We start from the raw sequence: 122908 nt of genomic DNA on the forward strand, positions 1-122908 counted from the left end.
CGCCCATAACTAAAATTAACGCGATATAATGCCAGTCTGCACAACTACAGACTGCTTTAAGCATAGAATGATCTATGCACATCCTTACAACATACTCGCAGCCTTCTGATAAAGATACTGCTAAATGATGATTGGAATCCGAACGGACCCGTAACCTATGATATTTAATACCAACTAGACTTGCACATTTATTAATCCTACGCTGTGATACTTAATATTATTGCTGTTTAACTCATATTGCAAGTCACAAGCAAGTTCATAACGTATAACTCATATTGCAAGTCACAAGCAAGTTCATAACGTATAATAATTTTATCAATATAATGCTTTAGTTGCTGTGGCTTACTGAGATTACTTAACATCTTATGCCATCCAGCCTGATTGAAATTTATTTTACCACGCAGACTACATAAAATAATAAATATAGCTTATGCAGCGATCGGCACGTGAATAAAATCTCTCTGCCTGTATCATAACCACTGATCTGACGCCGGAGGCTTGAGCAGAGACTACAATTCCCAGGTTACACCAGAAAAGTCAACCAATCATAGAGTCAGACAGCATGACTACGGAACCAAACTTATCCCTTTATCCCATAACGTAATAGTTCATCCGTTCCAGCCCTACGCCAAAACAGAACCTCCTATAGATAACTGCTAAATCGATTTCAATAAATTCTAGCAGCATTAACAACTACTTCTTGAACGCTACTCACAAGTTAGCTTCCGGTGGACGATCTCTTCAGAATAAGAGTACCATCTAAAGCCACTGAACTAACCATGATACATTAAACTATAAATTAAGCAAGATGCAGCCAACTGAGCATATCCGTGTTTTAACCAGTACATAAAGATATTAATCTGAACATTAGAGCCAGAACAAGCAAAGCAAATCACAAAGTGAAGCCATGCCCTCTCTCTACCAAGCAGTACTTACCAGCCATATCAGCGCGCACAGATCGGTGACGTCATCTCTTGAGAGAGAAGTAAACAACCAGGTCTAGAAACCCAATCTTGAGATAAAGTGAACTACTTTGAACAAATACACGCTAAACTGGGGACCATAACAGAACCCCGAGCCCATCGTTGCTTACGATAAGAAAGCATAGCAACTTAAGCAACACTGTTGGTGAATTACCGTCAACCCAGTGCCATAGAGAGAGTTCTGACACTAGCGTCGACTCCCATTGTAAGAATGGAATGCGGAAGTGCTCCGTCTAACTCAATGAGGCAGTCCCATTGTTTGGAACTATAGCCCGGAATGCGGAAGTGCTCCGTCTAACTCAATGTTTGGAACTATAGCCTAAGGAGCCAGTTTTGCGGCGGAATCAAGCGTGTCGTTACTCTATTTCTACACTCTAGTTGACCATACTGATATCGATCAATGACGAACGCTACTGCTTTTGAGCTGAGCGTTTAGCAAGAGATTTAGCCATAATTTAATTTAGTTTTTTACTTAAGTAAAGAAAGTAATACCACGATTAGGACCAGTAGCACGCCGCTGAGTAGCTATGATTACAACCATCAACCAAGAACACCGACGCCGTATGACCACCTACGTGAACAATATGAGACTATTCATGGGCAGCAGCAGAGGGAGCAAGCAAGGGCAGCAGATCCGGCAGGATCTCGGCAGCAGAGCAGCAGCAGCAGCGTCGCACGTCAGAGCAGCAGAAGAGCGCAACCAGACTGGATAGGTAGGCAGAGCATTACTTATAACTCACCGACCAGGAGAAGAGTGCATGTGACTTAGTCACCTGATCGGTTAGCCCAATCCCTTGAGTTGCCTGGCCTGAACTAGCTCCGTAAACTGCGCCTCATTTGTGACCAGCATGACAATGGAATAATGTTAAATAAATAAAAACAACGGCAAAAAACTAAAAACAAGATAGAATATCGTTGTTTGCAAAGAATAGAACATTCATTAGTGATACAAGTATACCTGCAGACAGGAATGCAGCTACAAATCCTGGGCCCCCGATACCTGGCTCCAAGGCCCCCTAATAATATTAGTTAAAATGACACATTAAACTTTAAGGATGCACTGATACCACTTTTTCATGACTAAGTATGAGTAGTTTGGAATCTGCCTGTAAATCTGGGTTATGAGATCTAAAAAGCCAACGTATCCCTCCCTAAGTAAAACTTTACAATGTCATGTGAGAGTGCGGACTAGTCGACACCAACTCTGGACTCCTGGATTGCTGCCCTCCACTCCCTCCTTTCCAGCATCAGGGTCTGGAGCTCTCCAGTGTTGCTAGCTCCTCTGTCACACTGCAGTGTGTCTATGTAGTAGGTTGTGCGCCTCCTTCCCCTCCTAGTTGTCCCTTGGGGTGGCTCCCACAGTGTCAGTTTGCTCGCCATCATCACCTGATACATAACTAATACACTGTGCAATATTAATATCAACTAAACAGTTACTTTTCATTACTTGGAAAACAAACACAATTCTAAATTTTCTTCTGCCACAACACAACAGCACAATAATTCAGCAAAAACACCAAAAAGTCTGATAAAGCTGAAACACACCAACTGAATATTTTTCAAATAAAGGTTTGGGGAAAAACATGTTTTGAAGCACTAAATACATTACGTTCACAGTAAAATAATAGCATATGTATCCTTCTAGACCTGACAACTGCTCCTACAACACGACAAAATACTACAGCCAACACCACCACCACCACCACCATAAAAACAACAGCAACAACCCCACCACTACCACCAACAACAACAAGAACGACACCACCATCTAAAACAACGCTGTTGACAACACCACCACCAACAACAACGACAACAAAACAGAACACTACTGTCATAACAACACCAACTTCGGTAACCTGTAAGTAACTAACAAGGAATTTGGTTGAATATTATATGTTTTCACCATACCAAAAAAAATTCTGACCAGCATGACAATGGAATAATGTTAAATAAATAAAAACAACGGTAAAAAAACTAAAAACAAGATAGAATATCGTTGTTTGCAAAGAATAGAACATTCATTAGTGATACAAGTATACCTGCAGACAGGAATGCAGCTACAAATCCTGGGCCCCCGATACCTGGCTCCAAGGCCCCCTAATAATATTAGTTAAAATGACACATTAAACTTTAAGGATGCACTGATACCACTTTTTCATGACTAAGTATGAGTAGTTTGGAATCTGCCTGTAAATCTGGGTTATGAGATCTAAAAAGCCAACGTATCCCTCCCTAAGTAAAACTTTACAATGTCATGTGAGAGTGCGGACTAGTCGACACCAACTCTGGACTCCTGGATTGCTGCCCTCCACCCCCTCCTTTCCAGCATCAGGGTCCGGAGCTCTCCAGTGTTGCTAGCTCCTCTGTCACACTGCAGTGTGTCTATGTAGTAGGTTGTGCGCCTCCTTCCCCTCCTAGTTGTCCCTTGGGGTGGCTCCCACAGTGTCAGTTTGCTCACCATCATCACCTGATACATAACTAATACACTGTGCAATATTAATATCAACTAAACAGTTACTTTTCATTACTTGGAAAACAAACACAATTCTAAATTCTCTTCTGCCACAACACAACAGCACAATAATTCAGCAAAAACACCAAAAAGTCTGATAAAGCTGAAACACACCAACTGAATATATTTCAAATAAAGGTTTGGGGAAAAACATGTTTTGAAGCACTAAATACATTACGTTCACAGTACAATAATAGCATATGTATCCTTCTAGACCCGACAACTACTGCTACAACACGACAAAATACTACAGCCAACACCACCACCACCACCATAAAAACAACAGCAACAACCCCACCACTGCCACCAACAACAACAAGAACGACACCACCATCAAAAACAACGCTGTTGACAACACCACCACCAACAACAACGACAACAAAACAGAACACTACAGTCATAACAACACCAACTTCGGTAACCTGTAAGTAACTAACAAGGAATTTGGTTGAATATTATATGTTTTCACCATACCAAAAACATTTGTGACCAGCATGACAATGGTTCGGGCAACCACACTAAATATCGTTGTTTGCAAAGAATAGAACATTCATTAGTGATACAAGTATACCTGCAGACAGGATTGTAGCTACAAATCCTGGGCCCCCGATACCTGGCTCCAAGGCCCCCTAATAATATTAGTTAAAATGACACATTAAACTTTAAGGATGCACTGATACCACTTTTTCATGACTAAGTATGAGTAGTTTGGAATCTGCCTGTAATTCTGGGTTATGAGATCTAAAAAGCCAACGCATCCCTCCCTAAGTAAATTTTACAATGTCTTGTGAGAGTGCGGACTAGTCGACACCAACTCTGGACTCCTGGATTGCTGCCCTCCACTCCCTCCTTTCCAGCATCAGGGTCCGGAGCTCTCCAGTGTTGCTAGCTCCTCTGTCACACTGCAGTGTGTCTACGTAGTAGGTTGTGCGCCTCCTTCCCCTCCTAGTTGTCCCTTGGGGTGGCTCCCATAGTGTCAGTTTGCTCGCCATCATCACCTGATACATAACTAATACACTGTGCAATATTAATATCAACTGAACAGTTAAGTTTCTGGAAAACAAACACAATTCTAAATTCTCTTCTGCCACAACACAACAGCACAATAATTCTCCAAAAACACCAAAAAGTCAGATAAAGTTGAAACACACTAACTGAATATTTTTCAAATAAAGGTTTGGGGAAAGCATGTTTTGAAGGACTAAATATATTACGTTCACAGTACAATAATAGCATAATGTATCCTTCTAGACCCGACAACTACTGCTACAACAAGACAAAATACTACAGCCAACACCACCACTACCATAAAAACAACAGCAACAACACCACCACTGCCGCCACCAACAACAACCAGAACAACACCACCATCAAAAACAACGCTGTTGACAACACCACCACCAACAACAACAACAACAAAAAAACAGAACACTACAGTCATAACGACACCAACTTCGGTAACCTGTAAGTAACTAACAATGAATTTGGTTGAATATTATATGTTTTGACCATACCAAAAACATTTGTGACCAGCATGACAATGGAATAATGTTAAATAAATAAAAACAACGGCAAAAAAACTAAAAACAAGATAGAATATTGTTGTTTGCAAAGAATAGAACATTCATTAGTGATACAAGTATACCTGCAGACAGGAATGTAGCTACAAATCCTAGGCCCCCGATACCTGGCTCCAAGGCCCCCTAATAATATTAGTTAAAATGACACATTAAACTTTAAGGATGCACTGATACCACTTTTTCATGACTAAGTATGAGTAGTTTGGAATCTGCCTGTAATTCTGGGTTATGAGATCTAAAAAGCCGACGCATCCCTCCCTAAGTAAAGCTTTACAATGTCATGTGAGAGTGCGGACTAGTCGACACCAACTCTGGACTCCTGGATTGCTGCCCTCCACTCCCTCCTTTCCAGCATCAGGGTCCGGAGCTCTCCAGTGTTGCTAGCTCCTCTGTCACACTGCAGTGTGTCTATGTAGTAGGTTGTGTGCCTCCTTCCCCTCCTAGTTGTCCCTTGGGGTGGCTCCCACAGTGTCAGTTTGCTCGCCATCATCACCTGATACATAACTAATACACTGTGCAATATTAATATCAACTAAACAGTTACTTTTCATTACTTGGAAAACAAACACAATTCTAAATTATCTTCTGCCACAACACAACAGCACAATAATTCTGCAAAAACACCAAAAAGTCTGATAAAGCTGAAACACACCAACTGAATATTTTTCAAATAAAGGTTTGGGGAAAAACATGTTTTGAAGCACTAAATACATTACGTTCACAGTACAATAATAGCATATGTATCCTTCTAGACCCGACAACTACTGCTACAACACGACAAAATACTACAGCCAACACCACCACCACCATAAAAACAACAGCAACAACCCCACCACTGCCACCAACAACAACAAGAACAACACCACCATCAAAAACAACGCCGTTGACAACACCACCAACGACAACAAAACAGAACACTACAGTCATAACAACACCAGCTTCGGTAACCTGTAAGTAAATAACAAGGAATTTGGTTGAATATTAATATATATAATATGTTTTGACCATACCAACCACATTTGTGACCAGCATGACAATGGAATAATGTTAAATAAATAAAATTAACATAATAAAAATAATATCTAAAAACATGATATAGAATATCGTTGCTGGCAAAGAATAGAACATTTATTAATGATACAAGTATACCTGCAGATAGGAATGCGGCTACACATCCTGGGCCCCCGATACCTGGCTCCAAGGCCCCCTAATAATATTAGTTAAAATGACACATTCAACTTTAAGGATGGACCGATACCACTTTTTAGACGGGTGACGAAGTCCCGTCTCTACAAACAGCTTTGAGGCATTTGGCCTTAGCCCCGCCCCCCTATAAAACATTTGGGGAGTGCACGCCCACAATTCAACGTCAGAGACAGAGAGACAGAGAGAACTGCATTTCAAGGCCAGACACAGTCTGGTCAGGTCGCTAATCTGCCATGAACGCGAGGCTGAGCTGGCCTGCGCTGTTGCCCTATCTCTGCAGTCTGCAGCCAGCGAAATTAATACATTTTACATGCACTGCTAGGTTGGATTGGATATGCTACTTGTCTTAGTTGGATTAAACCCAAACAAGTGGCTCAATATTAGCCACATATTCTTGCTAGTCAAAACCTCTCCCTCCGCTGTATAGCTCCGACAGCGGAGGGAGAGGTTCCGTAGGGGCTATGTCGTGCGCAGTAAATAGCATATCTACAAGCTCACAACGCATCATGAATAGGACGCGTTGTGAGCTTGTAGATCTGCTATTTACGGCATGCAACACCAAGTATGTTGTGCTCCGTTCCCCCTCTCATTAATTTATGACTTAAAGTAGCACGGATTTACCACTCTGAAGCAGAGATGGGGACTCCAGTTGGGGACTCTGGACTTTTTTTGGATAAATAAATGAATGAAACTTCCACTCCCCTGTCCCCTCCCACAAAGAAACCTCCGCTCCAGTGCGCACTGCGCGGAGCTGGCTCCCAACCGGCTTCAGTCAAGCTGCTTCGTGCTGCTCATTAACGTAAACATGGAGAGGCGAGCACAACAGCTGCTGTGTGTGTGTGGCCGCCGCGGCCTTTCATCATATATATTTATAAGAAAAAAATATCAAATTAAAAAAACGGCCAATAACTCGATTTTTAAAAACAAAGTTCGAATCTTGTGCCATCGAACGAAGCTTCGAATATTCGAGATATTTGGGTCAGCCCTAATATACACACACACACACACACACACACACACACACACACACACACACACACACACACACACACACACACACACACACACCGTATATCTAGGTGTGCCCTGGGATCTTTTGGCTATGCCAGGTGTGCCTTGGCACCAAAAAGATTGAGAAACACAAGAATCAATATATCAACCAATAACTGTTCTTGGTTGATATATTGATTCTTGTACCACACCTCCTCAAGTCCATCTGTGCTTATTACCAAGATGTTTTACTGTACCAATTCTTAATAGTTAAATATTGCAATAGAATCCCAATCAATTGTAATGTAAACATTACAAATGTAATAACAAATTCTAAACAACTTCTTATCAGGTAACAACTACATATTCTTGTAACTCATGTCTTGCATTACCAATGCTGGCCAAATCAATCAACTACATGTCAGAAAACACAAGCATCACACATCCCACTACCCACTACATGCCTGACCTCGCAAAAAAAAAAACTCCCACTGACGTAAAGGGACTGACCTGCTTCACACTGTCACCCGTCTACACATGACATCTTACGTCATACTTCCTTGTTCATGACTAAGTATGAGTAGTTTGGAATCTGCCTGTAATTCTGGGTTATGAGATCTAAAAAGCCGACGCATCCCTCCCTAAGTAAAACTTTACAATGTCATGTGAGAGTGCGGACTAGTCGACTCTGGACTCCAGGATTGCTGCCCTCCACTCCCTCCTTTCCAGCATCAGGGTCCGGAGCTCTCCAGTGTTGCTAGCTCCGCTGTCACACTGTATCTACGTAGTAGGTAGTGCGCCTCCTTCGCCTCCTAACTGTGCCTTGGGGTGGCTCCCACAGTGTCAGTTTTCTCGATACATAACTAATACACTGTGCAATATTAATATCAACTGAACAGTTACTTTTCATTACTTGGAAAACAAACACAATTCTAAATTCTCTTCTGCCACAACACAACAGCACAATAATTCTCCAAAAACACCAAAAAGTCTGATAAAGCTGAAACACACCAACTGAATATTTTTCAAATAAAGGTTTGGGGAAAAACATGTTTTGAAGCACTAAATACATTACGTTCACACTACAATAATAGCATATGTATCCTTCTAGACCCGACAACTACTGCTACAACACGACAAAATACTACAGCCAACACCACCACCACCAAAACAACAGCAACAACACCACCACTGCCACCAAAAACAACAAGAACAACACCACCATCAAAAACAACGCTGTTGACAACACCACCAACAAAAACAACAACAAAACAGAACACTACAGTCATAGCAACACCAACTTCGGTAACCTGTAAGTAAATAACAAGGAATTTGGTTGAATATTATATGTTTTGACCATACCAACCACATTTGTGACCAGCATGACAATGGAATAATGTTATATAAATAAAAACAACGGCAAAAATCTAAAAACATGATATAGAATATCGTTGCTGGCAAAGAATAGAACATTTATTAATGATACAAGTATACCTGCAGACAGGAATGCGGCTACACATCCTGGGCCCCCGATACCTGGCTCCAAGGCCCCCTAATAATATTAGTGAAAATGACACATTAAACCTTAGGGATGCACTGATACCACTTTTTCATGACTAAGTATGAGTAGTTTGGAATCTGCCTGTAATTCTGGGTTATGGGATCTAAAAAGCCGACGCATCCCTCCCTAAGTAAAACTTTACAATGTCATGTGAGAGTGTGGACTAGTCGACACCAACTCTGGACTCCTGTATTGCTGCCCTCCATTCCCTCCTTTCCAGCATCAGGGTCCGGAGCTCTCCAGTGTTGCTAGCTCCGCTGTCACACTGCAGTGTGTCTATTTAGTAGGTTGTGCGCCTCCTTCCCCTCCTAACTGTGCCTTGGGGTGGCTCTCACAGTGTCAGTTTTCTCGCCATCATCACCTGATACATAACTAATACACTGTGCAATATTAATATCAACTGAACAGTTACTTTTCATTACTTGGAAAAAAAAACACAATTCTAAATTCTCTTATGCCACAACACACAATAATTCTCCAAAAACACCAGAAAGTCTGATTAATGTGAACCACACCAACTGAATATTTTTCAAATAAAGGTTTGGGGAAAAACAAGTTTTGAAGCACTTTTATACATTACGTTCACATTACAATAATAGAATGATCTATCCTTCTAGACTCGACAACTACTGCTGCAACACGACAAAATACTACAGCCAGCACCACCACCACCATAACAACAGCAACAACACCACCACTGCCATCACCATCAATAACAACAACACCACCATCAACTACAACACCGACGACAACTGCACAGGCGGAAACAACACCACCAACAACAACAACAACAACAACAACACCACCAACAACAACAACTACACCTAAAACTGGTAAGTATTACAAAATAAAGTTCTGGATACAAATATTTGTATATAAGAAACATGTTATTATTACTGGGGGCACGGTGGCGCAGTCAGTAGCGCTGTCGCCTCACAGCTAGAAGGTCCTGGGTTCGTTCCCGCAGGGAACGCTGTGGGCACTGGGGGTTTCTTCTCTCATCCGCGTCATCAGTGCCCATACCCTAGGTGGGGTTGGCGAAAGGGCCTCTCTGTGTTGAGTTTGCATGTTCTCCCTGTGTCTCCTAGGGTAGGTACCCTCGCAAAACCATGCAGTAATCCTGGTCACTATACTGCCTCCCCCTGGCCAGCCGGGGCGCCTGATGGAGGGGAAAGGAACTGGTTGGAATAACGTGTTCCTTCCACGCGCTACGTCCAACCAGGGAAACTCTCCCCTCTCAGGTGATAAGAAGGTCAGTTGGCTCTCATGCATTGAAGGAGGCATGAGCTCGGCCCTGGCCTCCCTAGGTTGGCAGAGGGAAGGTAGTGCCCAGGATTATATAGACAATTTGCACTGGGTGTAAAAAATGGGGTTACGAAATCGTGGGATAACATTTTTTAAATAAAAATATATATATAATATATAATAAAAAAAAAATATATAGTTAGTTATTCTCTACAAATGCTAATAATTGGATGGATATTGAAAAAAAAAAAAAAAATGTAAATTTCGACTAGTCGACTAGTCGACTACTACTTGGTCAAATGAGTCGACTAGTAAAAATCATTAGTTATGAATGCCCTAGTGTGCGCGCGCGCGCATGTGTGTGCATGCGTGCATGCTTGACTGTGTTTGTTGGGATGGAGGGTACATGGCAGGTGCTCTCCAGTTGGTTCCTCTAGCTACGTTTTAACTGAGTAAATGTCATTTCCTGTGGTTTGATGCATATCCTACTGTATGTAAGGGCTTGCAACTCTGTTTGGCTATACTTGAGACAGTATGATATATTGGAGACAGAGTACTCTTATCAGTTTAGAATGGGGCATTTTATATGCTAACGATGGTGGCACCAACAAAGTTTTTTAGTAATCCTAGGTCTGTCTACTGCTTTTTGGCTCAGGTAAGGTAAGACTAGCTGTCAGCAAACCGATCAACACAAGTTTCTCTACATATCTTTAAGAAAATCCACCAATTATAGACTTGTATTGAATGTCGTAATCTCACTGTTTCATGAGGCGATGGACGGCGCATACAGCCCATCGGTAAGTGTGACAAGTGTCCTTTGGAACAAATTATATACAACACACGTGTATACAATTTGAGTGTTCCGAAATAGGAGATGCAAATGAATAATATGTATGTGAGAACTTGATGATCCCCATAAAAACTTACTGCCTAGATTGAGCCTGAGTGAACTGACTTTTTGGCTAAACAAGTAGCAGAAAAAGACACATTTATCATTGTTCTTTTGAGGACTTATTATTTTGTGAGTATTATTATTTACATTAATTTCTTTGGTGACAGAACACAGGTTCAACAGTTAAAATTATGCCAAAGTTTTGCCATGAGTGTGTTTTCTGCTCCTCTTTTAGATTTGTCAGTCGTCGTTCAGATCAAGCTGAGTATGTGTCTTGCCCTCTTCTTATTCTTATTACATACCAGTCCTCGTGTTTCTACAGAGGTTCATCTACTTTTGTCGCATGACAGCCAGTAGTCTCACTTAGCCAGACCATTGATATCTTTGCCTATCTCTGCCTACCACTCGTCTGACTCTGGATACATCTAAATTCATTGTATGGACTTGGACGACTGGTGAAAAAATTACACCCACTGCACGCCTTTACCACACCAACTGAATGCCTTCCCCTATGCCAGTTTTTTTTTATCTCAGAATTTGTAATGGCAGTCTGACGATTCTAATATAGTTAGGTAAATTCTAGTGGCAGACTAGTAAAATGTCTATTGATTTGTCATTCTATAAATCTCCTGTCGTATGTACATGAAAATGATTATTCATGTACAAAAACAAAAAACTCTGGAATGTAATGGATCAATTAGAATGCCAACCTGATCTTCTATCATTTCTGTACTATCTAACTGTATTTTATCTTGATTTTTGATATTAAACCAAAAATGTTCATAGGTCAGATCCCTTGTGAATGGTGAGAAATGTGCCGTGCAACATAATATTGCAGGTTTGGTGAAATCATCAGGTGTCATATTGTGCAACCTCATAACTAAATCGTTGTCACAGAGGTCCCAACAATAATGCCAATCAGTGGGCTTCCCCTCACTGACAGATAAATTGTAAAGCCCCAGTGCTGGACATGATATGAATATGCCATCACTGGAACAATTCAATTTAACACTGAAATTGCAAAGCAAATCTCGTCCCATTAAGTTAACAGGGCACACAGTAGGAGACAAAAATTAGTGTTCAAATCTGATGTCACCATATGCTACTGACAAAGGTTGTGTAATTGCTTCTATACACGGTTCACCTGAACCTATAACACTCAAAACGAATTGGAGGCCTTGTCTACGGTACTGGAAAGACACATGAATGTTTATGACGCAGCCATAGGGGCACTGGCAACTGAGGTGAATGAAATCAAAACAATTTCTTTGCAAAACAGGATGGCTTTAGATATCATGCTCGCAAGTAAAGGAGGAACGTGCCAAGTAATATCACAGGAATGTTGCTCGTTTGTATCAGATCCCACAAAGGCAATTACCAAATTACATGAAGATACCCTAGCTGGGGTAAGTGAATTACACAAAAACCACGGAGGGGAATTCTGGGGGATTTTCGAAAATTGGTTTGGGGGAATTGGAAACACATTAACACGTACTCTGATTTTGATTGTCACTACCATAATTGTGCTATTCTTGGCGTTTGTGTGCATCTCTGCCTGCATTAAAGCAGTAATGGCAAGGATCGTTGGAACATCATCTGAGGTAATAGTGCAACCCCAGCCAAGACCACAGTGGGTGCCACCTTTCAACAATAACGATATTATTTAAGCTATGGGGAAGAGGGGCTAGGGATGGAAATGTTTTTTTTTGTTTATGTGAATTTTCTAGATGTGGGTTTATTTTAATTTGGATGTGGAGTGTTGTATTTTCTTTGTGGTGACTGACATGCTTTTTCCCTCCCACTGACTGCAGGCCATATGGTGGTCGCTCAAAAAGACAAATACAATGAGGGCCGTTTAGGAATTTCCTTTAAAATCAATACAAAAGATATTAAGATAATAAGGTTTTCGCCTAGATTTGTGGTCAGATAAGTGAAGGGTGGTGAACAATTTTTAGAATGTCATACTGTTTAACTCTTACCCTGCCAGAGTTTTTTCAGAACAGTCTGTAGCCTCTGCCAGGGTTTTGACCGATTTTGGTACCTTTTCGCATAGCCACAAAATATTTTTCTCAAGTATGATTGATCCCCAGAAAATTTCTAATCACAGATGAGATTCAGGTGTGGTTTCACAAATGTCAACGAGGTCAATTTGACCTTGTTGTCATGTGTTGTTTGATGTTTGAAAATAGCTCAAAACCAGTGGTTTCAAACCAAAAAACATTGTGAATTGTTTGTCCGTTTCAATTTTAACATTGAAGTGGATGGAGCAGCAAATCTTTGGAAATTGTTATCTCCTTATTCGTTTGGAATATCGAAAAGGTGTCAATACTAAATAATTAGAGAATCTTTTTAGATTTTTTTTTTTTTAGAATTTTTTTTTTCTTTTTTTTTTTTTCAAGACGTTTTTAAACGTCTTTGGCAGGCAACAGCTAATTTCTCAAAGACGTTTATAAACGTCTTTGGCAGTTATAGAGTTGTTAAGTGACTATGAGATATAGTCAAAGGACGGATTGTAATGGCAGTCTGACGATTCTAATATAGTTAGGTAAATTCTAGTGGCAGACTAGTTAGCTCCCCTGCTGAGAGAATAGCTGCGACGGTGACAGGGCTCTGTCACCTGTCAACAGAATGTCATGTGTCTATTATAGTTTTTCCTCTGAGTTTTGCTGAAATGGCCTTTTAAGGTGTTTAGTGTGATGCACTATTCTATCCCTTGTGCCCATGTAAGGACATGTGTTACTACTGAATTGTAAGTCTATTTTCCCCCTCTTGACTTGTATAAAAGAGGGTAGCAAACTGAATGAAGGGGCTGGTTTACATACATTGCTGTGTAGGACAGACGGGGATCTCCTGAATAAATGGTGATTGTGTCTCAACACTTCTCGAACCTCTGCTTTATTATTGGGTAATTGATACTTAATATAAGTTATCAATTTATCTATAACAAATTATTACCACCCTCCTCTACCCCAAACAGAATTAGAACGTCACCAGATCACTGAAAGTCTGGCTACGTGAGAATAGACAGCCAGTAATATGCAAGGATAATTCTGTATTTGAATAAATAGGTAATAGATACACAGTAAAATGTGTTAATTTAACTTTAACCCATAAGGATCCTTTTGGTTACAGTCGTAATAAATAATAGATAGTTAATAATTGAACCAATGAAAGAAAATTTGACATACAGTAATCGGAAATGTCTTTGGTAATGCGAATAAAAGGACTTCCACTATATGTACTTCAGACTGCTGAGCGACAGTCTCTCTCACACCATGATTTGAATGATTTGCACACGTCACTCATGAGTGAATGTCACTGGTATCAAGTATTCTCATGCTTTAGATGAGAAATTTATGCCTGCTTTTTAATGGCCGATTTCATCAAGGAAAGGAAGACCACAGACTTCCTTCCTTGCAGGCATTGCAACTACTGTTTGTTAATTGTATATACTGTATGTCTTGTAAGTAAACTAACTCAAAAATGAAAGACAGACGGACAATTTAATGATTCATGGGAACACATGTGGTTGGGGGTGGGGGGGGTACATGAACTCTGCTCTTATAATGGTTCCTATGCCTATGAATAAATGTCATTACAGATTCAACTACTGCTGCACAGGTCCCTACAGTTCCACAGCCGGAAACAACAACAACCAGTAAGTGTTTAAAAAACATTGCGGGGTGGGGTACATGAACTCTCTTATAATGGTTCCTATGCCTATGAATAAATGTCATTACAGATCCAACTACAACAACCATTAATTGTTTAAAAAACATTGCCCCCCCCCCATTTATACTTACGTTGTACACTTATGCTGTATGACAGTGTCTACCGCCCGACAGCGATGATATTCATACTTTCCTGAGTATGACATAAGAGCAAATTGTCCACCGTGGGAATGTATATCGTTGCTGTCGGGCCTCTTATTTCCATATTTTAATAAAAAATGTATGTACTTTTTGTGTTTTTTTGTAAATTAACGCCGTACTTGATCATACTACAGCGTCACACTAAAAGAATAACAATGTATCTGATCTACTACAACCTCGAAACATGCTATTCATTTATTTTTATCCTGAAAAGTAACAGTATAGTAACTCCTTAGTTTTGGAATGACGAGGTTTCCACCCGACAGATACGATACGGTCAATTGCATACACGACAACGCATGCAACTACTGTCTTTGATTTTTTCCTTCACTCAGAATTTGACGTGGACTTGTCAGTTAGGCTTAAAAGGCCTTTCACAGAGGAGTTAAGAGATCCAAATACTTCAGAATTCAAAGACTTTCAAAAAGATATGGAGAACACGGTATGTGTGTGTGTGTGTGTGTGTGTGTGTGTGTGTGTGTGTGTGTGTGTGTGTGTGTGTGTGTGTGTGTGTGTGTGTGTGTGTGTGTGTGTGTGTGTGTGTGTTTTCTTTTAAAGGAAATCCAGTCTCATCTCCATTTCATTCAATTGTTTTTCATTTTTGCTATGTCCCTGTCATTAAAAGTATCATTTCATTTGCAGTTGACAAAACACTATGAAGGAATGTCAGGGTTCATTTCTATTACAGTAACAGGATTTAGGTACAGTATTTTACAGCAACAAATACAGCAATTTAGATGTAGGACTGTGTGACACATTTATGTTCTCAACTTTGCTCCTGGTTTGTTCTTACTAACAGACAAGGAAGCACTATTGTAACCTACGTTCTGCAAACATCAGAGTTTAATTCAACGGTAATAACCGGATTAAATACACAAGTCCCAAATGCCGTGGATGTGGATGCCGAGGTTTTCCCAGACGTTCCGACTGTTACAAGTAAGTTTCTAAAATAAGCTACAGAAAAATTATGTCATCAATTTGGAATCGGATTGAAAACAATATATCAACTGATCCTGTTCACATTTACTCAAGGTCCAAATCCAATCACCTTTCCGGCAAAAAAGTACACTGGTCAATCCATAACGGTGAGATGTGGGCCTCCTCCTGAGAACATGAAAGTTACTCGTAATCAGTGGAAATTCAATGGGAGGAATGCTGCAAGCATTGGAAGGTTTAAAGTCTCTCTTAGTGACCAGACCTCCAGTCTTACAATTGAGAACATTATTACTCATGATAGTGGTAAGTACCAATTGCTACCATGACTTTTAATGACCAATCAGAACTCAATATCAGCGCAATGCAACTACAGTTCTGTCATAAGGTTGAATAATACAACATTTGTTGTGTTCTGACTACTTCACCACATGTGCAGTTTGTTAAACGATTTTTTTTTAATGGATTGTGCCATTTCTGTCTACTTGCTCTGTGTCTCAGTGGCGTTCTGTGGCTAGCTCATAAAATTACCTGCCGATGACATGATGGGATTTCAGACCGGATTTCTGATTTAATTAACAAATAAATAAATCTGTGTGTGTGGGGGGGGGGGTCCCCTTTCTCCCTGCCTTTCCTGTGTCTGTCTCACCGTCACTAACAGAAATAAAGCAGAAATGCTCAAAATTTAGATTGAGTAGGCAGAAATGGTGCCACAATAATAATAATTAAAAAGATTTGGAATAATTTGGACTGAATATAGACAAGAGAGACCTGTTTACAATATTCTAGATCGTCTCTTTATACTGTAACTCACATGTAGAAGTTTCATTTGATTCATCAAATAATTCTGCCTTCATTTTTATCTCAGGGAATTATGAATGCAGCCTGGAAGGTACCGCAATGAGGTTCGTCCAGAAGGGAACCTTGAAACTTGATGTCATCAAACCAGCTCCCAACATACGAGCCAATCGCAATCTCAACATCCCCTGTCGGGAAGATCAAAAAATCGAACTTAAGTGTTGCGTGCAACATAGTCCTGCACTGGACTATAAAGTCCAGTGGAGGAACGTGAACGAAGAAGTCTTACCTTCAGGTAAGAATGAATTGGTGGAGCGCATCGGCGTCTTCCAGCCGGAACCATTTGCACGTCTTTCTCTCTCTCTATCCTCGGCTTCCTCTACTCTCTCTTATCTACTAAAGCCTAAAATGCCTAAAAATAGTATTACAATTTTTTTTTAAATAAATAAAGAATATCTCATCACAGTGCACTTCTGGGACAACAATAAAAGCTATACACACAGCTGCCTGTAATTCGCCAATATGATTACATATTCACAGATGTGGAACTGGATCAAGATTACTGCATCCACCACAATTACATAATGGAAAACTGCGGAGGAACGAGTGAAGACGAGAAAAGCTTTAAATGTAGATTGATCAACACTACACCCAATGAGACGATCTATGAGACGAAAACTACTCTGAAAATCTTCCGTGAGAGTAAGTAAAACTATTTCCTGTCTGCAGTTGGCCTGGGGTGGGAATTCAACCCAGGACCTTCCCACTGTACCACTAGGAAAAGTGCCAAAACCCTTTTAGGTAACACTTTACTTAAAGGCATACTAGGTAACGTTTTCAACAAAAATAAAGTTAAATTGTATATCTTTTGTGAGTGGCAAAAGTTTCACAACACCCACTCCATGAATTTCACCCCCGGAAGCCTTTTATTTATATATTTACTATTGAACGGTGAAGGGGGGGACTTTCCCGGGGAAATGACGTCATCTGGCCGGAAAACGGAGGCGGAAATGCACTGGTTTCCTGTTTGGCCAGGAACTACCGCAACGGTTTCCTGTTTGGCCAGGAACTAGCGCGCTAATAACAAAAAGGAACCTCACGCTGATTTTAAGAGAATGTAGGATTGGAAGATCGAAAAAGAACAGAAAAAGAAAGCACAGCTCATGGTAACTAATGCTCCACTGGCTAAGAGAAACGATCCGTAGATAGTATAAAACAATTAAAAGATCGCTTTTTGAAACGCTTCCGGCTTCCGGTGAAAACGAATGGAATTCTGGGTAATCGAGGACTACGGAAATTGTATGCAGTGACGGTAGTGACCAGCAGAGGTTGCTAAAAATCGTTATTTGTGATTTTGCATTGTACAACTTTAAAGGACGCGTCTATAATGCATTATAATCACATTTATAACACATTGTAATGCACTTATAAGGCATTATAACACTCGTTATAAAGGTTTATAATTATGTATGACAACTTATTACAACGTTTATAACGTATTTCAAGTGCTGGTCATAATGCATTATAAGCTCAGTGGAACAGCACATTATAGCTACCTTAACCTAGCTATTTATAAAGTGTCTTTGTTAGAAGTTGTTTTAAACATTTATAACGAGTGTTATGAAGCATTATAAGTACATTTTAATGCATTATGATGCATTATAATGCATTATAAATGTGATTATAATGCATTTTAGACAAAACCTTTAAGTAAAGTGGTACCTGGTAGGGATAATGTGCTGTTCCACTGAGTTTATAATGCATTATGACCAGCACTTATAAATGATATTATTATAAGTTATGATACTTCATAACCCTTGTTTTAAGTTGTTATGCATAATTATAAACATTTATAACAAGTGTTATAATGCCTTATAGGTGCATTATAATGTGTTATAAATGTGATTATAATGCATTATAGACACAACCTTTAAGTAAAGTGTTACCCAATTGGTAAATAGAAATTTAATTATTATTACTATTATCATGTATTATTGTTGCAGTCGTCATTCATTTTGCATGGAAATAACTGCATACTTTGCACTTGGCACAAGGTCCTACGTGTAAAGATGAGGAGAATGGTAGTGGACGAGAAGGAGACATATCAGAAAGACCATGTGGTCGCGGCCAGGCGGGAACAATAGTTGCCCGATGTGAGACCAGTGGAGAATGGACACTTCTGGAGGATAGTTGTATTGTAATAGAAATTCAAGATCTTCTGACTATATCACAGGTAGAATAACCCATTAATGTTTTAATCTTTAAAGGGAATACCATTACATGAAGGGGAATCACTTACACCAGTGGTTCTCAAAATGGGCTCTGAGGACCCCCAGGCGTCCTCGAGGGTGTTCCAGGAGGTCCCCAGCGAAATTAGTTAATATAACCCATACCCTATCGGATATTTGAAAATAGCTGATCTACAAGCTCACAACGCGTCACGATGCGACTCGTGTAAATCGCTCTGGATTAAGAGTGTCTGCTACTGCCGAAATTGTAAATTGTAAATTGTTTGTTGTTAGCTTGTAGATCAGGTACTTTCCAAAAAAACTTTTTATATGTGGGTCAAGAATTTGGGGGTCCTTGACCTAAAAAAGTTTGAGAACCACTGGTATAACAGAATGCTCTTGGTTGGTACCATGCAATTAATGTTTGATTCTTTCAGGATTTGGATGAGGAGACAATTCCAGATTTTGTGAGGAATCTAACTAAGACGACACAAGCACTGCAAACAGAAATTACTGATTCGAGTGCAACCATATCTGCTATTATAAACATCCTGGGCAACATTGCAGAGGAAGCTGTTGATGTCAATAAGCCTGTCATGACGGTAAGCGGGTGGAAGATATCCCCATATAGCCTCGCCTTCAGCTCAAAAAAATATATTCATAAAAATGATGGAGTATCTCTGATACAGCGGACCCAGAACACTGCTTGTTTTAATTTTAATGAATATATGAAACACTAGATGAATGACCTGATGAAATAGGGAAGTGTTCATCACTAAGCACCAAATTGAGAACCACTGGAGCTTTATTATGCCAGTTAGTACTTTGCTTAAGGTATTAAGCAATATTTTGTAGCTCGAAACAAGATAAACATGTTTATACCCTAACAGAGAAATGCTGTTTTGTCTGCAGGATATCTTGGAAATAGTTGATGTCATCATTGCTGAAGCAGCAACAGAATCCTGGGTCATTCTGAACACCAACGAAACCCTCAACGCCAGCTCACAGTTTCTAATTGCACTGGAATCTATCAGCGACGCCTTGGAGGGGGAGTTTAACATAACAACCGACCTCATCCTGCTGAACAGAGCAAGATTCAACTACTCGTACAAGGCAGACATTAACTCTAGTGTCGCCCTCGACATTCTAAACACCGGTGCTACCAACCTCTTCATTACCACCATTGTCTTCGCCCTCAACAACATCCTGCCTCCCAGGAATGCCAGCTTCAACGCCAGCAGCTTCAATACCGCCAGCAACGAAACCAGCTATGAGAACACCATCAATGGCAAAGTGCTGATGGTCAAGCTGAACACAACAGTTGAAAATGTGATAATACGTTTTGACAAACAAAACACATCATTGACATTGAGCCCACAGTGCGTCTTCTGGAACTTCGCACTCTTTGATAACCTTGGCGGATGGGACCACGAGGGGTGTACTTTTGTGTCAGATATAAATGATACCGTCACCTGTAACTGCACCCACCTCACCTCCTTCACAATTCTTATGTCAATTGACATTCCCTTAGAAATTAAAGCTTTACTGGACATAATCTCGTACATTGGCGTAGGGATATCAATGGGATGCTTGGTCATTTGTCTCATCGTTGAGGGAGTCGTTTGGAAAGCCATGACCAGAAACAGCACCTCATACATACGTCATGTTTGTATTGTGAACATTGCGGTGTCTCTGCTCATTGCAAACATCTGGTTCATCATTGGATCAGCAATTGCGGACAACCCCCTTGAAAATCCAGGGCAAGATTACAGAGTTCCAGTCGCTCCATGCACCGCAGCAACATTTTTCATACACTTTTTCTACCTTGCCCTGTTCTTTTGGATGCTTGTGTCTGGCCTTCTCCTGTTTTACCGAACCATCATGGTCTTCTCCAACATGTCCAAATCAACCATGCTGGCCATCAGTTTCTGTGTGGGCTACGGAGGCCCTTTAATTATAGCAGTTGTCACCATTGCCTCTACAGCGGGCAGCAGTGGCTACATCAGAGAATACAACGCTTGTTGGCTAAACTGGCACAAGACGAAAGCCCTCCTTGCGTTTGTGATTCCTGCCTTGACCATTGTTTTTATAAACTTCCTAATTCTAATCGTGGTCTTGTACAAAATGCTGAGGAGAGGTGTCGGGGATTCTGCCCAGTCAGAGGAAAAGAATGCGGTAGTGGTCATTGCAAGATGCTTGGCCATTTTGACTCCTTTCTTTGGATTGACCTGGGGTCTGGGAGTGGGAACTATGACAGCTCCAACAAATACTGGAATCCATATTGCCTTCGCATTCTTCAACTCATTACAGGTATAGCAAAAAAATACAATAAACGAGGAAAATGTATATACTGTAATAGGTCACATTCATACACTTAATGATGAATTAAGTCATACATTAATTATTCATGAATTTATCATGAACTCATCATTAATTCCTGGTCCTTGCCATTAACTAATGGTGAACTTAACCATATATCATTAGTTAAGGACGTTATTCCACAGTTCCACTTCTATGCGCAGGATGAGTGGCCGTAGGTGGGTAGGAGTAGCGAGGAAAGTCGCTCTCTGAACGACCACCATAGACTGACCTTCCTTGTTACTCCTACCCACCTATGGGCATAGAAGTAGTACTGTGGAAAAACATCCTTAACTAATGATATATTACACAGTCCATAGTGAATTCACATGGTGTTTAAAAACAAGCCAGGTCTCAAAGTGGTGTTGGACTTTGTTAGAACCTTGGGTTGTATGCTGTACACTGAACGAAGTGATAACATCATAACTAATCAGCATTATGGCAACATTTTTAACCAAATAATGATTGGGTATGGATTTATGCTGTACATTACTATACTGCTGTATACCATCAGAAATAAAACACTTTTCTTTATTTTTTCATTTAGGGTTTCTTCATTTTAGTGTTTGGGACACTGTTGGATTCAAAGGTATGTTGAGTATACTATATCAAATACACTGTATTTGGTTAAAATACAGTGTATTTTTTATATAGTTTAGTATGTATCTGTATGTTCTGTATTTAATAGAGAACATACAGATACATACTAAACTATATCAAAATAAAATATTTGTTTTATAAAGTTACAACAAATTATGTATTTTATGTTTCTTGTACAACATTCATAACATTCTGCCTACAGATCCGAGCTGCCTTATTAAGAAGGGTACCTGCAGGAAGCACAGGCCCAGGCTCTAATCAAACAGGAGTAAGTGCATTTGAAAACCTTTTGAAGTGTCACAACAATAGTTTTTATACCACAGTTAGTTCCACTAGAACCAGTTTGCTATTTGGTTCTCTTTTGCAGTTTTTCCCCATTTTCTCCCAATTTAGTCACTCACTGCTGGTGTGAATTTGGCCTAATGTGCGCTGTCGACCAATAGCAACACTTCTTTGACTGTATTGACCTCGGAATGGAGCAAGCATTTTAGCTTTGTCTCATAATCCTATTTAGAAAAATGTATCTGAATATAAATTGAAACATAAAAGAGAGTTAGCTACGAGGAAAGTAGATGGCAAACTGTCTCCTACTCTCCTCCATTGAACAGCGCTTTCTTCTGTCACAAGTAAAATGCCAAGCTACATGCACCTCACACCAAGTGGAGTATAATTTGGTCACGAAGCTTCTGGTCCCACAAGGACATGCAAATTAATGTCGCTATGACAATTTTGGTTGTGTATCTGCACTAGTAACCCTACCCACCAAACAGGCACCCAGAACAACCAGTAGGAGTCGATAGCTGATAACTCTGATAACTGTCATGGAGAGTGCCGCTTTAATTATGTTTTGGCTTGCATTCTGTAAACATAATCCTTAATTACTGGTCCATGTTTTCCATACAGAGTACAAGTGGTGGTTTTTCTTCCTCTGGATTAAACTTCTTAAGGAGAATACGTGGAAGGCGAAGTAAGTTGCATCATGTTTAATAGATTCACTGATCTAAATTAAATATGTGCTGACCCCTGTTGTGAGTGTTTCAATATGCCAGATTCAATATGATGAAACAATTGGGAAAGACTCAATATTGAAGTATCAAGTTTTCTTTTCTTATTTTTAATATATAGCGTGTTTAAACAATTTTACGGATATATTAAAGGAGTTGTACACCCAAAAATTTATATATTTTCTATCAATTACACAACCCACAAAGCCTTGAATTCATTGAGATTTTTTGTTTTTGTCGCATTCCTGAGCCAATAATTTGATGAACGGGTCATCACATCGGTCAGTAGGAGACTCAATAGGACTCAAAACACTCATAAAATGATTGGCTCAGGAATGCGACAAATACAAAAAAATCTCCATGAATTCAAGGTTTCATCGGGTGTGTAATTGATAGAAAATAAGTACTTTTTGGGGTGTACTACTTTAAGAGAAAGGGGGGAAATTATCTCCTTACATTTTGGTTGCTTCTTTTGTGAAGGATAATTCTGGCCTTTTCAGCATGGGCATGGGTATGTATGTTTTGTCCAACATGACCATCAGTACCGATCTGAATGTCATAATTTTTGGTGGTGGCATGGAATTATCTTTAATATTGAATCTCCATGCTACTGCTTGAGTGTGTTCTTAACCACATCACTAAGTTATTTAGTGACGTAGTGAGTTATTTAGATTTTTGTGAGGTTGTAGTCTTCCCCCGCCTTTAATAATATGCCCAAAATTTAGAAGGCAGAGATAAAGTGGTTAAGAATTTAGCTTGATATTCAATTTATACTCTGTTGTTACTTGTTGTTTTCAAGCACCTCCAGGGGTCCTTGAGGCGGTTTCAGGGGGTCCCTAGCTACATTTGTTAATATAGCTTCACAATCAGTTTAACCACTTTCACCCTCCTACAGTATATACATTGGCTATTTGAAAATAGCCGATCTACAAGCTCACAAGGCATCGCCAGGGCCGGTGCTAGGCAATCTGGCGCCCTAGGCAATATTTTTCCGGCCACCCCCGTATCGCCGTAGTGAACTTGTACAGTACATCTGCTATTTTCTTTTTTTTTCTTTTTTTTATAACAAAAATATTGTATGGGGGACCCTGTGATAGATATAATGTGATAGACCACTGATAGATATTTTGCAGATTGAATGAGCCATTTTACCAAACCATTTTTTGTTCTCCAGATATCTACCATGTGTCAGGAGCCGGAAACACAAGCAGTTCTGGTCCGACGGAATCATTCATTAGTACCAATTAATGGCAGAGTTTATTAGCAATTAGCATGTTAGCAAAAAAAAAAAAACACTACAAAACTGGTCGCTATACTGAATGGATACGGTGGTGATTGGCTGCCTGCCCATGAATGGACGAGGAGCCCGCTGCCCACTATTGTTTTGGGGGTTGGGATTTTTTTGTCGGGTTGGGTTGTTTTGTTTTTTTTAGTCAGTGTTTTTCTAGGGGAGGCGAGATCGCACTTGGGGTGGCGGCCGCCACCCTTGCTTCTACAGTGAATACGCCACTGGATGGAGAGATGGGGAGACCCCTTTTACTCTATAGCAATGATTGCTATAGCCAGGGATATAGAGCTATTTAACACTTACTTTAACAAAGAAATATCACTTACATCACATGCCAATTGTAATTTACAAGGTTTGCTACAAGGTTCACCCCTTTGCGGGGTGTGGGTCAAGATGTCAATGGGGTGGGTGATGGGTAAGGATACAGTTAATTGAGAATCTGTCCAGAGCAAGGATGCAGCACAGTGGTCCTGGGCCACAACAAATCACTTTAAAACAGTGGTATTGAATGAAGTTAAATGGTATGGCATTTAACAGTATGAATTGTTCATCACATTGATTATTATTGTTCATAGCATTGCTGTTGGTCCAATGCAGTTGCCCACCAAGCTCCTGGGTGGCACACACCAGGTCCTTGGTTTGCACCCCAGTCCTGCAACAGCTCTGTGGACCAAGCCCAGGCCCAGGTCCAAGTGCGGCCAGAGGCCCGATAGAGTAACAAATTGGTCTGCCACTAGGCCTATATGTTAGTTGCACATGGGTGAGACTTGCTATGCCAGAATTAGGTTCAAGAGCTCCAAAAGCTACATCTTGGAGATGGGCTTGCTTCCTATCGCCAGGAGAGTAGTATAGGCACCCTTGGCCACCAGATTGTTGTTGTGTTTTAATGTGTGAACTTTGCTGAATATTGTATTTTATTTGTATTTATTTTAATGAATAATCTATTTTTTATGTCTATATATTATAAAATGCATATAACGTTGTGTAATTAAACAGCCTCAAAGTCTCTGTTGTTCAATTACTGTAGGGACAGTGTCCAGACAAATGTATCACAGTACACTCTCTGATGACGTGCAGTAGTATAAGTGGTATTTTTTAAGACATGGACCTTGTATAGTGGTGTGTTTCTGCAGTGACACTGTTTTCCATTACTATGATGGAGATGGTGATGCTCTTCATTACAGACTAGACAAACGTTGTGCACTGACAAAACTGTAAAGCATAAAACCCCTGTCCCATCAAATGTGAAAAACTGACGAGATACTACTGTAGATCTTTTATGCCAAGATCCTACCACATTAGTTCATGTGTGACAGCTCGCTGCTTTGGTGTTGATGATGATCATAACGGTGGGTAGCGTCTCCTAACGACATTTACATGTTACATTACACATCACCTTAGGTTACTGTCATGATTGATTGATTGAGTCGGACAAGCTTCCCAAGTACGAATAGTTAAGGGTCTACCGTCTACACCATGAATTTGAACTTTTCCTTCTTTTTTGTGTGTTTTTGGTCTCCCCTACCTCTCTTCTATCCCAAAAAATACCCCAGTTTGAGCACTCAGGCTTTCACAGCATATCTGGGGTTTTATGTAAATTGGTCTCAAAACAGGCCAAACTGATTTGCCTCCGCACGTGACGTCACAAGCGATACAATCCCTCCCGTTTTTCAGTTCCAACATAAAAATATATATTTGTATGTCTTTCCTTCGTAATGTACTTACATATGGGATAACATCGCCCCCTAGCGATGCACAGAGCACAATACATGGACTCCCGTTGCAATCTTATTGGATAGGGTCCTGTGACGCAAATCCGGTTTACCGGACGGGGTATAAAACCCCCCGCGTCACTGGGATACGCCCTCTTACTTCACTCTGCCTGCGAAAGCACACGAGCCATCGAGTCACAATCTCCGGAGAAACTAGGCCTCGAAATCCAGCTGATCCCAAAGCGAGGGCACTTGTGTCCACCACGGGCATTTCGAGTTACAGTTTCTGTTTTAATTAACACTCCCGTGTTTATCCTGCTTTATTACTTTCTTTCCTATCCTCTCCGTTTTCCATAACACGAGGCTCGAGCTAGCCTAGAAAGCTGGTTAGACCAGAAGCTAACAGCTACGGCTAGGCTAGGTAGCTACCTAGCCTTTGTTCTCGCCACGTGTCGGAGAAGAAGGAATGGAGGCGCCTCGGGCCTGCGGCCAACCAGGCTGCAGCCTCCTCGTCGCAGCACCAACGGTACACCAGCTGGAGCACCGGCTCAATAGAGCCACCGACCTAGCGGCCGAGTCAAGCAGCGGCGCTCCCCCCTACGCTCCCCTCGCCATGGGACTCAGAGCGTCGGCGGAGAGCGCAGGCCTTGGGGCCATGGGCCCACCACTACAAGCCGCTCCGACGCCCAGTGGTGTTACCGAGACGGTCCGACGCGAGGTTGCCTTCGGGGCATTAACCTCGTCACCGGTCCCCGCCAGTGCTGTCGTGGCCAGTTGGCCCCACTACGACAGCGGCGCCCCTCTCTCCCTCCCCGCCGACTCAGAGCCTCTCTACTCAGAGACGCCAGAGGGCAGCGTCTGGTCCGACTTCATCGAGATCTACGGACTAGACGTAGACGACGACATGGATGAAGGTGGGGAGGAGGAGGATGAAGGGGACATCACCTCCAACCGAGAGGCCCAGGAGATCGCCCTGACCATCCCGGGACCGGCCGATCCTCCTGGTCCCACAGAGGGGACCTCTGCCGAGGACACAGAGCCCCCCGAGCCCTTCTCGGCCACGGAGTTGGCCACTACCTTCAGACGGGCCATCGCCAGGTGCTGCCTTGATAGCCACGAGCTGTGAGTGGAGCATCGCCTCGGAGCTGATACGTCTCCCACTAACGGCGGACAACCTGGTCCTTGGCTGCCGGCGCGAGGTCGCCTCCAGGGCAATGACTTCGTCACCGGTCCCCGCCATTGCTGCTGTCTCCAGCGGAACGCAGCTCCAGCGGTGACGCCTTGGCACACATGTTGAGTTTGCATAAATGTATGCCAAAACTTTCCATTTTTGTCTACACTGCCCTGCGCTTCTACACTGTTTCTGTGCTTCCTTGTTGCATTTCAGATGAGTAAACATACATAAGCACATCACAGCCCGGTCAGGAGGCCTCGATGCTGGTGAGTCCCAAGGTGGTCTCCCAGCATCGTTGGTTTTTCCTATAAGCACATTACCCATGTGAATATGCAGCCTATGTGTGTGGAATATAAATATTGCCAATAACACAACCGCTCATTTTTTCACGTGTCAAAGAACGAGGGTGCAAAGAGACTAAAAGAGACGCTTTATTCTATGAACAGGGTTCAGTTGAATTAGCGTCCTATGGTCCCAGTGTATGTGAATATGCAGCCTGTGTATGGAATAAATTATTGCCAATAACACAACCGCTCATTTTTTCACGTGTCAAAGATCGATGCAAGGGGGTCCCCGTCAGCATCTCTCTTTCATGAGCCCACAGTGCTCGGTATGTCACTTGGACGACATTCCGAACACTGTTGGGACAGACCCTGTGCATGCAATGAACATAATGAATCAAATGCAGGTAGTGAAACCAATTGCAATGAATCAAATGTCTCAAACGTATTGCTTTCAAGGAGAACAAGTGCCCCAGGTAAACACAAAAATTCCTACACAGGTCATGTCAGTTCTCTCTTCCGTCCGGCAGATGGCGTCAAAGCGCAACTGCAGGGCGGAGGAGAGACAAAATGGCCGCCTCCCTCAACCTCCCCAAGATGGCGGACGAGGAGAGGCGGAAGTTTACATGTCAGAGGGCCCCGGTGTTACACCGTCTACACTCTCCATGTAGGGCGAAAGTTTCGTTCCGGGTAACGTCAACATCGCTGGAGGGTTCCGCTGCCATGTCACTCGGAGCGACGGCGTCTCCGATTCCCATGGAAACGGGCACGCACTCCAAGAAGGTGATGTCATCAGTAACCCCCTCCGCCCCACGCCAGCTAACGCTTACAGGCAGAGCTGCAGGGCGGTTGTTGACACGGTGGAAAGTTTCCGTGACCAGTCACGTGACCAGTCACGTGACCTCCCCGTGCCCGACGAACGGTCCGACGCTACCGCTACTGCCCCTGGTGGACGCCTCTTTTATGATCCCTGCGATCAGACCAGAGGCGTCACCGGTTCCCATGGGAACGGGCGCACGCTCCATGGAGCAGGTGACGTCAGCAGCCCCCACCAACCCCACCAACCCCTCGCTCAGTATTTGGATCAATGGAAAGCCTGCAAACCAAACCCTTGGGTGCTGTGCACCGTCCAGAAGGGCCACAGGTTGCAATCTTCCAGCAAACCTCTGCTGACAGACAAAGTCTAGTTCTCTCTCGGGCCTAACGGCCGTGACGCTGAGAGAGGAGGTTTTTTGTCTCTCCTGAGCAAGGAAGCAATCGGAGAGTTATCTCCGACTCAGAACCGTTGGGGTTCTATTCGGAATATTTCCTGATGGAAAAGAAGGGGGGGGGGGGGGGGCGTGAGACCTACTGTGACATTGCGGAAGGCTTCCGTGCTCGGTCACGTGACTTCCCCATGTCTCACGAACGGCGTCACCGGTTCCCATGGAAACGGTGACGTTAGCGGCCCCCTCCATCCCCACGAACCCAGCTGAGCAAACTGAATGGGACGTCGTGAAATGCTCTCGTGTACCAGTCACGTGACTTTTCCGACTCTCCCGACCAGGCCTCTGGTGTTTTCACTGTCTCCAGCGGGCGCCACGCTTAGGCATATGGGCCCTTTGGATTATGTGGCGACGTTATCAGTTCCCTTGGAAACGGGCACCAACGTCTCTTGTTTGTGGTGAGTTGGCTTTGACTAAGCTAGGCTAGATGCTAGGTTAGCGTGGCCTCCAGTCAAACTACTGTTGTTTCTCTTCTCTCTAACAACAACAACACGACAGTTGTTTTAGTGCAGCGCCTTGCCAGCCCCGCTAAAACAACGCCACAATGACCAATCCCGGTACACCAGTGTTACACTGCGTTTGTTCTGATCAGGCTCAGTACAGCAGTAACACACTGTGGTTGTACGGGTCGTCTCCCCTGGACTAACAGCAACACAATGACTTGTGCTGATGTTTTCCCAAGTGCCTGGTGCTAACCTCCTGTGTCAGATAAAAAAGGGTTTATCTCATGCGGGCGGCACTGCAGCCATGTCTCTGAGAGTGGAGGTTCTCCCTCTCCTGAGCAAAGGCGCTATCAGAAAATTATCTACGAATCAGAACCTTGGGGTTTTTTATTCGAAATACTTTCTGATGGAATAGAAGGCGGGGGGGGGGGGGGTGAGACCTATTCTGAATCTGAATCAACAGATTTCTGAAGGTCTTCAATTTTCGAATGCTGACAACGGCGACGTTGTTACGCTCGATACGACAGGGGGTTTGGTGGACGAGCATAGGTCTCAAGGATGCCTATTTTCACGTCCCAATCTACCCCCCACACCGGAAGTTCCTGCGCTTTGGCTACGAAGGCAAAGTGTACGGATACACGGTGCTCCCTTTTGGCATGTCACTGAGCCCCAGGGTTTTTCGTGAAATGCACGGATGCGGCCATAGCTCCACTGCGGCAGCAGGGTCTCCGTCTGGCGACGTACATAGACGACTGGCTGCTGGCAGCAGGATCGAGGGAAGAGGTGGCGCGGCACACGGAGTTGGCCATTACGCACCTAAACGTCCCTGGGTTTCACGATCAACGCTCAGAAGAGCGTGTTGATCTTATCCCAACAAACTACTTCGTGGGAATCTCACTGGACTCGACCACGCTGGTGGCACGCCTGTCTCAGGACAGGACAGCCGGCTTTCTAGCATATGTACGATCTCTGCGCTTGGGGCATCGAGTCACGTACAGAACATGCATGCAAGCAGCGGGTCTCATGGCTTCGGCCATACACCTGATCCGGTGGGGCAGTTTCCACATGAGACCTTTCCAGAGGTGGATGCGGCTCTGAGGATCCCGCACACCATGGGCTCTCGGAAGGTGGTAGTGTCACCACTGTGTGTGGTGTCACTCCGACCGTGATCACAAGCGACCTTCCTGTCCGAGGGGTCAGGATAGGCGCAGTAGTGTCACGAAAGGGGATTACCACGGACGCCAGCCTCTCAGGTGGCGGTCTTCCTCGCTCTCAAGCACTTCGAGAGCCGCATCGTGGGGTGTCATGTCCTGGTTAGAACGGACAAAACCTCAACGATGTGCTATGTCAACAAACGAGGAGGCTTGGGTTCCCTTGTGTTGGACAAACTGGCACGAGAGCTGGCGCTCTGGAGCGTGTCGCGCCTGGCTCGCTAGCGCTCCTCCCATGTGCCGGGCCTCCTAGTCTCGCGTGGCCAGACTGTTGCCTCCCACAATTTTCAAATGTTTCCGGTCATACAGTCTGGGACTCGGAAGCTCTGATCATGATTAGAATATAAACCGGATATGAAGCCTCCTCCCCACTTCCGTTTCGTCTTTACAGTCGCGCAAATTTATCCTAATATAAATACAAATCATCTAAGTATATTTAGCTTGCTGCTTAGTAGAAATGGAAATAAAATAATAAAATGTAAAGATATTTTAAAATATATTTTCGTGAACGGAAGTGCCAGCTTCCTCTCTCGGATTTCGGGAGTTGTAGTTCCAGACTCTATATAGCATTCAGAGATTGTGGAATAGTTGTCTGGCTACGCGAGACTACAGGCCTCCTGAACAGCGGGCGGACCTGCTGTCCAGGGGCGGGCTTCGATGCGGAGAGTGGTCCCTCAAACCACAGGTAGCGAACCTGATTTGGGCCCGGTTCGGCCGGGCTCAGGTCGACTTGTTTGCATCCAGAAAGAACGTGAAATGGAGCGTACTATTGTATGCTTTACCGCCACTGGAGCTGATTCCTCCGACGTTGGAGAAGATCAGGCTCCAGGGCCGGACTATCCTGCTGGTGGCACCAGCATGAGGCGTGTGGAGGTCGGAGATTACTCCTCTCCTCTACAGCGAGCCGTGGCCTCTCCATCTGTTCAGAGACCTTCTGAGACAGGGAGGGAACGAGGTGTTCCACGAGAAACCCCCAGGAGCTAGACCTGTGGGTCTGGCCTGTGAAAGGGCGAGCTTGAGCTCGCAGGGGTTGCCCCCTGACGTGGTAGGGCCGGTTCCACAAGACTTCAGTATGACGTCAGGTGGAACATGGTTGTGTCCTGGTGCCTTAGACAGTCACCACCAGTGGTGGCGTGTCAGGCGCCTGTGGGCAGCGTCCTGGTTTTCCTACAAGACAGGTTGGACCAGGACTTGGCTTTCAACACCATCAAGGTGTACCTGGCGGCCTTTTCCGCTTGCCACGAGGGGTTCGATGGCAAGACGGTGGGTCATCATCCGCTGGTGGGCCGGTTTATGACCGGTGCTAGGCGGACCAGGCCGGCTAACAGGCCGTTGCTCCCGAAATGGGACCTTGCAGTAGTGCTGGATGCACTCTGCCGTCCTCCTTTTGAACCTTTTGAGACTGCAGATCTGAGGATTGTGAGTCTCAAGATGGTCCTTCTGGTGGCCCTGTGTACGGCCAAGCGTGTCAGTGACATGCAGGCGCTCTTGGTGAGCCCGGACTGCATGTGGTTCTCAGACGACGGCAAGAGGGTTTTGCTGAAACCTAACTTGGCGTTTGTGTCTGAGACTGGCATGGTGGCTAGGGCCCCAGTTGAATTGGGGGCTTTTCCATCCACCACCGTCGGCGGAGGATAAGCGGTTGCACTGCCTCTGTCCAGTGAGGGCACTGAAACTTTACTGCCAGAGGACAGCGAACGGGCGTAGGTCGCAGCAGCTGTTCGTCTCCTTTGGTCAGGACCAAAGGAGGGCGGTGGCTAAGCCGACCTTGTCCGAATGGATCGTGGTGGCGATCAGGTTGGCCTGTGAGAGTAGTGGCTCTGCGGTCCCGGAGGGACTGAGGGCCCACTCTACTCGGGGCGTTGCTGCATCTTGGGCCCTTTACAGAGGGGCATTGATGCAGGAGATATGCTCTGCGGCGAACTGGTCGTCTCCTTCGACCTTTGCAGCCTGTTACAGCCTGGACGTGATGGCGCACACAGTCTTGGTTAGGGCGGCTGGTTCAAGCCAGGGGAGTAAGGGGCAAGCCTAGGGCATGCTTTTCTTCCTGCTTGTTCTTCCTCTTAAGACTCCCCTGGACCGGCTAGGCTAGGTCCGGGGGCGAGGAGGTCCTGGTGATCATGTCAACATGGAAGACTGGGGTCTGTCCTTTAGTTGCATGAGACAGACTGTGTGGTCTGTCGGGACTTTTTCCTTCTGGAACCTTTCCGCATCCTGGCCCGGTGGGCCGGGGGCGCCCATGAGGCCGGGGGTCTCACCTGAGGGGCGGGGCCTGGGGCCAAGGGCGTGCGGTGGGTAGGGTCAAGGGCGTGTAGACTGAGAGAACGAGCCCAATCGATGGTCTTGAAGGGCGGATCCAAAACCAGCCGCCCGGATTCGTGCGGGGCTTCCTATTGCTTCACCAATCTATGTCCCCGCCTCCCCTCCCCCCCCCCCGGCCTGTGCACGGAGCACGCTGACGTCACCAAATTTAGAGCGACGCCCCTCTGCACTCTGATTGGTTAGGAGATAACAAGGTCCTAAGACCATCGTTCATGCATGGCTCTCCCAGGCTTTTTTTCTTTTGTAACAAAAAAAAAAGCATGGGTTTCCGAGGCTAAGGGCGTGTGGCTCCCCAGGGGGCGTGCATGTGTCCCATATGTAAGTACATTACGAAGGAAAGACATAAAAATAGGGGTTACGTATGTAACCCCAGTTTTATTATTTCCGTAAGTACTGTACTTACCGAAAACCCCTTCTGTGTGCTTTTGGCAAGGCAGAGGTGAAGTTTTCAGAGGGCGTATCCCAGTGACGCGGGGGGGGGTTTATACCCCGTCCGGTAAACCGGATTTGCGTCACAGGACCCTATCCAATAAGATTGCAACGGGAGTCCATGTATTGTGCTCTGTGCATCGCTAGGGGGCGATGTTATCCCATATGTAAGTACATTACTTACGGAAATAATAAAACTGGGGTTGCATACGTAACCCCTATATATATTTTAAAAAAAATCCACACAGACAGGCTAAATACATATAATACCCCCCCCCCCCCCCCCCTCAAGTACATTTAAGGCCCAATACAGCACATTTGAATACATTTAGGAGTAAATGACAGATTTCTTTGTTATAGAGCTCTCGCCACGCTCAGTGTTGCCATGTCCTCTAATTATAAGCACATTGCCCTTATTTTGTGGCCTCCTGGTGTTACTATAATAGGCCAATGTATACTCTTAGTTGCTTGTTTTAGAAGAGAATGCACTTAATACTTCTGGTGATTAGTTGTTTCGTTCCCTACCAGTATGTTGAATGCACTAAGTTGCTTTGGATAAAAGCGTCTGCTAAATGACTGTAATGTAATGTGAAAAGGGTGGCATTTCTTCTTAGACCGTTCACGGCAATCAGACACTTCATTCATGATTTGAGGCATTTTGTTCCAAAAATGTGTATTGCTAAATTAGACCTGCTGGTGGCACTATAACAGGCCAATGTGAAAAGAGTGGCATTTCTTCCTCAGCCTAGTGGGAATATGCGTGCAAAATGTCACTGAAATTGCATGCTGCATTTTGTAGGTGGAGTTAGACTGATTTAGAGTCTAACTGTAAAGACGGGTTGTCCCTGTTTCTAAAACGTTGTTGATATTTAGTATGAGTTATTGGTTGATATATTGATTCTTGTATCACACCTCCTCAAGTCCATCTGTGATTATTACCAAGATGTTTTACTGTAACAATTCTTAATAATTAAATATTGAAATATTACAGAATCCCAATCAATTGTAATGTAAACATTACAAATGTAATAACAAATTCTAAACAACTTGTTATCAGCTAACGACTACATATTCTTGTAAATCAGGTAACGACTACGTATTCTTGTAACTCATGTCTTGCATTACCAATGGTGGCCAAATCAATCAACTACATGGCAGCAAACAAAAAACGAAAAAAAAACGCTGACCTGTTTCGCCAGTCTATACTTGACATCTATGTCATACGTTCTTGTTTAAATAGGTGACTGGGTACAATGCTTTATGCCGCAAGTTGGCATTTTTTGGGGATTTTTTTTGGGGAATTGTCACTTCGGGCACCTCTGAGCTCCAGGTAATGGGCGTGAACAATGGGTAATTTATTCAGCCTAGCCACTCCTCTAATCACTCCCCCATTGACACCTTTCAGTCAGCTCTATTTAGTGCCAGGGACCCCCATAGAGGTTTTACCACGGTTCTCCGTTTACTACTCACTATGGGATATCAGCGCCCTCAGGCGATGAGACAGAGCAACACACACGCTCCCGACGCCAATACTGATTGGCTAAGGGTATGTCACGAGTCCGGAAGACCCGGGAGTATAAATCTCCCCCGTGACATAGGCTCATCCTCTTTTCTCCACTCTGCATGCGAATGCGCAGAAATTCACACACAAGAAAGCAAGGAAATTTCAACTATAACCCAAAGCGGGAATAAGGAGTATTTCCCCACGGGAAAACCTTGCTAGAAAGTTCTCTCCCGGAACTTAATAATTATTTTATTTGTCTATCCACAGTACTTTCCTTTCCTGGTCCTGTGAAAACGCCGGTTAGCGCCTTTTCATTCAATCATTCAGCGGCTAGGCTACTGGTAGCAGCTAGGCTAGGTGCTACTAGCCAAACAAAGTCTAGACCGCTGTGTTCCAGACCAGGATGGAACCACCGAGGAGCTGCGGACGACCGAGCTGCGACCTCCTCGTCGCCGCAGACGACCCCCACCGTGTCTGCATTTACTGCTGCGGGGTCGATCATGCTCTCACCGCCAAGGAACGCCAGGGCGAGAGGGACGAGTGCCCAGGGTGCGCGTCTTTCACCAGCCAGCAGCTCGACGCCCGGCTTGCCAGGGTAGAGACCCTGGTCGGCTGGGCCAGGAGCGACCCCGGCGAGGCTTCCGCCGCCACCAGCACAGGGACCCCAGGAGTGCCGCCCGAGAAGACACTCATGGGACCCCCACCGGTGCCGATGCCGAAGCTGAAGCGTCTAGCGGCGACGACGCTGACGCCACCTTCCGCCGCTGCAAACATGTCGCCGCCGCAGCTCACCAGCAGCGCCTCTACCTCCCCCCGTCCACACTACGACTGGGCCGCTTCGTTAGCCGACAGCGAGGAGTCGCTGGCCTACGAAGAGGAGGAGGATGAGTTGGAGCTCGCGCCATACCAGGACGTCCAGGAGGTGTCCATGGCGAGCGCCGACGGGGAAGGCGGAAACCCCGAGACCGTCGAGGAAGAGGTCATCGAACCGGTAACGGCGGTGTTTAAGCGGGCCATCGCCAGGTGCGGTTTGGTACAGCCCGTGGAGAGCCGCAGCGCCACCGCTCTCGCAGTAGGCTTCCAGGGCTTGGAGGCTCCACCAACACGGGTGGTGGAGTCCAAGAAGCTCCCTGAAGCGATGGGGTTCAAGACGGCCTTGATGAGCTCCTGGGGGATCATCAAGACCCACAAAGATTAGCCTTCCCCATCGACCTGATCTCCGCCAGGGACCTGGGGCTGATCGAGGTCCCTCCCATGGACCCGGTGCTGGCAGAGGGGCTGGAGGACATGCAGTCAGGCACGGTGGTGCTCGGAGGCGCCACACCGTCTTTTTATAACGACGAAATGAGAAAATCCTCTGCGGCGTTGAAAAAGACCTACGCCGCGGCTGGACAGGTCGCAAAGACCCTCAACGCCGTCACCATCCTCCAGGGCTCCTCTGCCGTGCGGCTCGCAGAGCTGAAGAAGACATGGGGCGATGACGCGAAGGAGCTGCATCGCCTTAACCAGCTCCCCATCGCCTGCACCCAACACGCCATCAACTGGACCGGCCGGGTGTTGGATGACTGCGCGACCATAGAGAGGGTGAGGTGGCTCGACCTCGCCACTTTCACAAAGGACGCGCAGAAGATAGACGCAAAGAAGAAGCTGCTAGCCCTTCCTCTCACAGCAGGTAACCTCTTCTGCGGGGCGGAGAAGTACCTAAAGGACTCCACGGAGTCGGCGAGGGCCCGAAAAGAGGCAGCAGCGGGTCTTTTGGCCCCGAAGCCTCCCCAACCTGGCAGACCTCGCCAGGAGAGGTCTGCCATAAGGGGGAGACTCTCCTCGTCTCGCCAGTCGAGTGCCAGCGGCAGCTCCCGCAACTCCTCGGCTCGTCCTTCCAGAGCAGAAGGGCCCATGTCGCTGGGAGCCGGCGACGTCCGTCGCAGAGACCCCCGCCCCCCCCCTCCTTCTTCCCCCCGATCCACACGACGCGGCGGGAGAGGACGTGGTCGCGGGCGCTGCCCCCCCACATCCACACGGACGGAGTGGGGGGGGATTAGCCCCCCTGGTCACCTCGGGAAAGAGACTTGGCCCTTTCATGGCCCCGACGGACTTGAAAAGACAAAAAATGACAATGTTATAGAGCCAGGCCTCTGCTGTATTAACGTGTCAGAATATTGTTTGCCAGGGTGTATGTGTGTCAAATATGGTTCGAATAAATGTTCTGAAATTTACAAAACCTCTCATCATTTCAGCCGCCTCAGAGCTGCGATGCGGAGGGACCCCCCTTGGGGGGGCCCCTCCGTATCAATGCCCTCCAACCATAAGCCCACAGCGCTTGGACAGTCCCTTTGGAGACTGTCCAAGCGCTGCTGGGATGAATACTGTGCATGCTATGAACAAAACAAAGGTATTAAATCCATTGCTAATTCTAAACGCCAATGTACAAGGGTCACGCCAAAAATCCATTTCTACCATCCATCCAGCAGAGGGCGCCAGAGGCCCACTGTGGGGAGGAGGGTTTGCAAAATGGCGGCGCGGGTCGAGGGTCACCCCAATGTTTACAGCCTGCCGTGCACCGTGTTACGCCAGCCTCTGGAGGGCAACAGAGTGCCTCCGTCAGTAGAGGCGGATCCGTCGCTTCCTTTAGTCAGGCCGAGGGGCCTAGACAAGATGGCGGCGGACCTTGTAGGCAACAAGGGAATAGTGTGGAACACTTCCGCACTAGGTCACGTGATCTCTACACACAGGACGTCAGAATCGACGCGACCTCTTTTGTCTCTAGCGGGCTCCACAGCTGTAGCTCCGCTGAGCAGAGTTTTAGCGTCTCCGGTTCCCATGGTTACGGTTCTACGACCAGTGGAACTAGCGACGGCAGCATCCAGCGACAATCCGCTCGCTCAATGCTTGGATCAATGGAAACTTTGCAAGCCGAGCCCTTGGGTGCTGCGCACCGGTCACAAGGGTTACAGACTGCAGTTTATCAGGAAGCCGCCCATGACAGACAAGGTATTGTACACTCGAGCGTCGGGCCAAGCGGCCAAAACCTTAAGAGAGGAGGTAGCCTCCCTTCTGAGCAAGGGCGCGATACAGAAATTATCTCCGGATCAGAACCGTCTGGGGTTCTATTCGGAATATTTTCTGGTGAAAAAGAAGGGGGGGGGCGTAAGACCCATTTTGAATCTGAAGGGCCTCAACAGGTTCCTGTCGGTTTTTCATTTTCAAATGTTGACGACCGTGAAGTTATTACGAGTTATTACGAGTACACGGTTCTCCCTTTTGGTATGTCGTTGAGCCCACGGGTGTTTGTGAAGTGTACCAACGCCGCCATTGCTCCACTACGGAGACAAGGAATCCGGTTGTCGACCTACATCGACGACTGGTTGATAGCCGCAGGCTTGGGGGAGGAGGTGGCGCGGCACACAGCCATGGCCATCTCCCACCTGACGTCACTGGGTTTCACAATCAACGTCAAGAAGAGCGTTTTGGTTCCATCCCAGCGGGCCACCTTCCTGGGGATCTCGCTGGACTCGAACACGCTCAGGGCACGTCTATCCAAGGAAAGGATAGACAGCGTTTTGGCTTGTGTGAGGTCTTTTCGCCTGGGGCGGAAAGTTACTTACAAACAATGTATACAAGCTGTAGGTCTCATGGCCTCAGCCATTCACTTAATCCGCTTAGGCAGGCTCTACATGAGACCCGCTCAGAGGTGGCTGAGGGCCCTTCGGATCCCACCCACCTCAGGTCGTCGGCTTGTGATGGTGTCTCCATGGTGTGTGGAGGCACTCAGACCATGGTCACAAGCAGCCTTTCTGTCCCAGGGGGTCAGTATAGGAGCTGTGATTTCGTGGAAGGTCATCACCACGGACGCCAGTTTGACAGGGTGGGGAGCCGTCCACGAGGGCAGGTGGACCAGGGGAGTGTGGGATCCGACATTGCGGTCGGCCCACATCAACTACCTGGAACTGCTGGCGGTTTTCCTCGCTCTGAAGCATTTCGAGGCACAGATCTTGGGTTGTCATGTCGCGGTCAGAACGGACAATACTACAACCATGTGTTTTATCAACAAGCAGGGAGGCCTGACCTCCCTGGTGTTGGATGGTCTAGCACGCGAGATCACGCTTTGGTGCGATTCACGGCTCGCGTCCATACGGGCGTCTCATGTACCGGGCCTCCAGAACCGCGGAGCGGACTTACTGTCCAGAGGCAGTCTCCGGTACGGAGAGTGGTCACTCAAACCGATGGTGGCGGAACAGATCTGGTGCAGGTTCGGTCGCCCCCAGATCGATTTGTTTGCCTCCAAAGAGAACGCGAAGTGTTCTCGCTTTTTCTCAGTGAAGGCGGGGGACCGTTCCATGGGCGTGGACGCCTTGGCACACAGTTGGCCGAGCAAACTGCTTCATGCCTTCCCGCCAATGGAGTTGATCCTCCCCACCTTGGAGAGGGTCAGGCTCCAGGGGTTGTCGGTGTTGCTGGTGGCCCCAGCGTGGGGCACGTGGAGGTCGGAGATAGCTCCGCTCCTTTACGATGCGCCTCTGGCCCTCCCTCCCTTAGCAGACCTGGTGAGGCAGGGAGGGAACGAGCTGTTCCACGAGCGCCCTCAGGACCTAGACCTATGGGTTTGGCCCGTGAGAGGGCGAATTTGACTTCGTGTGGCCTCCCCCCTGACGTGGTGGCTACCATCCAGGGCGCGAGGGCCATGTCCACAAGGGAGGCCTACGAGGTCAGATGGAATGTGTTCGCATCTTGGTGTCTGGAGCAGTCACCAGTGGTGGTGGCTGTCCAGGCCCCGGTGGGCAGCATTCTTACCTTTCTACAGGGAAGGTTAAATCAGGGTTTATCCTTCTCGACGGTGAAAGTGTATTTGGCGGCCATTTCGGCTTGCCACCTAGGTTTTGACGATGGCAAGACGGTGGGTCAGCATAACTTCGTGCGCCGGTTTATGAACGGCGCAAGGAGAGCTAGACCGGTCAACAGGCCGCTGTTCCCAGTCTGGGATTTGACGGTGGTGCTGGATGCACTGTGCCGTCACCCGTTCGAGCCTTTTGAGTCTATGGATCTGAAGGTCATTAGCCTCAAAACGGTCCTTTTGGTGGCCCTGTCTACGGCTAAACGGGTCAGTGACTTGCATGCGCTCTCGGTGAGCCCGGAGTGCATGAATTTTCTGAACAACGACAGGAGGGTTTTCCTTAAACCAAACCTGGCGTTCGTTACAAAGACCGGGGTGGTGGCCCCGGATCCGGTTGAATTGGTGGCTTTTCATCCACCTCCCTTCGTTTCGGCGGAGGACAAGCGGTTGCATTGCCTCTGCCCGGTGAGAGCCTTGAAGCTCTATTGCCAGAGGACGGCGGCCAATCGTTCATCGACACAACTCTTTGTCTCTTTTGGCATGGGGGTTCAGAGGAAGGCGGTCACCAAGGCGACGCTTTCTAGATGGATCCGAGATGCCATTAAGCTGGCTTATGTGAGTAGTGGTGTACCAAATGGGTCCATTTGGTTTCATTAATGTATTTTCTAAATAAAGTATTCAATCAAAATACAAAATAGCAGATCTACAAGCTCACAATGCGGCGACGCGTTGTGAGCTTGTAGATCTGCTATTTTCATAGCAGATCTGTTTCTAACTAGTGTTGCCATGTATACTAATTATAAGCGACCATGTTTTCTGTAAAGTAGCTTGCAAATATTGGTAAATAGTCAATCTATATACCATTTTAAAGGTACGGGCCTTGTGATTAAAATGATGCAAACCATTTGCAAACCAAACGCTAAAATCAACGCCAAAGTGCGACATACAAAAGGTTTCAGGTTTCATGAAAATAGCAGATCTACAAGCTCACAACACAACGCCTTGTGAGCTTGTAGGTCGGCTATTTTGGATTTCTGCACAGTGTAACATTACTGTAAAAATGAATGAATAAACAAGGATACTGTAGCAACATTAATGAAACGCTGCTACGGTACTCTGGTGCGTGAAACTGGAGAACAATGACTATAGCCAGGCCAATCTAAACCTCTATGCAAATGCTGGACATGAATGTTCAACCCCCAAAATACACACAGAAACTCTGTTACAAACAGAGGCATGTTCACAATCTAATTGTAACAATTTAATGACTACTAAACGGCTTACTGATAGAATACAAACCTTCTTCAACATAAGAACTGTGTTAATATGAGGGAAAAAAACGAAAAACACAGAAAAATTATAATAACTTAATTCGTGATTATCTAGTCTTTCTCACCTGGCGACTTGGGGAAGGTCTCACCAGTAGCGGACTTGCTCGGGGACATTTTGACACTATTAGTGTCAAAATGTCCCCGAGCAAGACACTTAACCCCTAACTGCACCCCCCTCCAGGCTCCTCTGTGGGCAGCACTCAACTGGGTGAGGCTGAAAACTGAAATCCCCCGTGGGACGAAAAAAGGTAAAAAACAAAAATGTATGGTATGCCCCCCCACAGGTCTTAAGAGCTGCAGAATCTGTGGACATTTTTAAGAACCACTTGTGGAATGTCTTAGGTGTGTGTGTGTGTGTGTGTGTGTGTGTGTGTGTGTGTGTGTGTGTGTGTGTGTGTGTGTGTGTGTGTGTGTGTGTGTGTGTGTGTGTGTGTGTGTGTGTGTGTGTGTGTTGTTGTTTGTAATCATTTGAATGTTTCATGCTGTGTTTTTATTTCTGTTGTATGTAAAGCACTTTGTGTTCTCTTTGTAAGAAGTGTTATATGCAAATACAATGTACATACTTACTTACTTCACCACACTACACATTCATAAGAGTTGCCACACTACACATTCATAAGAGTTGTTGAACATGTGTCGTATATTATGAGGCATTAGACCGCGTAATAGCAGGCTTGTTGGTCAGTGGGTGGTAATAAAGAAGAGGAGAAGAAGCAGACGAGCAGACGTCAGGGTTTCCAGGTTCTAGAATCTCCAGTGTGTTTATTTATCATCAAACAACCAGCATTCAGAAGAGCAGCCAGGAGCAGAGCCCCTGTCCACCCTCCAGCCTCACGTCGTGTGACAGTCCTAGTCTAATCATTTTACAGACACACTCTTATACTGTAGGTAGGTGACATTACAATAACAGGTGGGTGGGAGAGAATCCCCCCACCAGCTGTTAACCAACTTCTTTGATCATTCGTTGACATGAGATTTGCAAGTGCCTGGAGGAAGGGAGTGAAGACAATGTGTAGACTTCTGTCTCTCTACCTGATTTAGCAGCTCAATGGAGATGTATATCACACTTTGAATGGCAGATGCCAGCTGCAGGCAGTCTGAGTAAACAATAGATCACACAGTTAGACTGTCTCCAGGTTAAACAAAGGAAATGTACAGCTATGCAGTGTCCCTAATTACCTATGCAAACACTATTTATTCTTTAACTGTAGTATCCAGTATTATTTCTATATGTTTTAAATTGCACACTGTTCAGATACCACACATGTTTCATAAAACGTGGCACATTCACTGGCTATGACGACATTAGAGACTATGTTGATGGTGCTGTTGTTCCCCAAATGGAAGGAAAGTTTTAAACCTAGCCTGCTCTTAGGGTGTCTGCCTCCTGGACCAAACCTTGAAGATGGTTCCACAGGAAAGGAAGATAGTTGAAAGTTCTCTCTTGGAGATTCCAGGACCCACAAAGTGAGCCTTCATAGCCTACTGGGAATGCAGGGACGCACACAAGTATTTAGTAAAAAGACAAATAAAGATGTAATCTGAACATTCTTGGCTCAGTCTTTTTACATTTTTGCCCTATAGAGTCAAGACATGCTTGAATCCTATAATACCAATTTGAATGAATTCCTTGAGTCCAAATTGTATGGAAAATGTGTTCATTTGCATGTTGTATACTTCCAAAGATTTGCTATGTTTCCCTTTTTGGGTTTGGGTAGGATATGTGTTAACATAGTGAACCCTGTGGACATTATTTCAGTCTGGTACATGGCAGAATCTTAAAATACACACTTCAAGGATTAAGAAAATGCAGTTAGTAAGAGAAAGTATTTCGTAAAAGCTGAAATATATATGTGATATGAAAATGTTGTGCTTGAATCTTAATAATAACCACTTTAATTAATTCCTTGGGTCAAAATTGTATGGGATTTCTTCATTTATTTGTCTCTGGTTGTGTCCCTCAAAAGTTGTGGTCTTCCACCACTGGGCAGTGGTGGTTTTCCGGGACATTCCTTGTTCATGATTCTGTCGGTCAGTGCACATGCTGCACAAGACACTGTCACTGCCTTTGGTCTGGTGGAGATAAACAAATCTAAATTAACCCATTTTAAATCATATTTTTCACTAAGATGGATGGCCAGTAAAAAAATGTTTAAGGTGTGCCTATAAAAGAGGGTAACCCTCAATAAGAGGGTCTTTCTGTGATGTGACTGCTAAAAAAGATTCCTTCTCATTCAAACCTGTAATGACTGATGATGTGCAAAACAAACTCCTCGCCCTACAGCCAAACAAGGCCACCCGCCTTGACAACATCCCCACCAGATTCCTCAGAGACGCAGCGGTCTCCATTGCTCCCATAGTAGCCCACATTACAAACTTATCCATCAGTCAGTGTCACGTCCCACAAGAATTCAAGTTGGCAAGAGTAATCCCTCTATATAAAAAAGGAAGCAAACTAGATCCTGGCAACTATAGGCCTGTTTCCATCCTTTGTTCCATCTCAAAGGTTATAGAGCGATTAATCCAAGAACAAAACAGCTACCTTGGCGAGTGTAAATTGGTTTTGATTGCACATCACTAAATTGGATGAGATCTTACTTGGAGGGTAGAAAGCAAGTGGTTGACATCAACGGAACCATGTCCTCATCCCTCCCGGTGAGCTGCGGGGTTCCTCAAGGCAGCATTCTAGGGCCGTTACTGTTCCTACTATACATTAACGACATGAATGCTGCCTGTAACTGCAAACTGTTCCTGTTCGCTGATGACTCGGCACTCCGGATCTCGGGTGAGGACAAGTTGCAAGTTGAGGAAGCTCTCAGCTCTGAACTCTCAAAAATCCGTACCTGGCTTATCGATAACAAACTGTCACTACACCTTGGGAAAACTGAATCCTTTCTCTTTGGGACCAACATTCCCTCAGTAAGATGAAGGTAAATGACTTCAAGGTCAAAGTCGATGACACAATCATCTCTAGCAAAGAAGAGATTACCTATTTTGGATGTATTCTTGACAAATACCTGACAGGTGAAAGCATGGCAACAAAGGTGGTCAAAAGAGTAAACCAGAGAACCAGATTTATGGGCAGAGTTTCCTCTTTTGTCAACCCTCAGGCCCTCAGGACCCTCTCAGGGGCCCTGATTCAGCCCCTTTTTGACTATGCTTGCTCCTCTTGGTACTCCAACACCTCAGTGTCACTGAAGACTAAGCTTCAAACCTCCCAAAACAAACTGATTCGACTACTTCTCGGACTGGGGCCCATGACCCACCTCTCTCCCACTCACTTTGCCAGCCTAGGCTGGCTCAGGGTGGAAGACAGGGTTAAACAACTAAAATGGGACTGGTCTTCAAAATCGTAAAATGCAGATTTGCCCGAAATGCCCCCTATACCCGCATATCTGTCTAAATACCTCCAAAAAGCTAGTGACACCCACAGTCACGAAACTAGAGGGAGCGTAAACAACAATCTGGTACCACCCACCCATAAAACAAACATGGGCAAATCTCCTTCTACAGCACGGCCACCAAGGTATGGAATAGTCTAACCCCATCCCTCAAAAAATGCAGTTCGCTGGGCTCATTTTAAAACAGCCCTAAAAACTCATCTTTCTGGAGGCCATAAGAGGAGGTAGTACCAGTTTCCCGGTAGACAGACGACCCCCCCCCCTTTTTTTTGTATATATTTTTTATTTTTCATGCTTTTTTTGTACAGTACATAGTGGTATTTTTTCTCTGTATTTTTATGTTGATTTTTGAAGACAAGACAAGATGTCTGCTGTCCATTGTTGTATGCTGATGTATAAAATATGTTTGCAGTGGTTAAACTAATTTTGATGCTATTAAGCTATTTTGGAACCCCCCTGGAACCCCCTCAAGGACCCCTGGGGTCCCCAGACCCCACTTTGAGAACCGCTGGCGTAGGGTGCCAAAACACCCAGAAACGGCACTGCCTAGAACCATTAAAAAAATAATTCTTGCATGCCAATGAATGACCTGATTTTGACTTTGACAGGATAAGAGCTGGGTTTCCAAATGCCCTTTGACATTAAAGGCAGGTACACACTGTAGGATATTTGGTCCGATTATGCTGTCTGGGACTTTTTTTTTGGGCTCACCGACAAAACCCCCCGATCTGACGCAGGTCGGGCAGTGATCGGCGAGGTTTTGGTCGCTGTGTGTGAAAGGCTCTACGAGAGGATGCGGTCACGATAATTACGCTCGGCGATGGCTTACCGACCGTTTTCAAATATCTAGCGGGTTACATATTCGGCTGTGTCTCAGACAGGACAGCAGACAATATCATACAGTATGAAAGGAGCTGCGACCACCTTGCGAGGAGATGTACGCTACAGCCAATGACAGCACATTACAGCCACCGTGGCTATGGAAGGTCGGTGGACCGACCACAACAAACAGATCCCCTGCATAGTTACCGTCCAGTCCTGTATAAAGTTAAACATTATTATAAAACAGAATGAGAGTGAGCAAGCGTGCTCGAAGGGGGGCTGTTTATTTGAGACTATTGCAGAGAGAGAGAGAGAGAGAGAGAGAGAGAGAGAGAGAGAGAGAGAGAGAGAGAGAGAGAGAGAGAGAGAGAGAGAGAGAGAGAGAGAGAGACACACAGACAGACAGACAGACAGACAGACAGACAGAGAGCGATCTGTATGTGTGTGTGTGTGTGTGTGTGTGTGTGTGTCTGTGTCTGTGAGATTTTGCGAGAGAAATAAGCAACCAGGTTTGTGAAAACAAGCCCAACAAAAGCACTTTAAGCCTATATACTAATACATTGGATACTTGAAAATAGACGATCTACAAGCTCACGTTATAGATAGGCTATTTTTAAAGAAGAAATCTTGGGGGGAAAAAATTAAATTGTGGAATATTTTCCAAATCCACACAGATCTTGTATGGGGGTCTATGGCACAACATATTTTCAGAAGGGGGAGGTCTGCGCCTCTGCGGACAAATATTAATTTGGGGGTCCTTGCCATGAAAACTGGTTCAAACAACATTAGGAAACAAGGCCAAAAAAGCAACTACACTTTCAAGCAACTTTACAGAAAAACAATCCCAAAGTCGCTTATAATAAGCGGACATGGCAACACTGTCACTGCCTGCTTCTGCGCACTTGACGAGAGAGAGAGAGAGAGGGAGAGGGAGAGGGGCATATCAAGGGCGACGTCGATTAAAATGAATTGGAATAAACACAAATGTATGTATTGGGTCTGACTCTGGAGATAGCATCCTAGTGAACTATCCTACAGTGTGTAATCCCTGGTCGGGGATCAATCTATAGGGTGAAAACCACAATGATATATGACAGCCGATTTCAAGAAATAAACTCCTGCAGTGTGTAATGCTTAACGATCAGACGACTCCCCGACCACTTTAAAAGTCCTACAGTGTGTACCTGCCCTACAGGGGTTGACACTAAGGTCTCAGAGGCACTTGCCTGTCGGGCAAGTACAGGTCATTTTCTACTTGCCCACAGGTCTTGCCCACTTGCCCGAAAAGTAAATCGTCCTTTATAAAATGATAGGTTAAATTTGAATTACCGTTCAATTAAACACTTTTTTTTAACTTTCTACTTGCGAATTATGGGGCTGCACGATAAAAAATGTCATACCTCAATATGTATGCCAAATATCTAAATAGCTATGAATATGACTATGGGTTGAAGGTAGGGTAAGTGAAATTTTTTGGTTAAAACAAAAAGGGTTTTGTTATGGGTTAAAGCTCTATATTCTGATATAGAGTGTTTGTTCAGTAACAGGGGTCTCTCTGTCTCTCCAGCTCTTTGATAGACAGAAAATACATTTCCAGTTAGGTGACACCATTTCAGCCAATGTTCCAGTTCCAATTTTACATGCTCATTTCTTTGTGTCATCACTTCCAATTACACTTGTTTAATCTGTATCCTCTCTGAGTTCTCTGTCCTAATTCGATTAAATTGGTATCCTAACCCGAAAAGGCATTTTCTGTTTAATAAAGAGCTGGAGAGACAAAATGTGCACCTGCCCGTGGGGTAACCAGATAGCAAACTTCACCTGCCCTACCATTTTATTTACCTGCCCCGGGCAGGCGGGCAGGCCGTTAGTGTCAACCCCTGCACTATAAAGACTCTGCCAGACAGGTATTCAAACCTTGTTAAACCAGGTACCAAAGAGTGGTTTTGCTCTTGAAAAGTTCAAACAATCAGTGAATCACTATTTTAAGTGAAGGTAGTGAAGTAGACACAAAAAGAAAGTGGAAAAGCCGGCATGTTGATGACCCCTGTGTGCTCACTGTGCAACACATCACAGTGCGAGTGGGACTGCCGGTATAAGCTCTGTGGACTATACTCAATTTAGGGTTTTATATAAGCTATATAGAGCTCTGTCAATTTCAAAGGGAGGATTATTAGCTGGAGAGGGACGAACTCCTCCATGGTAAGAAAGCTACATTTGTGTGTCATTTAAGTGAAGAGACAATCATCACTAATGTAGAACATGCAGGCACAGTGACAGTGAGTGACTTTCTGTTAACCACAAACTAGCTTTAGAAGCCAATATGTATGAGGAAGTAGGCTAAGGACTGTGATTTGAGGTATTTGATCTCACTGTGTAAATAATGCAAGGAAACAGTGCTGTATACAGGTGCAGTGATTCTTCCATCATTATGTCAACAGGACTGGTGACCTGGTTCATCAGTATTGTTGATTAGCGCTCAACTTTCTATAGTATGTTTTTCTGTTATGTGAAATAATTCATTGCCTCACTGCCTACCTGGAACGCATCTGTGTGACTTTAGATGTCTTTGGCTATTCAAAAATAGCAGATATACAAGCTCATAGCGCGGCACCGAGTGCCGCGCTATGAACTTGTAGATCTGCTATTTTTGAAAAATCTTGAAAAAAAATGTTTTTAATTTTTTTCAAAAAACTGTTAGGATTTAGATTTGTTTTAAGAATCGCCTCAGGTCTTAAAGGGTTAAAGTAAATTACCTTTGGACAGCCAACTGACACTGTAATGTATTTGTGTTGTTTTTTGTGTTGTTGTTTACTTTAGGTAATATGTTTAGGCTACATGTTTTTGATAAATAAATAAAAAACTAGTTCTCATTAACAAACACATTTACTCTTTTCTCACATTTCTCTTTCCTTTATTTCTCATTAGACATCCTCACTATAGTATTTGTTTTCAAATTTTGGTTGCCTAAATGGAGTGCAGCTACATTTTAACTTGACCACTGACAGTGAACACTGCAGGAACAGGAGAAGCCATCAAGGGTAAGTACAATGAAATGAAATGAAAGGATTGTTTAACAGCTGCCCATTAAAACAGGGCTTTTTATTTTACTTAACAAAATATGCTCTATTATGTATTGTGTATTATTACATTTAACCAATTATCATTCATCTATTATTCATTCGTTCATTATCTAAGCTTCCTAGCTTTAATTTTTTTACCAGGTTTCTCAACCACACAGAAACTACCCAAACCATATATATGTCAACCAACATATATATGATATAGCATCAACATTGTGAGGAAAGTGCTCAGAATTCCACTTAACCACTTACCCTCAAACTTTTCTAATTTATTTTGAAAATAGCCGATCTACTTGTACGTTTGTGTTTGTCCAAACATTGAAAAGCAATTAAAAAAGTTTAACCAAAAAGAAAAATGCCTATCTATAAGCTCACAATGTGTCATATTGGCTATTTTCGAAAATACATTATTGGAAAATGACATTTTCAATGTATTCATTTACTTTAACCTATAATGACATGAATACAATTGGGACCCCAGGTTTAAAGTGGTTAAAGCGGTTTGCAAATGTCAATGTTCAATAAGAGTTTCTCTGGATCAAATCAACTGCAACAATTTAATCAGGACACTTCTAGCCAAAAAGAGTGATATACTGTATGAAAGAAATTAGGGTTTCAATGTTTTTGTTTGCACTTACATTGCAGCTGTGTTTTCAGGCAGCTCAATTCCTGTACTCAACAGTGTGGATAAAAATCGGTAAGATTCAAAGTAGATTTAGTAGACCTGTATGGTCTATAACATACTATATTTGTTGCTGTCGTTCAGAAACCAGCTCCAAATTGTATATTTAAATATGCAAATTAGGCATTTAGTCCATGAGCCAGAGCCCCAAAATTGAGCCAGATATTGAATATTCCCTCGTTAAAAACCTTTGACTCCAACATCTTAACAAAATGAAATAAGAATGTTCACTCTGGCTTTGTCCAATGTTCCAATGTTGATTCTGGAAAGTTATACAAATTCGGGCATATTTTCGTAATGCCTAATTTGCATATTTAAATGTACAATTTCAGAAAACTTGTAATACGATAAATCATTGTCTTCATGTAAGTAATCAACTCAGGAAGTTTCATTATGATAACTCTTTTTTAAATGTTGTCATTTTTTCACCTGTCATGTACGTATGGGGAAAATAACAAAATGTGTGATAACCATGAAAAAGCTGCTCCTGCGGAAAGGTTATCATATATTTATTTACTCGTATTGACCCTATGAACAATTTAATATAGGTATGGTTTTGCCCACTCTTTCGATAATGAAATCTTGTCTGGCTCATGGACTATAAGTGTGATGATATACAGGTATGGGAGTTACGGTACTCCACATCATTGTTTTGAGGTCAGGAGTCTGGGGATAGAAACTGTACCTGAGCCTGCTACCATTTGCCAGATGGCAACCAAAACAGTCCATTGCGCAGGCGACCGGGGACTCAGATTATCCTCTGGGCCTTCACCCGACTCCTTTGGGTGTACTGTAGGTCCTGGCACGGCTAAAAGCTCAGCCTTGGTGATGTGCTACTGCACCTGAAACCAAAAAAGTCCTATGTGTATGTTTATGTACGATATAGCCGGAGGTGTGAATAGGCTTTGGGTGGCTTAGAGGTAAAACACCGGCACAACAACGGCTGATAAGTCTATCGAGAATTACCGAGCCATTCCGGATGGAAAACGGAACGCTCATCCCAAAACACACTGCCCCTTTTTTTTTCACGGACCGAGGCCGCCGGTTTAGACGCGGGGCAGGGTGTTTCAGGACGACGGTTCTTCTTCTATTACATTTCTGAATGGAGAGGTGCTCGTCTCTGCGCAATGGAGAACCGGTTTGACGGTGAAACTGGTTTTCTAATGGCCACCTATTAACAATTCGGCCGAATGCAAATGAGCCCCATTTGAAAACAAAGGCGACTTAAAGGGTGAGGGGCTGATAATGTTGTTATGTTGATTTTTTTAATTTTTTCCCCCCTGGGGGAGCAGGGTTTTACAGACCGGGCCATGGCCTCGTTAGCCCCAATGAGCATACGCCTCTGCCACAGAGTGTTCATGGGGGGAAGCAGCCTTTTGGATGCTTTTCTTTTCTTTAACCACATGAACCTACAGTACCTGTAGGCATCCCTATTTCTGGGCATGTCATAATAGGTGAGCATTAGGTGAAGATAGCTGAACATTCTGCAACACATGTATACAGTGATACAGTCTCACAACTCGTCAGGTTGCGGCACGTTGTGAGCTTGTAGATCGTCTATTTTCGGCAAAGAGATTTGGTGTGTAGAGGAAAAAAAGGAGGGGAACACCCCAGGGAGAACAAAGTATAAGGTTCTATTTTATTTTTCAAAAATAGCAGATGTACAAGCTCATAGCGAGGCACAAAGTGACGCGCTATGAGCTTGTTTCTGCTATTTTTAAATAGCCAAATTATAAAGTAATGGTTAAAGTGGTTAAAATAAAAAATTACGCAGATGCTTTCCCGGTTTGAATGGGTTATGTGGTTAAAGGGTTATTTCACTTTCAAAAAAATGTTGGGTCCCCAGACAGTTTTTAAGTTGCTTGATTCAGTATTTAGATATTTGATATTAATGTTATCAGACACGCCCCCTTCCTATACAAACCCATTATAACTTAAAACTCCAAAAACACCCGGTTCTGGTGACTCATCCTCATTTTATTACGGAGCCAGAGCTCAGCTCTGGACCTGTTTTATTATTCCCTTTATTCTGTTTCTTCTGCCACTTTTCGCAGTTCTGGGTGAACCGTGCTGTCGCTTTTTACGAAACTCGGCCATATGGTAGATGGTCATGAAAAACTATCAAGAAATAAATCTCACAATCTTTCGTCAAAAGGTGGCGCTATAGCACTCAATTGAAAATGCCAACTTTGAACAGGTACAACTCATGCCCTGTTTGACCTACAGCCATAAAACTTCAATACACACATGCGTCTACTCATGATGAACAACTTTAACCCTCTGACTTTTGACCTCTGACCTTTAGATCTCCCACCATTTTGAATTATATGAAAAACAGTTAAAACCTATCTCCTCCTGGGATTTTTGAGTAATCTGCACGAAACGTTTTACACATGAACTTTGGACCTATGCCGACAAACAAGCAGCAAGATTTTTCCATAAGTGAAAAAATGAAGCTTTAATGAGCCAATGAATATTGCAGTTTTATGACAATTATTCATCTGCCCCTAACACATACATGCAGACTCACATTTCCTTGAAACTTTGCGTTAATGTTGAGGGTCATTCCAAATATTACTGAAACCAATCTTACTCCAATTGGTCAAAGGGGGGCGCTATAGCGATTTTTTGAAAGTGCAAACTTTAAACAGGCAAAAGTCATGCCTCGTTTGGCCGACAGCCATTAAACCTGCTTACACATGTGCCTTGACTCATGAGGAACACATGTATCACGTTGACCAGTAAGCTCCGCCCTTAGATTGTCCGCAATTTTGAGCAGTTTGAAAAACACTTAAACCCAGGATTTTTCAGCTATTTGCGTGAAACTGTATCATCTGTGTGATCTCCTTTTTCACAAGTTCTTGTCTGTTGGTCCAATGGCTTCTCCCTTAAACGTGTGCCTCACAACCTGAAGGTTGCCAGTTCAAGCCTCACTTGATGCGGACTTCATCAAAGTTGCATTGCACACAACATGATTGTGTCAATTAATACATGTGCAATTGTTAAACATAACCTGAAATACTTATTTGAGAGGGTATGTTTTTGCAATGTATGACATACTTCATTCTGAAAATAGCCGATCTACAATCTCAAAACTTTTCAGATAGCAAGGTGTTTCTGAGTTTGTAGATCGGCTGCTTTCACTGGTTCACTTTTATCTTCAACAGACAACCTCAGCCTGGACAAAGCTATAGCACTATAGGTAATGTTGCAGCCCGTCAATCCGAAGGTTGAGGGTTAGATTCCTGTTAATGGCAATAGGTTGACACGTCCAATCAATCCATTCTGCTTCCATCCTTCTCTCTCTTCAATCTATTGTTTCCATGTCTCTCTCTCTTCAATCTATTCCGTTTCCATGTCTCTCTCTCCGCCCTTAGATTGTTCGCAATTTTGCAGCCTGTCAATCCAAAGGTTGAAGGTTCGATTCCTGTTAATGGCAATAGGTTGACACGTCCAATCAATCCATTCTGCTTCCATCTCTCTCTCTCTTCAATCTATTATGTTTCCATGTCTCTCTCTCTCAATTAATGCATGTGCAACTGTTAAAGGTAACATGAAATGCTTCTTGGAGAGAGTATGTTTTTGCAATGTATGACAAACTTCATTGTGAAAATAGCCGATCTACAATCTCACAACTTTTCAGATAGCAACGTTTTGTGAGCTTGTAGATCGGCTACTTTCACTAGTTTTCGTTCCGAGGAGACACAAAAATGCCTTTATTGGTAAATGGTTTGTGAACCAGTGATCTAGAGTAGTTCGGGACACAGAGGCTTGGTTCATAATGGACGGAAAAACTTATAAATATCAACAGACACTACCAGTAATTGTGTCAATTAATACATAATGCAATTGATAAAGATAACCTGAAATGCTTATTTGAGAGGGTATGAAGTATGTATGACATACTTCATTCTGAAAATAGCCGATCTACAATCTCAAAACCTTTCAGATAGCAACGTTCTTTCTGAGCTTGTAGATCGGCTGCTTTCACTGGTTCACTTTTATCTTCAACAGACAACCTCAGCCTGGACAAAGCAATAGCACTATAGGTAGTGTTGCAGCCTGTCAATTCGAAGGTTGATGGTTCGATTCCTGTTAATGGCAATAGGTTGAGATGTCCAATCAATCCATTCTGCTTCTCTCTCTTCAATCTATTATGTTTCCGTGTCTCTCTCTCTTCAATCTATTCCGTTTCCATGTCTCTCTCTCTATCTCTCTTCAATCTATTCCGTTTCCATGGCTCTCTCGCTCTCTCTCTCTCTCTCTCTCTCTCTTCAATCTATTCCGTTTCCATGTCTCTCTCTCTATCTCTCTTCAATCTATTCCGTTTCCATGGCTCTCTCGCTCTCTCTCTCTCTCTCTCTCTCTCTTCAATCTATTCCGTTTCCATGTCTCTCTCTCTCTCTCTCTTTCTCTTCAATCTATTCCGTTCTCTCTCTCTCTCTCTCTCTCTCTCTCTCTCTCTCTCTCTCTCTCTCTCTCTCTCTCTCTCTCTCTCTCTCTCTCTCTCTCTCTCTCTCTCTCTATTCCCTGGCCCCGCTTATCGCTGCTTGCAGCTATATTTTTTTATTGTATTTCATTTTTTTCATTTTCCAACAAAAAATATAAAAAATAAATGAAAAAACACGGACTCCTCACGTATTAGAAGGACAATATCAGTGACCAGAACCAAGGACAGGTGTTTTAGATTAATCTACCATGGTTAAAATGGAGTTATAATGGGTTTGTATAGGAAGGGGGCGTGTCTGATAAAATGATATAATAAATATCAAAAATCTAAATACTGAATCAAGCAACTTAAAAACTGTCCGGGGTGTTCCCAAAAGCCTGAGTAGAAGATAAAATGACACAAATTTGTTTTGAAAGAGAAATATCCCTTTAATTGTGTATGTTTGACTTTCCCCTTGTTTCTTTCTCTCAGGATCTTCTTGACAGGAATGGCAATATCAACGAATATCTGCACTGTCATTGGCCTTCTGGTGACGTGCTATATTTTGGAAACACAGGAAGTTCTTGAGATTTCAAGCCCGGTTCCACAGGTAGGCCTGTTGTGTTTACGGTACACAGGGATGTACAACAGCAAATGTGGGAGGGACAAGATCCATTATTGTTGTTCATAATTGTGCCCCTACACAGCATAAGTTATCTGAACACACATATCCTCAGGGTTACGAACCATTTTAAACTCTGAGACTGTACAAATGTTACCAAATCATTGTAGCTCTGAGAGTGTGTGCTGCCACTGGCTTCAGATTTTTTTTAATATCTGTGTTATTTGCATACATTATTGTATCCTGTATTATGTTTTCTATTTACTTACAATGAGTCTGTAAGGATAACTCCCTCTTGTGGCCGTTTTTGGTAATTTGGTTTAAATTTGTAACCCAGTCCAATGCTTCTGATCATCATTGAAGTAGAAACAGGTGTGACAGTGCAATCACAGTAGTAAGTAGCAGGTAATACTTTCCACAGCCTTGGAAACTATTGTCTTTTTACTATTCTGCCCTTATACCATTGATCTGTACGGTACTAGACAGATAGCGAACGAGAAATCCACATCTCCAAAAAAGAGGACAAGGCGTAACTTTTCTTGTACGGCGTAACTTTTCTTGTACTTTACTTGAAGAATGTCAAATTTATATCCGTAAAAAGACAATAGTTTCCAAGGCTCTTAGTAGAACAGAAAAACAGTGTGTAAAACAAAACCGTGTGGCTGAAGCAGTGGGACTCAGTTAATTGTGGCTGTGGCAAGTATTACACCTGCTACTTACTACTGTGATTGCACTGTCACACCTGTTACTACTTCAATGATGATCCGAAGCATTGGACTGGGTTACAAATTTAAACCAAATTACCAAAAACAGCCACAAGAGGGCGTTATCCTTACAGACTCAATAGAAAACATAATACAGGATACAATAAATGTATGCAAATAACACAGATATTAAACAAATCTGAAGCCAGTAGCAGCACAGAGTGTATAAATGTAATCAAATGGGTCCATTTAGATAAATCAACGCAGGGGATTTTACTGTGTAGCCTATTGGATGTTAATTTGATCATATTACATCCTTGTTTTCTGTTTTCAAAACAAAGCTAAACCCAGAACCAGTCATACAATGAATGGATCATTTATAGATTTGCTCAAGTTAATCAAGTCTTTATTCTAATCTCAGGTGCACTATGTTGAAGACTCGCTACCTCACATCAGAGAGAGAAGGAATGGTTAGTACAACAGTGTACTGTATATTTTTTAAAGGAGACATTTTGAGAAGCAACAATTAGAGTGGATGCACAATATAATAATTTGATGTTTAAATGGCTCGAAATAGGTGGCTTAATGTCAATTTATGAAATTGGAATGAAATCGTTCTTAAAGGACGACACCACCTTTTTTCAACTTGATCTTTCTATTTCTGTGTGTGAAAGCCTGCAATATAGCTATTAGCTATATTATGTGTTTATGTGTGTGTGCTGCTGCAAATACACTGGGTCCAACTACAGCCGGTCTAACTACTGCTGGTGCAACTACAGCCGGTCCAACTACTGCTGGTGCAACTACAGCCGGTCCAACTACTGCTGGTGCAACAACAGCTGGTCCAACTACTGCTGCTGCAACTACAGCCGGTCCAACTACTGCTGGTGTAACTACAGCCGGTCCAACTACTGCTGCTGCAACTACAGTGGGTCCAACTACAGCCGGTCCAACTACTGCTGGTGCAACTACAGCCGGTCCAACTACTGCTGCTGCAACTACAGCCGGTCCAACTACTGCTGGTGTAACTACAGCCGGTCCAACTACTGCTGGTGCAACTACAGCCGGTCCAACTACTGCGGGTGCAACAACAGCTGGTCCAACTACTGCTGGTGCAACTACAGCCGGTCCAACTACTGCGGGTGCAACAACAGCTGGTCCAACTACTGCTGCTGCAACTACAGCCGGTCCAACTACTGCTGCTGCAACTACAGTGGGTCCAACAACAGCTGGTCCAACTTCTGCTGCTGCAACTACAGCCGGTCCAACTACAGCCGGTCCAACTACTGCTGGTGTAACTACAGCCGGTTCAACTATTGCTGCTGCAACTACAGTGGGTCCAACTACAGCCCGTCCAACTACTGCTGCTGCAACTACAGTGGGTCCAACTACAGCCGGTCCAACTACTGCTGGTGCAACAACAGTTGCAAATGTTACGGTCGCTCCCACCACAGTTGCAACTGCTACGGTTGCTGCCACCACTGTCTCGACAGATGCTCCTACTGCTGATGAAGCCACCGTAACTCTTAAGTTTAGTCTCGACCAAACCTTCAGCTCTGATCTCTCCGACTCATCTACCACAGCGTTTAAGACTTTGGCTGCCACAGTGGTCTCACAAGTAAGACAAATGATGTGCTCGTTGTACTCAAGCAAGAACATTCTAAATTGTAACTTATTATCAATATGCAATTCAGGCAGGAATGGAGCTTTTACTATGTATTTACTGTATCTAATTTAAGTCAGATGTTAATTAATTGATTGATTGATTGATTGATTGGATTGATAGATTGATTTATTAGCAGTTTGCAAAAGGTACAGGTACAATAATGCTAAAAGCATAACACAAAAAGCCCTGATGGCTTGTTTCCATTGTGGTCCTTCAAGTAAATCATGGAATTAAGGCCATTTTTCAGTGGATGGATATTTCTTCGGTTTGAGTTTGAAAGTTATTTTGGGTTCAAAGAAAAAGAAAATCAGTTCAACACAATAAATGAAAGAGAAAGGGGTGGGGGGGGGGTAAACTTTACTAAACTTCACAGCATTGCAGTGCAGGTTAGCATGTTCTTGTTGGGACAATATTTCCATCAGCAATTGAGCTTAACCAATTGACATTCTTCTCTTTCAGGTAAACACGATTTACAGCAGCAGCAGCAGTGGCACTACAACTTTCAAACGCTCTATAGTCGACAGTTTCACGTAAGACAGAGTTTTGATCAATTGCTTACGTTCCATTATGAGTTAGCAATGATTTGCAATTTAACAGTCACATTCTCTTTCTCACACATTACAGGTCAGGATCAGTTGTTACTCAAATGAGTCTGGTGTTCCCAAAAGACTCAGTTCCTTCTACAAGCACAGTAGAAACAGCAATGAATACTGCAATTAGCAGTGGTTCCACCTCCCTAAAAGTCATATCCGGCACTGTTAGTGCAACCGTTGCCACCACTGCTGCAACTACAGTGGGTCCAACTACAGCCGGTCCAACTACTGCTGGTGCAACAACAGCCAGTCCAACTACTGCTGCTGCAACTACAGCCGGTCCAACTACTGCTGGTGTAACTAAAGCCGGTCCAACTACTGTTGCTGCAACTACAGTGGGTCCAACTATAGCCGGTCCAACTACTGCTGGTGCAACAACAGCCGGTCCAACTACTGCTGCTGGAACTACAGCCGGTCCAACTACTGCTGGTGCAAATACAGCCGGTCCAACTACTCCCGGTGCAACTACAGCCGATCCAACTACTGCTGCTGCAACTACAGTTGGTCCAACTACAGCCGGTCCAACTACAGCTGGTGCAACTACAGCCGGTCCAACTACTGCTGGTGCAACTAAAGCCGGTCCAACTACTGCTGGTCCAACTACAGCCGGTCAATCTACTGCTGCTGTAACTACAGCCGGTCCAACTACTGCAGCTGCAACTACAGTTGGTCCAACTACAGCCGGTCCAACTACTGCTGGTGCAACAACAGCCGGTCCAACTAGTGCTGGTGCAACTACTGCTGCTGCAACTACAGTTGGTCCAACTACAGCCGGTCCAACTACTGCTGGTTCAACGACAGCCGGTCCAACTACAGCCGGTCCAACTACTGCTGGTGCAACAACAGCCGGTCCAACTAGTGCTGGTGTAACTACTGCTGCTGCAACTACAGTTGGTCCAACTACAGCCGGTCCAACTACTGCTGGTGCAACGACAGCCGGTCCAACTACAGCCGGTCCAACTACAGCTGGTGTAACTACTGCTGGTGCAACAACAGCCGGTCCAACTAGTGCTGGTGTAACTACTGCTGCTGCAACTACAGTTGGTCCAACTACAGCCGGTCCAACTACTGCTGGTTCAACGACAGCCGGTCCAACTACAGCCGGTCCAACTACTGCTGGTGCAACAACAGCCGGTCCAACTAGTGCTGGTGTAACTACTGCTGCTGCAACTACAGTTGGTCCAACTACAGCCGGTCCAACTACTGCTGGTGCAACGACAGCCGGTCCAACTACAGCCGGTCCAACTACAGCTGGTGTAACTAAAGCCGGTCCAACTACTGCTGCTGCAACTACAGTGGGTCCAACTACTGCTGCTGCAACTACCGTCGGTCCAACTACTGCTGGTGCAACTACTGCTGGTGTAACTACAGCCGGTCCAACTACTGCTGCTGCAACTACAGTGGGTCCAACTACAGCCGGTCCAACTACTGCTGGTGCAACAACAGCCGGTGCAACTACTGCTGGTGTAACTACAGCCGGTACAACTACTGCTGCTGCAACTACAGTTGGTCCAACTACAGCCGGTCCAACTACTGCTGCTGCAACTATAGTGGGTCCAACTACAGCCGGTCCAACTACTGCTGGTGCAACTACACCCGGTCCAACTACTGCTGCTGCAACTACAGCCGGTCCAACTACTGCTGGTGTAACTACAGCCGGTCCAACTACTGCTGCTGCAAATACACTGGGTCCAACTACAGCCGGTCTAACTACTGCTGGTGCAACTACAGCCGGTCCAACTACTGCTGGTGCAACTACAGCCGGTCCAACTACTGCTGGTGCAACAACAGCTGGTCCAACTACTGCTGCTGCAACTACAGCCGGTCCAACTACTGCTGGTGTAACTACAGCCGGTCCAACTACTGCTGCTGCAACTACAGTGGGTCCAACTACAGCCGGTCCAACTACTGCTGGTGCAACTACAGCCGGTCCAACTACTGCTGCTGCAACTACAGCCGGTCCAACTACTGCTGGTGTAACTACAGCCGGTCCAACTACTGCTGGTGCAACTACAGCCGGTCCAACTACTGCGGGTGCAACAACAGCTGGTCCAACTACTGCTGGTGCAACTACAGCCGGTCCAACTACTGCGGGTGCAACAACAGCTGGTCCAACTACTGCTGCTGCAACTACAGCCGGTCCAACTACTGCTGCTGCAACTACAGTGGGTCCAACAACAGCTGGTCCAACTTCTGCTGCTGCAACTACAGCCGGTCCAACTACAGCCGGTCCAACTACTGCTGGTGCAACTACAGCCGGTCCAACTACTGCTGGTGCAACTACAGCCGGTCCAACTACTGCTGGTGCAACAACAGCTGGTCCAACTACTGCTGCTGCAACTACAGCCGGTCCAACTACTGCTGGTGTAACTACAGCCGGTCCAACTACTGCTGCTGCAACTACAGTGGGTCCAACTACAGCCGGTCCAACTACTGCTGGTGCAACAACAGCCGGTGCAACTACTGCTGGTGTAACTACAGCCGGTACAACTACTGCTGCTGCAACTACAGTTGGTCCAACTACAGCCGGTCCAACTACTGCTGCTGCAACTACAGTGGGTCCAACTACAGCCGGTCCAACTACTGCTGGTGCAACTACACCCGGTCCAACTACTGCTGCTGCAACTACAGCCGGTCCAACTACTGCTGGTGTAACTACAGCCGGTCCAACTACTGCTGCTTTAAATACACTGGGTCCAACTACAGCCGGTCTAACTACTGCTGGTGCAACTACAGCCGGTCCAAATACTGCTGGTGCAACTACAGCCGGTCCAACTACTGCTGGTGCAACAACAGCTGGTCCAACTACTGCTGCTGCAACTACAGCCGGTCCAATTACTGCTGGTGTAACTACAGCCGGTCCAACTACTGCTGCTGCAACTACAGTGGGTCCAACTACAGCCGGTCCAACTACTGCTGGTGCAACTACAGCCGGTCCAACTACTACTGCTGCTGCAACTACAGCCGGTCCAACTACTGCTGGTGTAACTACAGCCGGTCCAACTACTGCTGGTGCAACTACAGCCGGTCCAACTACTGCGGGTGCAACAACAGCTGGTCCAACTACTGCTGGTGCAACTACAGCCGGTCCAACTACTGCGGGTGCAACAACAGCTGGTCCAACTACTGCTGCTGCAACTACAGCCGGTCCAACTACTGCTGCTGCAACTACAGTGGGTCCAACTACTGCTGGTGTAACTACAGCCGGTCCAACTACTGCTGGTGCAACTACAGCCGGTCCAACTACTGCGGGTGCAACAACAGCTGGTCCAACTACTGCTGGTGCAACTACAGCCGGTCCAACTACTGCGGGTGCAACAACAGCTGGTCCAACTACTGCTGCTGCAACTACAGCCGGTCCAACTACTGCTGCTGCAACTACAGTGGGTCCAACAACAGCTGGTCCAACTTCTGCTGCTGCAACTACAGCCGGTCCAACTACAGCCGGTCCAACTACTGCTGGTGTAACTACAGCCGGTTCAACTATTGCTGCTGCAACTACATTGGGTCCAACTACAGCCCGTCCAACTACTGCTGCTGCAACTACAGTGGGTCCAACTACAGCCGGTCCAACTACTGCTGGTGCAACTACAGCCGGTCCAACTACTGCTGGTGCAACAACAGTTGCAAATGTTACTGTCGCTCCCACCACAGTTGCAACTGCTACGGTTGCTGCCACCACTGTCTCGACAGATGCTCCTACTGCTGATGAAGACACCGTAACTCTTAAGTTTAGTCTCGACCAAACCTTCAGCTCTGATCTCTCCGACTCATCTACCACAGCGTTTAAGACTTTGGCTGCCACAGTGGTCTCACAAGTAAGACAAATGATGTGCTTGTTGTACTCAAGCAAGAACATTCTAAATTGTAACTTATTATCAATGTGCAATTCAGGCAGGAATGGAGCTTTTACTATGTATTTACTGTATCTAATTTAAGTCAGATGTTAATTAATTGATTGATTGATTGATTGGATTGGATTGATAGATTGATTTATTAGCAGTTTGCAAAAGGTACAGGTACAATAATGCTAAAAGCATAACACAAAAAGCCCTGATGGCTTGTTTCCATTGTGGTCCTTCAAGTAAATCATGGAATTAAGGCCATTTTTCAGTGGATGGATATTTCTTCGGTTTGAGTTTGAAAGTTCTTTTGGGTTCAAAGAAAAAGAAAATCAGTTCAACACAATAAATGAAAGAGAAAGGGGTGGGGGGGGGGGTAAACTTTACTAAACTTCACAGCATTGCAGTGCAGGTTAGCATGTTCTTGTTGGGACAATATTTCCATCAGCAATTGAGCTTAACCAATTGACATTCTTCTCTTTCAGGTAAACACGATTTACAGCAGCAGCAGCAGTGGCACTACAACTTTCAAACGCTCTATAGTCGACAGTTTCACGTAAGACAGAGTTTTGATCAATTGCTTACGTTCCATTATGAGTTAGCAATGATTTGCAATTTAACAGTCACATTCTCTTTCTCACACATTACAGGTCAGGATCAGTTGTTACTCAAATGAGTCTGGTGTTCCCAAAAGACTCAGTTCCTTCTACAAGCACAGTAGAAACAGCAATGAATACTGCAATTAGCAGTGGTTCCACCTCACTAAACGTCATATCCGGCACTGTTAGTGCAACCGTTGCCACCACTGCTGCAACTACAGTGGGTCCAACTACAGCCGGTCCAACTACTGCTGGTTTAACAACAGCCAGTCCAACTACTGCTGCTGCAACTACAGCCGGTCCAACTACTGCTGGTGTAACTAAAGCCGGTCCAACTACTGTTGCTGCAACTACAGTGGGTCCAACTATAGCCGGTCCAACTACTGCTGGTGCAACAACAGCCGGTCCAACTACTGCTGCTGGAACTACAGCCGGTCCAACTACTGCTGGTGCAAATACAGCCGGTCCAACTACTGCCGGTGCAACTACAGCCGATCCAACTACTGCTGCTGCAACTACAGTTGGTCCAACTACAGCCGGTCCAACTACAGCCGGTCCAACTACTGCTGGTGCAACTACAGCCGGTCCAACTACTGCTGGTGCAACTAAAGCCGTTCCAACTACTGCTGGTCCAACTACAGCCGGTCAATCTACTGCTGCTGTAACTACAGCCGGTCCAACTACTGCAGCTGCAACTACAGTTGGTCCAACTACAGCCGGTCCAACTACTGCTGGTGCAACAACAGCCCGTCCAACTAGTGCTGGTGTAACTACTGCTGCTGCAACTACAGTTGGTCCAACTACAGCCGGTCCAACTACTGCTGGTGCAACGACAGCCGGTCCAACTACAGCCGGTCCAACTACAGCTGGTGTAACTACTGCTGGTGCAACAACAGCCGGTCCAACTAGTGCTGGTGTAACTACTGCTGCTGCAACTACAGTTGGTCCAACTACAGCCGGTCCAACTACTGCTGGTGCAACGACAGCCGGTCCAACTACAGCCGGTCCAACTACTGCTGGTGCAACAACAGCCGGTCCAACTAGTGCTGGTGTAACTACTGCTGCTGCAACTACAGTTGGTCCAACTACAGCCGGTCCAACTACTGCTGGTGCAACGACAGCCGGTCCAACTACAGCCGGTCCAACTACAGCTGGTGTAACTAAAGCCGGTCCAACTACTGCTGCTGCAACTACAGTGGGTCCAACTACTGCTGCTGCAACTACCGTCGGTCCAACTACTGCTGGTGCAACTACTGCTGGTGTAACTACAGCTGGTCCAACTACTGCTGCTGCAACTACAGTGGGTCCAACTACAGCCGGTCCAACTACTGCTGCTGCAACTACAGTGGGTCCAACTACTGCTGCTGCAACTACCGTCGGTCCAACTACTGTTGGTGCAACTACTGCTGGTGTAACTACAGCTGGTCCAACTACTGCTGCTGCAACTACAGTTGGTCCAACTACAGCCGGTCCAACTACTGCTGCTGCAACTATAGTGGGTCCAACTACAGCCGGTCCAACTACTGCTGGTGCAACTACACCCGGTCCAACTACTGCTGCTGCAACTACAGCCGGTCCAACTACTGCTGGTGTAACTACAGCCGGTCCAACTACTGCTGCTGCAAATACACTGGGTCCAACTACAGCCGGTCTAACTACTGCTGGTGCAACTACAGCCGGTCCAACTACTGCTGGTGCAACTACAGCCAGTCCAACTACTGCTGGTGCAACAACAGCTGGTCCAACTACTGCTGCTGCAACTACAGCCGGTCCAACTACTGCTGGTGTAACTACAGCCGGTCCAACTACTGCTGCTGCAACTACAGTGGGTCCAACTACAGCCGGTCCAACTACTGCTGGTGCAACTACAGCCGGTCCAACTACTGCTGCTGCAACTACAGCCGGTCCAACTACTGCTGGTGTAACTACAGCCGGTCCAACTACTGCTGGTGCAACTACAGCCGGTCCAACTACTGCGGGTGCAACAACAGCTGGTCCAACTACTGCTGGTGCAACTACAGCCGGTCCAACTACTGCGGGTGCAACAACAGCTGGTCCAACTACTGCTGCTGCAACTACAGCCGGTCCAACTACTGCTGCTGCAACTACAGTGGGTCCAACAACAGCTGGTCCAACTTCTGCTGCTGCAACTACAGCCGGTCCAACTACAGCCGGTCCAACTACTGCTGGTGCAACTACAGCCGGTCCAACTACTGCTGCTGCAACTACAGCCGGTCCAACTACTGCTGGTGTAACTACAGCCGGTCCAACTACTGCTGGTGCAACTACAGCCGGTCCAACTACTGCCGGTGCAACAACAGCTGGTCCAACTACTGCTGGTGCAACTACAGCCGGTCCAACTACTGCGGGTGCAACAACAGCTGGTCCAACTACTGCTGCTGCAACTACAGCCGGTCCAACTACTGCTGCTGCAACTACAGTGGGTCCAACAACAGCTGGTCCAACTTCTGCTGCTGCAACTACAGCCGGTCCAACTACAGCCGGTCCAACTACTGCTGGTGCAACTAAAGCCGGTCCAACTACTGCTGGTCCAACTACAGCCGGTCAATCTACTGCTGGTGCAACAACAGCCGGTCCAACTAGTGCTGGTGTAACTACTGCTGCTGCAACTACAGTTGGTCCAACTACAGCCGGTCCAACTACTGCTGGTGCAACGACAGCCGGTCCAACTACAGCCGGTCCAACTACTGCTGGTGCAACAACAGCCGGTCCAACTAGTGCAGGTGTAACTACTGCTGCTGCAACTACAGTTGGTCCAACTACAGCCGGTCCAACTACTGCTGGTGCAACGACAGCCGGTCCAACTACAGCCGGTCCAACTACAGCTGGTGTAACTAAAGCCGGTCCAACTACTGCTGCTGCAACTACAGTGGGTCCAACTACTGCTGCTGCAACTACCGTCGGTCCAACTACTGCTGGTGCAACTACTGCTGGTGTAACTACAGCCGGTCCAACTACTGCTGCTGCAACTACAGTGGGTCCAACTACAGCCGGTCCAACTACTGCTGGTGCAACAACAGCCGGTGCAACTACTGCTGGTGTAACTACAGCCGGTACAACTACTGCTGCTGCAACTACAGTTGGTCCAACTACAGCCGGTCCAACTACTGCTGCTGCAACTACAGTGGGTCCAACTACAGCCGGTCCAACTACTGCTGGTGCAACTACACCCGGTCCAACTACTGCTGCTGCAACTACAGCCGGTCCAACTACTGCTGGTGTAACTACAGCCGGTCCAACTACTGCTGCTGCAAATACACTGGGTCCAACTACAGCCGGTCTAACTACTGCTGGTGCAACTACAGCCGGTCCAACTACTGCTGGTGCAACTACAGCCGGTCCAACTACAGCCGGTCCAACTACTGCTGGTGCAACTACAGCCGGTCCAACTACTGCTGGTGCAACTAAAGCCGGTCCAACTACTGCTGGTCCAACTACAGCCGGTCAATCTACTGCTGCTGTAACTACAGCCGGTCCAACTACTGCAGCTGCAACTACAGTTGGTCCAACTACAGCCGGTCCAACTACTGCTGGTGCAACAACAGCCGGTCCAACTAGTGCTGGTGTAACTACTGCTGCTGCAACTACAGTTGGTCCAACTACAGCCGGTCCAACTACTGCTGGTGCAACGACAGCCGGTCCAACTACAGCCGGTCCAACTACAGCTGGTGTAACTACTGCTGGTGCAACAACAGCCGGTCCAACTAGTGCTGGTGTAACTACTGCTGCTGCAACTACAGTTGGTCCAACTACAGCCGGTCCAACTACTGCTGGTGCAACGACAGCCGGTCCAACTACAGCCGGTCCAACTACTGCTGGTGCAACAACAGCCGGTCCAACTAGTGCTGGTGTAACTACTGCTGCTGCAACTACAGTTGGTCCAACTACAGCCGGTCCAACTACTGCTGGTGCAACGACAGCCGGTCCAACTACAGCCGGTCCAACTACAGCTGGTGTAACTAAAGCCGGTCCAACTACTGCTGCTGCAACTACAGTGGGTCCAACTACTGCTGGTGCAACTACTGCTGGTGTAACTACAGCCGGTCCAACTACTGCTGCTGCAACTACAGTGGGTCCAACTACAGCCGGTCCAACTACTGCTGGTGCAACAACAGCCGGTGCAACTACTGCTGGTGTAACTACAGCCGGTACAACTACTGTTGCTGCAACTACAGTTGGTCCAACTACAGCCGGTCCAACTACTGCTGCTGCAACTACAGTGGGTCCAACTACAGCCGGTCCAACTACTGCTGGTGCAACTACACCCGGTCCAACTACTGCTGCTGCAACTACAGCCGGTCCAACTACTGCTGGTGTAACTACAGCCGGTCCAACTACTGCTGCTGCAAATACACTGGGTCCAACTACAGCCGGTCTAACTACTGCTGGTGCAACTACAGCCGGTCCAACTACTGCTGGTGCAACTACAGCCGGTCCAACTACTGCTGGTGCAACAACAGCTGGTCCAACTACTGCTGCTGCAACTACAGCCGGTCCAACTACTGCTGGTGTAACTACAGCCGGTCCAACTACTGCTGCTGCAACTACAGTGGGTCCAACTACAGCCGGTCCAACTACTGCTGGTGCAACTACAGCCGGTCCAACTACTGCTGCTGCAACTACAGCCGGTCCAACTACTGCTGGTGTAACTACAGCCGGTCCAACTACTGCTGGTGCAACTACAGCCGGTCCAACTACTGCGGGTGCAACAACAGCTGGTCCAACTACTGCTGGTGCAACTACAGCCGGTCCAACTACTGCGGGTGCAACAACAGCTGGTCCAACTACTGCTGCTGCAACTACAGCCGGTCCAACTACTGCTGCTGCAACTACAGTGGGTCCAACAACAGCTGGTCCAACTTCTGCTGCTGCAACTACAGCCGGTCCAACTACAGCCGGTCCAACTACTGCTGGTGTAACTACAGCCGGTTCAACTATTGCTGCTGCAACTACATTGGGTCCAACTACAGCCCGTCCAACTACTGCTGCTGCAACTACAGTGGGTCCAACTACAGCCGGTCCAACTACTGCTGGTGCAACTACAGCCGGTCCAACTACTGCTGGTGCAACAACAGTTGCAAATGTTACGGTCGCTCCCACCACAGTTGCAACTGCTACGGTTGCTGCCACCACTGTCTCGACAGATGCTCCTACTGCTGATGAAGACACCGTAACTCTTAAGTTTAGTCTCGACCAAACCTTCAGCTCTGATCTCTCCGACTCATCTACCACAGCGTTTAAGACTTTGGCTGCCACAGTGGTCTCACAAGTAAGACAAATGATGTGCTCGTTGTACTCAAGCAAGAACATTCTAAATTGTAACTTATTATCAATGTGCAATTCAGGCAGGAATGGAGCTTTTACTATGTATTTACTGTATCTAATTTAAGTCAGATGTTAATTAATTGATTGATTGATTGATTGATTGGATTGATAGATTGATTTATTAGCAGTTTGCAAAAGGTACAGGTACAATAATGCTAAAAGCATAACACAAAAAGCCCTGATGGCTTGTTTCCATTGTGGTCCTTCAAGTAAATCATGGAATTAAGGCCATTTTTCAGTGGATGGATATTTCTTCGGTTTGAGTTTGAAAGTTCTTTTGGGTTCTAAGAAAAACAAAATCAGTTCAACACAATAAATGAAAGAGAAAGGGGTGGGGGGGGGGGTAAACTTTACTAAACTTCACAGCATTGCAGTGCAGGTTAGCATGTTCTTGTTGGGACAATATTTCCATCAGCAATTGAGCTTAACCAATTGACATTCTTCTCTTTCAGGTAAACACGATTTACAGCAGCAGCAGCAGTGGCACTACAACTTTCAAACGCTCTATAGTCGACAGTTTCACGTAAGACAGAGTTTTGATCAATTGCTTACGTTCCATTATGAGTTAGCAATGATTTGCAATTTAAAAGTCACATTCTCTTTCTCACACATTACAGGTCAGGATCAGTTGTTACTCAAATGAGTCTGGTGTTCCCAAAAGACTCAGTTCCTTCTACAAGCACAGTAGAAACAGCAATGAATACTGCAATTAGCAGTGGTTCCACCTCACTAAACGTCATATCCGGCACTGTTAGTGCAACCGTTGCCACCACTGCTGCAACTACAGTGGGTCCAACTACAGCCGGTCTATCTACTGCTGCTGTAACTACAGCCGGTCCAACTACTGCAGCTGCAACTACAGTTGGTCCAACTACAGCCGGTCCAACTACTGCTGGTGCAACAACAGCCGGTCCAACTAGTGCTGGTCCAACTACAGCCGGTCTATCTACTGCTGCTGTAACTACAGCCGGTCCAACTACTGCAGCTGCAACTACAGTTGGTCCAACTACAGCCGGTCCAACTACTGCTGGTGCAACAACAGCCGGTCCAACTAGTGCTGGTCCAACTACAGCCGGTCTATCTACTGCTGCTGTAACTACAGCCGGTCCAACTACTGCAGCTGCAACTACAGTTGGTCCAACTACAGCCGGTCCAACTACTGCTGGTGCAACAACAGCCGGTCCAACTAGTGCTGGTGTAACTACTGCTGCTGCAACTACAGTTGGTCCAACTACAGCCGGTCCAACTACTGCTGGTGCAACGACAGCCGGTCCAACTACAGCCGGTCCAACTACAGCTGGTGTAACTAAAGCCGGTCCAACTACTGCTGCTACAACTACAGTGGGTCCAACTACTGCTGCTGCAACTACCGTCGGTCCAACTACTGCTGCTGCAACTACAGCCAGTAAGTACTCAACAATACTTTACAGACAACAAAACAAAGATGTTTATTAAAGTAAAATAACAAATTAGAGAAATTAAGGGCCTAACAATCTATATTTTTTATTTGGATTGAGACATTTTTTATGTTTGACGTTGAATGTTATGTTGTTGTTGTTATTATTATTATTTAGATGTTTTACTCAATATCTCTTACACAAAGTTGAAAGAGTTGCTATGAGTACTATTTTGATCTACCACTATGAATGAGGAGAATAACTATATTAAAGGTAAGGTGTCCATTGGTGTTGGAGTAAGGCAATACTGTAAGGTGCCGTTAATACTATGAATGGTAAGACATTGACTGTATTAACGGCAACCTGCCATATGAACATCTGTCAGGTGTGTAGAACACATGCCTATAATTTAGCCATGAACAAGGAAATAATCATCTTATACCTCTAAATATGTTTGAATTAGGTAGAGTAAGTTACCGCATAGATTTGAGCAAAATCAGAAGTAGGCCTATATATTACAGATAGACTGATCTAGATGAATACATAGTTGAAGTAAACAATATCAATATACAATACTGTAACTTTTACTGTAGCATTACATATGCAATGAGGACAATCATTTCTAATCCGATGATTTATCTTGCACTATTTCCCCACAGAACTTCCACAGCTGTATGAATACATAGTTGAAGTTGAGATCAGCACTGTTGATGTTGAAGTGTTACATCAACTGAAGGACATCGTGGACAACACTAGTCTTCCTATACGAGTCAGTGACTCTATAAACATCACAGAAGTCAATATAACCTTAACAGGTAAGAATATCGTATAAAACTTTACAATTCATGACACGTTAAACGAAAGTACAATTCAATTAATTTAAGGATACAGTAGTTAAGTTTCATATTAATCTTGATTTAGATTTCAGTCTTAAGCATTGTGTTCCTAATAATTCTGCTTGAAGCATTGCATATTAAACCAGGAATTTTTTTTATTTATCTTTTACTATTTCCCACAGACCCTCCACAGCTGTGTGAATACGTAGTTGAAGTTGAGATCAGGACTGTTGATGTTGAAGTGTTAGAGCAACTGAAGGACATTGTGAACAACACCAGTTTTCCTATAAGAGTTAGTGACTCAATAAACATCACAGAAGTCAATATAACTTTAATAGGTAAGAATATTCAATAAAACTTTACAATTTATGACAAGTTAAAGGAAACTAAACCGGTGCCTGTTAGGCACCACCCTACTTGGGAACGATGCTAGTGAGGAATTATGCAAGTTGGAAATGCATGTCCCATCCAGTTATGCAATACCTGTCTGTCTGTCTGTCTGTCTGTCTGTCTGTCTGTGTTCCTTTTGTTATTATTAAATTGTAACTTGGTTGAAATTTCAGTCTGAAGTATTCTGATCCTAAATATTCTATGTGAAGCATTTCATAAAGAATCAGGAAAATATTTTCGTAATCCAATGTTTTATCTTGTACTATTTCCCCACAGAACCTCTACAGCTGTATGATTATATAGTAGAAGTTGAAATCAGCACTGTTGATGTTGAAGTGTTACAGCAACTGAAGAACATCTTGGGCAACACTAGTCTTCCTATAAGAGTCAGTGACTCAATAAACATCACAGAAGTCAATATGAACTTAACAGGTAAGAAAATATAATGATAATATATTGTATTAAACTTGAATACAAGTTAAAAGAAATTAACATTGAAGCTTATTTTAAGGATAGATACGTTTCTAATTGTCTCCACCAGGCCAAAAGGCATGGCCGAGACTATGTTTTGCACCCCGTCCGTCCGTACGTGTATCCGTCCGTGAATTTGTCCTTGTGTCCGTCCGTGTGTCCGTCTGTCTGCAAGCAGCTAATCTCCGGCACTGTTGGCCCGGTCACTGAGAAACTGTGCACACACACTCCTTGGATGCCAACGCCGAACCTCTTACCCGAATTGAACTGTTATAGCGTCACCAGGAGGCCAATTTTTCGAAACCATTTAAAAAAAAATACTTTTGTCCAAACATCACGCAAATCAGTACACTGTATTTCTATAGTCATGTGATCAACATGGATCTGTCCGATTTTTCATATTCCATCCTGATTGGCTAACATTGGCTTCCAATACAATCAGAGACACATTGCAATTGTATATTAAATATTATTTTTTATTCTATCTTATCGCCATAGCAACACCCAACAAACTTATCACACATTGCATGTTTTCTTCATATCATGCAGCAAACATTTATCCTCAATATCAACACCTACTTTTTTCTCTTCCAAGCCCCATGTGCCAGGCCCCCAGACAATGTTACTGCCAGTCTAGTGTGTCCCAACTCAACCCATGTGACCTGGGTGGGAAGCCCCAGTGCCACAGCTTACAATGTGACAGCGGTGGGCCAGGATGGACACATATATTACTGCTACACCAACAGTACCAGCTGTCAGATACCCAACATGCACTGTGGCCAGACCTTTACCATCACAGTGACACCATATGCTGACTCATGTGCTGGGAATCCCAGCTTTCCTTATCAGTTCATTGCAGGTACAGAGCAGCAACAAGACTTAAAATCTAAAAACTATGTACTAATCTGATTAATCTCCTACAGACAAATTCTATATTAAAATAGTCTCCACATACTTTTATGTGTTCAGTTCAACGAAGCGTCAAAGAGAATAAACTTTATTTTTCTCCACTTCTTCCCTCTTATGTCTCCAGGTCCTTGCCCACCCAGTAATGTTTCTGTTTCTACATTATGCGGGGTTAATACATTGTCCTGGTCCCCTGACACAGGAGCAGACATGTACATAGCAACAGCAACAGCACATGATGGACACATCCACACCTGTAATTCAGGCAATGCAAACTCCTGCTCTTTCACTGATCTATACTGTGGTGAAAACTACTCTGTCACTGTTGTAGCTGTTGACAGAGGCTGTCACAGTCAACCAAGTTCAGCTGTGGATCTGAAAACAGGTGAGATGTTCACCAAAGACACCACAATGCTGATTTGTTTTTTCTCTCTGGGAGTCAACTTAATTCAATTGAATGATTAAAAATCTAGTTATGGATGAATGCATACATTGAGTAAAGGGTGGAAGGAAGAAATAGGTTGCCCCATTTCTCCTTATTAACTTTATTGAGATTCGAATCATGTTAATGTAAAATGTTCTTCATGATTTATATCTTGTAGCCCAGTTAGATTGTTTCATGTTAGTGCAGTACATTATTGTTTTAATCCAAAGTTTGTTTAACTTTTAATTTTTCTTCTCTTTGTAGTGCCATGTGTTCCTTCCAACATCTCTATAGCTCCTGAATGTATCATCAACAGTGCTGTTGTGTCCTGGTCTGGCCACAAGGGAGCCGTACAGTACTATGTTTCTGCCTCAAGTAGTCAAGGCAACGCCACTTGCCTGTCCTCTGAACTCCATTGTACTCTTACAAGCATCATGTGTGGCACCATCTACGCTGTAGACGTTAAGGCTATCAATGGCAACTGCTCCAGTGACCCGACTCTGGCCCTTACATTCAGCTCAGGTATGAGATGGAGAACATTATGTATACACACACCAAAGACCAAGCACACTTTAATTCCGCTTAGGACCTTTTGGGTCTTATTTTCTACAGGAAGATTTAAGTGGAATGAATGGATTACATTTTAGCTCATGATGGGTGACTTTAATGAATCTCATGTTGGAAGCTTCAGGAAAGATAATTTAAGTTGTACGTGTGTGTGTTTGTACGTGTGTGTGTGTGTGTGTGTGTGTGTGTGTGTGTGTGTGTGTGTGTGTGTGTGTGTGTGTGTGTGTGTGTCTGTTTGTGTCTGTTTGTGTCTGTGTCTGTGTGTGTGTGTGTGTGTGTGTGTGTGTGTGTGTGTGTGTGTGTGTGTGTGTGTGTGTGTGTGTGTGTGTGTGTTGTGTGTGTCTATGTGTGTGTGTTTACCCTGCTAAGATGTTATTTTACTTCCTGAACATATACTGTAAACTAATACATTTTGTATAAGGGGAATAAGGTCAAACATAATAGTGCTAAAAGTAAAAAACTAAATGATGATGCAACAATATACAGTTCATGAACAATAACAAAAAAGTTATGAAAAAAAGAATAGCAACAAAGGAAATGAAGACAATATAATAGATTTATGGTCACGGCACATGCATCACTTGAAATAATGTTCACCTCGTAGTACAGAGTAAAATGTACAAACTCATTGGAATTGTACATTTAACATAAGTCTTTATTTTATTGCATGTTATCTCCATAGCAAGATCCAACAAGCACATCATTTCTTTATATCTTGCAGCCGTCCAGTAAACATTTATCCTATTTATCCACACATTCGCACCTTAATGTCTAATCTCATACCTGCTGCTATGCGTGGACCTACCAACGTGCTACCTTTGTGTTTAACCATATGGACCTTATGTCTAACCTTATGTACATACTGTACCAGCTGGATTATGCTACATATATGTAAATATCTTCTTCTTTTTTTGCATATCCTTGACATGTTTCTCTGTTTTTCTTTCTTTCTCACCTTGCTCTCCATCTTCTTTATCTTTTTCACTTGATCTCTTCCTGAAAACAACAAAAACGAAGGAGCTTGCACAAAAACAAATTTCACTCACTTTTTACACCTGTAAACCTGTGATGTGACAATAAAGATGATCCTCATTCACTTTCTTACTCTTTTTTCTTTCTCTTCCCAGCCCTGTGTGCCCCATATAACGTTACTGCCAGTCTGGTGTGTCCCAACTCAACCCATGTGACCTGGGTGGGAAGCCCCAGTGCCACAGCTTACAATGTGACAGCGGTGGGCCAGGATGGACACATATATTACTGCTACACCAACAGTACCAGCTGTCAGATACCCAACATGCACTGTGGCCAGACCTTTACCATCACAGTGACACCATATGCTGACTCATGTGCTGGGAATCCCAGCTTTCCTTATCAGTTCATTGCAGGTACAGAGCAGCAAAAAGGCTTACATTTTAAAAACTATATACTAATCTGAATAATCTCCTACAGACAAATTCTATATTAAAATAGTCTCCACATACTTTTATGTGTTCAGTTCAACGAAGCATCAAAGAGAATAAACTTTATTTTTCTCCACTTCTTCCCTCTTATGTCTCCAGGTCCTTGCCCACCCAGTAATGTTTCTGTTTCTACATTATGCGGGGTTAATACAGTGTCCTGGTCCCCTGACACAGGAGCAGACATGTACATAGCAACAGCAACAACACATGATGGACACATCCACACCTGTAACTCAAGCAATGCAAACTCCTGCTCTTTCACTGATCTATACTGTGGTGAAAACTACTCTGTCACTGTTGTAGCTGTTGACAGAGGTTGTCACAGTCAACCAAGTTCAGCTGTGGATCTGAAAACAGGTGAGATGTTCACCAAAGACACCACAATGCTAATTTGTTTTTTTTCTCTGGGAGTCAACTTAATTCAATTGAATGATTAAAAATCTAGTTAAGGATGAATGCATACATTGAGTAAAGGGTGGAAGGAAGAAATAGGTTGCCCCATTTCTCCTTATTAACTTTGAGATTCAAATCATGTTAATGTAAAATGTTCTTCATGATTTATATCTTGTAGCCCAGCTAGATTGTTTCATGTTAGTGCAGTACATTATTGTTTTAATCCAAAGTTTGTTTAACTTTTTATTTTTCTTCTCTTTGTAGTGCCATGTGTTCCTTCCAACATCTCTATAGCTCCTGAATGTATCATCAACAGTGCTGTTGTGTCCTGGTCTGGCCACAAGGGAGCCGTACAGTACTATGTTTCTGCCTCAAGTAGTCAAGGCAACGCCACTTGCCTGTCCTCTGAACTCCATTGTACTCTTACAAGCATCATGTGTGGCACCATCTACGCTGTAGACGTTAAGGCTATCAATGGCAACTGCTCCAGTGACCCGACTCTGGCCCTTACATTCAGCTCAGGTATGAGATGGAGAACATTATGTATACACACACCAAAGACCAAGCACACTTTAATTCCGCTTAGGACCTTTTGGGTCTTATTTTCTACAGGAAGATTTAAGTGGAATGAATGGATTACATTTTAGCTCATTGATGGAGTTGATTTCACCTTATGACCCACACCAAGTACCACATACTTGGAGGCAATAAGGAAGAAACCAGACCAGGCAGCCAAGGGTATAACGAAACATGTTTGTATTCAGATCAGAAAGAAAGTAGAAGGTTACAGTATCATGGTTCCGCATCATCGGTCGCGTCTCTCTGTAGTGTAACAGAGAAAGCAGTAGCTTTTAACATTGTCCAGTAACATAAACATATGACATCATAGGATGTGACATCGATGAGGTTCCGGGCGAAGGTGGACTTCTCGGATTGGATGAGAGCGATGGTTACGTCGTCGTCTGATGATGGTAGATGATGATAGAGGATGATGGTGTGACAGTTTATCTCTGGACAACAGCGTCCCCATGTCTGGATCAACGTTTGACATCTGACTGCTCTGACCTGTCACACTGGTCAGTGGAGATTTGGTGACACTAAGGGAGACAGCTGTAGAAAAGAGAACATCCAGATACCGTGCTCCCAAAACAATAGATAGCAGAGAAAGCCTGCATGAGTTTGACCTTGGCTTGCAGACAGAGAGACTGGGAGTTACAGAGTACTTTTACCATGACAAAGTACAGGCCCGTATGAGACCATTATTAATAGGACCTTTTAACCAGGTTAATGGACCCTAGACACATTATGATAATTCAGATAAGAGATCAAATAACTCTATCAAGCCTACATCTTATCATGATTTGGATAGGGTCAAAGGTCAAGCTGATTGTACCTTGTGACATTCAAAATCAAATCAGACAGGCAAAGATTGAAATGACTTGAGGGCAAAAATAAATGGTTAGATAACATACACATTTATACTTCTTCAAAAGGACTGTATAATTTATTAATGTATTCAAATAGGAAGCAAAACAGGGTTTATAGTTCATGAATTTCGAAGACACTCCACACAACAAAGTTTTCCCTTTGCATCTTTGCAAATAACTTTATTATAATTCAAAAAAATCTCAGCTAATGTCTCCGTCCCAAGCAAACCTTTTCAACATGTTTTGTTTAACTGTAAGACAGACAATTTTAGCACAGTTTAATGACCCATGGCAGCAGAGAGATTGAGAGGGAGGGACAACTGACTAGTCTGCAAGCTTTCATATTGAAATTTGACAAGAAACCTACGTCTCTGGTCAAAGATTCTGAACACGTTCAGAAATAGAAAAGTTACCTTCCTCGTTGTGGAGCTGCGGTCCATGTGCTCTTATCAAGATACAAGTATTTAAAATGGAACGGGACACTTCTGAACCCTATTTAAATTTGTACATCACTTTACACTTTATTTTGGGAAAAAACGTACGTGATATCGTCTTAAAACTCAAGAAATACTTCCTGATTGCATGTAGGCATGTGGGCATCAAACATCTGTCTATCCAAGACACAAGTTGAAATCTGTAAGACAGAATGGAAATCAAATTTACTGTTCGGCATGCCAGTAGCCTACAGTTGACTGTAGTATGAAACACAGTGTAAAACAATTTGTAACCAAATATGAAATTAAAGTTTAGCCCTGTATGTACAATTGTATGTACAATTAGCAGGTATTGTGACTGTTGTCCAGGGATTGGATTTAATGGGGTGGCTTACATTTTCGTTCTAAAATGAAACAAACACAAAACACAGTAATTAAACATTAAATCATATTTAAATCAAAATCATCAAACTCCCCTCTATTTGACACCCATATATCTATAATATATTGTGTGTCAGATGATTTGTTGATGAGAAAGGGGATGAAAAAAAATAAAAAATTAAAAGTTATAATTAAAACTTTTAAAATTAAAATATAACAATGAAAAATAAGGAATAAACATCTTTGTTCTGAAGAGTATATTGAAATGAGATAAGTACAGAAAAATCGCAAATCTACAAGCTCACAAAAAATCTTAAGTTAAAATGATAAAATATTTTCAAATCTTTTAAAAATAAATCAAAATGACTTTATAATAAACTTAATATTATAGTTAATGTTTCCCAATATTGATATAGAACAAATTGTATCTTATTAGGGTTAATTTAAAAGATCTATTACCAGGTAGGATCATGTTGCCATGGAACCGTGTCTAACATAGCACAAAGCTAACACTTCCTGCTGAAGGAATGGAGTCTCAGACCAGAAGGAATTATGGGAAATTGAGTTTTAAGAGACCAGAGCGATCATTTTGGATGAGCTGATGACGCTAAATTAATGATTTGTCACTGACAGATCCTTGGAAGTTTTACTTTGTTCTAACTGACAGGGGAATTAATGAAATTTGGACTAAAATGGTTATAGAACGAGCGAGACAGACACACATTCAAACATTCACGCATGCATATCAAAATCGCTCATACATAGATAGCAGAAGGGAGAAAAAGATAAACAGAGAAACTTTCACTCCTGTATACGCTCCCCCACTCCCTCGCACTCACACCGCAGACGACAGCTTGCGGACCCATAGAGAGAGAGAGAGAGAGAGAGAGAGAGAGAGAGATAGAGAGAGAAATCGTTCATTAATATACACAGACATACAAACATACCGAACATAGTTATCTTTCAGCAACAAACTAATTTTGGAATTAAAAAGATTTTAACCTGATTGGTTTACTTATTATTTTAAATTATATTCAAAATATTTAAAAGAAATTAAAATGTATTATTAAGGCAAAAATAATTATACTGATGGTTCAAAGAATTTAGAACAGAGTTAAAATATATATATTTTAAACTTTTAAAACAAGCCTTCATAGTATAACATTATAGTGTGAATGTATTCTTCTGTGAGCCAGAGCCTACTTTGTTATGAGAACAGCTCCAACAAGAGAATGTAAACAGATAAGACACAGGAGAAGTGAGAGGCTGTATTGGATAAGGGATTTAAAACCTATTGTTAAAGCTTAATATATTAAATGGATGGATGATTTAACTACAGTGGTCAAAATAAAACAAACATATATAAAAAATGTACTGACAAGTAAGTAAAACACAAACTTCACAGAAGTTTCTGAATTAAAAGGGCAGACAACCTGGCAATTGCCTTGGACATTCAAATATAGCAATGTCCGTTATGCAGCTGTCTGTTTAATGTTTTTGTACCGGCACAAATGTGTCACTGATGGGAAGAGCAAGGGTGGTACTAACATCGAAATACAGCTGCATATCTTGAATAATATAATACTGCAGCAGGGCTAAGACCTACATGTAGCCAGGATAGATAAAGCAACACTGGAGTACTTTAATCATGTGAGCTGATATGAGACCCGATTCGTAACATTAACCCAAATACAGCCAATAGGCAGTGTAAAAGGAGGGCTGGGGTTAATCTTAGGTCAAATATCAGTATAGAAGGAAAATTAGTACATTATGACAATTGTAAGGATATATTCATGCAGGCACACAGACAAACCCCCCACCTAGTGTAAAACTAATATTAGATAAATTCACCCGCACCGAAAACCAAAGCGTGAAAAAGTGGTATTTCGAGGTACAACAAAATAAATCCATATATTTATATATATATAGCCATGCATTGCTCGAACACCCAAGTTGAATCGTGGGTTATTCTAGAGGCCTTGACATAAATATATATATAAATAAAGACAAATAACTGATAGTAACAGCTGATAGTCAAACATCAGTGTAAAAAAACGTCGGGGTGTCTCCGGTGGTCTCATAAACATATACAGAGACAAAGACAAACTATATAATGACCCAGGTAGATAAGAGAATTTATGAGACATTCAGGAATGTTCTCCCAGGGATAAAAGGTGATAAAACATTTTTACTTGACTCACTCCCTAGCGGAGTTGTGTTAAACAGTAATTTACAAACAGGCTGATAATTATGAGACAAATGGTTCGGTAAAGACAATAAAGAAAAAAGGTATACTCATCAGATCAAGGCAGGGATAAGTTACATGGAGGTCCCAATCACTGGACCATGGTACAATACAAATAAAAATATATACTCATCAAATCTGATGTTGGTTCAGGGATCCCGACCCCGATGGCTGGACCATGTCGAGGGTCCAGTCCAAAGGTCCAGCGATCGCGTCCGGGTCCAAAACAAAAAAAATTGTGATACTGTTCAAAGTTAACCTTCATCTGAATAGAAGTGATAAGTCGTTACACCCAAGGCTGGTTCGTTTGATACTGTGGGACACTGATCAAGGCCAAGACACAGATAGGCAGGGTACAAACCCAATAAAGGGCATTTATTGACGGTTTGGCTCAGAGAGCATTGTTTATGGTTTTTTCTTTTCCAAACTTTAAATAATAAGAACTCAACATGTAACACAGGTTCTTCCCAGGGTTGGGGTTTCCATATACATTTCACAATCCATGCATTTCAGTATGTTCCGCAGGTTGCCTATAAAGTAAAAGAGACATTCTTTTAGTTTTCAATTTCACTGTCAATGTTACATTGTAAAGGGAAAATAGTGGAGTTTCTCACTTACCGCCCGAGCACCTGTCCATTCACCAGGAGAGCCAGTGGAGAGTGAGAGAGAGCGTTTGTGTTTGTAGCTTGGGGTGCCACACCTAGCCAGTCATCACAGGTGCGCTGAGTTGGGGCTGATTCATGATGAGGAGAGGTAGGTACCGCCCCTCAATGACGTGGCCTAGGCTGTGGTGCTGTCTGTCAGGTCTCTCTCTGTCTCTCTCCCACTGTTTCTCCCTGGTGAGGTGCCTACCTGTCGGGCGGTTTCCTAGTGAAACTCCACATATCCCCCCCCTAAGCCCACCGCCTGGGCCGGGGGCTTCATTTTCCTCCTCTTCATACATCCGGGACAGTGCGTCCGCGTGCGGGATGTCCTTCCCGGGCCGGTGCTCCACTCTGAAATTATAGTCCTGCAGCTCTAGGAACCAGCGCGTCACCCTGGCATTCCGGTCCTTATTGGTCGCCATCCATTTTAGAGGTGCATGATCTGTAATGAGAGTGAAAGTGCGGCCCCAAAGATAATAGCGGAGGTGGTGTATGGCCCACTTCACCGCCAGACACTCTTTTTCCACTGTTGCATAGTTTTTCTCGTGGTCTAATAGTTTTCTGCTCACATACGTCACCGGGTGCTCCTCGCCATCAATGACCTGGGCGAGGACGGCGCCAAGTCCGGTGCCGGACGCGTCCGTGTGGAGGAGGAACGGCTGGCTGAAGTCGGGGGCCTTCAGCACCGGCTCCTCACAGAGTGCGCTCTTCAGCTGCTGAAACGCCAGCTCTGTTTCGGACGTCCAGGAGACGTGGTGTGGCAGCTTCTGTCGTGTTAGCTCATATAGTGGGGCTGCAACAGTAGAATAATTTTTAATAAACTTTTGATAATACGAAATTAAGCCAAGGAATGACTTTACTTGTTTTTTTGTGACGGGACGGGGCCAGTCCCGGACGCGCTCCACTTTGCGCGTCTGTGGTTTCACGCAGCCCCTGCCAATCGTGTAGCCGAGGTAGTCGGTCTCCGTCAGGCCGAGGCGGCACTTCTTGGCGTTGGTGGTCAGCCCGGCGCGTCTGAGGGCGTCCAGTACCGCGTCCAGGTGCTGTAGGTGGCGAGCCCAGTCACTGCTGTGGATGACGATGTCGTCCAGGTAGGCTGCTGCGTAGGCGCGATGTGGCCGCAGCACCCGGTCCATTAGCCGCTGGAACGTGGCCGGGGCCCCGTGCACCCCAAACGGCAGCACCGTGTACTGGTAGAGCCCCTCAGGCGTGGAGAAGGCTGTCTTCGCTTTGGCCCGGTCCGTCAGTGGCACCTGCCAATATCCCTTGGTCAGGTCGAGGGTGCTGACGAACCGGGCCGGGCCGAGGCGCTCGATGAGCTCGTCGACGCGGGGCATCGGGTAGGCGTCGAACGTGGATACCTCATTCAATTTTCGAAAGTCATTGCAGAATCTCAGTGAACCGTCCGGCTTGGGTACTATGACGATGGGACTGGACCAGGGGCTGTACGACTCCTCGATGACGCCGAGCTCCAACATCTTGGTCACTTCCTCTTTAATCGCCACCCGTCTGGCTTCGGGGATACGGTAGGGCCGTAGGCGCACCACTTTCCCCGCCGTGGTGCGTATGTCGTGACGTATGGCGTTCGTCCGCCCTGGTACGTCGGAGAAGACGTCACGGCTCCGTCCCAGCAGCTCCTTGAGGTCCTGGGTCTGTGCGGGGGAGAGGTCCTCTCCGAGGGGCGCCGGGGGCAGGCTCGGCGGGGCGGCTACGGCGAGCAGGGCGGGCAGGATCAGCGGCGGCGCGTCGTTCCACTTCTTCAGGATGTTTACGTGATAGATTTGGTGACCCTTCCTCCGGCCGGGCTGGCACACTCTGTAGTCGACGGGCCCCATCTTCTCTGTCACTTCGTAGGGTCCCTGCCATTTCGCCAGGAATTTGCATTCACTGCTTGGGACGAGGACCAACACTTTCTCCCCCACCTGGAACTCGCGGAGCGTGGCGCCGCGGTTATACGTGCGCGCCTGGTCCCGCTGTGCCTGCTCCATATGCTCCCGGACTAACGGCCAGATCGCCTTGGCCCGGGCCTGGAGGCGCTCGATGTGGTCACAACGCTGCGGTGGGGAGAGGGTTGGCTCTCCCAGGTCTCCTTGGCGATGTCCAACAGTCCACGGGGTCTCCGGCCATACACAAGTTCGAAAGGCGAGAACCCCGTGGACGCCTGCGGCACCTCCCTGATGGAAAATAATACAAACGGGATCAACTGGTCCCAGTCTTTCCCGTCGACGTCAGTTAGTTTTTTTAACATTTTTTTAAGTGTCTGGTTGAATCTCTCCACGAGACCATCCGTTTGTGGGTGATAGACAGAGGTGCGTATACGTTTCACTTTCAGCCATTTGTACAGTAGTGTCATTACTCTAGACATGAAACATGTGCCTTGGTCAGTGAGGACCTCTTCAGCTATTCCCACCCGGCTAAACATCATCATTAGTTCGTGGGCCACTGCTTTGGCCGAGGCAGTCCGTAGGGGAATAGCCTCTGGATAACGAGTAGCATAGTCAAGTATTACCAGAATGTAGCGGTGGCCCCGGCCAGACTTCGGGAGTGGTCCCACGATGTCCATGGCGAGCCGTGAGAACGGTGTGTTGATGATGGGCAGCGGGACCAGTGGGTTATGAAACGTGGGTCGGGGGGCAGTTTTCTGACACTCCGGGCAGCCCTTGCAAAACTCTTCTACTGCTCGTTTAACACCGGGCCAGTAGAAGCGGGCCAGAATGCGCTCGTATGTCTTTTTTACTCCCAGGTGGGCCCCCAACTGGTGCGTGTGTGCTAGGTACAGGACTCGTGACACATGAGTTTTAGGTACAAGCAACTGTTCTATCGTTTCCCCCCCCTTGTCTATCACCCCTCTATACAACAGTCCATTATTTACAAGAAAGTACGGGGGATTCAGCGTACTCACCCCGTCACATTTCTTCCCGTCGATGGCGGCCACGTTCTGGCGCGCCATGTCCAACGTGGGATCGACCCACTGTGCGGTGGCGAATTCCCCCCCCCCTCGGGGCTTCGGACATCTCAGGTCTGGGGAACTCGGAGAACGGATCACTCGCCGCAGTTGAGGCGTCGCGGCCTGGCGGAGACTGGACCTCCTCCTCTGCTGCACTCGCCTCCTCTTCCTCCGCCGCTGCGGTGTGTGGGGCCTCTTCTGGAGAGGTGCCACTCTCGGAGCCGGGAGAGGTGGGGCGAAACGCCGGGCAGGCGTGTAGTGGAGCTGGGGGTCCGCTGTGCGCAGCGCGGCGGCGCCGGCGACGTGGCGGTTTCTTCTGTAGGCCCGGTTTCCAATATCGGTCGAAGAGAACGCAGTCCACTCCGATCAGCAGTGGCACGGGCAGGTTTGGCACCACTCCGGCTGGTACCACGGCGTCACCCCGTGGAGTCTGGACCCGGAGCTGCGTCACCGGATAATGGCGGACATCGCCGTGCACGCAGGATACTGGCACCGTGGTGGTGGAGAGCGCGCCCGCCAGGTCGGCGCGGACCAGCGTGACAGCGCTCCCCGAGTCCAAGAGCGCATGGGCGTCGGCACCGTCTATCTTCACCGGCAGGCGAGCGTGGCGGCGAGGTGTCGTCCCGGTGTGCAGGCACGGTCGGGCTGCGTCAGAGCTGGCAGCGGTCCCCATCGAGGCGTCGCGGTCTCGGTCGGGGCAGGACCAGGAGATATGGTCGGCCTGGCCACACACATAGCAGCGCCGCTGCTGTGCGCCCCGACCGGGGCCCTCTGCGACGGCCGCGTCGGTGCGGTTGGAGGACGGGTTCGGCTGCTGGGTCCTTCGCCGGTCACGGCCGGGTTTCTCCTCGGCCGGTGCTTTTGGTGCGTCGGCCCGGGTGGACTTCATCATCTCCACGCTGACTTGGTGATTTTCTAAGAGGGCTACTAGTGCTTCCAGGGAGCTCGGGCTCACCTGCGAGGCGTATCTGCGGGCGTCGGGCGGCAAGGAACGTATGCATCTATCTATTACGATTCTGTCAATCATGGGGGGCTCTCCTCCGCTCGTCAGCCAGCTGTGCGTCATGCGTAATAGGTTGGCTACTTGGGGCCGAGGTGGCTGGGCCGCCTGGTAGGACCAGTGGTGGAACCGCTGCGCTCTGGCGGGCAGGCTGTAGCCCTGGCTGGCCAATATCGCTTCCTTCAGCTTACGATAGTCTCTAGCGTCTGCCAAGGTTAGGTCCCGACAGACCCGCTGCGCTTCACCTGTGAGAAACGGTGCCAAGAGCGAGCCCCATTCTGCCGTCGGCCATCTCTCTCTGGCCGCGGTGCGCTCAAACACCTCCAAGTATGCTTCTATATCATCGTCAGGTGATAATTTAGTGAGCACCTCCCGTGGTGCGCGAGTAACCGAAACATCTCGTGAGATCCTATCAATCAATTTTTGTACCGCTGTCTGCAAGTCAGTTTGGCTTTTCAGTAGCGCCGTCAAAGCGGACGCGTGCTCCATGCTGTGGGTTCTTGACGTAGATCAGTGTACCCGTATTCTCCACCATTTGTGGGACACTGATCAAGGCCAAGACACAGATAGGCAGGGTACAAACCCAATAAAGGGCATTTATTGACGGTTTGGCTCAGAGAGCATTGTTTATGTTTTTTTCTTTTCCAAACTTTAAATAATAAGAACTCAACATGTAACACAGGTTCTTCCCAGGGTTGGGGTTTCCATATACATTTCACAATCCATGCATTTCAGTATGTTCCGCAGGTTGCCTATAAAGTAAAAGAGACATTCTTTTAGTTTTCAATTTCACTGTCAATGTTACATTGTAAAGGGAAAATAGTGGAGTTTCTCACTTACCGCCCGAGCACCTGTCCATTCACCAGGAGAGCCAGTGGAGAGTGAGAGAGAGCGTTTGTGTTTGTAGCTTGGGGTGCCACACCTAGCCAGTCATCACAGGTGCGCTGAGTTGGGGCTGATTCATGATGAGGAGAGGTAGGTACCGCCCCTCAATGACGTGGCCTAGGCTGTGGTGCTGTCTGTCAGGTCTCTCTCTGTCTCTCTCCCACTGTTTCTCCCTGGTGAGGTGCCTACCTGTCGGGTGGTTTCCTAGTGAAACTCCACAATACGTATTAAAACATGGTCTGCCGGGGGAAGAGAGTCTGATTGTACAGTTCTCAGTTCCCCCCGTCTACCATATTTCAATCATATCCGGCTCGAAGGACCAATTGATGGAGTTGATTTCACCTTATGACCCACACCAAGTACCACATACTTGTATAACGGAGGCAATAAGGAAGAAACCAGACCAGGCAGCCAAGGGTATAACGAAACATTGTATTCAGATCAGAGAGAAAGTAGAAGGTTACAGTATCATGGTTCCGCATCATCGGTCGCGTCTCTCTGTAGTGTAACAGAGAAAGCAGTAGCTTTTAACATTGTCCAGTAACATAAACATATGACATCATAGGATGTGACATCGATGAGGTTCCGGGCGAAGGTGGACTTCTCGGATTGGATGAGAGCGATGGTTACGTCGTCGTCTGATGATGGTAGATGATGATAGAGGATGATGGTGTGACAGTTTATCTCTGGACAACAGCGTCCCCATGTCTGGATCAACGTTTGACATCTGACTGCTCTGACCTGTCACACTGGTCAGTGGAGATTTGGTGACACTAAGGGAGACAGCTGTAGAAAAGAGAACATCCAGATACCGTGCTCCCAAAACAATAGATAGCAGAGAAAGCCTGCATGAGTTTGACCTTGGCTTGCAGACAGAGAGACTGGGAGTTACAGAGTACTTTTACCATGACAAAGTACAGGCCCGTATGAGACCATTATTAATAGGACCTTTTAACCAGGTTAATGGACCCTAGACACATTATGATAATTCAGATAAGAGATCAAATAACTCTATCACTCATGATGGGTGACTTTAATGAATCTCATGTTGGAAGCTTCAGGAAAGATAATTTAAGTTGTACGTGTGTGTGTGTGTGTACGTGTGTGTGTGTGTGTGTGTGTGTGTGTGTGTGTGTGTGTGTGTGTGTGTGTGTGTGTGTGTGTGTGTGTGTGTGTGTGTGTGTGTGTACCATGCTAAGATGTTATTTTACTTCCTGAACATATACTGTAAACTAATACATTTTGTATAAGGGGAATAAGGTCAAACATAATAGTGCTAAAAGTAAAAAACTAAATGATGATGCAACAATATACAGTTTCTGAACAATAACAAAAAAGTAATGAAAAAAAGAATAGCAACAAAGGAAATGAAGACAATATAATAGATTTATGGTCACGGCACATGCATCACTTGAAATAATGTTCACCTCGTACAGAGTAAAATGTACAAACTCATTGGAATTGTACATTTAAAATAAGTCTTTATTTTATTGCATGTTATCTCCATAGCAAGATCCAACAAGCACGTAATTTCTTTATATCTTGCAACCGTCCAGTAAACATTTATCCTAATTATCCACACATTCGCACCTTAATGTCTAATCTCTTACCTGCTGCTATGCGTTGACCTACCAACGTGCTACCACCTTTGTGTTTAACCATATGGACCTTATGTCTAACCTTATGTACATACTGTACCAGCTGGATTATGCTACATATATGTAAATATCTTCTTCTTTTTTTGCATATCCTTGACATGTTTCTCTGTTTTTCTTTCTTTCTCACCTTGCTCTCCATCTTCTTTATCTTTTTCACTTGATCTCTTCCTGAAAACAACAAAAACGAAGGAGCTTGCACAAAAACAAATTTCACTCACTGTTTACACCTGTGAACCTGTGATGTGACAATAAAGATGATCCTCATTCACTTTCTTACTCTTTTTTTCTTTCTCTTCCCAGCCCTGTGTGCCCCATATAACGTTACTGCCAGTCTGGTGTGTCCCAACTCAACCCATGTGACCTGGGTGGGAAGCCCCAGTGCCACAGCTTACAATGTGACAGCGGTGGGCCAGGATGGACACATATATTACTGCTACACCAACAGTACCAGCTGTCAGATACCCAACATGCACTGTGGCCAGACCTTTACCATCACAGTGACACCATATGCTGACTCATGTGCTGGGAATCCCAGCTTTCCTTATCAGTTCATTGCAGGTACAGAGCAGCAACAAGACTTAAAATCTAAAAAACTATGTACTAATCTGAATAATCTCCTACAGACAAATTCTATATTAAAATAGTCTCCACATACTTTTATGTGTTCAGTTCAACGAAGCGTCAAAGAGAATAAACTTAATTTTTCTCCACTTCTTCCCTCTTATGTCTCCAGGTCCTTGCCCACCCAGTAATGTTTCTGTTTCTACATTATGCGGGGTTAATACAGTGTCCTGGTCCCCTGACATAGGAGCAGACATGTACATAGCAACAGCAACAGCACATGATGGACACATCCACACCTGTAATTCAGGCAATGCAAACTCCTGCTCTTTCACTGATCTATACTGTGGTGAAAACTACTCTGTCACTGTTGTAGCTGTTGACAGAGGTTGTCACAGTCAACCAAGTTCAGCTGTGGATCTGAAAACAGGTGAGATGTTCACCAAAGACACCACAATGCTGATTTGTTTTTTCTCTCTGGGAGTCAACTTAATTCAATTGAATGATTAAAAATCTAGTTATGGATGAATGCATACATTGAGTAAAGGGTGGAAGGAAGAAATAGGTTGCCCCATTTCTCCTTATTAACTTTATTGAGATTCAAATCATGTTAATGTAAAATGTTCTTCATGATTTATATCTTGTAGCCCAGTTAGATTGTTTCATGTTAGTGCAGTACATTATTGTTTTAATCCAAAGTTTGTTTAACTTTTAATTTTTCTTCTCTTTGTAGTGCCATGTGTTCCTTCCAACATCTCTATAGCTCCTGAATGTATCATCAACAGTGCTGTTGTGTCCTGGTCTGGCCACAAGGGAGCCGTACAGTACTATGTTTCTGCCTCAAGTAGTCAAGGCAACGCCACTTGCCTGTCCTCTGAACTCCATTGTACTCTTACAAGCATCATGTGTGGCACCATCTACGCTGTAGACGTTAAGGCTATCAATGGCAACTGCTCCAGTGACCCGACTCTGGCCCTTACATTCAGCTCAGGTATGAGATGGAGAACATTATGTATACACACACCAAAGACCAAGCACACTTTAATTCCGCTTAGGTCCTTTTGGGTCTTATTTTCTACAGGAAGATTTAAGTGGAATGAATGGATTACATTTTAGCTCATGATGGGTGACTTTAATGAATCTCATGTTGGAAGCTTCAGGAAAGATAAATTAAGTTGTACGTGTGTGTGTGTGTGTGTGTGTGTGTGTGTGTGTGTGTGTGTGTGTGTGTGTGTGTGTGTGTGTGTGTGTGTGTGTGTGTGTGTGTGTGTGTGTGTGTGTGTGTGTGTGTGTGTGTCTGTTTGTGTGTGTGTTTACCCTGCTAAGATGTTATTTTACTTCCTGAACATATACTGTAAACTAATACATTTTGTATAAGGGGAATAAGGTCAAACATAATAGTGCTAAAAGTAAAAAACAAAATGATGATGCAACAATATACAGTTTATGAACAATAACAAAAAAGTAATGAAAAAAAGAATAGCAACAAAGGAAATGAAGACAATATAATAGATTTATGGTCACGGCACATGCATCACTTGAAATAATGTTCACCTCGCACAGAGTAAAATGTACAAACTCATTGGAATTGTACATTTAACATGAGTATTTATTTTATTGCATGTTATCTCCATATATATCTTGCAGCCGTCCAGTAAACATGTATCCTATTTATCCACACATTCGCACCTTAATGTCTAATCTCATACCTGCTGCTATGCGTGGACCTACCAACGTGCTACCACCTTTGTGTTTAACCATATGGACCTTATGTCTAACCTTATGTACATACTGTACCAGCTGGATTATGCTACATATATGTAAATATCTTCTTCTTTTTTCGCATATCCTTGACATGTTTCTCTGTTTTTTTTTTCTTTCTCACCTTGCTCTCCCTCTTCTTTATCTTTTTCACTTGATCTCTTCCCGAAAACAACAAAAACGAAGGAGCTTGCACAAAAACAAATTTCACTCACTTTTTACACCTGTAAACCTGTGATGTGACAATAAAGATGATCCTCATTCACTTTCTTACTTTTTTTTTCTTTCTCTTCCCAGCCCTGTGTGCCCCATATAACGTTACTGCCAGTCTGGTGTGTCCCAACTCAACCCATGTGACCTGGGTGGGAAGCCCCAGTGCCACAGCTTACAATGTGACAGCGGTGGGCCAGGATGGACACATATATTACTGCTACACCAACAGTACCATCTGTCAGATACCCAACATGCACTGTGGCCAGACCTTTACCATCACAGTGACACCATATGCTGACTCATGTGCTGGGAATCCCAGCTTTCCTTATCAGTTCATTGCAGGTACAGAGCAGCAACAAGACTTAAAATCTAAAAACTATGTACTAATCTTAATATTCTCCTACAGACAAATTCTATATTAAAATAGTCTCCACATACTTTTATGTGTTCAGTTCAACGAAGCATCAAAGAGAATAAACTTTATTTTTCTCCACTTCTTCCCTCTTATGTCTCCAGGTCCTTGCCCACCCAGTAATGTTTCTGTTTCTACATTATGCGGGGTTAATACAGTGTCCTGGTCCCCTGACACAGGAGCAGACATGTACATAGCAACAGCAACAGCACATGATGGACACATCCACACCTGTAATTCAGGCAATGCAAACTCCTGCTCTTTCACTGATCTATACTGTGGTGAAAACTACTCTGTCACTGTTGTAGCTGTTGACAGAGGTTGTCACAGTCAACCAAGTTCAGCTGTGGATCTGAAAACAGGTGAGATGTTCACCAAAGACACCACAATGCTGATTTGTTTTTTCTCTCTGGGAGTCAACTTAATTCAATTGAATGATAAAAAATCTAGTTATGGATGAATGCATACATTGAGTAAAGGGTGGAAGGAAGAAATAGGTTGCCCCATTTCTCCTTATTAACTTTGAGATTCAAATCATGTTAATGTAAAATGTTCTTCATGATTTATATCTTGGAGCCCAGTTAGATTGTTTCATGTTAGTGCAGTACATTATTGTTTTAATCCACAGTTTGTTTAACTTTTAATTTTTCTTCTCTTTGTAGTGCCATGTGTTCCTTCCAACATCTCTATAGCTCCTGAATGTATCATCAACAGTGCTGTTGTGTCCTGGTCTGGCCACAAGGGAGCCGTACAGTACTATGTTTCTGCCTCAAGTAGTCAAGGCAACGCCACTTGCCTGTCCTCTGAACTCCATTGTACTCTTACAAGCATCATGTGTGGCACCATCTACGCTGTAGACGTTAAGGCTATCAATGGCAACTGCTCCAGTGACCCGACTCTGGCCCTTACATTCAGCTCAGGTATGAGATGGAGAACATTATGTATACACACACCAAAGACCAAGCACACTTTAATTCCGCTTAGGACCTTTTGGGTCTTATTTTCTACAGGAGGATTTAAGTGGAATGAATGGATTACATTTTAGCTCATGATGGGTGACTTTAATGAATCTCATGTTGGAAGCTTCAGGAAAGATAAATTAAGTTGTGTGTGTGTGTGTGTGTGTGTGTGTGTGTGTGTGTGTGTGTGTGTGTGTGTGTGTGTGTGTGTGTGTGTGTGTGTGTGTGTGTGTGTGTGTGTGTGTGTGTGTGTGAGAGTGTCTGTTTGTGTGTGTGTTTACCCTGCTAAGATGTTATTTTACTTCCTGAACATATACTGTAAACTAATACATTTTGTATAAGGGGAATAAGGTCAAACATAATAGTGCTAAAAGAAAAAATCAAAATGATGATGCAACATTATACAGTTTATGAACAATAACAAAAAAGTAATGAAAAAAAGAATAGCAACAAAGGAAATGAAGACAATATAATAGATTTATGGTCACGGCACATGCATCACTTGAAATAATGTTCACCTCGTACAGAGTAAAATGTACAAACTCATTGGAATTGTACATTTAACATGAGTATTTATTTTATTGCATGTTATCTCCATATATATCTTGCAGCCGTCCAGTAAACATGTATCCTATTTATCCACACATTCGCACCTTAATGTCTAATCTCATACCTGCTGCTATGCGTGGACCTACCAACGTGCTACCACCTTTGTGTTTAACCGTATGGACCTTATGTCTAACCTTATGTACATACTGTACCAGCTGAATTATGCTACATATATGTAAATATCTTCTTCTTTTTTTGCATATCCTTGACATGTTTCTCTGTTTTTCTTTCTTTCTCACCTTGCTCTCCCTCTTCTTTATCTTTTTCACTTGATCTCTTCCTGAAAACAACAAAAACGAAGGAGCTTGCACAAAAACAAATTTCACTCACTTTTTACACCTGTAAACCTGTGATGTGACAATAAAGATGATCCTCATTCACTTTCTTACTCTTTTTTCTTTCTCTTCCCAGCCCTGTGTGCCCCATATAACGTTACTGCCAGTCTGGTGTGTCCCAACTCAACCCATGTGACCTGGGTGGGAAGCCCCAGTGCCACAGCTTACAATGTGACAGCGGTGGGCCAGGATGGACACATATATTACTGCTACACCAACAGTACCAGCTGTCAGATACCCAACATGCACTGTGGCCAGACCTTTACCATCACAGTGACACCATATGCTGACTCATGTGCTGGGAATCCCAGCTTTCCTTATCAGTTCATTGCAGGTACAGAGCAGCAACAAGACTTAAAATCTAAAAACTATGTACTAATCTGAATATTCTCCTACAGACAAATTCTATATTAAAATAGTCTCCACATACTTTTATGTGTTCAGTTCAACGAAGCGTCAAAGAGAATAAACTTTATTTTTCTCCACTTCTTCCCTCTTATGTCTCCAGGTCCTTGCCCACCCAGTAATGTTTCTGTTTCTACATTATGCGGGGTTAATACAGTGTCCTGGTCCCCTGACACAGGAGCAGACATGTACATAGCAACAGCAACAGCACATGATGGACACATCCAGACCTGCAATTCAGGCAATGCAAACTCCTGCTCTTTCACTGATCTATACTGTGGTGAAAACTACTCTGTCACTGTTGTAGCTGTTGACAGAGGTTGTCACAGTCAACCAAGTTCAGCTGTGGATCTGAAAACAGGTGAGATGTTCACCAAAGACACCACAATGCTGATTTGTTTTTCTCTCTGGGAGTCAACTTAATTCAATTGAATGATTAAAAATCTAGTTATGGATGAATGCATACATTGAGTAAAGGGTGGAAGGAAGAAATAGGTTGCCCCATTTCTCCTTATTAACTTTGAGATTCAAATCATGTTAATGTAAAATGTTCTTCATGATTTATATCTTGGAGCCCAGTTAGATTGTTTCATGTTAGTGCAGTACATTATAGTTTTAATCCAAAGTTTGTTTAACTTTTAATTTTTCTTCTCTTTGTAGTGCCATGTGTTCCTTCCAACATCTCTATAGCTCCTGAATGTATCATCAACAGTGCTGTTGTGTCCTGGTCTGGCCACAAGGGAGCCGTACAGTACTATGTTTCTGCCTCAAGTAGTCAAGGCAACGCCACTTGCCTGTCCTCTGAACTCCATTGTACTCTTACAAGCATCATGTGTGGCACCATCTACGCTGTAGACGTTAAGGCTATCAATGGCAACTGCTCCAGTGACCCGACTCTGGCCCTTACATTCAGCTCAGGTATGAGATGGAGAACATTATGTATACACACACCAAAGACCAAGCACACTTTAATTCCGCTTAGGACCTTTTGGGTCTTATTTTCTACAGGAAGATTTAAGTGGAATGAATGGATTACATTTTAGCTCATGATGGGTGACTTTAATGAATCTCATGTTGGAAGCTTCAGGAAAGATAAATTAAGTTGTACGTGTGTGTGTGTGTGTGTGTGTGTGTGTGTGTGTGTGTGTGTGTGTGTGTGTGTGTGTGTGTGTGTGTGTGTGTGTGTGTGTGTGTGTGTGTGTGTGTGTGTGTGTGTGTGTGTGTGTGTGTGTGTGTGTTTGTGTGTGTGTTTACCCTGCTAAGATGTTATTTTACTTCCTGAACATATACTGTAAACTAATACATTTTGTATAAGGGGAATAAGGTCAAACATAATAGTGTAAAAAACTAAATGATGATGCAACAATATACAGTTTATGAACAATAACAAAAAAGTAATGAAAAAAAGAATAGCTACAAAGGAAATGAAGACAATATAATAGATTTATGGTCACGGCACATGCATCACTTGAAATAATGTTCACCTCGTACAGAGTAAAATTCACAAACTTATTGGAATTGTACATTTAAAATAAGTCTTTATTTTATTGCATGTTATCTCCATAGCAAGATCCAAAAAGCACGTAATTTCTTTATATCTTGCAACCGTCCAGTAAACATTTATCCTATTTATCCACATATTCGCACCTTAATGTCTAATCTCTTACCTGCTGCTATGCGTTGACCTACCAACGTGCTACCACCTTTGTGTTTAACCATATGGACCTTATGTCTAACCTTATGTACATACTGTACCAGCTGGATTATGCTACATATATGTAAATATCTTCTTCTTTTTTTGCATATGTTACTCTGTTTTTCTTTCTTTATCACCTTGCTCTCCATCTTCTTTATCTTTTTCACTTGATCTCTTCCTGAAAACAACAAAAACGAAGGAGCTTGCACAAAAACAAATTTCACTCACTTTTTACACCTGTAAACTCAGGGTTACGGATGTAACCCCGGTTTCTTTAGAATTCGGAGTAACATACTCACTATGGGATATCACCGCCCCCTGGCGTTGATGCAGAGCTACATACCATAAACTCCCGGGCCATTCATTGGCTGAGAAGGGTATGTCACGTGTCCGGTAGACCGGAAGAGGTATAAAACCTCTCGCGTGACGTGGCTCATCCTCTTTAACACGCTTCCTGCATGCAGATGCACACAAACAGGGGTGTTAGGTGAGTATGTTACTCCGAATTCTAAAGAAACCGGGGTTACATCCGTAACCCTGAGTTTCTTGTCAATTCTCCGTAACATACTCACTATGGGATGCATAAACCCCCCTGGGCTTATAGCCATACCGAATCTCAGGTCCGCACGCCCCCTAGCCATAAGGCCCCGTCCCCCTGGACGTGACCTTCGGCCTCACGGGCGCCACCAGCCCTCCGGGCCGGGGTGCGGTATATAATTGAAAGAAAAGGACCCTGACAGACCAAGTCTGCCTATTCATCTAATGAACAGACACAAGTCTGACCCATAAGTGAAAACAAGGAAACAGGGCCTCCTCCCCTGGAAACCTACCAACGGTGGTTCCGAGGGGACTCAAGAGAAGGAAGGTAGAGAAGGGAACAAAGGCGGGTTACACAAAAGACCTGCCTAACCTCCCCTACCCTAACTAGAGACAGCCGCTATGCCCAGTACAGCGTGCGCCACTGACGCCGCTGCCACATCCAGGCTGTAGAAAACCGCAAAAGTCGATGGAGACGACCAGTTTGCGGCCGCGCACACCTCCTGGACCGACATTTCCCTGGAGAGGGCCCAGGAAGTAGCCACGCCTCTAGTAGAGTGAGCCTTCAGTCCTTCTGGAACCGGAGCGCCACTACTGACGTAGGCCAGCCTAAATGGCATCCACACTCCATCTAGAAAGCGTCGCCTTAGTCACTGCCTTCCTCCGACCATCTGGGCCGAAGGAGACAAAAAGTTGCGACGACGACCGGCCGACCGCCGTCCTCTGGCAGTAGAGCTTCAACGCCCTCACTGGGCAGAGACAGTGCAGCCGCCTATCCTCTGCCGAAGCGAAAGGAGGCGGATGAAAAACTATCAGCTCAACCGGTGTCTGGGTCACCATTCCGTTCTTGGGAACAAACGCCATGTTGGGCTTAACCAAACCCTGCTGTCGCCTCCCAAGAACCTCATGCACTCCGAACTTACTGAGAGCGCATGTATGTCGCTGACCCGTGTAGCTGTAGTGAAAACAACCACAAGAACCGTTTCGAGACTAACGATCTCCAGATCCATAGAGTGAAAAGGCTCGAACGGTGGGAGGCAAAGCGCCCCCAGCACCACCGCCAGGTCCCAGGCCGGGAACAGAGGCCTAGAGACCGGCCTGGCCCGCCTGGCACCGTTCATAAAACTACGCACCAGCGGATGTCGGCCAACCGTCATGTCATCGAAACCCACGTGACAAGCGGAAATGGCCGCCTGGTACACCTTAACCATCGAGAAAACCAGACCTTGGTTCAATCTGTCCTGCAAGAACATGAGGATGCTGCGTACCGAGGCCCGGAAGGCCTCAACCGGCGGTGACTGACCCAGACACCATGACACGAACAGGTTCCACCTGTCGTCGTACGCAGACCCCGTGGAAAGGGCCCTCGCCCCCTGGATGGTAGCTACCACCTCAGGGGGCAGGCCATAAGAAGTCAAGGTCTCCCCCTCACGGGCCAAGCCCACCGGTCTAGGTCCTGAGGTTGCTTGTGGAAAATTCCGACCCCTGCCTGCCGTAGCAGATCTCTGATCGGGGGGAGGGCCCAGGGCTCGTTGTAGAGGAGAGGATTATTCCTAACCTCCATGCGCCCCACGCCAGTGCCACCAGTGGCACTGACAGTCCGTGGAGTCTGACAAGTTGAGAGGACCAACTCCCGTGACGGGAATGCATAAAGCAGTTCAGTCGGCCAACCTGGCCCAGATCTGGCTTGTTATCTCCGGAGGAGAGGCCAATCTGCGTACCAAAAAACGCCCCTGGACAACAGAGTCGCTCCACTGTTCAGGAGGCCCGGTACCTGTGAGGCTCTGGTTGACGTAAGGCGCGCGTCGCACCACAGCGTCAGATCGCCAGCTAGCCTGTCCAACACTGGAGAGGCCAGGCCTCCCTGCTTTTTGGCATAGCACACGGTCGTGGTGTTGTCGGTTCCGATCAGGACATGACAACCTCAGGTGGACGGGGCTCCAAGAGCCCACATCCACCTCCGGGGAAAAAAGGCCACACGTGGGGCTTGTCCAAACGAAACAGGTGTAAGGCCGAAGTCATGAGACCCGTCGCCTGCACGCATAGCCTGTATGTGACTTGTCGCCTCACGCGAGAAGACCCTAGGCCGAAACGCTGTCTATCCCGCCCGGGACAGACGCGCCGTGAGCCTGGTCTAGCCCAGCGAGATCCCCTATGAAGGTGGCCTGCTGAGACGGGACCAAGACGCTCGACGGACGGTGACGGTGAAAAACCCCTCGACGTCAAGTGGGGAAACGGCCACGTCTGTGTGCCGCGCCACCTCCTGACTGTGGTGGATAGAAAGGAACGTGGAAATAAGCATTGAAAACAATGCTGGTCCACCCATCTCCTTAACGCACCGTCCGCAGAGAGGGTCATACACCAGTACAACCACAGTGTGTTGTTGTTGATCAGGGGAGCTGACCAGTACAACCACAGTGTGTCACTGCTGTACTGAAAAAAACCCTACACACAGTGTACCACTGAAGTACCGGGATAGTAAAACAGTTCCGGACTGCAAACTCCCCAACAAGCTGCCTCAGCAAGCGAGTCAGGAGGGGCTCTGATGTCACCCAGTGCGGACAACGCACACGTTTCCAACTGGACCGGTGATGTCGCCACGTGATCCAGCGGACCCGCACATGCGGGGCCGTTAGAGACCGTGGAAGGGTAGCGGTGGAAGGTGGCCACCGTGGTGTTGCTTCAGCGGGGCTGGCTATGCGCTGCACCAAAAAACCACACTGCAATGTGCGGTTGTTAGTGAGGCCAGTTAGCCGCCAATCGAAGCAACAGTAGCCTGACTGGAGGTTCTGCAAACCTAGCAGCTAACAAGCTAGTCAAGGCTAAATCACCATGGGCCAAGAAACGTTGAGATCCGTTTCCAAGGGAACCGTTTTTTTGTGTGTGCGTTGCCATGGGGACCAAAGACGCTACTACTGGTGCTAGCAGCGCTAACCCTGTGTGCGTTGCCATGGGGACCAGCGACGCTGCCACTGCCGCCAGCGGTGCTAACCCTGAGGTGACCGCTCGAGGCAGTAGAGGTACTAACGGTCCGTTAGGACACGGCGGGGTCACGTGACCGGTCACGGGGACCTTGCCTGACGTCAGCATCCGGTTTGTCCGCCAGCGCAGCCTGTCTGTTTCCATGGAAACCAACGGCGCTGTCACTCTGACAAACGGGGCCGTCCGAAGCAAGCCTACCTTGGCCGTCGCCCTCTCGTCTGAGCCCAAAGGCTCCGGACGGAGCGTCGACAAAGTCGTCCTCCCCTTAGGGAGTGCTTTGACGCTCGTTAGTGGCGAACGAGGCCTGTAGTCCGTGAGGCGGTACGGCAAAGGGGGCATCTGTCCCTCCAAAATGGCGGAGACAGAGGTCCGCTCTTTGACCCAAGTATTTATTGAGACCCTTCAGATTCAGAATGGGTCGTATCCCCCCCCCCCCTTCTTTTCCACCAGAAAATATTACGAATAGAAAACCAGTTGGTTCCGATTCATAGATAGTTCTCTGACTATGTTACTCTGAATTCTAAGGAAACCGGGGTTACAACGTAACCTCGCGTTTCTTGACAAATTCTTCGTAACATACTCACTATGGAGAGAGAGTGAACCCCCTCTCTCAGAGACATGGTTGCCTTACCCTCTGCATGAGAGGAACAACACCGTGTCCGACATAGGAGATTATATGCATAAGAGCACGTGGAAAACACACCAGTACAACCACAATGTGTTGTTGCGGATCAGGGGAGTTGATCAGTACAATCACAGTGTGTCACTGCTGTACTGAAAAACCCTGTACACACACAGTGTAACGCTGATGTACTGGGATAGTAAACAGAAGTATCGGAAGTAATTCTTTAATAGCGCCCAAGCTCAAGAGGAAGGAGACTTCCTCCCTCAGAGTATTGGCTGCTGGACCCCTTGCACGGGAAAACAATACTTTTTCTGTCACGGGGGGATTTGTGGAGAAATGCAGCCTGAAACCCTTTAGTATTGTGAGCAATACCTAAGCATTCGGCTTGCAAACCGTCCATTGCTTCACACACCGAGCGAGTGGCTTGGACGGTGACGTCATCGGCCGCTCGGAGAGTGGGAGCGTCGCCATGGGGACCGTTGCCATGGGGACCAGTGACGCTGCCACTGCCGCCGGCGGTGCTAACCCTCGGGCCAACGGAGGACTCGGAGGAGTCACGACACTGGCCACGGGGAAAAAACCCCGGCGTCAGAATTAAGCCCAAAGATATATACAGTGAAAACTATATATATATCAATGATTAATCCTACCTTGGCCGTCGCCAGAGTGTAGAAGAGAGAGTAACGTCACGCTTCGATCTCGCCGCAAAGCGGGCCTCTATGGGCTATAGTTCCAACATTGGAACTATCTCATTGACGTAGACAGAGCACTTCCGCATTCCATTCTCACAATGGGATCGACGCTACTGTCATTACTCTCTTCCTAACTTACTCTGGCCGCCGCCATCTTGTCGACAAAGTCGTCCTCCCTAGGAGGTGCTTTGTCGCCCTCCAGCGGCGAACGTGAGGCGGTACGGCCAAGGGGTCATGTCTGACCGAAGTACTTCCGGTTCACAGTGGTGCGTGGGCACTTCCTGTGGGACGGAAGCTGTGAGGCGACAAAACCTTCCTCCCCGTAGGGGATGCTTTGTCGCTCGTTAAAGGCGAACGTGGCCTGCAAATCATGAGGCGGTACGGCCAAGGGGTCATGTCTGACCGAAGTACTTCCGGTTCACAGTGGTGCGTGGGCACTTCCTGTGGGACGGAGGCCTGTGAGGCGACAAAACCTTCCTCCCCGTAGGGGATGCTTTGTCGCTCGTTAAAGGCGAACGTGGCCTGCAAAACATGAGGCGGTACGGCCAAGGGGTCATGTCTGACCGAAGTACTTCCGGTTCACAGTGGTGCGTGAGCACTTCCTGTGGGACGGAAGGCAAAAACCGGCGTGACCCCATTCCACTGGCGCATTTGCGCCCTCTGGCGGACAGGGGTGATGTGGGTTTTTATATTACCTTCATATGATCCAACAATGTCTAGAACATCGGAACTCGGGTGTTGTAGACAGTGTGGGCTTATGTAATTGAGAACGTTGATACATTACATGCACGGATATCATCCCATCAATGTCTGGGATACCGGAGTTCGGGCATCACAGACATTGTGGACTTATACACAGAGAGCATTGGAGCAGAGAAGCCCGCTGCTCTCTCAGATGTTATCCAACAATGTCTAGAACACCGGGACTCGGGTGTTCTAGACAGTGTGGGCTTATGTAATTGAGAACGTTGATACATTTACATTACATGCACAGATATTAGCCCATCAATGTCTGGGATACCGGAGTTCGGGCATCACAGACATTATGGGCTTATATACAGAGAGCATTGGAGCAGAGAAGCCCGCGGTAGGGGACTCCACTGCTCCGCTGCACTCAAGCCACGTGAAAGAACGAGATCGTTTGTAACATGTAACACATTTATTTCTTTGGCAGAAAAAAATTTGTACTTTTAAACACACATTCGTTTTCATTAAACATGGCCTTCTGGCAGTCGAGGGGCCGTCCATCTTGTCCATCGAGTAAGGTCTTCAGAAGCCCCCGAGGTTTGCTCGATACACAGAGTGAGAAGGCTAACAAGCTGGTGTTATCCTAGCGAGGCAAGCTAGGCTAGGACAACGCTGTTAATAACCTGTTGCATGGGTGTTAAGCCAACAAAACACTGCCTGACTAAGGCGACGTTAACCTAGCGAAGCAGCTAACGTAGCTAGTCTGAGCTAACTCACTCACGAGCTTCTGCCTCGTTCTCCCCTCGCCTATGCCGCCGTCGCCGTCGCCCCTTCGTTGTCTCCTGGCGACGCACCGCTGGCCCGGTACGCTTGCTGTGGCAGCGGAGTAGACGGCTGGGAAGAGGGGGAGGAAGTGCCGCTAGGTAGTTGCACCTGGGTGGTTCTCCCAGACACGGTGCTAGCGGCTGCTGCAGTGCTGCGCAGCACGGCTTGTGTAGCAGCCTGGAGGTGCTGCGAGCGGGGGCTAACGCCGCTCGCAGCCGGGACTGCCGGAGGGCCCATTGTGGACTGTGAGCGCACGTGGTGGGCCCCACCACCCACGTTCCCTGGGCCGTGTTGCTGGATCCGCGACGACCGGGGACGAGCCGCTTAGCCAGGGCGCTGCCCTGGCTAAGCGGCTATCGAGGCGCAGCGTGGAGAACAGCGCAGTCCTCGCAGCGTCCCGGTGCATCTTGGAAATGCCCCGGCCCCGTAGAGACCGAGGCACGAGATGCAGAAACCACGAGGGTCATCCCCGGCGATCATCAAGCGGCAGAGCAGCAATACGCAGGGACGTGGAACCTCCATCTCGAGCTAACCTGTTAGCTTTCAACCGCAAGGCTAAGAGCGCGGAAAACTCAAAGGAGGAAAACTTGCTTTAGCAGTAAAAGAAAGAAAGAGAAGATAGCCGCGGGAGCGGAAATAATAAAACTTTTTTTAATAGGAGGAAAACCCGTTGGTTAGTACAAGTACCACCGAGTGGGCTAAAGCTGGTTTCTGTCCTGATCAAAGTTACGTTTGTTATTATTAAGGTATGTCTTGAGCTGTTGCATCTGCCATGCAGAGAAGCGAAAGAGGATGAGCCACGTCACGCGAGAGGTTTTATACCTCTTCCGGTCTACCGGACACGTGACATACCCTTCTCAGCCAATGAATGGCCCGGGAGTTTATGGTATGTAGCTCTGCATCAACGCCAGGGGGCGGTGATATCCCATAGTGAGTATGTTACGGAGAATTGACAAGAAACCTGTGATGTGACAATAAAGATGATCCTCATTCACTTTCTTACTCTTTTTTCTTTCTCTTCCCAGCCCTGTGTGCCCCATATAACGTTACTGCCAGTCTGGTGTGTCCCAACTCAACCCATGTGACCTGGGTGGGAAGCCCCAGTGCCACAGCTTACAATGTGACAGCGGTGGGCCAGGATGGACACATATATTACTGCTACACCAACAGTACCAGCTGTCAGATACCCAACATGCACTGTGGCCAGACCTTTACCATCACAGTGACACCATATGCTGACTCATGTGCTGGGAATCCCAGCTTTCCTTATCAGTTCATTGCAGGTACAGAGCAGCAACAAGACTTAAAATCTAACAAGAATTAATTGGATAACATATTATCCAATGTGAGAGTTTGAGACACGTTGTGGGCGTTTAGATCTGCTTTTTCCCCCAAAAAATGACATAATGTGAAAAACGTGGAATGTTTTTGAAAACATGTTTATACCACAAATGTTATATTATTTTGAAAATAGCAGATCTACCAGATCTGTGAGCTTATAGATCGGCTATTTTCGAAAGGACAAAATGTATATAGGGGTGAAGTGGCTAATGTAAGTTTTGTAATAATAATCGAAATCTACAAAGTAACAAGTAACTGAAGTTGTCAAATAAAAAAAGGTAGGCCTACAGCATGCGCACATAACAGGCCTTCACATAATGTACATAGACACACACACACACACACACACGCACACGCACACGCACACGCGCGCGCGCGCACACACACACACACGCACGGGAGACTTGCCGCGGGGGAGGGGCTACTAGCATGTTGTGGAGCTAGATTCTATAGCCCAAAGGGACAGTCATGGGTTTGATTGGTTGTTGTTGGTTGTCAGGGCAATATCTCAACCAATCGGTGGACGGCCAACCAATGATGACGCGTTCCGGACCCTTTTTTAGCAAACCCGCCCCCTTTTTCCCACACACAGACCGTTCTTTACCAAACCCGGACCCTTTTTCACCATAGCCACGCCCACCTATATGGCCTTTGATCAGAGATATCCACCTATTAATACATCTGGGGGAAACTAAATTCATTGAATGGGCTTAGATGTTGGAAAAAGCCAGCAGTAACAAAGCTACGCCCACTGCTTTGAAAACCATGATCATGATATCATCCCGTATGAAGTACCGGCCCAAACGTCTTTGCCTTAACTCACTGCTGTTATTTTTTTTATTTACGACTTCTTTTTTTTGCCATGCAGTCATGCCATTTAGCCCATTCACTGAATTTACATCACCAGATGTGTCAGTAGGTGGAGATCGTCTGGCTAAGCGAGACTGTTAAGCTTAGTGAAATCAATTGTACCAAAAGAAAGTAGGAAAGAAAAGAAAAATGGGTCAGAGACTCAATCAACCTACATGCAAATTATAGTCTGCAGCAACAAGTTTCCAAGACATAGACTCAATTGCTTGTTTGTGGAATGTTGTTGAATGTTTCCAGACCCAACAGCCTCTTGGAATGTGGTAATCTTTAGGTAATGAAGATTACGTTGTTGTGTAATGAGTGCAAATAGCTCTATATTCTGATAGCAATCATTGAGCGTTTGTTCAGTAACAGGGGTCTCCCTGTCTCTCCAGCTCTTTAGTCTTTCAGGTCGTAACTCGTACAGGATACAGGATAAACAAGGGAAATTGGAAGTGATAAAGAAATGAGCAGACAAAATGGAAATGGAAGCTGATAAATGGATACTCTCTGGTTGAAATTGCCAATCCACCTGAAAATGTATTTTCTGTTTATGAAAGAGCTGGAGAGAAAGGGGAACCCCTGTTACTTAAACACTGAACAATGAAGAACTTTTAACATTTAACAAAAAACGTTTTGTTTTAACCAAAACGTATCGCTACCCTCCTTTTTTTAAATGTCTGTGCTCAATTGTTCTTGCTCAAATAATTGTATAGTGTATGTACTGCAAACCTATTTACTGTAGTCTTGCACAAAAGTTAAAAACATTTATAAATATTTTGTCCGATAAAAAAAGAAATGCCATCATATAGACAGAAAGCTCTACCTAGTATTCTTGCTAGCCTTAATACTGTGTGTGTGCATTACTGTTTTCTATGAGTATTCATTGTAACAACAACAACAACAACAACAACAACAACAATAATAATAAATATAATACGGTCTATAATATTGATCACCATTTCACTTCTATTCCCTGCAGCATTACTAGACGTGGCTGACTATGAAGTGGATGTAGAATTAAATGTGACTTCTGTGGAGACATTGGTCACCCTCAAGACCCGTCTGGAAAATTCCAACTCTTCCCTATTTCTTGGTCCAGCTGTGAATGTCTCAGACGTTAAAATAACCACAGGTACAATAATAATAATAATAATAATAATAATAATAATAATAATAATAATAATAATAATAATGGAGTGCCTGCTCTATTGATTAATGGGCAACATAATTCAGTGTAATAACAGTGTATAATGTAATACTCAATTATGCACCTATGGAATTAAGGGCTTTCATGTGTCCTATGTCATGATATTTACTCAGCTATATTGCACCATGTTGTCCTATATTGTCCTGTGTTTCGTGTGGCAATAAAGAGATTCTGAGAGGTTGTAAGCTAAATACCCATGGAAACTTTTAAAGAAATGTTGAAACTGATACTTGGGAAAACAGAAGTAGCGATTCCGTTCACTCCCATTGTAATGTATGGTGAAATAGGTCTCATAAAAAAGGAAAATGCACAGAAACAAATGTGAACAAAGTGGATTCTGACCATTTAATTTATATAAAAAACTAGTCCTGTTGCATCGTTTTCTGAAAGTGAACTGATGGCAGTCTTAAAGCGACAATAGCGAAATAGACTGGAAGCAAAGACTCCTTACGTTTTACAACAATTAAATAATATTATTTTGATATGTGATTTCTTTATTAGTGTGTTACCCAAACGGATCCAGTTTCCAGTGCAGGTGTGAGGAGCAGTTTGCCTGGTCATACAACAACTGTATCACATATGGAGCCTGTGACAATAGCACTGGTGGCACATGTGGATGTATCAATGGCATTCCTTCTGATGGACAGTATTGCCAGCCAAAGCCAGGTCTGTATACCGTTCAACATTTATAAGTTAAACTTAATAGTGAGGGTAGACTTTTATTTGTCAGAATATACTGTAATCAAATGACTGATCTATGAATACATAGTTGAAGTAAACAATATTAATATACAATACTGTAACTTTTACACTTTCTTGTTTGTAGCATTACATATGCAATGAGCACAATAATTTCTAATCCGATGATTTATCTTGCACTATTTCCCCACAGAACCTCCACAGCTGTATGAATACATAGTTGAAATTGAGATCAGGACTGTTGATGTTGAAGTGTTACATCAACTGAAGGACTTCTTGGACAACACTAGTCTTCCCATAAGAGTCAGTGACTCAATAAACATCACTGAAGTCAATATAACAGGTAAGAATATTGTTTTAAACTTTACAATTCATGACCAGTTAAAGGAAAGTACAATTCAATGAATTTAAGGATAGTTAAGTTTCATATTAATCTGTGTCCGTCTGTCTGCAAGCAGCTAATCTCCGGCACTGTTGGCCGGCCGGTCACTGAGAAACTGTGCACACACACTCCTTGGAACGCCGAACTTCTTACCCAAATGTTTCGTGTTGAACTGTTATAGCGTCACCAGGAGGCCAATTTTTTTAAACCATTTAAAAAAAATTACTCCTACAGATTTTTTCCAAACATCACGCAAATCGGTACACAGTATTTCTATGTGATCAACATGGATCTGTCCGATTTTTCATATTCCATCCTGATTGGCTAACATTGGCTTCCAATACAATCAGAGACACATTGCAATTGTATATTAAATATGATTTTTTATTCTATCTTATCGCCATAGCAACACCCAACAAACTTATCACACATTGCATGTTTTCTTCATATCATGCAGCAAACATTTATCCTCAATATCAACACCTACTTTTTTTCTCTTCCAAGCCCCATGTGCCAGGCCCCCAGACAATGTTACTGCCAGTCTGGTGTGTCCCAACTCAGCCCATGTGACCTGGGTAGGAAACCCCAGTGACACAGCTTACGATGTGACAGCGGTGGGCCAGGATGGACAGATACATGACTGCTACACCAACAGTACCAGCTGTCAGATACCCAACATGCACTGTGGCCAGAACTATACCATCACAGTGACACCATATGCTGACTCATGTGCTGGGAATCCCAGCTTTCCTTATCAGTTCATTGCAGGTACAGAGCAGCAACAAGACTTAAAATCTAAAAATGTACTAATCTGAATAATCTCTTAGTTCTATCAGACTAAATAAAATATTCTCCATATACTTTGTATGTGTTCAGTTCAACGAAGCGTTAAAGAGAATAAACTTAATTTTTCTCCACTTCTTCCCTCTTATGTCTCCAGGTCCTTGCCCAACCAGTAATGTTTCTGTTTCTACATTATGCGGGGTTAGCACAGTGTCCTGGTCCCCTGACACAGGAGCAGACATGTACATAGCAACAGCAACAACACATGATGGACACATCCACACCTGTAACTCAGGCAATGCAAACTCCTGCTCTTTCACTGATCTATACTGTGGTGAAAACTACTCTGTCACTGTTGTAGCTGTTGACAGAGGTTGTCACAGTCAACCAAGTTCAGCTGTGGATCTGAAAACAGGTGAGATGTTCACCAAAGACACCGTAATGCTGATTTGTTTTTTCTCTCTGGGAGTCAACTTAATTCAATTGAATGATTAAAAATCTAGTTATGGATGAATGCATGCATTGAGTAAAGGGTGGAAGGAAAAAATAAGTTGCCCCATTTCTCCTTTTCAATTCAAATCATGTTGATTTAAAATGTTCTTCATGATTTATATCTTGGAGCGCAGTTAGATTTTTTCATGTTAGCGCAGTACATTATTGCTATATCCAAAGTTTGTTTAACTTTGATTTTTTTTCTTCTCTTTGTAGTGCCGTGTGTTCCTTCCAACATCTCTGTAGCTCCTGAATGTATCATCAACGGTGCTGTTGTGTCCTGGTCTGGCCACAAGGGAGCCGTACAGTACTATGTTTCTGCCTCAAGTAGTCAAGGCAATGCCACCTGCCTGTCCTCTGAACTCCATTGTCCTCTTACAAGCATCATGTGTGGCACCATCTACGATGTAGACGTAAAGGCTATCAATGGCAACTGCTCCAGTGACCCGACTCTGGCCCTTACGTTCAGCTCAGGTATGAGATGGAGAACACCAAAGACCAAACACACCAAAGACCAAACACACTTTAATTCCGCTTAGGACCTTTTGGGTCTTATTTTCTACAGGCAGATTTAAGTGGAATGAATGGATTACATTTTAGCTCATGATGGGTGACTTTAATGAATCTCATGTTGGAAGCTTCAGAAATGTAATTTAAGTTGTATGTGTGTGTGTGTGTGTGTGTGTGTGTGGGTGAGTATGTGCGTGCTTGTGTGTGTGTGTGCGTGCGTCTGTGTGTGCCTTTGCGCGTGTGCTTGCTTGCGTGCGTGTGTGCGTGTGTGCATGCGTGCGTGTGTGCGTGTTTGTGTGCGTGCGTGCGTGTGCGTGCGTGCGTTTGTGTCTGTGTGCTTACCCTGCTAAGATGTGATTTTATTTCCTGAACATATACTGTATCTACCTATATAAAGGAGAAAGCTACTTCCGCCGCTGACGCCACACCCACTCCATGCATTTGGACCTCTCGCCGCTGACACCATACCCACAGCATTGATTTCGACTAAACACAACAACTACATATGTAATGTCACCACGACACCAGCCACAACGTGCGCGCTGAATTTACGGGTGGCGTAGGGTACTTCTCATTGCTCACTACACATTTTCCACCTCGCAACATAATTAATTCTACTCACCACATTACGACCACACTGGACGGGGAAACACCTTTGCACCACTTACCGTCAGCACAACCGAACGCTGACGGCCACAGCCGAAACAACACGAAGCGGCGGCCATTGAAATCAGCCGTCTTCCCTCGCAAAAGTATGTAAGGGATAATGCATGGGGACGTAGTCATTATTCACATTTAAAGCCCTTCAGGGCGATTAACCACCATTATCCCGCTTATTACACGGCTACTTAATAAATACATCGAATAATAGATTTACCCAAAAGTAACAACAAAACCAAGTATTTCCTTGCTTACGGCAATGAAAGTATTGGGCTGGGCGGACAAGTTTGCCTCGGAAAACAAGTGACACAATGAAAAAAAAATCGCCCCAAAACACAGTCGCCCCGGGCCAAATCCGCCGGTATTACAGGCAAATCGCCAGTATATAGACTGGGGGGCGACTGTGTTTTGGGGCGACTTTTTTTTCATTTCCTCATTTGTTTTCCGAGGCGAAGATGAACAAGAAAGTGCAGTGGATCAAATAGAATCACTTCTCGGTCATTGCATCGTCTATTTCTCACTTCAAATGTTTTCCAAAACATTCTTGAGAGCAACGTTTAGTTGTAAATGACATTGGTTGTTTGTTTACATGGCTGTCATGTTGGATAAAGCATAAACCCAAACAGCGCAGGTTCAATCTCTCTGCATCGCCACAACAACAACAACAACAGAAGCACGTCCTTCGCTTCACCCCTCCCCCCTCCCTCCCTCCCCCCTCTTGCTTACCTTTCTGTTCGAACCACGCCGTTGCTTTCACTTTATCACACCACACTCACGCTAATATGTCCGTCATTCACGTGCCATGTACATCCCAAACACAACCTACGATCTACACCAGCCTTTTCAAAGCGCGCGTATGCGTGGCGCGTACAGCGCGTTTGTTTAGATCCAATTGATATCAATGATAGCGGCTACAACAGGCGCGCGGATACGCGAGTCCCGCATACGCAGCCTTTAAAATAGGACTGGATCTAAAAGTGCGTGTGTGCGTATATGCACGTGTGTGCGGAAAAAAAATCTGGAGTGTTTCCACAGTTTACTGTGTGTGTGTGTGTGTGTGTGTAAGCACAGCAGGTTAAATCTCCGCACAGACATCCTTCCACTATGATCGTCACCCAGCCAGCAACAACAACAAAACAATCTTATGGCCTACATTTCTTTGAGGTCAACTGTGAAGAATAACATCGCAAAAATAGTTCCAATCCAGTGCGTAACACACAAACAAAAACACCTAATTTTGAGTCACGAGCGCCGTGAAGAAAAAGTCGAAGCTTTTAATGTGTGTGCGTCTGTGCGACGTGTGTGTGTGTGTGTGTGTGTGTGTGTGTGTGTGTGTGTTGTTGTCATGTGACCACTACTAGCCAACCAACAGCCTGGACTACATTCAGTGTTGCCAGATTGTGCGCGAGAAACAAGCCACCACCCATGTTTATGCAAAAACAACAGACAAAGACGGCGACGCGACCGAACGTGTGTGGTGTGGGGGGGAGGGGAGACGACGTAGGCCTAATAATAGAGCCCCGTGCGCGGCCTCTAGTTTTGTATAAAGGAAATAAGGTAAAAACATAATTGTGCTAATAGTAAAAAATCTATAAATGATGATACAACAATATACAGTTCATGAACAATAACAAAAAAGTAATGAAAAAAATTGCAACAAAGGAAATAAAGACAATATCATAGCTTTATGGTCACAGTTCATGCATCACTTGAAATAATGTTCACCTCGTACAGAGTAAAATGTACAAACTCATTGGAATTGTACGTTTAAAATAAGTCATTATTTTATTGCATGTTATCTCCATAGCAAGATCCAGCAAGCACTTGTTTTCTTTATATCTTGCAGCCGTCCGGTATTAAACATTTATCCTAATTATCCACACATTCGCACCTTAATGTCTAATCTCATACCTGCTGCTATGCGTGGACCTACCAACTTGCTACCACTTTTGTGACTAACCATATGTATTATGCTACATATATATATAAATATCTTCTTTTTTCTTTGACATGTTTCTCAGTTTTTCTTTCTTTCTCACCTTGCTCTCCCTCTTCTTTATCTGTTTCACTTGATCTCTTCCTGAAAACAACAAAATGATGGAGCTTGCACAATAACACATTTCACTCACTTTTTACACCTGTAAACCTGTGATGTGACAATAAAGATGATTCTCATTCACTTTCTTACTCTTTTTTCTTTCTCTTCCCAGCCCCTTGTGCCCCATATAACGTTACTGCCAGTCTGGTGTGTCCCAACTCAACCCATGTGACCTGGGTGGGAAGCCCCAGTGCCACAGCTTACAATGTGACAGCGGTGGGCCAGGATGGACACATATATTACTGCTACACCAACAGTACCAGCTGTCAGATACCCAACATGCACTGTGGCCAGACCTTTACCATCACAGTGACACCATATGCTGACTCATGTGCTGGGAATCCCAGCTTTCCTTATCAGTTCATTGCAGGTACAGAGCAGCAACCAGACTTAAAATCTAAAAACTATGTACTAATCTGAATAATCTCCTACAGACAAATTCTATTTTAAAATAGTCTCCACATACTTTTATGTGTTCAGTTCAACGAAGCGTCAAAGAGAATAAACTTTATTTTTCTCCAATTCTTCCCTCTTATGTCTCCAGGTCCTTGCCCACCCAGTAATGTTTCTGTTTCTACATTATGCGGGGTTAATACAGTGTCCTGGTCCCCTGACACAGGAGCAGACATGTACATAGCAACAGCAACAGCACATGATGGACACATCCACACCTGTAATTCAGGCAATGCAAACTCCTGCTCTTTCACTGATCTATACTGTGGTGAAAACTACTCTGTCACTGTTGTAGCTGTTGACAGAGGTTGTCACAGTCAACCAAGTTCAGCTGTGGATCTGAAAACAGGTGAGATGTTCACCAAAGACACCACAATGCTGATTTGTTTTTTCTCTCTGGGAGTCAACTTAATTCAATTGAATGATTAAAAATCTAGTTATGGATGAATGCATACATTGAGTAAAGGGTGGAAGGAAGAAATTCCCCATTTCTCTTTATTAACTTTGAGATTCAAATCATGTTAATGTAAAATGTTCTTCATGATTTATATCTTGGGGCCCAGTTAGATTGTTTCATGTTAGTGCAGTACAATATTGTTTTAATCCAAAGTTTGTTTAACTCTTAATTTTTCTTCTCTTTGTAGTGCCATGTGTTCCTTCCAACATCTCTATAGCTCCTGAATGTATCATCAACAGTGCTGTTGTGTCCTGGTCTGGCCACAAGGGAGCCGTACAGTACTATGTTTCTGCCTCAAGTAGTCAAGGCAACGCCACTTGCCTGTCCTCTGAACTCCATTGTACTCTTACAAGCATCATGTGTGGCACCATCTACGCTGTAGACGTTAAGGCTATCAATGGCAACTGCTCCAGTGACCCGACTCTGGCCCTTACGTTCAGCTCAGGTATGAGATGGAGAACATTATGTATACACACACCAAAGACCAAGCACACTTTAATTCCGCTTAGGTCCTTTTGGGTCTTATTTTCTACGGGAAGATTTAAGTGGACTGAATGGATTACATTTTAGCTCATGCTGTGTGACTTTAATTAATCTCATGTTGGAAGCTTCAGGAACTCATTGGAATTGTACGTTTAAAATAAGTCATTATTTTATTGCATGTTATCTCCATAGCAAGATCCAGCAAGCACTTGTTTTCTTTATATCTTTCAGCCGTCCGGTATTAAACATTTATCCTAATTATCCACACATTCGCACCTTAATGTCAAATCTCACACCTGCTGCTATGCGTGGACCTACCAACTTGCTACCACTTTTGTGTCTAACCATATGGACCTTATGTCTAACCTCATGTACATACTGTACCAGCTGGATTATGCTACATATATGTAAATATCTTCATTTTTTTTGCCTATCCTTGACATGTTTCTCTGTTTTTTTCTTTCTCACCTTGCTGCTCTCCCACTTCTTTATCTGTTTCTCTTGATCTCTTCCTGAAAACAACAAAATGATGGAGCTTGCACAATAACACATTTCACTCACTTTTTACACCTGTAAACCTGTGATGTGACAATAAAGATGATTCTCATTCACTTTCTTACAATTTTTTCTTTCTCTTCCCAGCCCCTTGTGCCCCATATAACGTTACTGCCAGTCTGGTGTGTCCCAACTCAACCCATGTGACCTGGGTGGGAAGCCCCAGTGCCACAGCTTACAATGTGACAGCGGTGGGCCAGGATGGACACATATATTACTGCTACACCAACAGTACTAGCTGTCAGATACCCAACATGCACTGTGGCCAGACCTTTACCATCACAGTGACACCATATGCTGACTCTTGTGCTGGGATTCCCAGCTTTCCTTATCAGTTCATTGCAGGTACAGAGCAGCAACAAGACTTAAATTCTAAAAACGATGTACTAATCTGAATAATCTCCTACAGACAAATTCTATCAGACTAATTAAAATATTCTCCACATACTTTTTATGTGTTCAGTTCAACGAAGCGTCAAAGAGAATAAACTTTATTTTTCTCCAATTCTTCCCTCTTATGTCTCCAGGTCCCTGCCCACCCAGTAATGTTTCAGTTTCTACATTATGCGGGGTTAATACAGTGTCCTGGTCCCCTGACACAGGAGCAGACATGTACATAGCAACAGCAACAACACATGATGGACACATCCACACCTGTAACTCAGGCAATGCAAACTCCTGCTCTTTCACTGATCTATACTGTGGTGAAAACTACTCTGTCACTGTTGTAGCTGTTGACAGAGGTTGTCACAGTCAACCAAGTTCAGCTGTGGATCTGAAAACAGGTGAGATGTTCACCAAAGACACCGTAATTCTGATTTGTTTTTTCTCTCTGGGAGTCAACTTAATTCAATTGAATGATTAAAAATCTAGTTATGGATGAATGCATGCATTGAGTAAAGGGTGGAAGGAAAAAATAAGTTGCCCCATTTCTCCTTATTAACTTTGAGATTCAAATCATGTTAATTTAAAATGTTCTTCATGATTTATATCTTGGAGCCCAGTTAGATTTTTTCATGTTAGCGCAGTACATTATTGCTATATCCAAAGTTTGTTTAACTTTGATTTTTTTCTTCTCTTTGTAGTGCCATGTGTTCCTTCCAACATCTCTGTAGCTCCTGAATGTATCATCAATGGTGCTGTTGTGTCCTGGTCTGGCCACAAGGGAGCCGTACAGTACTATGTTTCTGCCTCAAGTAGTCAAGGCAATGCCACCTGCCTGTCCTCTGAACTCCATTGTCCTCTTACAAGCATCATGTGTGGCACCATCTACGCTGTAGACGTAAAGGCTATCAATGGCAACTGCTCCAGTGACCCGACTCTGGCCCTTACGTTCAGCTCAGGTATGAGATGGAGAACATTATGTATACACACACCAAAGACCAAACACACTTTAATTCCGCTTAGGTCCTTTTGGGTCTTATTTTCTACAGGAAGATTTAAGTGGACTGAATGGATTACATTTTAGCTCATGCTGTGTGACTTTAATTAATCTCATGTTGGAAGCTTCAGGAACTCATTGGAATTGTACGTTTAAAATAAGTCATTATTTTATTGCATGTTATCTCCATAGCAAGATCCAGCAAGCACTTGTTTTCTTTATATCTTTCAGCCGTCCGGTATTAAACATTTATCCTAATTATCCACACATTCGCACCTTAATGTCAAATCTCACACCTGCTGCTATGCGTGGACCTACCAACTTGCTACCACTTTTGTGTCTAACCATATGGACCTTATGTCTAACCTCATGTACATACTGTACCAGCTGGATTATGCTACATATATGTAAATATCTTCATTTTTTTTTGCCTATCCTTGACATGTTTCTCTGTTTTTTTCTTTCTCACCTTGCTGCTCTCCCACTTCTTTATCTGTTTCTCTTGATCTCTTCCTGAAAACAACAAAATGATGGAGCTTGCACAATAACACATTTCACTCACTTTTTACACCTGTAAACCTGTGATGTGACAATAAAGATGATTCTCATTCACTTTCTTACAATTTTTTCTTTCTCTTCCCAGCCCCTTGTGCCCCATATAACGTTACTGCCAGTCTGGTGTGTCCCAACTCAACCCATGTGACCTGGGTGGGAAGCCCCAGTGCCACAGCTTACAATGTGACAGCGGTGGGCCAGGATGGACACATATATTACTGCTACACCAACAGTACTAGCTGTCAGATACCCAACATGCACTGTGGCCAGACCTTTACCATCACAGTGACACCATATGCTGACTCTTGTGCTGGGATTCCCAGCTTTCCTTATCAGTTCATTGCAGGTACAGAGCAGCAACAAGACTTAAATTCTAAAAACGATGTACTAATCTGAATAATCTCCTACAGACAAATTCTATCAGACTAATTAAAATATTCTCCACATACTTTTTATGTGTTCAGTTCAACGAAGCGTCAAAGAGAATAAACTTTATTTTTCTCCAATTCTTCCCTCTTATGTCTCCAGGTCCCTGCCCACCCAGTAATGTTTCAGTTTCTACATTATGCGGGGTTAATACAGTGTCCTGGTCCCCTGACACAGGAGCAGACATGTACATAGCAACAGCAACAACACATGATGGACACATCCACACCTGTAACTCAGGCAATGCAAACTCCTGCTCTTTCACTGATCTATACTGTGGTGAAAACTACTCTGTCACTGTTGTAGCTGTTGACAGAGGTTGTCACAGTCAACCAAGTTCAGCTGTGGATCTGAAAACAGGTGAGATGTTCACCAAAGACACCGTAATTCTGATTTGTTTTTTCTCTCTGGGAGTCAACTTAATTCAATTGAATGATTAAAAATCTAGTTATGGATGAATGCATGCATTGAGTAAAGGGTGGAAGGAAAAAATAAGTTGCCCCATTTCTCCTTATTAACTTTGAGATTCAAATCATGTTAATTTAAAATGTTCTTCATGATTTATATCTTGGAGCCCAGTTAGATTTTTTCATGTTAGCGCAGTACATTATTGCTATATCCAAAGTTTGTTTAACTTTGATTTTTTTCTTCTCTTTGTAGTGCCATGTGTTCCTTCCAACATCTCTGTAGCTCCTGAATGTATCATCAATGGTGCTGTTGTGTCCTGGTCTGGCCACAAGGGAGCCGTACAGTACTATGTTTCTGCCTCAAGTAGTCAAGGCAATGCCACCTGCCTGTCCTCTGAACTCCATTGTCCTCTTACAAGCATCATGTGTGGCACCATCTACGCTGTAGACGTAAAGGCTATCAATGGCAACTGCTCCAGTGACCCGACTCTGGCCCTTACGTTCAGCTCAGGTATGAGATGGAGAACATTATGTATACACACACCAAAGACCAAACACACTTTAATTCCGCTTAGGACCTTTTGGGTCTTATTTTCTACAGGAAGATTTAAGTGGACTGAATGGATTACATGTTAGCTCATGCTGGGTGACTTTAATTAATCTCATGTTGGAAGCTTCGGGAACTCATTGGAATTGTACGTTTAAAATAAGTCATTATTTTATTGCATGTTATCTCCATAGCAAGATCCAGCAAGCACTTGTTTTCTTTAGATCTTGCAGCCGTCCGGTATTAAACATTTATCCTAATTATCCACACATTCGCACCTTAATGTCTAATCTCATACCTGCTGCTATGCGTGGACCTACCAACTTGCTACCACTTTTGTGTCTAACCATATGGACCTTATGTCTAACCTCATGTACATACTGTACCAGCTGGATTATGCTACATATATGTAAATATATTATAATTTTTTGCCTATCCTTGACATGTTTCTCTGTTTTTCTTTCTTTCTCACCTTGCTCTCCCTCTTCTTTATCCGTTTCTCTTGATCTCTTCCTGAAAACAACAAAATGATGGAGCTTGCACAATAACACATTTCACTCACTTTTTACACCTGTAAACCTGTGATGTGACAATAAAGATGATTCTCATTCACTTTCTTACAATTTTTTCTTTCTCTTCCCAGCCCCTTGTGCCCCATATAACGTTACTGCCAGTCTGGTGTGTCCCAACTCAACCCATGTGACCTGGGTGGGAAGCCCCAGTGCCACAGCTTACAATGTGACAGCGGTGGGCCAGAATGGACACATATATTACTGCTACACCAACAGTACTAGCTGTCAGATACCCAACATGCACTGTGGCCAGACCTTTACCATCACAGTGACACCATATGCTGACTCATGTGCTGGGATTCCCAGCTTTCCTTATCAGTTCATTGCAGGTACAGAGCAGCAACAAGACTTAAATTCTAAAAACGATGTACTAATCTGAATGATCTCCTACAGACAAATTCTATCAGACTAATTAAAATATTCTCCACATACTTTTTATGTGTTCAGTTCAACGAAGCGTCAAAGAGAATAAACTTTATTTTTCTCCAATTCTTCCCTCTTATGTCTCCAGGTCCCTGCCCACCCAGTAATGTTTCAGTTTCTACATTATGCAGGGTTAATACAGTGTCCTGGTCCCCTGACACAGGAGCAGACATGTACATAGCAACAGCAACAACACATGATGGACACATCCACACCTGTAACTCAGGCAATGCAAACTCCTGCTCTTTCACTGATCTATACTGTGGTGAAAACTACTCTGTCACTGTTGTAGCTGTTGACAGAGGTTGTCACAGTCAACCAAGTTCAGCTGTGGATCTGAAAACAGGTGAGATGTTCACCAAAGACACTGTAATGCTGATTAGTTTTTTCTCTCTGGGAGTCAACTTTATTCAATTGAATGATTCAAAATCTAGTTATGGATGAATGCATGCATTGAGTAAAGGGTGGAAGGAAAAAATAAGTTGCCCCATTTCTCCTTAATAACTTTGAGATTCAAACCATGTTAATATAAAATGTTCTTCATGATTTATATCTTGGAGCCCAGTTAGATTTTTTCATGTTAGCGCAGTACATTATTGCTATATCCAAAGTTTGTTTAACTTTGATTTTTTTCTTCTCTTTGTAGTGCCATGTGTTCCTTCCAACATCTTTGTAGCTCCTGAATGTATCATCAATGGTGCTGTTGTGTCCTGGTCTGGCCACAAGGGAGCCGTACAGTACTATGTTTCTGCCTCAAGTAGTCAAGGCAATGCCACCTGCCTGTCCTCTGAACTCCATTGTCCTCTTACAAGCATCATGTGTGGCACCATCTACGCTGTAGACGTAAAGGCTATCAATGGCAACTGCTCCAGTGACCCGACTCTGGCCCTTACGTTCAGCTCAGGTATGAGATGGAGAACATTATGTATACACACACCAAAGACCAAACACACTTTAATTCCGCTTAGGACCTTTTGGGTCTTATTTTCTACAGGAAGATTTAAGTGTACTGAATGGATTACATGTTAGCTCATGCTGGGTGACTTTAATTAATCTCATGTTGGAAGCTTCAGGAACTCATTGGAATTGTACGTTTAAAATAAGTAATTATTTTATTGCATGTTATCTCCATAGCAAGATCCAGCAAGCACTTGTTTTCTTTATATCTTGCAGCCGTCCGGTATTAAACATTTATCCTAATTATCCACACATTTGCACCTTAATGTCTAATCTCATACCTGCTGCTATGCGTGGACCTACCAACTTGCTACCACTTTTGTGTCTAACCATATGGACCTTATGTCTAACCTCATGTACATACTGTACCAGCTGGATTATGCTACATATATGTAAATATATTCTTTTTTTTTGCCTATCCTTGACATGTTTCTCTGTTTTTCTTTCTTTCTCACCTTGCTCTCCCTCTTCTTTATCTGTTTCTCTTGATCTCTTCCTGAAAACAACAAAATGATGGAGCTTGCACAATAACACATTTCACTCACTTTTTACACCTGTAAACCTGTGATGTGACAATAAAGATGATTCTCATTCACTTTCTTACAATTTTTTCTTTCTCTTCCCAGCCCCTTGTGCCCCATATAACGTTACTGCCAGTCTGGTGTGTCCCAACTCAACCCATGTGACCTGGGTGGGAAGCCCCAGTGCCACAGCTTACAATGTGACAGCGGTGGGCCAGGATGGACACATATATTACTGCTACACCAACAGTACTAGCTGTCAGATACCCAACATGCACTGTGGCCAGACCTTTACCATCACAGTGACACCATATGCTGACTCTTGTGCTGGGATTCCCAGCTTTCCTTATCAGTTCATTGCAGGTACAGAGCAGCAACAAGACTTAAATTCTGAAAATGATGTACTAATCTGAATAATCTCCTACAGACCAATTTTATCAGACTAATTAAAATATTCTCCACATATTTTTTATGTGTTCAGTTCAACGAAGCATCAAAGAGAATAAACTTAATTTTTCTCCAAATCTTCCCTCTTATGTCTCCAGGTCCCTGCCCACCCAGTAATGTTTCAGTTTCTACATTATGCGGGGTTAATACAGTGTCCTGGTCCCCTGACACAGGAGCAGACATGTACATAGCAACAGCAACAACACATGATGGACACATCCACACCTGTAACTCAGGCAATGCAAACTCCTGCTCTTTCACTGATCTATACTGTGGTGAAAACTACTCTGTCACTGTTGTAGCTGTTGACAGAGGTTGTCACAGTCAACCAAGTTCAGCTGTGGATCTGAAAACAGGTGAGATGTTCACCAAAGACACTGTAATGCTGATTTGTTTTTTCTCTCTTGGACTCAACTTAATTCAATTGAATGATTAAAAATCTAGTTATGGATGAATGCTTGCATTGAGTAAAGGGTGGAAGGAAAAAATAAGTTGCCCCATTTCTCCTTATTAACTTTGAGATTCAAATCATGTTAATTTAAAATGTTCTTCATGATTTATATCTTGGAGCCCAGTTCGATTTTTTCATGTTAGCGCAGTACATTATTGCTATATCCAAAGTTTGTTTAACTTTGATTTTTTTCTTCTCTTTGTAGTGCCATGTGTTCCTTCCAACATCTCTGTCGCTCCTGAATGTATCATCAATGGTGCTGTTGTGTCCTGGTCTGGCCACAAGGGAGCCGTACAGTACTATGTTTCTGCCTCAAGTAGTCAAGGCAAAGCCACCTGCCTGTCCTCTGAACTCCATTGTCCTCTTACAAGCATCATGTGTGGCACCATCTACGCTGTAGACGTAAAGGCTATCAATGGCAACTGCTCCAGTGACCCGACTCTGGCCCTTACGTTCAGCTCAGGTATGAGATGGAGAACATTATGTATACACACACCAAAGACCAAACACACTTTAATTCCGCTTAGGACCTTTTGGGTCTTATTTTCTACAGGAAGATTTAAGTGGACTGAATGGATTACATGTTAGCTCATGCTGGGTGACTTTAATTAATCTCATGTTGGAAGCTTCGGGAACTCATTGGAATTGTACGTTTAAAATAAGTCATTATTTTATTGCATGTTATCTCCATAGCAAGATCCAGCAAGCACTTGTTTTCTTTATATCTTGCAGCCGTCCGGTATTAAACATTTATCCTAATTATCCACACATTCGCACCTTAATGTCTAATCTCATACCTGCTGCTATGCGTGGACCTACCAACTTGCTACCACTTTTGTGTCTAACCATATGGACCTTATGTCTAACCTCATGTACATACTGTACCAGCTGGATTATGCTACATATATGTAAATATATTATTATTTTTTGCCTATCCTTGACATGTTTCTCTGTTTTTCTTTCTTTCTCACCTTGCTCTCCCTCTTCTTTATCCGTTTCTCTTGATCTCTTCCTGAAAACAACAAAATGATGGAGCTTGCACAATAACACATTTCACTCACTTTTTACACCTGTAAACCTGTGATGTGACAATAAAGATGATTCTCATTCACTTTCTTACAATTTTTTCTTTCTCTTCCCAGCCCCTTGTGCCCCATATAACGTTACTGCCAGTCTGGTGTGTCCCAACTCAACCCATGTGACCTGGGTGGGAAGCCCCAGTGCCACAGCTTACAATGTGACAGCGGTGGGCCAGAATGGACACATATATTACTGCTACACCAACAGTACTAGCTGTCAGATACCCAACATGCACTGTGGCCAGACCTTTACCATCACAGTGACACCATATGCTGACTCATGTGCTGGGATTCCCAGCTTTCCTTATCAGTTCATTGCAGGTACAGAGCAGCAACAAGACTTAAATTCTAAAAACGATGTACTAATCTGAATGATCTCCTACAGACAAATTCTATCAGACTAATTAAAATATTCTCCACATACTTTTTATGTGTTCAGTTCAACGAAGCGTCAAAGAGAATAAACTTTATTTTTCTCCAATTCTTCCCTCTTATGTCTCCAGGTCCCTGCCCACCCAGTAATGTTTCAGTTTCTACATTATGCAGGGTTAATACAGTGTCCTGGTCCCCTGACACAGGAGCAGACATGTACATAGCAACAGCAACAACACATGATGGACACATCCACACCTGTAACTCAGGCAATGCAAACTCCTGCTCTTTCACTGATCTATACTGTGGTGAAAACTACTCTGTCACTGTTGTAGCTGTTGACAGAGGTTGTCACAGTCAACCAAGTTCAGCTGTGGATCTGAAAACAGGTGAGATGTTCACCAAAGACACTGTAATGCTGATTAGTTTTTTCTCTCTGGGAGTCAACTTTATTCAATTGAATGATTCAAAATCTAGTTATGGATGAATGCATGCATTGAGTAAAGGGTGGAAGGAAAAAATAAGTTGCCCCATTTCTCCTTAATAACTTTGAGATTCAAACCATGTTAATATAAAATGTTCTTCATGATTTATATCTTGGAGCCCAGTTAGATTTTTTCATGTTAGCGCAGTACATTATTGCTATATCCAAAGTTTGTTTAACTTTGATTTTTTTCTTCTCTTTGTAGTGCCATGTGTTCCTTCCAACATCTTTGTAGCTCCTGAATGTATCATCAATGGTGCTGTTGTGTCCTGGTCTGGCCACAAGGGAGCCGTACAGTACTATGTTTCTGCCTCAAGTAGTCAAGGCAATGCCACCTGCCTGTCCTCTGAACTCCATTGTCCTCTTACAAGCATCATGTGTGGCACCATCTACGCTGTAGACGTAAAGGCTATCAATGGCAACTGCTCCAGTGACCCGACTCTGGCCCTTACGTTCAGCTCAGGTATGAGATGGAGAACATTATGTATACACACACCAAAGACCAAACACACTTTAATTCCGCTTAGGACCTTTTGGGTCTTATTTTCTACAGGAAGATTTAAGTGTACTGAATGGATTACATGTTAGCTCATGCTGGGTGACTTTAATTAATCTCATGTTGGAAGCTTCAGGAACTCATTGGAATTGTACGTTTAAAATAAGTAATTATTTTATTGCATGTTATCTCCATAGCAAGATCCAGCAAGCACTTGTTTTCTTTATATCTTGCAGCCGTCCGGTATTAAACATTTATCCTAATTATCCACACATTTGCACCTTAATGTCTAATCTCATACCTGCTGCTATGCGTGGACCTACCAACTTGCTACCACTTTTGTGTCTAACCATATGGACCTTATGTCTAACCTCATGTACATACTGTACCAGCTGGATTATGCTACATATATGTAAATATATTCTTTTTTTTGCCTATCCTTGACATGTTTCTCTGTTTTTCTTTCTTTCTCACCTTGCTCTCCCTCTTCTTTATCTGTTTCTCTTGATCTCTTCCTGAAAACAACAAAATGATGGAGCTTGCACAATAACACATTTCACTCACTTTTTACACCTGTAAACCTGTGATGTGACAATAAAGATGATTCTCATTCACTTTCTTACAATTTTTTCTTTCTCTTCCCAGCCCCTTGTGCCCCATATAACGTTACTGCCAGTCTGGTGTGTCCCAACTCAACCCATGTGACCTGGGTGGGAAGCCCCAGTGCCACAGCTTACAATGTGACAGCGGTGGGCCAGGATGGACACATATATTACTGCTACACCAACAGTACTAGCTGTCAGATACCCAACATGCACTGTGGCCAGACCTTTACCATCACAGTGACACCATATGCTGACTCTTGTGCTGGGATTCCCAGCTTTCCTTATCAGTTCATTGCAGGTACAGAGCAGCAACAAGACTTAAATTCTGAAAATGATGTACTAATCTGAATAATCTCCTACAGACCAATTTTATCAGACTAATTAAAATATTCTCCACATATTTTTTATGTGTTCAGTTCAACGAAGCATCAAAGAGAATAAACTTAATTTTTCTCCAAATCTTCCCTCTTATGTCTCCAGGTCCCTGCCCACCCAGTAATGTTTCAGTTTCTACATTATGCGGGGTTAATACAGTGTCCTGGTCCCCTGACACAGGAGCAGACATGTACATAGCAACAGCAACAACACATGATGGACACATCCACACCTGTAACTCAGGCAATGCAAACTCCTGCTCTTTCGCTGATCTATACTGTGGTGAAAACTACTCTGTCACTGTTGTAGCTGTTGACAGAGGTTGTCACAGTCAACCAAGTTCAGCTGTGGATCTGAAAACAGGTGAGATGTTCACCAAAGACACTGTAATGCTGATTTGTTTTTTCTCTCTTGGACTCAACTTAATTCAATTGAATGATTAAAAATCTAGTTATGGATGAATGCTTGCATTGAGTAAAGGGTGGAAGGAAAAAATAAGTTGCCCCATTTCTCCTTATTAACTTTGAGATTCAAATCATGTTAATTTAAAATGTTCTTCATGATTTATATCTTGGAGCACAGTTCGATTTTTTCATGTTAGCGCAGTACATTATTGCTATATCCAAAGTTTGTTTAACTTTGATTTTTTTCTTCTCTTTGTAGTGCCATGTGTTCCTTCCAACATCTCTGTCGCTCCTGAATGTATCATCAATGGTGCTGTTGTGTCCTGGTCTGGCCACAAGGGAGCCGTACAGTACTATGTTTCTGCCTCAAGTAGTCAAGGCAAAGCCACCTGCCTGTCCTCTGAACTCCATTGTCCTCTTACAAGCATCATGTGTGGCACCATCTACGCTGTAGACGTAAAGGCTATCAATGGCAACTGCTCCAGTGACCCGACTCTGGCCCTTACGTTCAGCTCAGGTATGAGATGGAGAACATTATGTATACACACACCAAAGACCAAACACACTTTAATTCCGCTTAGGACCTTTTGGGTCTTATTTTCTACAGGAAGATTTAAGTGGACTGAATGGATTACATGTTAGCTCATGCTGGGTGACTTTAATTAATCTCATGTTGGAAGCTTCGGGAACTCATTGGAATTGTACGTTTAAAATAAGTCATTATTTTATTGCATGTTATCTCCATAGCAAGATCCAGCAAGCACTTGTTTTCTTTATATCTTGCAGCCGTCCGGTATTAAACATTTATCCTAATTATCCACACATTCGCACCTTAATGTCTAATCTCATACCTGCTGCTATGCGTGGACCTACCAACTTGCTACCACTTTTGTGTCTAACCATATGGACCTTATGTCTAACCTCATGTACATACTGTACCAGCTGGATTATGCTACATATATGTAAATATATTTTAAAAAATTGCCTATCCTTGACATGTTTCTCTGTTTTTCTTTCTTTCTCACCTTGCTCTCCCTCTTCTTTATCCGTTTCTCTTGATCTCTTCCTGAAAACAACAAAATGATGGAGCTTGCACAATAACACATTTCACTCACTTTTTACACCTGTAAACCTGTGATGTGACAATAAAGATGATTCTCATTCACTTTCTTAAAATGTTTTCTTTCTCTTCCCAGCCCCTTGTGCCCCATATAACGTTACTGCCAGTCTAGTTTTTGTAGCATACTGTGTGCTCTCCCTCTTCTTTATCTTTTTCTCTTGATTTCTTCCTGAAAACAACAAAAACGATGGAGCTGGCACAATAACAAAATATACTCACTTTTTACACCTGTAAACCTGTGATGTGACAATAAAGATGATTCTCATTCACTTTCTTACTCTTTTTTCTTTCTCTTCCCAGCCCCTTGTGCCCCATATAACGTTACTGCCAGTCTGGTGTGTCCCAACTCAACCCATGTGACCTGGGTGGGAAGCCCCAGTGCCACAGCTTACAATGTGACAGCGGTGGGCCAGGATGGACACATATATTACTGCTACACCAACAGTACCAGCTGTCAGATACCCAACATGCACTGTGGCCAGACCTTTACCATCACAGTGACACCAAATGCTGGCTCATGTGCTGGGAATCCCAGCTTTCCTTATCAGTTCATTGCAGGTACAGAGCAGCAACAAGACTTAAAATCTAAAAACTATGTACTAATCTGAATAATCTCCTACAGACTAATTAAAATAGTCTCCACATACTTTTATGTGTTCAGTTCAACGAAGCGTCAAAGAGAATAAACTTTAATTTTCTCCACTTCTTCCCTCTTATGTCTCCAGGTCCTTGCACACCCAGTAATGTTTCTGTTTCTACATTATGCGGGGTTAATACAGTGTCCTGGTCCCCAGACACAGGAGCAGACATGTGCATAGCAACAGCAACAACACATGATGGACACATCCACACCTGTAACTCAGGCAATGCAAACTCCTGCTCTTTCACTGATCTATACTGTGGTGAAAACTACTCTGTCAGTGTTGTAGCTGTTGACAGAGGTTGTCACAGTCAACCAAGTTCAGCTGTGGATCTGAAAACAGGTGAGATGTTCACCAAAGACACCACAATGCTGATTAGTTTTTTCTCTCTGGGAGTCAACTTAATTCAGATTAAAAATCTATTTATGGATGAATATATGCATTGAGTAAAGGGAAGGAAAATAATTCTCCTTATTAACTTTGAGATTTAAAATCATGTTAATTAAAAATGTTCTCTGTGATTTAGTTCTTGGAGCCCAGTTAGATTGTTTCATGTTAGCGCAGTACATTATTGCTTTAATCCAAAGTTTGTTTAACTTTGCATTTTTCTTCTCTTTGTAGTGCCATGTGTTCCTTCCAACATCTCTGTAGCTCCTGAATGTATCATCAATGGTGCTGTTGTGTCCTGGTCTGGCCACAAGGGAGCCGTACAGTACTATGTTTCTGCCTCAAGTAGTCAAGGCAACGTCACCTGCCTGTCCTCTGAACTCCATTGTACTCTTACAAGCATCATGTGTGGCACCATCTACGCTGTAGACGTTAAGGCTATCAATGGCAACTGCTCCAGTGACCCGACTCTGGCCCTTACGTTCAGCTCAGGTATGAGATGGAGAACATTATGTATACACACACCAAAGACCAAGCACACTTTAATTCCGCTTAGGACCTTTTGGGTCTTATTTTCTACAGGAAGATTTAAGTGGAATGAATGAATTACTTTTTAGCTCATGATGGGTGACTTTATTGAATCTCATGTTGGAAGCTTCAGGAAATGTAATTTAAGTTGTAAGTGTGTGTGTGCGTGCATGCGTGCGTGCCTGCGTGCGTGCCTGCGTGCGTGTGTGCGTGTGTGTGTGTTTGTGTGTGTGCTTACCCTGCTAAGATGTTATTTTACTTCTTGAACATATACTGTAAACTGATACATTTTGTATAAGGGGAATAAGGTCAAACATAATAGTGCTAAAAGTAAAAAACAAAATGATGATGCAACAATATACAGTTTATGAACAATAACAAAAAAGTAATGAAAAAAAAATAGCAACAAAGGAAATGAAGACAATATAATAGATTTATGGTCACAGTACATGCATCACTTGAAATAATGTTCACCTCGTACAGAGTAAAATGTACAAATTCATTGGAATTGTACATTTAAAATAAGTCTTTATTTTACTGCATGTTATCTCCATAGCAAGATCCAACAGCAACAAGCACATATTTTATTTATATCTTGCAGTCGTCCAGTAAACATTTATCCTAATTATCCACACATTCGCACCTTAATGTC

At 44.4% G+C, this 122908-nt stretch overlaps 4 protein-coding genes and 5 long non-coding RNA genes across 9 annotated transcripts in view; all 9 read left to right on the forward strand.

The window, feature by feature from the left end:
• LOC308103829 (uncharacterized protein) overlaps nucleotides 1-3746 on the forward strand; it is a gene marked incomplete at its 5' end in the record, with an annotated part of 23748 nt that extends 20002 nt beyond the window's left edge. Inside the window, 2 exons of the mRNA XM_080454006.1 lie at nucleotides 2629-2841; nucleotides 3710-3746. Of these exons, the coding sequence (XP_080310132.1) occupies nucleotides 2629-2755 (127 nt within the window). The 3' untranslated portion in view covers nucleotides 2756-2841; nucleotides 3710-3746. The remainder of the gene's footprint in view (nucleotides 1-2628; nucleotides 2842-3709) is intronic.
• The window catches only part of LOC308103827 (uncharacterized protein), a gene marked incomplete at its 5' end in the record, with an annotated part of 236042 nt that extends 210986 nt beyond the window's left edge, over nucleotides 1-25056 (forward strand). The window contains 15 exons of the mRNA XM_080454004.1: nucleotides 9450-9665; nucleotides 14571-14627; nucleotides 15177-15283; nucleotides 15484-15542; nucleotides 15641-15777; nucleotides 15874-16080; nucleotides 16643-16867; nucleotides 17113-17274; nucleotides 18627-18805; nucleotides 19238-19402; nucleotides 19713-21110; nucleotides 21706-21747; nucleotides 21961-22026; nucleotides 22662-22725; nucleotides 23937-25056. Of these exons, the coding sequence (XP_080310130.1) occupies nucleotides 9450-9665; nucleotides 14571-14627; nucleotides 15177-15283; nucleotides 15484-15542; nucleotides 15641-15777; nucleotides 15874-16080; nucleotides 16643-16867; nucleotides 17113-17274; nucleotides 18627-18805; nucleotides 19238-19402; nucleotides 19713-21110; nucleotides 21706-21747; nucleotides 21961-22026; nucleotides 22662-22725; nucleotides 23937-24010 (3158 nt within the window). The 3' untranslated portion in view covers nucleotides 24011-25056. The remainder of the gene's footprint in view (nucleotides 1-9449; nucleotides 9666-14570; nucleotides 14628-15176; nucleotides 15284-15483; nucleotides 15543-15640; nucleotides 15778-15873; nucleotides 16081-16642; nucleotides 16868-17112; nucleotides 17275-18626; nucleotides 18806-19237; nucleotides 19403-19712; nucleotides 21111-21705; nucleotides 21748-21960; nucleotides 22027-22661; nucleotides 22726-23936) is intronic.
• A 21908-nt stretch (nucleotides 25057-46964) lies between these two features.
• Nucleotides 46965-54766, forward strand: LOC308103347. The gene is made up of 5 exons (XR_013934728.1): nucleotides 46965-47055; nucleotides 47705-47817; nucleotides 48517-48556; nucleotides 53463-53580; nucleotides 54718-54766. It is a non-coding gene; the product is annotated as an uncharacterized lncRNA (long non-coding RNA).
• A 1060-nt stretch (nucleotides 54767-55826) lies between these two features.
• LOC308103348 lies at nucleotides 55827-56726 on the forward strand. Its single transcript, XR_013934729.1, has 3 exons — nucleotides 55827-55914; nucleotides 56422-56492; nucleotides 56587-56726. It is a non-coding gene; the product is annotated as an uncharacterized lncRNA (long non-coding RNA).
• Nucleotides 56727-60187: 3461 nt separating this feature from the next.
• LOC308103455 lies at nucleotides 60188-61187 on the forward strand. Its single transcript, XR_013934743.1, has 3 exons — nucleotides 60188-60373; nucleotides 60883-60953; nucleotides 61048-61187. It is a non-coding gene; the product is annotated as an uncharacterized lncRNA (long non-coding RNA).
• Nucleotides 61188-66091: 4904 nt separating this feature from the next.
• LOC308102689 lies at nucleotides 66092-67070 on the forward strand. The gene is made up of 3 exons (XR_013934684.1): nucleotides 66092-66286; nucleotides 66795-66865; nucleotides 66960-67070. It is a non-coding gene; the product is annotated as an uncharacterized lncRNA (long non-coding RNA).
• Nucleotides 67071-67984: 914 nt separating this feature from the next.
• On the forward strand, nucleotides 67985-85633 carry LOC308103830 (fibronectin type III domain-containing protein 7-like; the record flags this gene model as incomplete). The annotated part of the gene is made up of 9 exons (XM_080454007.1): nucleotides 67985-68012; nucleotides 68399-68554; nucleotides 69242-69397; nucleotides 71061-71288; nucleotides 72461-72718; nucleotides 72893-73150; nucleotides 85108-85365; nucleotides 85541-85584; nucleotides 85616-85633. The coding sequence occupies 9 exons, from the start codon at nucleotides 67985-67987 to the stop codon at nucleotides 85631-85633; spliced, it is 1404 nt and encodes a 467-aa protein (XP_080310133.1).
• Nucleotides 85634-87996: 2363 nt separating this feature from the next.
• LOC308103115 lies at nucleotides 87997-90288 on the forward strand. The gene is made up of 3 exons (XR_013934700.1): nucleotides 87997-88116; nucleotides 89734-89991; nucleotides 90166-90288. It is a non-coding gene; the product is annotated as an uncharacterized lncRNA (long non-coding RNA).
• A 9873-nt stretch (nucleotides 90289-100161) lies between these two features.
• On the forward strand, nucleotides 100162-121393 carry LOC308103831 (fibronectin-like; the record flags this gene model as incomplete). Its single annotated transcript, XM_080454008.1, has 24 exons — nucleotides 100162-100231; nucleotides 101279-101431; nucleotides 103092-103355; nucleotides 103528-103785; nucleotides 107243-107500; nucleotides 107675-107932; nucleotides 109166-109423; nucleotides 109606-109863; nucleotides 110164-110421; nucleotides 111103-111360; nucleotides 111543-111800; nucleotides 112101-112358; nucleotides 113038-113295; nucleotides 113478-113735; nucleotides 114036-114293; nucleotides 114973-115230; nucleotides 115413-115670; nucleotides 116908-117165; nucleotides 117348-117605; nucleotides 117906-118163; nucleotides 118842-119099; nucleotides 119282-119539; nucleotides 121001-121258; nucleotides 121362-121393. The coding sequence occupies 24 exons, from the start codon at nucleotides 100162-100164 to the stop codon at nucleotides 121391-121393; spliced, it is 5679 nt and encodes a 1892-aa protein (XP_080310134.1).
• Nucleotides 121394-122908: the final 1515 nt, after the last annotated feature.

The sequence above is a fragment of the Gymnoscopelus braueri genome (genome assembly GCF_963280865.1).
Source record: "Gymnoscopelus braueri genome assembly, chromosome: 16".
In the NCBI taxonomy this organism is placed as follows: domain Eukaryota; kingdom Metazoa; phylum Chordata; class Actinopteri; order Myctophiformes; family Myctophidae; genus Gymnoscopelus; species Gymnoscopelus braueri.